This window comes from Haemaphysalis longicornis, unplaced genomic scaffold (assembly GCF_048455015.1).
Source record: "Haemaphysalis longicornis isolate Haplotype H1 unplaced genomic scaffold, Haemaphysalis longicornis Haplotype H1 scaffold_4, whole genome shotgun sequence".
Lineage (NCBI taxonomy): Eukaryota > Metazoa > Arthropoda > Arachnida > Ixodida > Ixodidae > Haemaphysalis > Haemaphysalis longicornis.
In genome coordinates, this window is record NW_027526361.1 from 5,208,551 (window position 1) to 5,323,193 (window position 114,643).

Consider the following 114,643-nt stretch of genomic DNA (forward strand, 5'->3'; position numbering starts at 1 on the left):
CCTTCTGAATCCCAAAGCCGGAACCGGAGCTGGCCAGAGCTGCCTCCCATAGCGCGACCGTGTTTGTGGTGGTGTTTCCTGAAGGCCAGATGATAGGTTAGGCCCATGTTGAATACTTTTCGTTTGACTTATTTTGACCGCCATTGATTTTTTTCCTACCTTACACTTGTTAAATGAACAAAATAATTCTACCAGAAACGTTAAACAGCAAATTTCTAAAATTTGGTGGGAAAAAGAGAACGATGAATGCACAACACAAATAGTCAGTCTGTAAAGAAGCTGATAAGGAAAAACAGAATGTTCACAGATTTTCTGTGGATGAAAACCCAAACAATTACCCAAATACCCAAACAATTTTGTAAAAAAACAGAAAACTAAAAACCGAAAACAGGGAATTGGCATACATTTTCTGTAGTCGAAAACAGAAAATGCTTGTACAATAACAGAAACATGAAAAACAGAAAACGTAACTTTACTGAAAATTTCTGGCAACGCAGCTGCCAGAAAAAAAAATTTTCCGAGGAAAAGTTTTTTTCTGTAGTCGACTGCATTCGACGATGTCCGTTGATGTCATCCTGCTCTGAAGAAATAGGGAGAAAACGCGCAGAAAGAAAAGGAGAAAAATTAAGTTGTCCGTACTACCATGGCTCTTAAAGACAGTCACACAGGCCAGTTTACTGTAATTGAAAGTTACGTCGCAGTAATGCACAAATGCACTTCGGGATGACAACGGGCATGACCGGTGTCAGCATTTTCACCTCATCTAACGGACGATATTCCGGTGATATCGAATAGACGCTGCTGTTGGCCGGTGTTCCGGAAACACACTACATGCCCAATGGTCGGTTCAACAATACAGGCTTCATGCAAAGCGCTGTCTACGCCACATGAAAAATGACTGTAAAGAGGTGTTTGTTAAAAGCGCTGATTAATTTGGCATGGTAAACAAGTTATTCACGCCTCTAAAAATACTAGTATAACAAAGAAAGGGAGTGATACCCGCTGGTTTCCGAAAATCTAATCTTAAGCCGAGTAGAATAGCCGTTGCTTATTATTCCTTAACATTAAAAAAAACAGCAAAACAATTACCAAGACTGCTGTCTGTCTTAAAACCTGTGGTTTTAAATGACTAAAAAAGCCGTTTGTTGGGTGAGCTTAGATATTGGTATTTCCTGATGAATAAAAAATAATATCTCGCCAGCCTGTTTTCCGGGGAATTCTCTTCCTTATCGAGAGCCCGGTACACAACGGTCAAAATCCGGAAATCACCTCGATAACGCGAACATTTTGCACGTATACCTTCAGGCCATGGAATATACAAGAACGGCAACGTCACGGTCACCGCAGAACTGCATTCGTGAATAAAGAGTTTCAGCACTCACTCACTCAGTCACTCACTCACTCACTCACACTCGCTCTCTTTCCTCATCGGGTAGGTTACGCATGGCATCGTGGGAGCGCGCTCCGCTCTGTTGCCGGGAGCACCGAGGACGACCCCTTCGTCTTTGTTTTCCCTCCGTCGCTTGGAACGCGTCCCACATTTGTGGCGTCTCCCGCTGCGATGCGGAGAGGGGGGGGGGGCGCGCTTGTTTTGACTCGGCAGCTAAACAGGACGTGTTGCGTGACACGCTTGACCGTATTACGGGCCGCTTGTGCCCAACGCATTATAGCTGTTCTATTCATCTGCTTTGCCCGCCCCGGTGCCCCGCGGCTTTCGCGAAAGCGGCCTGAGCCACGAACAATGTTTGCGCAACGTCTCCTCAGCCGCCTGTGATCGCACGCAAAATAAGATGTGGCCGAACAAAAGACAAGCAGTTTAGGCTCGGGCCTATGTTTCCTTTCCTCCCCTGCACCAAGACAAGGAGGCAAACACCTAGTGATATTTTTTCTGGTGGAGGCAAAAAGCGAAAACGCCAATGTGTCCGAGATTTTGGCGCACGTTGGCGACTGTCTTGTATATTTTTTTAAAGACGATAGCCTTTCTTGGGCTACCTAAACCCAGAAATTTTGGTCTGTCTGTCTGTCCGTCTGTCTGTCTGTGACTCTTTTTTTTCTTTATTACCAGTCTTCAACACACACTTACAACACAAAAATAACCACACCGACCGTTCCACGCTAATGGGGGCCCCCAGCGTCCTGTTTACAATTAATCTCGTGGTGCACTTCCGGTACGCCAGAGCCACCCCCTCCTTGATGACTGTTCCAACGTTCACATGATCTAAAATCAGCAACAATAATTCATGGGACACACAACCAAACGCTTTCTCAAAATCAAGCTGGAGAACAGCCACGCGAGCTCGGGCAGCGTCGCAGCATTCCAGCACACATCTCGCCTTGTGTGTGTTTGAAAAAATAGTGCGTCCTTTTATGCCACACGTCTGGTGTGGCCAAGTCTGTCTGTGACTCGATTCAGCCACCCGGCCAAAGTAAAATTGATATTGCGCAATAGTCTTATATACTCACAGCCACATGTAAACGTCTCAGCCCGGTTTATATGTTCATACTTGTCAACTTTGTTGAACAAGAACAAGACATTACGCACATACCCAGCTTTCTCGCTCAAAATTACAACCTCTCGGGAACCTAGCAAAACCACTTTAGGAAAATGCTATTTGGCATAAAGCTAGAAGCCAACGTGAAGATTGAAACGCAAAAAGAAGATTTCAGGTTTCTGACCATTTTTTGTGTAATTCGCTGTCAAATCTAACTCCCCATGCATTTCTATGGGATAGTTCCCATGGCTCAGGAACCCAGTCACGCAACGTGCGCGACTTGAAACTGTGCACAAAGCAAGTATTCACCCCAAATATTAGCTGTGCAAAAGAACTTTTCATTTCGCTAAAAATTGCAGAGTAATCACTGTTGAAAGGACTGCCATGAGCGGGAAAGCTGCACATGCAAATATAAGACAGGAAATTAGTACACAAGACATATTTACAGTGTTCCTTTATTAAAAAATTCACGGATGCTTGGTTTTTCGATAGCAAATTATATTCTACATCTACTGCAGAAAACCGCCGCCTCCTGGCGGCATATGAAAAATCACGCGGCAACAGCAACGAAAGGTTCCGCTTAGTGACACTAGTTCCGCTAGCTAGTTTTCCGCGTGGAACGCACGTAAAGCATCATAGGAACGTTGCGTGGAGCACGGCCACGCGGCTCTACAAACCTTGTAGTCGGCCGCCTCCATTCACGCGCGTCTCCGCCGTACTGCAACGCTGGCATCGAGGAACCCGGCCTGTAGCAGTGGAGCGCGGTAAATTCAAATCGCCTTGCGCAAACCTTTAGTGTGTTTACCTTGGGATGAGCGCGACGGTACAGGAACAGCATGAGAGGTGAGCGGGAAAGCAAAGGGGGGCATTTCCTTGGCAAATGTCTACAAAGACTATCGTCTTTTGACGACATTTGCAACGAAAGGAGCAGATACGCGGCCAATTTTTTTCCTTTCAACCTAATATTGTAGCGGTTTTTTTATTGTTTCGTTTATGCGATTTACCCCACCCAATACCCGTCTACCTGCAATTTCTGTCCAACTCCCGATACACTGTACCACCAGATTTGAGAGTGCCAGAAGACCCCAGGCCTTGCCCCAATAACCTCCCCCTCCTACAAGCAGTGGGTGAACCGCCTGACGAGCCCGGACCTTGGGATCCAGCGTGAACTGGTGAAGAGGGCCTGGACCGCCAGCCGAGCTCAGGGTATCCCGGAATAGGGAAGCCCCCCACCGGGCGGGTGCCCTAATATCTGCACCAGCTTGACAAATAAAGATTTCATCATCATCATCATCATCATTATAATTATCATTATCATTATCATCATCATCATTCTATATATTTATGCCTGGACCGTACTGTGTGTACTATTTGAGGGTATTCTTCGTACCACTGTTGCCTAGACCCCCAAGGTCTGCAGTATATTCAAATAAATAAATAAATAAATAAATAAATAGTCCCCAAATGGTCACAATTAATCCGGAGCTCTCCATTACGGCTCGCCTCATCGCCTGTGTAGCGTCGGTGCGTTAAACCCCACAATAAAAAAAAGATGAAAAAATCACCTCTCGATATAGATCTGTAACTGTGGGCTTCGGCAAGAGCCAAACTCAAGGATTCTGTCAGCCTTTTTGATGATGATATGACGGCTGATGTGCGCTGCGTGAAACGAACTTGCGCCCAATACTTGCGGACGGGCTCGCATTCAAAGGAGTCAGATCAGGTTAATTTTAACCTCGTAAGTTCTTCAGGAACGTCCAGCGGAATGAGCAAGAGAAAGATGCAACAACAATGGAGACAAGACGTTTTTATAAAGTGGAGGGCCCGCGTTGCTTGCAGCGGAGACGAGTTGCCTCCAATCAGAGAGCACCTCCGGGGTAACAAATCAAAACACAAATAGGGGTGTCATGCGGTGGAATTCTTTCGAAGCGCTAGTAAACCCTAAGTTGTAGACAAACGTGCACATCAGACAAGCACTAACATGTACAACGCTTAGTAACGTGTGCACTACACTAGCATGTAAGCATTTGGGAAGTACTAACATGTACACGGGACACAGACAAAGCTGTTAAAGTACGTTCCTCCGCGACGCCGGCGTCCTGTAGCCGCTGAGCATGGTCTTCCCGCTCTGCAATGATGATCCCCGCCTTCAAGTTCTGCAGAACACTGCGTTGTCGACGAGGAATCAACTTCAACTGGTACCCTTGCAGTCCGCGAACGTTTTGCACGCATCTGAGAACAAAACACGGTCCCACATAACATCAGAACCAACGTTTCCGAACTAGCCGATAATCATCCTATGTTCTGTTTACATCCGAAAAAAAAAAAAAAAAAAGATGAGAACGTATACAGGCGGTAACAGTAGAAATTCACCCCCGAGGTCGGGCGGTAAAAGTCGCAGGTTATCAAAATAGGCGGGTCAAGAAGAGGGTGAGGCACGGCCTCCCCTGAGCCTCCCCAGAAAGTAGAACAGGCAAATGCATGCCACTGGTCTCCAGGGCAGAAATCGCCAACTCGTCCCTTGGGCTCCTGGAGTGAGAGAACGACGCCTTTTCACTGCGAGATAGTGTTCTCTACTATAGTATTGCCCGGGCCCCTCTTCGTGACCAACTAAGTGACCACTCTTGACCGACAATTAACGTGCAAGATTTTGCTGTTTGGTGAGCAAACACAGGCTTTGCGCGAAAAAGACAACGCCAACAGGAAGGACGTAGAGGAAGGTCCTTCCTTCATGTGTTGTCTTTTTTCGCGGAAAGCCCGTGTTTGCTCACCAAAGATGCACCAACTCGCCCAACAAGTTCTGCTAAGAGGTATGTTGCATGGTCATCATTACCGGAGGGAAGGCGGGGAGGACAGCCCGGCGGAGGAAAGGGACACCGGTGCGGCGCCCCCGGGTTTCCCCGGATGGAGGAGGACGAAGCGCACATTCCGGGACTGGGCAGTGAGGGGTTCCCTCAGCCTACGTGCACCGCACGCGCCAGCACGTCGACGGTGCAGCGGCCGCCGAGGTAGAAGGCCAGCAGCGAAGCCAAGGAGCGAGGCAGATTCCTTCGCTGTACCTTTTCCCGTGCTTGTGTTTTAGTTTGTATTTCGTGCTGTGAACCTGACAATCAGACGTTGCCTTTGGTGGTGATTACACTTGCTAGCATTCTCAGCAAGTTTTTTTTTTTTATCTTGCCTGTCAGTCATGTTAACTGCGCAACGATCTTTATAATTTCTTATTTTGGTTATGCGCAGCTTACGCAAATTGGTTGTTTCGAAACGAGGTTTGGCATTCGTCAGGTATACCTGAACCCATTTTGCTTCTGTTTTTTTTTTAGATTTTTTAAAACAACCTGAAACTGTAAATATTGTGAGGTGCTTAGCTTCTTTCATTGATATTTAGCTAGGAATTCTACTGGCGAAGAGTATTACGTTATGGCAATGGAATTGCCGAGGATACTCTAAAAAAAAGCAGAACCTACAGTTACTCATCCAAGCTCAGCAATGCCCTCCCGAAATTATAACGCTACAGGAAACAGGCAAAACGGTCTCGCTCCCTGGGTACAGAGCATTTTAAAACAGGAACAGTCCACTCACAGCAATACTGGTACACCGCAAAATCCCAGCAGTAAGGGAACAGTTTGAAAACACCGACGTCAAACACGACTTTGTTACAATTCATCCCACCCAAAAACAAGAAGGCACGCTCCACATACTCAACGTATACAGCCCCCCAAAAGCGCACCACCAAAATTTTAAGAACCTCTTCACACTAGCTAAAAATACAGCGGGGTCACAACCTCTAATTATAACAGGCGACTACAACGCACCACATCGAGCCTGGGGTTACCCTACAGACACAGCAAAAGGAAGAAACCTATGGGAACAGGTACAACAACAACATCTCACACTTGAAAATGACCCCCAGACGCCCACCAGAATAGGAAACAGCGTACAGCGAGGCACTACACCCGATCTCACTTTCACCCATCGCATAAAACAAGCAACGTGGCAAGTTACAGAACACACACTAAATAGTGACCACTACATAATACAAATAACAATACCCATAGGTAATAAGCTAAGACAACTACGCAAATCACCAAACATAACAGACTGGCCAAAATTCAGACTTCATAGACAAAACCAACAGGAATCACAAGAAACGACATCTCTAGAGAAATGGACACAGCAATTACTAGAGGATGTCAAGCTACATACGAAAACGCCAGATGAAACCCTCCCGGATGAAGTAATGGACCCCCATCTCCTACACCTTAGAGAAGCATACCACAGCATCCAAAAAAATAAACTCAACCATCGCCTACGCAGGAAACTAGCAAAGCTGGGCGAAACAATGCAAAAGTACACAGCTCAACTAGCACAAACCCAATGGGATGACTTATGCAACCAAATGCAAGGAAACTTGGGCATGAAAAGAACATGGCATTTATTAAAACACCTCATTGACCCCAACAGCACTAAATCAGAAGCAACAAACCGAATAAAACACCTAGTACAAAGCCATAAAAGAGGACAGAAAGATCTCATCAGCCAAATTAAAGATACATACTTCCCAGAAGCATCACCGGACCCAATCCACCATTACAGAGGAGGAGTGAACCACAAACTAGACAAAGAAATAACTGAATCGGAACTAAGAGGAGCCTTGCACAAACTACGCACACAGTCCGCACCAGGACCAGACAAAATCACTAATAAAATCCTCAGAAACCTAGACGACACTTCAATAACAACCCTCACAGCCCTTTTTAACGCATATTGGACCACAGAAACACTACCCCAAGAATGGAAACACGCAAAGGTCACGTTTATACCGAAACCAGAAAAATCCCTGGAAATCGAGAATTTCAGACCAATATCTCTAACGTCATGCCTGGGCAAGCTATTAGAGCACATGCGAATACATGCGAGATTGACACAGCACTTAAGCAGAATCCAAATCATACCACCGACCATGATAGGTTCTCAAGCGGGATTCTCCACACAAGATATACTACTGCAACTTAAACAAGAAATAATCACCCCGGCAAATCACCTTGACACATCAGCAGTCCTAGCCCTAGACCTCCACAAAGCGTTCGACAACGTTAAACACTCAGCTATTCTAAACAACTTACAAGCAACCAACCCCGGACAAAGAACTTACAGATACATTCAAAATTTCCTCTCACATAGAACAGCAACAATATCAGTACAGTGTGCAGTCAGACACCATAACACTACCAGCTAAGGGTACCCACAAGGGGCTGGGCTGTCACCACTCCTCTTTAACTTAGCAATACTAAACATCCCAAAAGAATTAAACAAAATACCCACATTGAAATACACTTTATACGCGGATGATATTACATTGTGGATACATGGAGGCAGCGACGCTCACATAGAACCATAGGTCGGCAAACTCACTCATGAGTGCGCTCACACACCCTCCACTCACCACTCACGAGTGAGTGGTGAGTGAACCTCACCGTCGTTTTGGCCTGGTGAGTGCGAGTGCGAATGAGTGCGAGCACCGCTCACGGTGAGCCCCGTTCACCACTTGCGAGTGCGAGTTCCACTCGCGGCGAGCCACGCTCAGAACTCGCGAGTGCGAGCTCCACTCGCGGCGAGTGGAACTCGCCACTTGTGAGTGTGAGTTCCACCCGCGGCGAGCCCCGCTCAGCACTCGCGAGTGCGAGTTGCACTCGAGGTGAACCCCATTCACCACTCGCGAGTGCGAGTTGCACTCGCGGTGAGCCCCACTCACCACTCGCGGTGAGTCCCACTCATCACTCGCGAGTGCGAGTTCCACTCGCGGCGAGCTCCGCTCACCACTCACGAGTGGCGTGTGAACGCGCGCTTCTTGCGCGATGTGTGGGGCTTACCGCGGTGAGCATCACTCGCTGTTGGCATCCGTTGCAGGAGCCGCTTGCTGTGGTAATGGGTGCTGGCGATATCCAGTCGTATACGCACCGCCACTAGTTAATGGAACGACTGTCTGTAGCTTCGGAAATATGTGGCTACTCCCCTTTATAATTAAGGCACCGTGGAACCAACTGTTTAGTGACCTGTTGATTAAGGACTACGATTTAGATTGACGTCTGACGCCATAATTCGCTGATACTCTCACTGTCAGGGCTCATTGGGGGGCTGTTGCGCGCACTCTCGCCGAATGGTGTTTCTGGCTCGCAGCGTTTTGTGTTTAAATTAGTGTCGGTAACGTCGTCGCATTAAAGCGATTGCACTTCCCAACCGCTTAGCGCTGCGATGGAGGCAATAGGAAGCATCGTGGTCTAGTGCCGTAGTACTTGGTGTACAAATTGGCCGGCTTGCTGCTGCTGTCAAATGGCCGGCGGTTCTGAAGCGCAAATTGTGAGTGCCCGTAATCGTTTGAAAGGGTATCGCAGATTTTCACATATTCGCGTATCAGGATGGCGAAACGATTCGGATGGGCGAGTTGCGTTTTGTGGACGCAGCAGCTCATTTTCGATGCCTTGGCATATTAAACGTATCATTATTTGTCATTAATTGTTACGGCGGCGCACTGTTATGATACTCGCTTCACGCGGACTTCGTCGTCGTCCGCACGCCGATAGCGTAGGGTACTGTGACCCCTGAGTTGTGTGAGGAATAGTAGGCGTTCTCGGAAGTCGGATAGCGTAATTTGTGAGTGGGTGAGTGATTGAATGAGTACGTGCGTGCGTGCGTGCGTGCGTTTCGTGTTCACGTGAGTGCGTCTGCATGCCTGTGCGCGTGCGTGCGAGTTCGTATGTGTGTGCGTGCGCGCGCATGTTCAAGTGCGTTGGTGTGTGCGTGCGTGCATGTGCGTTTGTGTGCGTGTGCGCGTGTATGTGTTCGTGTTAGTTGCGTGCGTGTTCGTGCTTGTGTGCGTGCGAGCGTGCGTGCGTGTGCGTACGTGTGCGTGTGTGTGTCCGATGGCTTATTCTCCCTGTTATTTTGTATAAACTTTCGACTTGAAGTTGTCTCAGTGCCCGGTGCGGGCGCATGACGGTGTAGTTTAGGATCAAGCTGCGGTTTTGCTCTGCGGCAGGCTGGTGCCGTTTAGGGACGGGGACGGAGGGAGGCGGGCGCCAGGCAACTTGTCTCCATGAGGACGCCCGCGCTAAAGTCAGGCGGCGCCGATTTGGCGCGACCACGCGGCGCCGCCTCTGTCCCTCGCCTTGCCTCTGCCAAGCGCTCAAGGCCAAGCTTCCCCCACCTTGCTTGCAGTTCTCAATCTTTTCGTGGCGGTGTTTTGCTGGACACTCTCGCTGTGTGCCCTTTTCACCTGGAATTACGCTTGAAATAAACCGTTTGGAGGGTTGTCCAAAGCGAATTGACTCCGCAATTTTAATGGCGCGGATAGCGCGCTTCGAGATAGGAATATTTGCGCGCGCTAGCCAGTATTTTGACAGGTGGCAACAGCTTTTTTAAGCCTTTCTTCCGAACTGGACTATTTTTTCTTTATGTTTGCCACCGCTGTGAAAATTTTCAGTGTTTTTTCTTTTGTATAACCTGAGCGAAATAGCATAGACAATTATAAAAAGTTATGATGAATGGCTTCAGGCAAATTTGCGAGAATTTGTTCATTTCGTAAAAGAATCCAGCCACGATTATCACTTTGAAAGTGAAATATCAAGACATGTGATTATAATAACCGAATACATACTTAGGAAAAAGGAAGGCCCCATTCCTGAGAAAGGTAAATTGTAGCTCAAATCAGTAAGCACTTCATGACCGAAAATATTTGTGCGTCCGTGTGAGTGGAGGAAGCGAGTGGTGATTGCGAGTGAGTGTGAGTGGCCATTGGAAGTGGTGACTGCGAGTCCGAGGGAGTGTAAGCGGCGAATGCGAGTGGGCAGCGTGAGCGCGGATGAGTGCGAGGGGTGAGCGTGAGCGCGAGCGAGTGTGAGTGGTGGGGATGAGTAGTGAGCGTGAGCATGAGTGAGTGCGAGTTGTAACGGCGAGTGGTGAGCGTGAGCGGGAGTGAGTGCGAGTGGTAAGGACGAGTGGCGAGTGTGAGCGGGAGTTAGTTCGAGTGGTGAGTGTGGAGTGGCGAGCGTGAGTGCGAGTGAGTGCGAATGGTGACGACGAGTGGTTGGCGTGAACGGGAGTGAGTGCGAGTAGTGCGGACGAATGGAGAGCGTGAGCGGGAGTGAGTGCGAGTGGTGAGTATGAACGTGAGTGAGTGCGAGTGGTGGCGGCAAGTGGCCAGCATGAGCGCGAGTGAGTGTGAGTAATAAAGGTGGAGGGGCGAGCGTGAGTGCGAGTGAGTGCGTGTGGTGAGGGCGGAGTGGCTAGTGCGAGTGCGAGTGAGTGCTGTAGGATAAATACATTTTTCTGAGTGATTTTGAGTGAGTGGCATTAAGTTTTGCCGAGCTATGCATAGAACACACCCTTCAAAAAGGAGTAGAGGCAGTCTCAAAAGCTGCAAACGAAGCAGGATTAACCTGCTCACCTTACAAGAGAGAGATGAATTTTATTGAAATGAAAAAACACAGAAAGGTCGGCCTGATGGTAGTATATCTGGCCAGCTATTCTGTGTGGGGGAAGGGAAAGGAGAGGAAAGAGTGTGGATAGAGGACGAGAGAGATGAAGACGGCGGAGAAATAAATAAATGGCTATGTATAGAAGATGCCTATACCGATAAAGTGCATGTGTTAAAGTTAAAGTGAAAGTTAAAGTTAAGCCGGGCGGGCCTCAACTACAATATCTCTAAGAGGCTGCTTCTGCGCAGAAATGTCAGCACAGCTTTAAATGCCTTGTGGGAACGCTTCGCGTCTGGCCAATGTCCCAGCAGCACTTCCTCCGACACCACACGACAGTCCAAACGGGCCAATGTTCTCGCTAATTGTTCTCGAGGATGCGCATAGCGTGGACAGTGGCAGAGAACATGCGAAATAATCTCTGGCATGTCTCACAGTCGGGGTCACTCGTAAAGCCAATGAGGTGTTTGAAGCGACGGGTAAAGGCTACGCCAAGCCGTAGTCGGTGAAACAGCGTGGCGTAGTTTCACTGAATACCAGGAGGTAGCCGAAACTTGCAGTCGGGGTCCAGGCGGTGTAGTCTTCTATGACGATTGTCAGGGTGGGACCAGTGGCTCACCGAGGCGTGGCGGAGAATGGTAGACAGAAGGGCGGTCGTGTCCGTCCTTGTGAAGGGCAGACGTACATCTGCATTTGCAGAAACCTTCTTTGCCTCCTGGTCAGCCCAGTCGTTACCAGCTAGCCCGCAATGGCCTGGTACCCACTGAATGGTGAAGACATGTCCTTGTTGCAGCGCCAATGAGCATAATTCGAGTACTTCCTCAGCAAGGGCATAATAAGGTCCTTGCCACATAACTCCGTTGAGGACCTGGAGTGCTGGCTTGGAATCACAAAACAGGGTCCAAGCTTGAGGTGATTCACGGGAGACTAAACGAATCGCCTACCGTATGGCAACCAACTCAGTGGCAGTAGAAGTTGTCTTGTGGTCTAGTGTGAATCCTCGGGTAACGCATAGGCTTAGAATTACCACAGCCGCGGTAGACCGGGATGCAGTCACAGAGCCATCAGTATATACAGGTACAGTTCCGGCGTACTTGTCTGTCAAGAACGCTAGAGTCAAGTGTTTCAGGGCTATTGATGGCAAAGAGGACTTCTTCCCAATTCCCGGGATGGAAAAGTGGATTGATGGTTTTCATAGTACCCACAGGGGATTCTGGGAAACCACCATTGGGGCGAAACCTGATGGGATCCTATGTTGGTGTTGCAAAATGGCTGCCGCAAAACTACTTCTCGAACACGTAGTAGGAAAGTCAGAATTACTCCTGCTCCCACCCAAAAGAAAGAAAGAGAAAGCACCTCCACAGATTTCACTCCACATTCAACACATTCAACATCAGATACCCATAGTTAAAACAATCAGAATACTAGGATTGCACATACAAGCGAATCACTCAAATACAATACACATTAATAATCTCGCAACACAGGTAAACCAAACTATATGCCTCATGAAAAGAATCACCAATCGAAGAGCAGGACTTAAGGAGCGAGGCCGAATTCGCCTGATTCAAGCATTTGTAATCAGCCGAATTACCTACTCCATCCCCTACCTCCATCTAAGCGCCCAAAAAATGAAAACAATAAATACACTAATTAGAAAAGCGTATAAAGTCGCATTACGAATACCTTTAAGTACATCTAACGCTAGACTCGATGAGCTAGGCATAGAAGCCTATTTAACTAATCAATCAGTCCGTCTGACCAAAACTCCCACAGGTCGACATATACTAAAGCAGCTCAGAATAACAGCTGAATAATAATAGCTGAACAAAATAATAGCTGAGAAAGAGCCCATTCCATTAGAAATAAGAGACAACCTAATCATAAAACCACTACCGAAGCATATGCGCCCAACACATCACCAATACAGACGAGAACTTAGGGCACAATACCTACAAAAAAGATACCCTCCAGGTCAAAACACCATCTTCGTGGATGCCGCCGAATACCGACATAAAACAGCATTCGCCATTGTCGTAACGAATTGGCACAGACGAACCACCAGTGCATGCAATAACCATCCGCGCGAAAAACCCAGCAGAGGCGGAAGAGGTAGCAATAGCCGTAGCATTGACGCAACTCCCCACGCCCCCCCCCCCTCCCCCCCCCCCCCCCCCCCCAATTATCTCAGATTCCAAAACCACTATTCAAAATCTCGCCCAGGGCAACATTTCATTCCTGGCACTCAAAATTCTTCAGAAGAATACCCCCCTCACCCCAGTAGACATACTCTGGATACCGGCCCACGCGGGACAGGAAGGGAACGAAACCGCACACCTCAGGCTCGAGATCTTACCCTCCGAGCTGGAGTGGCGCCCGACCCATCCCACGGGGCAAGGTCATCCAGAGACAGTCTCCTTAACTATACCGATATTACGGAACATTACCGCCTCTGCCGCCGAAAGCTAGCACCCCCGCACCCGGGACTCACAACAGCCCAAGAGCAAGACTGGAGGCTCATACAAACAAACACATACCCACGCCCAACCCGCCTGCACCTAATCCACCCAACACAAGTCCCATCCCCGAACTGCACCCTCTGCACAGCCCCAGCCACCCTACCCCACATTCTGTGGACCTGCCCCCAGAACCCTTATCCCCGAATAACCACTGCTGAGCAGTGGAGAGAAGCACTGGCATCCCACGACAGGGAGGTACAGACCTCCCTGATCGCAAGGGCCGCCTCGGTCGTCGTTGGGCTGATAACAACGACCACCAACTTCTCACGCTAAAGACAAGCGCAGTGTAATAAAGTTTAGTCTCTCTCTCTCTCTCTCTCTCTCTCTCTCTCTCTCTCTCTCTCTCTCTCTCTCTCTCTCTCTCTCTCTCTCTCTCTCTCTCTCTCTCTCTCGTTATTTGTTTCTTGTATTTTGTTTTTATGTAACTCCGTGCACCAGCACTCAGGCCTTTGGCTGTTCCTGGGCACGTAAATAAACATGATTGATTGAGTGATTGATTAGTCCTTTGTTATTTTTGTTGCCCAGAGGAGAAAAGGGGTCAATTCTCAGATGCGTACCCCTGGAGTAGCCACGACGACGGGCTATAATCGGATGCACTCACGACTAGCCGAGTGTTTTGCTTACACACTGCTTGAAGGACGCGTGCGTTCTGCGAATGATTCGCGTACGCGCTATCTTACGCCAGCGCAGCTCCTTGAAGGTCGGCAGAAGAGCAAAGGGCGACCTCCGTTAGAAAGTTGCATGCAGCGCACACAACACGTGAAGATGCCCAAAAGTTCGAAGTGGAACGCCAGGGAACAGTGATACCGTGAACATTTCTAGAAATCATGGGATAAATTCTTCGTATTCTGGGACAACTCCGATCGATCATTCTCGCCAGGCCACGCCACGTTTTTCTCTGTTACTCGGCTGTAATTGAAGCACCGGGGGAAAAGGTCGGTACAAAGATAGTTCCACGCAGCTGCTGCAACAGCCTTTCGGGGTGGAGTCTACGCTCTGCATGCGTGGCGTCATTGCCGCGCACTATGCTCGCAGGAATATTCTCATGCGCAAACTATACATGAGGATGTGTGCGCGCCACCAACTACTTTTTTTTTAGACGGCTTGCTAGACCTATTCCGGTCAGAGTTCTCTCTCTCTCTCTCTCTCTCTCTCTCTCTCTCTCTACCTTGCGTTGCATTAAGCTGCTTTGGTGTTGTTTAATTGGACTCCCTAATTTACTCATCTAAATTCTACTTTCTTACTCTTCCTGAGTTAGTGTTTGAAATTTTTGTGGGCCATCCTCATAATCATCATCACCACCATTATCATCACCACCATCTCCGCCGTAGAATAGAGTGATTGCTGGGCCGGTGGATCACCCGTCTGGAAGTTCGTGGACCAAACTCCAGCATCGCAGGTGTCAAATATTGCAGTTTAACCTACGACAATGACTTCCGTGGTACAAATAGCTCTTTTCTTCTGCTTTTTTTTCTACACGGACCACTTATACGTCACAATAACCTCTCACATTGATGGCTGTGTATGTGCCGTCCTTTGTCATGCAGTTTACGCTTTGATTATACAGAAAAAAAGATGCGTCATATTCACATATGTGTGCAACAGTGGCGTCCGCAGGGTTCAACATCCGTAAGGGGGGGGGGGGGGGGCTGACACCTAAAAAAGAAGGCACAGGCAGAACATGAAAAGAAGAAAAACTGGCACAAAGCAACAAAAATAGGAAACAAGAAATTAGTCAAAATAAAACAATTAAAGAACTTCGAAATGCCGTTGGCACACTTTACGAGACCTCCTGATTGTTTTGTTGTTTGTTGCTTTTCTTAAAAAGACATTGCAAAATGGCTGATCGTTGTGGTGAAAACAGACATCTAGGTCGCGTAAATTCGGTGCGCAGCTTGTGGCAGAAAAAGCATTATCAGCAGTCGCTGTTAGGCATAACTGGTTGCCTTTCCAACTCCCCCAGATATTGTCCCTCCCCTGCGATGCTTCCAACTCTACGCACACAAGTATCCAGGCCGTTCGCGGTGTCAGGTATGCGGGCGGCTATCCGCGTAATGACCACACAGATTGGCGATGTGTACGGGCCACCTCGTCTCCCACGTTTCTTTTTCCCAACCCTTTGCCCCTTGATTTTCCGTGTTAGTGGTGGTCCAGCTGCGCCGTTACCCCTCCTCAGCCGGAAATCTACGGGCCGCCCTGCAATCCCGGTTGGCTGCCCACGCAGACGCCCTGTGTGCATCCCCGCTAAGCCCGCCACCATCGGAGGACCGTGGAACAGCCCCTTCTTCCGAGGCCCCGACTTTAGTCGCTAAAGAAAGTTCATTCTCCCGCTGCAGAGTAGGGCAGAAGCCCGAGTCGACGCTTGGCCAACGTCACGACGCTTTAAACCGTCGGTTGCCGGAATTTAATAAAGTTGCTCCTACCCTATCCTATCCCTTTTCCCACTGCCACCTTCTGCGTGCACACGCCAGTGATGGACGACACCGTGTACTCCTCGTGGAGCTGCCGGGATGATGAAAAACTTTTATTTAGTATCGTTCAATGGGAAAGCATAGGATTAAGGATAAAGGGAGAATACTTAAGCCATTTGAGGTTTTCAGACGACATAGTCTTGCTGAGTGAGACTCCAGAGAACATGCAAATAATGCTTGAGGAACTACAATAAGAAAGCACGGCCGCGGGGCTCAAAATAAATATGAATAAATCTAAAGTATTGAGGAATAAGCATGCCAAGAACGTCTTTTTTTAGCTTAGGAAACGACACGCTATAGAGGAAGTGACAGAATGTAACTACCTCGGGCAGATGGTAAGTGGACCCCAAAGATGAGAGAGAAATCCAGCGCAGAGTAGGTATGGGCTGGGGAGCACTCGGCAAGCACTCCCAAATAATGAAAGGTAAGCTACCTCTGTCACTGAAAAGAAATACCAGTGCATACTGCCGGTAATGACGCACGGAGCTGAAACTTGGCGCCTTATTAAACAACTAGAGTGGACAATTAAGGTGACAGAGTGGATACCAAGAGGGAAAGGGGAAGGCCGATAACACGATCCGGGAGGGATGAAAGGCGGAACTTCGGGGGTAAACAGTGCACTCGATTAGTGCTAGACAGGTGCGGTTGGAGGTCAATGGGAGAGGCCTGAGCAGGCTGATCGTGATGATGATGATGATGAATGTTTTTTTTAACCCTAGCTAAGAGTCGGCCAGTATCCCTTGGGACCTGAGCTTCAACTCAGACCTAGAAGCCCAACGGAAGATCATCAATCGTGGAAGTGCCAAAACAGGACCACAAAGAGAAATATTGACTCGGAGCAGGACCGTTCCCACGAAGTTTGGATTACGACGTGACAGAGACGACAACTGATTTTTAGCACTGGACGAAGAATTTCCCGGAAACGCGTGCCTGCTTCCCGCTCTCAATTTTTCGTTTGCGCCACACAAGTAAGGGCTTCTCCGACTTATACGAAAGCGCGCGGCCAAGGATGAAAGCAAGGTCAAAGAAAGAGAGCGATAGAAAATACAAGCCTGGCGCCGTGGGCGAGTGCGTGGCGACTGGCGGTTTGGTTTGGAAAGGCTTCCCCGCAGCAAGCGCTTTCCTTTGAACTGGGCCAACGTCTTCCCGTACACCTGTAGACGGCCGAAAAGATACGTAATCTGTTATCGCAATGTCCTATAGCCACTCGCGCATTTCGAGAAGCCCTGCGAAAGCACGTCCATCAGTGACTCCGATGACATGCAGACTTTGCTATCGATACGTTGCAGATAAGCTGCAGTGCATAAAACAATTGGCCGCGAATCAGACTTTGTTCGATAATAAGCTTACGTGGTGGACTGGAGAATATGTTTGCCGGCTAGCTTCCTCAACATCGTGCGTGTGCAGGCCATACGGTCACTAAGCGACCGTGCGGTGCGCGGAGGTTTTCTGTACAGCAAGCGCTTTCCTTTGAACTGGGCCGACGTCTTCCCGTACACCTGTAGACGGCCGAAAAGATACGTAATCTGTTATCGCAATGTCCTATAGCCACTCGCGCATTTCGAGAAGCCCTGCGAAAGCACGTCCATCAGTGACTCCGATGACATGCAGACTTTGCTATCGATACGTTGCAGATAAGCTGCAGTGCATAAAACAATTGGCCGCGAATTTGCTCGCTTTGCTGCAAATGGTGCCGATCTTGTGTCACCGCTGCGACACCTCCTCCCATGACGAATGCAGTCTTCGCTCCTTGGCACTGCCCGCGCGCCATCAGTCGGGAGCTGGAAGTTTGAACCGCTCTGGCCGACAGCCTTCGTTTTGGTGCGTGCTTTTGCCTCGTCTCTCCTTCGTTTTTTTGCCTTTTGCTATCGCAAAAACCAATTTATCCTGTATTTATAATTAAAAGAATGCTGGCATTATATTTTGCCATGAACACACCTTAAGTTTCCTTTGCGCTGAACAATAATATGTGGACATGTACGGGCTGTGGCTGGAAGTTTAGCAGTTTATATACGTCCTGCGTATATATACATCGTGTCCAAGCATTTTTCATCTGTTCTTTGGCTGGGTGGTTGAATCGGGTGGCAGGCAGGCAGACATACCAAAATGTTCTCTTTTAGGTTGGGGGCCCCGTGTGTGTGATATAGCGAAGGCTGCCCATGTGTCCACCATGGTTTCGAGCGGGCCAAGCCGTACACGGCAGCGACGGCCCTCGCCACGCGTGTGCAGTCACTCCGAGAAGACCAAGTAGCTCCTCAGAACTGGATTTATCCGGGTTGTCCACGGCACAACATTCAGCGCTCGTATCACACACCTAGCCCTGGGACAGAGAGGGGGGCACCTGCCGACCGTACCCATCAAGCCACAAAGCCCGCAGCGCAGGGCAGGTAATCAGCAGCTGCTGGTCTGGTCCAGTGGCGTGGGCCACCGAACCCCCGCGGGATAGGACCGGAACCGACCACCAGACTGACCGAGCAACCAATAACAACTCAAATCACCCGCCCAGGCAGAGAGCGCGAAGCCAGCGGGTTCATGCAAATCTGACTCCTGGTGCGCAGGCGACTTCACGCTGGTGAGAAAACGGCGGCCGCTCAAGCCGAAGCGAGCGAGCTGCGTGCACAGTACCTGGACGCGGAGTCGCGACTCGGCCGTCACTCACGGGTCAGATCCGCGCGTGCGCCCGCCGCGAGCGAGCCCTCGGGCGGGGCCACCACGTCACGCCCCACGTGGCCCACGGACCGGTGCGCATTGGTCATCATCATCATCATCATCATCACCAGCCTATCTACGCCCACTGCAGGGCAAAGGCCTCTCCCATTATTCTCCAATTGCCTCGGTCCTGTGCCAACTGTGACCAATTTATCCCCGCAAACTTCTTTATCTCATCTGCCCATCTAACTTTCTGCCGCCCCCTGCAACGCTTGCCTTCTCTAGGGATCCACTCTGTTACCCTTAATGACCAGCGGTTATCTTGCCTTCGCATTACATGTCCTGCCCACGTCCATTTCTTCTTCTTAATTTCTACTAATATGTCTTTAACACCAGTTTGCTCCCTGACCCACTCCGCTCTCTTCCTGTCCCTTAATGTTACACCTATCATTTTCCGCTCCATTGCCCGCTGAGTCGTTCTCAATTTAAGTTGAACCCTCTTAGTGAGCCTCCAAGTTTCTGCCCCGTAGGTGAGTACCGGTAAGATGCAGCTGTCATACACTTTCTTCTTCAGCGACAATGGTAGGCTGCTATTCATTATCTGAAAATGTCTGCCATATGCACCCCACCCCATTCTGATCCTTCTAATTATCTCTGTCTCATGGTTTGGATCTGGGGTCACAGCTTGGCCTAAGTAGATATATTCACTTACCACTTCCACTGCCTCGCCACCTATGTCAAACCGCTGTGCTGTCCCGAGGTTATTGATCATTACTTTAGTTTTCTGCATATTAATTTTCAGTCCCACGGTTCTACTCTGTTCGCCCAGTGCGGAAAGCATGCTTTGCATTTCGTCCCCCGAGTTACTTAGCAAGGCAACGTCATCAGCAAATCTGAGGTTACTGAGGTATTCTCCATTAACCCTTACTCCCACCTGTTCCCAATCCAACGTTCTGAATACTTCTTGTAAACATGCTCTGAATAGCATTGGAGAGATTGTGTCTCCTTGTCTGACACCCTTTCTTATAGGTATTTTACTGCTCTCCCTATGGAGGATGATCGTAGCTGTAGACCCATTGTAGATATCCTCTAGTATTCTTACATAATGCTCATCTACACCCTGGTTCCGTAATGCCTGAATGACTGCTAGGGTTTCGACCGAGTCAAATGCTTTCTCATAATCTATGAAGGCTATATATAGGGGTTCAGTATACTCAGCGCACTTCTCTATCACCTGATTGATCGTGTGAATATGATCCATTGTTGAATAACCTTTACGGAACCCTGCTTGTTCTTTAGGTTGACTGAAAGCTAAGGTTGCAGAAATTCGGTTAGCGATTACCTTGGTAAATACCTTGTAGACGACTGACAGTAAGCTGATCGGCCGGTAATTTTTCAAGTCCTTCATGTCGCCTTTCTTATGAATTAGGATGATGTTCGCGTTCTTCCAAGATTCCGGTACCATTGCGGTCATTAGGCATTGCGTATACAGGTTTGCCAGTTTTTCAAGGGCAATTTCTCCGCCATCCTTCAAGAGGTCTGCTGTTATCTGATCCTCACCAGGTGCTTTGCCCCCTTTCATTTCTTTCAAAGCCTTACTTACTTCTTCGGTCGTTATTGGTGGGATGTCTATCTCCTGTGAACTACTGTCTCGTTCGGCATTATCCTGTATGTCCTGGCTACTGTACAGATCCCTATAGAACTCCTCGGCCACTGTGACTATTTTATCCCTATTTGTGATGACATTGCCTTGCTTATCCTTAAGTGCATACATCTGATTTTTCCCCACGCCAAGACGTCTCCTCACTGCTTTCAGGCTACCTCCGTTCTTTACAGCGTATTCGATCCTCTCCATATTATACTTCCGTATGTCAGCTGTCTTACTCTTATTGATTAGCTTGGAGAGCTCCGCTAGTTCTATTCTGTCAGCTGCGGTGGAGATTCTCATGGTTTGCCGTTTCCTGATTAGATCTTTCGTCTCCTGTGAAAGTTTACCAGTATCCTGTCTAGCCATAGTGCCCCCGACTTCTACTGCACACTCCGTAATAATGCGTGTGAGGTTGTCGCTGGCTTCCTGCGTCGTAAACTCGGCTTCATCGTTAAGAGCGGAATATCGGTTCTGCAGCGCGATCCTGAATTCTTCTACTTTACGTCTTACTGTTAGCTCATTTATCGGCTTCTTTCGTACTAGCTTGTTGCGGTCCCTCCTCAAATCTAGCCTAATTCGGGATCTTACCATACGGTGGTCACTACACCTTACCCTTCCGAGCACTTCCACATCCTGCACGACGCCAGGGTTATCGCATAATATGAAGTCTACTTCATTTTTGTGCTCCCCATTCGGGCTTCTCCAGGTCCACTTCCGACTCTCCCGTTTACAGAAGAAGGTATTCATTATGCGTAGGTCATTCCGTTCTGCAAACTCAACTAGTAGGTCCCCCCTGCTATTTCTACAGCCCAGACCATAGTTCCCAACTGCCTTGTCTCCAGCCTGATTCTTGCCTACTTTAGCATTGAAGTCCCCCATAACTACGGTATACTGTGTTTTTACTTTAGCCATTGCCGATTCCACATCTTCATAGAAGCGTTCCACTACTTGGTCGTCGTGGCTGGATGTGGGCGCGTAGCCCTGCACCATCTTGAGCTTGTACCTCTTATTTAGCCTAATTACAAGATCTGCTGCCCTTTCGTTAATGCTATAGTATTCGTCTATGTTGCCAGCTATGCTTTTATTGACTAGAAATCCCACTCCCAGTTCTCTTCTGTCCTCTAGACCACGGTAACATAGGACGTGTCCATTTTTCAGCACCGTAAAGGCTTCGCCTGCCCTCCTAACCTCGCTAAGCCCTATTACATCCCATTTAATGCCCTCTAATTCCTCGAACAACACCTCGAGACTTGCTTCGCTAGATAAGGTTCGCGCGTTAAACGTTGCCAGGGTCAGATTCCATTGGCGGCCTGTCCGGATCCAGGGATTCTTAGCACCCTCTGCTGCGTCACAGGTCTGACCGCCGCCGTGGTCAGTTGCTTCGCAGCCGCTGGGGACTGAGGGCAGTCCCCAGCGCATTGGTCAAGACCCAAGAAAATACTATCGTATTTAAGAGAAGTATATGCGCCGAAGCTACTCTTGGTTAATGAGCAACGCCGTAGTTCGGGGGTGGCACGGATTGTTTCGGACCGGCCGAAGATGGAAGGTGTCTTACCACTTCGTCAGATAATCTAGCCTCCCCAGAGGGAAGTCGAACCCACAACATTGTGGTGTACCGCAGCTCATCTCGTAGCCACTGCGACACGAGCGGAGCAAACAAATGAAAAGAAAGCAGACAGACTAACCAATTCAATTAAGTGAGTACCTCCGCGTGTGAACGACCAGTAAATCAACGCGAAATTCAAGTGCATGGACGAAACCCCGCTATCTACACAGCCCGGCGCCACGCGCACAGTACCACGCTCTTCCATCGAACGCTTTATTTTTGGAATTAAACCTAATTGGGGTTTTTGCGTGCTGAAGCTATATACACCCGAGATATGAGGAACGCCTTCATGAAGATCTACTGATTAATTTAGACCACCTGGTGATTTTTAAAGGGACACTGTAATGACATGCAGTTAAGCCTAAATGGTATTCGTGGCTACATCGCGCAATTTAACTCATGTAATCTATGAATCTATTTCCTCGGGAACTGCTTAAGTATGCTACGTGCTTTGAGGGTGAAAGCCTAGCCATTATCAGCATTGAGACGCTCAAAAACTTCTTTACTGCTACATCGCGATTGCGTCTCTTTCTTTGCCTTGTGTGTGTGTGTGTGTGTGTGTAGTGTGTGTGTGTGTGTGTGTGTGTGTGTGTGTGTGTGTGTGTGTGCGTGCGTGCGTGCGTGCGTGTGTGCGTGCGTGCGTGCGTGCGTGTGTGTGTGTGTGTGTGTGTGTGTGTGCGTGTGTGTGTGTGTGTGTGTGTGTGTGTGTGTGTGTGTGTGTGTGTGTGTGTGTGTGTGTGTGTGTGTGTGTGTGTGTGTGTGTGTGTGTGTTGTTTTTGTTTTTTGTGGCGAGAGTTCTCACTCCGACACGCATGCAGAGTGGCCGCAACGTGCACGCGCCAGCTTCTCCACAGCCAGAGCTCTCCTCCGCCTGCACCTGCTCTCACGTGCTGCCACATTCATCCGTCAAGCGAACCCTTGTTCCCACTCCGGCAGGGTGCGCGAGTTAGCGCAGGCAGTAAAGGGGAAAAAAGTCGAGTTAGCGCAGTGGTGACGTACTCAGATCTTGCTCTGGAGACCCGGGTTCAAATCCCACATGAACCCAAGTGAGCGTTGGCCATCTTGGTACCGTTCGCGTTGACGATGACGGCGACAACAGAGACGATCACTTTTCGCGTTTAATGATAGCCCTTCGCCTTAAAAAATCAATACCAATTCCTGGTTTCACCATACCGGTTTGTGAAGCCACAGAAACAAACAAAAAAATGACATTCTTCAAGGCGCCCACTTCAAGTTGCTAATAGTAAAATAAACCTGTGCGTCACTCTTTTTCTTACGTCAATGAACGCAATGTGCGTTCCAGGGGAAAAAGGAGGGTGAGAGAGGGGACGCGGTTGCTATTGTGGACTCCTATTCATGATAATTAAGGGAGCCTCTGGGCGACTATAGCGTTCCTGCAGGGTCCGAAATTTATCCTCGACTGTTTAAGCCTTGTTGCGTATGCGTCTTGTTCAGTGTATAACTATTACCATTTTTGATGACGGCTGCAGCAGTAAACCAAACTAAAAGAGATCGGCGCAGCTTTCTACTTGAGGTGCAAGGCTGGAGAAACAGCAGTGTTGGGGATCGACAGCGGATCCCAGGAGAGAGGGAGCAGAAAGAGCAAGTCTTTGCACGTTCATCGTACGGCGAACGGCAACCCAAGGTTAGAAAGTTTTGGCATAGCGGCTAGCGTACGATAGCGCTAAGGCGGCGGATTACCGGACTCGCGAGGAGGCCGCCCCTCAGCGGAACAAACACGCGGGCTCGGCGAGGCATATGCGACCGTCCCCGTTGAACGAATGCGCACCTGCCCAGTCGGATCCCGGAACCCGCCGCCGTATAGCGTTAGCGTGCGTTAGCTGCTATGTTAAAACTATCTATTAAAGGCCGGCAGGAGATCATCGCGTCCGATCGAGTCAAGCCCGCTTACGTCGCCTCCTTCCGACCCACCCATGGGTTTCCCCGCCTGAACGACCCCGCCCCGGAATTCCCAAGCTCAACCGACCAAAAACGTCACGTAGGCAACACAACGGCCTCCGGTTCTACGGGGTGAGCCCTGTAGCGACCGGCGCGCCACGGGTCTGCTGCGCCGAGTATGAAGACGACAAATCTGTCAAGCCATCCTTTCACAATCTACACGTGGAGACGGCCACCGGACCAGCTGACGAAAAAGTAGAGGTCTACCGAGACGGGGACGCGCTACAAGAGGATTCGCCCTACGCGGCTGTGCCATCTGAAGACAACGACCGAAGGGATGACGACGATTGCTACTGAACAAAACACTGTACAGACTTTAATGGCCGTTGCATTACAGTCCATCCAAAGCGGCTTTGCAATGCTGGGACCCAGCTGCTCCCTCTCTCCTGCGATCCGATTTCAGAGTGGGGAGAAGCTAGGTCGACCTCCAGCTTTGCTGTTCCTCCAGCCTTGCACCACTAGTGCAACCTACGTCATTTTTTTTCTTTGTATTTTTTTCGCTAATGCCAGCAGACCAAGCTCAACTTAAGCTTAAACAGCTCTGCTGTTCATAAGAGGCCTCCCTGCGAGAGAAGGTAATAATAAAAATTACGGGGGAAGCTTAGAACTTTTAAAGAATGTGAGGGCGAAAGTCCAGTTGAACCTTCCGTTGATCTGCTCTTGGGCTTTCTGTTGAACTTATGAAAGGCCGCAACCGTCACCGCTTGACTAGCCCACTCCGGAGCTCGTTCCACGCGCATGTCATTACCAGTCGTCTCCCGTCCGTCTCCGCCGGTGCCTTCACCCCCTAATCGACCGATCCATTACGCACCAGGAATCAGTCTCATCGCCTCGCAGCGTCTAAACAAGGTCGCGCCCTGCTGGGGAGCTTTAAGGTCACGACTCGCAACACTGTCCCCCTCATACCACCCGACGCACCACCATGGGACGACGTTCCGTACATCGAGGTAAACCCCATACCCAAGCATATGCACCGTGAAGAAGACGCCGCGCGACGAGAGGCACGCAGCCGCATACAGCAGCACACCGATCCGCTTTCTTACCATGCTGGCGCCAGCTTTAACGCTGGCAAAGTACTAAGTGCAAGCATAGATTTTCAGACAACGCAGTCGTTAGCCATCGCCACGACGCCCCCTCTGTGGCGACTGCAGAAAGACTAGCTGGCCATAACGCAAGCCACCACTGAACATAAGCACCCGTCAGACAGCAATCACAACTTAAGCCGCCCTGCGGGTTTTCCCCCACAACGAACTTCCACCCAATATACGAGCTGTGGACAACGCCATCCGGTGATCTAATTCACCTTAGAATGGACCCCAAGACAGACTTAATCCTTAGGCAAAGCTAGCGTCCGCGCTAAAGCCTCAACAGCCTGGTGTCCAAGCACTCCCCAGGCCTGGCCCAAGAAATGCTTTCCGGCAGAGGACAGGAAAGAGCGCCACCGGGAACGAAGAGCCTACATGAAGACACTCCGAGCATTGCCCGTAGAGAACTGCTCGATTGTCTTGCGAGGAAATACGCGAGACTACTAAGACGAGCACAAACACACTCCCTACCAAACGACTACGTCCAAATACAGAACGACTACACCGAATACAGAACACCCCAAACAGACCGCGTTGCCAAGTGTGCGGCTCCATACCCCACTCACACACACTTACTGGGCCTGCCCCATAGCCCACACACCTCCCCACTTCATCTCCTAGTAGTAGTAGTAGTAGTGGTTTGATGGAAAAGGAAAAGAAATTGGACTGGGGATATAGTTGCGAAATAAATGCTCTCTCTCTCTCTCTCTCTCTCTCTCTCTCTCTCTCTCTCTCTCTCTCTCTCTCTCTCTCTCTCTCTCTCTCTCTCTCTCTCTCTCTCTCTCTCTCTCTCTCTCTCTCTCTCTCTCACTTGAGGCTGCGGCCTACCTCTTCCGGCGCTGCTGTTTCCCTTTCCGGGCGCGCGCTCCAATTCTCTGTGCAATCATATGTACCTCACAACGACTTTCGGCACATCACGTGTTCTGTACCTCACGGGTGCCCTGAACAACGACGTCGAGCTAAACAGGAGCTGCTTGGAACCCGTTTCGATTTGGCCGGAAGTGCACAGGAAGTGCTCCCCGAGCTTCGTTTCCTCGGTCGATAACGAGGGCACCACTGTTTGCTCCGCTGAACGAAAGCTATTGTTTCTCTGATAAAGCGTCGTGTTACTGTTAAATGTGGGTCGACCCCTATTACACGGCTGGCTGCTATATGGGAGATGTCAACTACTCGATCGTGTTGTCCGCGCCACTGTCTACAACCTTGCCTTTCAAGGGTGTTCCAAAGAAAACACGCTTGTGTGGCGGTGAAATAGCAATGTGTGCTATACCTGCCAACCGAGGAAAGCATTACCAGAGTCCTTCAATGCTTTGAATTGGAAAGCACTGAATGACATTGGAATTACGGTGCAGGGTGATGAGAAATTTTTCGTTCTAATTGAAATCATAATAAGGGGAATTTATACAGGATGTGGAAAACCACCACTGAGCCATCGCATTGAGCTCATTTATTTATACTCGCGAGTTTTTGCGGAGGAATGGGTGTAGTTAGGAGTTGATCAAGCGTCTCTTCCGAAATAAAACCCTGGTTTTATTTTTATATTTTCGAAATAAAACCCTGCTGCATTGCACCAAGGGACTATTAAATGAGCTGAGTGCTCTATGTGTTCCCCTACACAATTCTTAGCGTCTGAGCGGATTTCGGTTCCACAATTCGCCCATTAAACCGGTGATTGTAAAAAACAGGAGCGGATAGTTCCCCACAAAATAAAATAAACACATTTATCGTGACGAATCCCATAGCGTTTTAATAAATTAACCAACACCACTACAATAAAAAATTATTATTCTATTGATGTTGTATTTATCCTCGGTCCGAAATAGAACCTCGGTTGCCGAAACCGCCATAAAAGGCAATTTCTCCATAAACTGGGGCATATCTAAGCGAGTCACATTCTCACAAGATATAGGTCTTATGCATGGAGATAAGCAGCAACACTGATGGGAAGTACCGTGTGTCCCCGGCTGAAGGTCTTGCTGGTGTCCAAGGTCCAGATCGGCCAGGGGGGCCACCCGCTGCTCATACGAGGTGGATGGGGCGTTTGCTGGAGATAGCCTTTCTCGGAGAGCGTTAAGCTTCCAAGAGACCTGGAGAAGCGGACGCTAAGGATGAGCAACCAAGCCGGCGTCAGCGGAAGCTGCAGTGGGTCCGGAGGACGAATGCTTTGCCCGGTGCATCCCGTGCTCAATTTGACCCATTGTGCTGGCCACGCGTCAGAGCTCTCCAGTAGCTTGGGTGGGGTGGGTGAATTTTGAGTTACCGAGTTTTAGGTACAGCTGTACTAAACATAAATGCCAATGAACGTGGCGGAGAACACAGACAACCAGATAGCCGAATTATGTAACCAGAATTGTTTCCTGACGTAAAAATAAAAAAGCATAACTTCACTAATCGTCATATAAATATAAAAAAAACGCACGTGCGCACTGGGCGTGGGCTACGCTGATTTATTTTTTTATTGAAAAGACGTGTCCAAATATTTGAAAATTTATATGAGCGTTTCGTTTTCGTTACCGCCGCACTCGGTCGTGGAGGTGGCGATGCCAGATAATCAAGTTAAAACTAGAGTGAACTAGTTAAAACACTCCTCTGCGCCTTTCCGTTACTTTCAGTACGGTGGCGGCGCCATCTGCTGCACGAAGGACAAGCCACTTGGAGCGCGCTCAGCGAAGTCGGCGCATGGTTGCGCTATGGGCGCTGTGGTTCACACTTCCACTCTTCCACGGCTGATCCTTTGACACCTCGGGCGCAGTAAAGCTCTTAGCCGGCTTGCTCTAGCTCAAGTCTGCTTGCTAGAACGGGCGAACGCTCGCAATGAAACGGACCAACACGCATTCACATAAAAATAAGTGAACGTGTTGGCGAATTTAGACCGGTTCCTACCACCGGTAGTGGAAGCTTATGCAGCCTCCCTGGAAAAGGACCCAGAGCCAGAGGCATTCAACCTCTACCCACCCACTCATCCCGCTCTGTGAATTTCCAATGAAAGAACAGCATTGGCCCAATAAAGCGCACTGGACGCAAACGCAAAAAAGGAACGCCACTCAGCTACTCTATTCATTTTTTCATCAAGATTCGTACCTAGAAATAGGTGCTTGTAATCAAGGTGTACATGCTTGCAATGTGTATTTTGTCTATTGATTTACGAAGTGCGGGAGAATTGGAGCGAAATTTGTGCTAATACAGTGTATAGTTGCATATAATTCTGTAATATACACACGTGGGCTAAGTTTAAAAAGCCCGTTTAACAAAACAAAAAAATGGCAGGTTCGTGTTTTAAGCGAAGCCTATGTGGTTAGAGTTTCGTGTATTTTTCGTGCCCCAGAACAAAAGCTCTCTAGTGCTCTACCTTTAAATCGCGAGGCATCGCAAAACGAACGTGCCGGTATGCGTGCGCATGCGTCCGCCTGTCTACCAAGAAGTCACCAAACACTACCGAACCACGAGACAGACCTTCCCCAGTCCTCACACATCTCTGATCAAAAGCCAAGAAATCACACTCGGACAAATTCAAGGAGGTACTTTCCCCCACACCATTCGTATGCTTTTACTCTTTCCTACGCAGTACTATGATAAGCGTAAATTCTGCCAGGAACCAGGAACTCTGACACATATTATTCGACTGCACAAAACACTCGGACCTTCCGCCCCTGAACCCGGCCCCTTCCCTTGAGCAGTGGGAGATACTGCTGTCCAGCTGTCGACCTGAGGACCTGCTTTGGAGAGGTCACCACGGCCGCCAGTTTCTCTAAAGCCATTAGGGATAATTGCAGACATGGCTACGAGTGTGCCAATCCTTCAGTGCTCCGTGTCGATGCAGTGCAGTAATCTTGGGGCCCGGCTGTCCGTACACAGTCGCATCCAGGGAAGGTCAAAGTCGATGTTTTGTATCTCCTGCAGACTGCCCTCTCGCTCAGCCTCGCACTTTGCTCGCATTACCAGCACTAGCGTACCTTTGCAACATTGGTGCGCCTGCCTTTCCTCGTGCACGAAGAGAGCGTTGATAGTGTTGTGACTTATCTGAAGGGGAAAGTGCGTGAGAGAGGGAGGGAAACAACTTTATTTGTTTCCAAGGAAGCCATGAAGGGAAGGGGCGGGAACGACCTGCAGTCCTCCTTGTAGGTGCGTGAGAAGCGACGAGTTTGGTGGTGCGCGATAGCGGAAAGCCCCGAATGGCTCTGACCATGCATCATCAACAGCGGATGGCCGAACCGTTTCGTCGTGAATCGGTAACCGCTATTCCTTTTTTCTATTCCGTTCCGGTTGGGGTTCAGCATGCTAAAAAAATACAGTTCTGGTTCGACACACTGATATATATATAAATATATATATATATATATATATATATATATATATATATATATATATATATATATATATATATATATATATATATATATATATATATATATATATATATATATATATATGTGTGTGTGTGTGTGTGTGTGTATATATATATATATATATATATATATATATATATATATATATATATATATATATATATATTCGCTTCAGCTGATCCACGGAGCCAGACAACCCAGGACTCCCCCCCGACAAAATGGGACGCCATCGGTTCCACAGAGACACCCACGCCATCGGCTCCAGCCATGGGCCCTCTACCCCAGCCATCGGCTCCGCACAGGCCCCAGCCAAGCCCCCGCCGCTACAACCTTCGGAGCAGCGGGGCTGAGCCCACAACAAGCAACCGCCAAAATTGACTTCCCATCTTAGACACTGGTAAATCTGCTCCTTTAATCGTGTCTAGAAACTTCCAAAATGCTAGAAAATTGGCAGAAAAACGCATTTGCTTTGAATTGCACGTCACCTCACTCACCCACTATTTAAATGAAGCTGCTGTTCCGAAAGGCCTCATGTTAAAATTAGAACCCGCTACGTCTGAATTGTCCCCTCATAACCAAGCCAGATGGAAAAATGTCCTAACTTCTGCATCCCTAGAATTAACCAGTATTGTTTTAGATCACTACAAATCGGAAGTTAAGTCTCCGCATGAGCAAGAATCGAATTTGGTGCCTCTTCTCACCAAACATAAATCTGATTTCCTAGCAGTCTTTGACCTAAAGAAAAAGTCTTCAACAGCCACGATGAAGTCTAGAAAAATGTGTCGCGACATGGTCCCTCCTCCGAAGCAATTTGAATTGCCGCCTCCTATGCCGTCATCCTCCAAAATGACCGAGAAGAGTGACTTCCCCACTAGTAACTTAGTGAACTTGTCAAGTGTTGAGCTGACAGAGATTGAAGTTCGCACACTATCCAAAGGCCTAAGTTTTTGTCCAGCAACGGGAGGTTTCAGCGAATTCCAGCTTCTTTAAGATTTAGATAATTTCGCTCGCAACATGAGATTGCGCGAATTCTTTCATGGGCGCCCTAACACGGACAATGCCGGCTCTTTACCCAGCTCGAAGCACTGAACGCCACCGCCTCAACGCGATAAATGTCTAGATCTATATATTAAAGCAGTACAACATGACGTGCTTGAAGCCTATAAAAAGCAGACGCCTTTTCGACCCAACTTTTCAATTAAAGACAAATAATCACTTGATAAGTTGGCATGTCGCCACGAAATTGTAATCAAGCTCGCTGATAAAGGTGGAGCAATAGTGATAATGAATCGAGATGATTACATCAAAGAAGCATACCGACAATTATCCGACACATCCTTTTACAAAATTCTTCAATCTGATCCAACTTTTGAATATAAACAAATTGTCAAGGAAAACCTCGAAGCACTACTGGAAGCCAAAGAAATAGACAAAACGACGGTGCGTTCTCTAATACCACTCAGCCCAATAGCAGGCAGGTTCTACCTTTTGCCCAAAATTCACAAGGCACATGTCCCTGGTCGCTCAATCGTATCTGGCATAGGCACGGTTACCGAAAATATTTCCCTCTATGTCGACAACTTAATCAACAAAATTCCCCCTAACTTTCCTTCATACATACGAGATACCAACCACTTCCTCTCTGAAATATTAGACATTGAGATTCCCAGTGGCTGTCTGCTTGTTACCATGGACGTCACGTCACTTTATACCAATATTCCCCACTCTGATGGAATACAAGCGGTGATCCACGCTTACAGTAAATCGCGGGAGCCTAAGCCAGTTGAGAATTCCACATTGGCCTTATTACTGAGATTAATTCTTGAGCTAAATAATTTCGAGTTCAATGGCAAATACTATGTTCAAGTCAGTGGTACATCCATGGGCACAAGGATAGGGCCAAATTATGCAAACATTTTCACGGCAGTTCTCGAGGAGGAGTTTCTTGCAAGCGCCGAATTGAAGCCAATTTTTTACAAGCACTTCATCGACGATGTCTTTTTGATTTGGCCACACGGAGAATCCAGCCTCCTAAGATTTATAGCCGAGTTTAACGCGGTCCACCCTAACATTTCTTTCTCACACCAATTTTCCACTACCAGCATCAAATTCCTCGACGTGACGGTTTCTGTCTCGCAGAATCGCAAATTTTACCGAAAACCGACAGACTCCCATCAATATTTGCATTTTCAAAGTAGTCACATTAAGCACTGGAAGACGGGCATTCCCTATAGTCAAGCGCATCGCTTCCGCCGGATATGCTCCAAGGAAACAGATTTTCTTTCCAACTGTGAGGAACTGAAAAACGATCTGCTTAAACAAAAGTACCCGCTCCAATTGGTTCCCAGACAGTTTATCGAACGCCGTTTTATCGAATGCCGTTTTATCGAAAAAATGCCCGTTTTATTGAACGCCGTTTTATCGAATGCCGTTTTATCGAACCACCTGCGTCCGTTTTATCGAAGTGTGGTTTTGGGGCTTTGATTGTAATTTTCGGGGTTTATTTTGTTTAACTGGCCATCGCGTTAACCTAACCTGCAGTTAGCTTCATTCTACATTGTCTCTGCGGTGCATTGCATACAAAAACATGCCTATATATGTTGACGTGTCTTTCCCGTGTTTTTGGTCACCTTTATTTGATTCGAATTTTCTTTTAAAAAATTTGTCTTCCTTGATTGCACTCAAGCATGTATGCCTCCTTGTTTATATTACAGAATTCGCAACTATAATAGTAACTATTATAGCAACCCCGTGAGCAATATTCCTTACATGTACAGTATCAGTGTATTTAGGTTGGTGTTGCCAAATGCCCTGCGCCATGGTTCATCATTACGTGATCCAGTATTGTCCTTACCCAATTTTTCACGTGGTTTGCACACGACTCCTACTCGGCCCATGTGGTCACATTGTTTGTATCTGGAGAAATATCGTGCCAAGAACTTCGGAAAGATTACTGCTATAGAAATGGAACAGCGGGAGAAGAGGGGGTTCCGACAGTGAAATTAAGTGAGGCACCAACAGAGGTGAGAGTCTAAGAGAACTCGTCACTAGTGAACACCTCACTGCCAACTCGTCATAGGCGAACTCGTCAAGTAGGACAGGTCGTCATACCCTCTGTTGATCATGCTCAAACGAAAAAAAAATACAGGGTTTAGTATAATTTTCTACTTATGCGTCGGCACTCTTACGTCCCTCCTTCGAACCAACCTTATGTTTCCTTGGTGGCCTTGGAGGAACATACCGGACCAAACAGGGCATTTTGTTGGTTTTTGTGTGCTTCGTTCAGCTAATCGCACGGGCCATATTAGATTTTGTTTGCTCGTTGTGAATTTCTTTCTATTTTACTTTTTTATTTCCGGGTAATCGGGTGACGGTGCTCTGTTGAGTAGACCTTCACGAATTCTCTCTTTTTGGTGTTTACTATTTTGATCTTAATGTTTTTTATGCCTTATGATAAAAAGGTAAAAGAAAATGGGCTAAAAACCCCAGACATGCTGGGGTGCAACGAGGCGGGGAGAGGTGAAAACAACCCACCTGTAGTACGGTGACTAATTTTGTAACTAACTTTTTCCTCGTTAGTTCTAAGCAAGGCACCGAGAACAGTAGGACAAGGCTTGGTAACCACTTAGCAACTGAACTCAGGGCCCATTAAGAATTAGGAAGGCAGAAATCGAGAAAGACTTTTGCTGGCGTTCCAGTTCGGTTTTTGACATTGAGCTCACAAGCACCAAGAAGTGCCTTACTGACGTAGAACATACGCGGAAAGTGAAGGAGAACACAGTCGCCCAGATAGCCGAATTGGTAAGGCATTCGAGATCTAATCGAAAGGCGTGGGTTCGGTCCCCACTCTGGGAACGTGTTTTTCTTTCTTTCTTTCTCGCGTAATTAATAAAAAATAATAATGTAACGTCACTAACGGTAAAAAATTGTCTAACCATTTTTCTCCGCTTTCTTTGTTTCTTTACCAATTCTTTATCTGTTTCAATGACCTACCACAACCTCCCCTTTGCTTTCCGAGGTTTTCTTGGCTACCCTTATTTCTGTGTTATATATATATATATATATATATATATATATATATATATATATATATATATATATATATATATATATATATATATATATATATATATATATATATATATATATATAAATATATATATATATATATATATATATATATATATATATATATATATATATATATATATATATAGAGAGAGAGAGAGAGAGAGAGAGAGAGAGAGAGGGAAAGAGAAAGCTTCTCGGAGCACGTGAACAAGAAAAACGCCCTTTTTCGCGTGCGTCGACAAGCGTTTCTGTCTTGTCTTCGAAAAAAACGGGTGCTACAGTGAATCCCTTTTTTTCGAAGCGTGTAAAATGGGTCGGGAATATCGAGGAAGTATATGTACACACCTATAGAATTTTTATAATTCTATTCGTAAATTATATCTACACGATTTTTCTCTATTCAGGCCCCTCCCGCGCGGTGCAGTCAATTTTCAACTGGAACATTTTTTTGCGGAAACTTGCAGCCAAACTTGGAGCACTCATGAGAAAGCCCCGTTTTCCAACTGTGGGCGGCCAACCAACAGCGCGTTTCGGGTCCGCGGCCGCTGCTCGCACGCTCGCGCCGGCGATGCGTGACCGGCTGATGGGTGCGCAGGTGCCGAGTCCCTTCGCAGCCTTCCTCGCAATGTCACTTCCCCGCAGCGTGCTCCCTTCTACAGGAAAACACACCGAGCAGGGGGCGAACGCTGTCTGCCACCTGCCAACGGTGCCGGCCGCCTGATGCACAAAGCTATCGGCCGTAATTTCTTTATTCTTCTTAATTAATAGCGGTTGCAGGTGGTTTCGGATGAGCTGGTTTAAAACAGCATTATACGAAAACAACATCAATCGTCACTTACGAAGACAGTTTGAGATGCCCTTCAAATTAAATTGTTAGAAATGATGGCGGAAACAGTGTTTGGCGATACCGGTTCTATCGCGCTATTTCATCTGTGCAGTTGCCGAATAGTGATGCACATGCACTATTTAGTAATAATTCATGACTTCGCTTGTCCGCGTAAACCCGCAATGTTGACCCCAGTGCAGCTTGACTAGAAATTTCTAGGCCGAGTTAAGTCGGATGCGTACTCCACCCGGCATACCAGTAAGACTCGCCCTAAAATAAGCTGCTAATAGGAAATACGAACTTCTATTAACAGTTAAAACTTGTATTCCTGATTCCGCTTTGGTCGTCTTGAAAGCTTCCGCGATCGCCGTGGCCGCTTTTTTGTGGGCACTTGTGCATGCCGAAACGCCGTATTCAAAGTACAGCAAGTTCGTTCAGCGAGGCACCAGCAAGCACACTGCAGCACCCTTTAGGTTGTCATTTATTAAATCGAATAGCTCGCGTACATATTTGCGAACGACGCAACGACGCGTCATCAGAGCGGTCGCCATTGTTGTCAAGAGCCAGAGAACAAAAAAAAAACGAAAAAAACGTGGTGCGGCCGCTGTGCAACCAACAAATTCCATACATAAACTCAAATAAATAAGACTGTTAAGCTAAAATAATGCCTTATTATTACCATAAATAATGTTAGTAATTGCTTATTTTTAAATTATTGGAAGTAAGATTTCTCAGCAAGGCTTGGCCAAAACGTGCCGTGCAGTGGCGCTATCGTTCTAAAGTTAACTTTTGTTGTTTGCTTTTTTATTTGTTGTGTCATTACTCTGCTAGGACTCGAATATAGGGTAAGTTTGGACGTTAATGTTTCCGCGGTTGCAGATTTTCAACCCAATTCCTTGAAAGATTGTTAGACGTGGCCGTTGTAACCCCGCTATCCGCTGGCTTTCGTTAGGCTTGACGTTTCCCGGTTCGTAAGCGCTGGGCCAGGTCACCGGGCGCATTGTCCGTTGTCTTCGAAGCTTCCCAGGAAGCACGGTTAGTCGGGCGGGAGGGTGATATATTAATTTTGCGCTGTCTGGTGTCGACGAAAGCCGTGCTTTGCCGCCGTGACGCTTTATTCTTTCTTGAGTCGTGTCGGCGAACACCGTAGTGGACTTCGCCCCGGCGTCAGGGGAACCCCGTTACGCCGACTAGTAAACATCGCAGCTTCTCCCTACGGCTTTGGTGATATGGTGGAATGCCTATCCCTGCTGTACCCACCATCGATGATGGCGGCGGGCACGGTTTGCTTCTTGATTTGATTGTTGACTTGCTCGCTTTGTAGCGCGAATCAAATTTAGCGAAAACGAGAAAAAAAATTATTTTGCATAACACAGCATTAGTTTGGCGGACTTCAGGAGCAAGTTATGGCATTTAGCGCTAGAAGAGCCGGTTTCGTACACGCGTTTTTCCTATTCCCAATGCTTTGCGCGGTGTTCAGTTGCATGCGCTTCCGTCGCGAAATTGACAAGCTTGCGCGAACGTATTCATTTTCGTTCCGAACCACTTTGCCATTGTTGCCATGTGAATACGTTTGATTGATGCTTCGTTCTGGCCTCTGAAGGTGGTTATTTTGCTTTTGGCAGAAGCGACTTCAGTAGTGCAGCTACTGTGCCATTCATAGTACCTTTGCTAATCATAGTATTGCTTCTTTGATTTCCGTCGTGTTCTTGTTTTGGTAATGTCTTGCGGTTTGTTTCTTGTGAATCTTGAGTTATCGTGTAATTTTTTGTTTTCTTTTTGCTTCCTTTGTAGAACCGAGGCAGTTTGTTTTACCATGGATAAAAAGGTAATGCAGTGATTTTTGTTTTAAGCTTTGTAAATATCTTTTGTGTAGACTTTGTGTTCAATTTTGCGTTACACACACACGCACAAAAAAGAAGGTCGGCCATGTTCAAACAAATTTATAAGTCGACAAAACGTGACCATGATAAATTGACACCTTGTTTCAGATATGCGTTAGCTGTTTTGGTTTTGCACGAACATGCTGTGTCTTCTTCCTTTTATGTTACTGGCACTAGCGTGTCATAGTCTCATAATGCCAATTTTGCGTGCTGGCGGGTGCTTCCATGAATCACGGCCAAGCAACTGTAGGATATTGGTGTTCTTAAAATGTTCGCCAAGGTTTGGAACAGGTTACACTGGCGCAGACATTCCATTTTGAATTTCAGCATTAATACGTGGGCCCGTGGCAAAAATTTATGGCTGGGCAGGGCAGAACGTTTCTGCCTTGATGCCAGGCTTCTGTGCTCATGCTCTTGATGGAAGCTGAAATTTCACAATAATTTGCATTGCAGTACGGCTGGTCTGAATGTCGAGGGTCATTGCAATGGCTACTTTTAGCACCACAGAGGAGAGCTTTGTTGTGCTGTTTCAATGGCAGGGATTTAAACAGTGTTGTCGGAGCAAAAGTGTGGGCAGTTAAAGTGCACTGGTTACCAGTATTAGCTAGCGGTGGTTTTGTTTAATCAATTGACACAGGCTTTCGCGGGTGCTTCCAGGAGCAGTGTGCTTCCTTAGCATTAGAATGTAAGGCCACGGTGTGTACACGGCATAAACTTGCGATGGTGGGCAAATATTGGGTCACCTATGGTTGGAGCACATTAAAAGTGCCGAGAAGCTGCATTGCTGTATCATTTGTGCTGGAAGCATGCAATGCATTAGTGAAACCTCGGTGTCCAGCGGAGGAGCCGACAGCCCAAGAGCGCCCCCGGGAAGGCCACCCCTGTGAAGGGCCGGGCCGCCAGCAGCACCCCCAGCAAGACAGCTTCCCCCGCCGTCAAACGTGGCCGGGGAAGGCCGCCGGGATCGGGCAAGAAGAAGGTGGTGGCCGAAGATGGCGTCAAGGCTTCGTCACCGGCTCCCAAGGTGGACGAGACTCCGCAGAAGAATGGCACCAGTGGCCCGGAGTGCGACCGGTGTGCCCGCACGTTTGCCACAGACCGAGGCCTCAAGCTGCATCAGCGCCGGTCCTGCAGGGCGGAGGAGAACAGCGTGAGTGGGAACGCAACGGCATAGCAGCCGCTAACTGCCCCCTCTTCACAGTCTAAGCTAGCATTCTTCGTGCTGCTATTTAAGGTTTCTCGTGGTAGGCCTCAGTGGGCGCAAAAACTCCCCGCTCCTATTTCAGGGCTACAGAGCGTAATTGAAAGCATAAGTCTAGGAGATGAACTTAAAGGGCATTCATGGCGACCATTACCAGCCTATTTTTGAGTCTGAATGATTGACCGCAAATTTTTTGTATTATGTAAATGATCCTACAGTAGGATGGCAACTGCGCGAACTTGAATACATTCATCTTTATCGTCGTGCAAAATGTCGGGGCAAGGTTTTGAAGTGGCAAGCCAAGCTCCATGCTGGACCACCTTTTTTGTATTATTGAAGTTATCGCTCACTCTCTCACAGGTCACTATTCTGTGTGCTACAGGAATAAATTATTAATTCCCCTTTGGGCTATTCAGTAAAAACATCAACAACAGTTCAGGGGTAAACGTATGGGGAGTAAATTGAACCATGTAAGCTGCTTCTGAAACCATCAACAGTGCATGCTTGGTAATTTTATCTTTCATATTCCTGGAGAATGTTCTTAAAATTTTGCTGCTACTGTTAAGCTTATGTTGCCAAGAGATATTGTGTGGCGTGCCTTCGTTAGGTATCTTAAAAAAATTAAAGCCGTCCAAACCAATGTGAAAGCTGTCGGAAGTGCAGAGCAGTGATTCGCCATAATGGGCTGTACTGCCATTATCCGCTCAATGCAACCATCCCATGCAATTCGAATTTCCCGCCTTCGCAGTGATCCCGCACCCCCTGCCTGAAACTGCGCCAGCGGGAGTTCTATTCTTTTTGTGCTTGCTTTAATTTCGTATGCTAGAGCTGTTTTGTGTCATTTTGAATGCGTTATTTTTTCCTTGCGCGGCTGGAGCCTTTCTGCGCCATTTCGAACGTGCCATTTCTTCTTCGCGCGGCCGCTTTTTGCGCATACTGTAGTAAAAACCAACCCAACGAGCGTTCCTAACTAAATGAACGCGGGGGCTGCCGGTTACCTATATACACAGATTTTGCCTGAAATGTACCTGCAGTTTTCTTTGCGCTATACAATGGGGAGATGCATGACAAGCGCCAGCGGTTCACGAGTTTCGGACGCTTATGACTACATAAACCACTTGGCTTTTGAAGCCTCCGGGGTACGCTGCAGCGACAGCGCTGCAACCGAATACCCTGTTGCTCTGCTTGGGTCCAGCGAGTGAGCTACAACGACAAGAGGAGCGCCTGAAGTGCTCTGCACTTAAAATGTTATCTCTGGGCCAGCCAGTCTTAAGAAAAGCTGAGGAGTAGGCACTATTTTTTAGGCTACAAGCCCTGAAAGCAGGAGTTCAGTCTTAGAGGAGAATGAACATTGGCTGCTCTCATGCAACTGAAATGTGTAGTAAAGTTATTTAGGTCATCTCGAGAAACCATTTTCCCAGACCCATGCCTATTACTACACAAGGGTCATTAGATAAGTTTACTATATTTTAATAAGATGAGGCTGCAGTCTTCACGGTGATGCCATGGATGCCAAATATCCCGGGTAGATTTCGGCGCACATTAAAGATCCCCAGGTGGCTAAAATTAATCTGGAGCCCTCCACTACGGCGCGCCTTATCGCCTGTGTAGCGTCGGCGTGTTAAACCTCGTAATCAACCAGTCAGTCTAACCCAGGTGAGACATTGTTGACAAGCAGGGCGTTGATTTCACCTGGCATATGTTTGAGCAAGAATCTCAGCCCTTGTCACAAAGGTGGAGAGAGGCAAGTTTCAGGCAAAGGTACAGCATTTCTTTTTGGTGCAGTGGACGAACTGTGCAGATGAAAGGCAAGTTAGATGAAGTTCAAGAGGCCATGCTGAAGGCTTTTATTTTTGGATGAATGGATTAAGTGGTGGCCGAGCATCAGTTCCAGGGGAAGCATGGGCTGGATGCCCGATTGGGGTCACCACTGTGGACATAATCAAAAACATTCTTTGAATTATTACACAGGACCACCAAATAACAACAGTGCGCGAGATTTCCTATAGCGCAGGCGTAACCCCTTTCAGGCGTTATGTACACAACTGCGTACATTTCAGTCCTGCGTTTTTTTACAAAAAGAAATACGAAAACTGAAAGTTTTTGCTAGTTTAGCATAATTTTGTATCTTTCGTCTAACAATGAAGATTTTAGGGCCATCTGCTGTCTAGTAAGATTACCATGACCGTAAACAAACAAAATGGCGATGCCCGCGACGGCTTCAGTGGCTGAGCTTTTTCAACTTTCTCCCCGTTTTCTCAAAAGACTTGCGGCCCTAAAAAATATAGAAACAATGCAGATCACACAAATATATGCATATGTGGAAATATTTGGCGCTACTTGATGCTCCGGACCTCTGTGACGCTATGTACACAATTCTGTACATGACTGTAAAAAAAAAAAAAACACTAAGGTTGTGCTGGCGTCAGTAACCTGCCGATTCATCTTATTTGGTCAAATACACAGCATAGAAACAACAACAAAAATTTTGTAGCGTGAACTAGCGAGCGGCGTCTGAAAGGGTTGAAGACAACAAGGTCGTACGCATGATAGGTGTCGCAATTGTTGACTGCAGACCGAGTGCCGGCAAAAGGCCTTTACTGCTATGCATAAAGGTCAAGAAAAAGACAACTGCTACAGCTATAGAGGACCAAGTTGCTGGTGTCGATTTTAGCACCTTTGAAATCTTGGAAGGAGTTTTGAAACCTTCAAGTTTTCATCCAGCCATGTCACTGACATGCTCGAGCATTGTCTTTTGATTTTAAAAAGGAATGTTCAACTGAAGGGGAAAATACTGTGCCTGGGATGATTGAAACCTGGAAAACCTGGCATGGAGGGGATTAGTCTCCTTATCAACTCTAGCAATTTTACTCTAGGGGAACTCTGTTGAGGAATCCATGTAAAACCATGTAAGAAATGAAATTCTTATTCAGTAAAGCTTTGCCTTGAATACGGGCATTGTAAAAATACCTGAGAATTTTTTGTGTGTGTGTGTAACTCATCCGCCACGTTTCCCCCGATGCCTGCCTTAACTCTACAGTACAGTGGGCATGTCGGTGTGATACTGCACACAAAGCAAGCTCTCGCCCTGAGTAAGAACTTTGAAAATGCTTTGCACAGTATTTGGGAGCCTGGCCCCTATTCTCGACTGCACAAATTCCTGGGAAATTCGCCATGTTTTTTGCGTAAGCACGACGTAAGCAATCAGTGACGTGATGCATGTATAGCTCTGACAACACGCAGTGTAATTTGACACTTCACTCATAAAGATCACACCCAAGGTATCAAATATTGTGCATAAATGATATAAAAACACTTGACATGTACTATAAAAATTAAGACGGAAGCTGAGGCTGGAAAGAGAAACACATTGCTGCAGGTCAAAATTGGCATCAACACCACAAGGCGATCGAGTAACGTTGATCCAAAAGCGAGCGAAAGGCAGATGTCGAGCTAAAGAACACCACACAATGTTTTTACCGTATCTATTTATTTCTTTCAATCGCTTTTAGTAACATAGCTGTGCTCTCTGCTTCAATGCAAGCTTTGTTGCATTATCACCTTCCCGGCCGCCACCGCTGCCATGCCATCGTCTGCTGCTGTTACAAGTTTATGGCGTGATCACAGAAAAAGACGGCCGCGACCATTGCTTGTATGACACATAAGAGCAGCGAAGCGCTACACCTGATAACCGCGGAGCGTACTGATGTCACCGATTCACTCATTCGTCAAGCTCGACTTCAATCAGTGCTGTAATGAACAAAAGAGTCACTTTTCTTTGTTACCTATTTTTTTCTTGAGTTCGATCATGTGACCCAGCAGCTTACTAGGACGAGTGTGGACAAATGCCATGCATTGGGTTCTCTTTGTCATGGAGAGGCTTGTACTGCCCTCTTATGTTGCAGTTATGCTAAACAATTTTTATTTTATTGGCAGACATAAAAGCAAAATACTGCACATTATTTGTATGGTCCATGATCGCTGACTTGGAAACAGTTTAAACTATAATTTGTTTCGGTAGAAAACATCCTTTAAACCGCGTGCATGCGAAACTGCGCATGCTGCAAATTCGCGGACATTTTGCGGGGCCGAAGGTCTGGGAAATTTTTTGCCCTATTTTTCGGCAAAGGCAGCTGCCATTTTCAAGCTGTTACGTAACATTACGTCACTTTTACGCAGGTGTGACATGTCAGTCCTGCCAACTGTTTAAATTACGTCACACCTTCTCAGCCAATCACAGAGAGAACGTGTATTACAAGCAATATTGTTGTTGAATAGCAAAGGTAGACTTGCGTTGTCATGTCCAGTGTAGTTAGTCTAGTTTTTCATTGCAGGCCAACAATTGTGCTCTTCACGTAGGGAGAAATAAGGCAAACTGTAGAACTGTTGACAGTAAACGTCATGAAATGTCAAAATGACGACAGCTCTGTCAACCGGAAGCACGTGACCAAAATTGAAGAAAGCCAATCAGAAAAGACTTTCGGCGAATTCCCGGGAATTTGTGCAGTCGACCCCCTGTAAGTGTGGCGAGTGGAAAAGCTGCGGTTGCTGAAGGCTGTTCCCGTGTGTTGTCCCAGAAGGCCGGCCTCCCGATGGATGCCCTGGAGTCGTCTTCCGACTCGGACTCCGACGTGGGGCCCCTGGGCAGAGCGGCGGTGGCTCCGGCGGGCCCCAAGCGGCGCTCGGCCCGGGTGGACCAAAAGGGGGCCTCCGCGTCGGACGGCCTGGGGGCCCAGATGAAGGGCCGGCTGCAGAGCAGGCTGGGCGCTGGGGGCGGCAAACCCCTGCTGAGCTGCCAGCGGTGCGGCCTCGGCTACGACCCCAAGCGGGACGGACCCCGCTGCAAGCACTGCACGCGCGACAATGAGGAGGACGGCGACAGCGAGGAGGACAAGGCAAGTGACTCCCCCTCCCCCTCCACGCCACGCAGCTGGCAGGAGCAGCTGTATGGCTGGAACTGGCACGAGGAGGCCTTTGCGGGCCTCTTCGCCTTCACGGCAGGCAAGCCGCAGCCCGCACCACCACTCAACGTCTCCTTCACCAGCTAGAAGAGGGGCAGCAGCTATTCTCCTCCTCACGGCCTTCGGTCTCGCGTCGTTTTTTGCCATTGCCACTTCCGAGGCACAACACATTTGGGGGAAAGGGCTGGCTTCAGAATGGTGCTTGTGTGGGGTTCTGATTCTTTAGCTGCCGTCCTTGCTGCCATGCATTCTCTCATAGTTCAGCTTAAAATCCATACTAGTGCTGACGCTCACGTCTCTCTCAATTGATGGCATTGTTTGCTGTTTCTTTCACTTTGAGGCTGTGGAGAGGAGCCTTGAAGGAGGGAGATCTGGAGCGTTCAGTGTTGCAGTATGTGTTGACTTTGTTGGGAGGATATTCCAGTTTTAAAATGTGTTACTTCGCGGGCAAATGTTTGACTTCACTCAGTGCTTTGTTTTTATGTACATTTTGGTACTTGCTGAATCTGCTCTCTGCTTTACGGTTTGCCAGCAGTCATGAAAATAGCTGTCGGTACAGCTTGCATATCGCACTCTTCTTGAGGGACCAAGTTATTGCGGGAAGCTTTTATTTTCTTACATTTTTTAACAACTGGTTTCATTTACAGGGGCTTCGAGTATTTGTAGTGCACAGCTACAAATTTGGCTTAATTTTGTCTGCAGGGATTACCACTCGTAGCACAGGCACCATTCTGAGGGTCATCTTTTTTCCCAATATCATTCCCTTGTTCATTTGTGTTCTTTTTAACACATTTTTTTTTCGTTACACCTCAGCATCAAAGTGTTTTTGTCAACATCTTGTTGTCAACTATCCCAAGTTTTGTTTGAAGAACACCACTTATTTTGGTTCATGCTTTCATTTCAGATCTCCTGTTTTTGATAGCTAGTGAACATGTCATCTGTTTGGTTGTTTGTGAGTGTGAAAGGGTTTGGAGGGAGGCTGCGCCAAATATTGAGCTATTTATGGGGTGGCCTCAGTGGCAAGTGCAATTACTCCTTATACCGCAGAGTACAATGGCCGCACTGGGCAAACATAAGCTTATCATTCTTGGGCACAGTGCTCAGATGTCTTTATACAGCTGTACTCTAATTTTTGAGTCTACCAAGATGTTGCCATGATAATTCTTGGCCCACAAGGTGTAGTGTTTTGGTAATTTTGCACAGACAAAAAAATGTTCCTTTCTTGGTCGCTCTGTCAATTGTTACAGATAGCCAGTCAGTTGCCAGTGGATAGGAACTACAGAATGCCATCGTGACACTACTCCCAGATTTCTTTTCCTCGCTTATCATTAAATTGTAGTGTCATAAACACGTGCAGTTTATCACTGCAGTAAAAAGTTACTTATCGGCACATTTTGCATTAGTTGAAAAGCAGGCAGTGTGTGTCAATGTCCTTAAGGACGTCATTGTCCTTCTCAGCAACCGTGTCCTTGTCTGCCATAGCTCACAGGGTGGAGTTGTTGAGACTTGTTAATGACTGCAAAATGTGCTGATTTGCAGTAAAGAATATTTATAACAGCTAGTCCTAACGTTAGAGATGTGACATTTTTGGTTGCTGTGCTTTCAATAAAATTCTGTGATATTGCCTTACGCAGCCTTGGAAACAGTACGTAAGATGGCACGGTTAATGTCAGTCATGCATAGATATAGTGAAAAGATTGATGTATGGCCGAATGCTTTCACTTTATGGAAACGACTGTTTATATTTTTGAATGATTGTGGATGTTGTCACTTCATCTCTTTTTACTTCTTTGTGTTTGTGTTAGGCTATGAAGCGAGTGTAAATGCATAAGAATGTTTGTTTGTTGCTCCACGATTTGTAATATCAAAGCATTGTTTCAGATTTAAAGTGCAATACGGGAACAAATTACCTTACAACATGTGTCTGCTTTTGGCTGGCTACCAGTCCAACATGTTTGTAAGGCAAAGTTGAGGCTTTGTACCTGAAATAGACAGCTATCCTAGCTAAGAAAACTTCAGTGCCATTCCTGTTCAGACCTGTTCGTGTTGCACCAGAAAAAAGAATGAACTAGTCATTCAACCTTATCTGTTATGTCAAATTAACCTTCAGATTATTAAGAAAGTACTACTACTACTAGTCATGCAGGTTGCTTTATGGGGTAATAACAAATGCTGGCTTGCATTTACTGCGAACAAGCTTTCAGGTAAAGTCTTTGCAAAAGAAATCAAGCAGAGAAGCAATCTTTCTGCGCAGGCATTTCAATCAGAAACAGTGCTAGAGTAAATTTTATGTAATTTTCAAACTGCAAATAATTGTTCCTAACAGACTACAGTATTCAGAAACTAGTTCATACCATGGTCCTGGGGAATAAGGTTTTTGAGCCCAATGGGAAGGTTAAGCAGCAAACTGAACCTGATGGCTAAGAGAAGTGGGTGCAAAGTGCTAGCTACTTTTGATCTTGTGAGCCGTAAAGCACTAGAGTGTGTGGAAACAGAAGCAGGCTCAAGAGGGCTGAGTTAAATGCTAGTGACAAAGAAAAGGAAGGCAGACAAGCTAGACAGGACATCTGGTTTTATAAGCTTGTGCAAGAACATGAAGCTGAGACTTGAGAGGTGGGGGGGGGGGCATGCAACTTAAAAATCAGTCAGTTCCATATGTTCAACCTGAGGGCATTATGAAAGTGGAAGGCTTCTTAGTGAATAGCTAGTTAGTGTAATGATGCAGCAAGTTGATTGTTAGCAGTTGTGTGGCATTGGCAAGTGGCCATGATGTGTATCAAGCCTGCAATCGAACACTGCCTTGCTAGACCATACCAAATTTGTTTATAATGTCCGATAGCCACTCTTTAATTTGTTAAGTGAGCGGAGCAGAAGTGCATTGATAATGTTGCCTTAATTATTAACGTTTGCTCATTGCTAGTATCGTTTGTGTGTTGTGGTACTGCTGTCCTGAAGTGCAGCCCTCATTCACAGTGGTATTTATGTAATTAGTAGTGCACATTGGTGAGTGCTAATGTGTAAAGGCAACCTTGTGACCCGGCCTTGTTGACTGTGCAAATTAGGTATGCCATTTGCATGTAGTCAGAACTGGCAGCCCCATTTTGCAAACGCTGACTGCTTCTCTTTCTTACCGAACAATAGTTTGTTAGTGTTATGCCGGATGAAAGCACAATTCCTAAGCAGAAATAAAGGGTCTTGTGAGTGACGAAACTTCCACTGCCTCCTCAGCATCACAGTGGCCCATCAACCAGACACTGGGACGTTTTGTTTATTCATCCTGTTGCGACTGTGTATTTGCCAACCTCTTGGTATTCCTAGTGCATCCAAGTGGTGTTCATTTGGAGGGCCTCATTGCATGCACATGTGTTCAGATTTGTTTGTTCTACATCTGCGAGCATGATAGTTTGTATGCAGCCTGTTCTCCTGGCTCTCTGCCATGTGGACTGTGCATGAGGATACGTATGATTGCTCCGTAACCCATCTGGAAAACTTCTGAAACTGAAATCATTCACTTACATCAAAGCATGTGCTTGCATAACGAGTACTGTTCGATTCACGAATCGAAATGCATCACTCAGCTGCACACGAGTCGAATTTCACTGCACAGTTTTGTGCAGCATGCTCCTGTCGCTTGACTCTTGCTTCTTGGCGGGCAAAGAATGGGGGTGTGCAAAATTCACCAGGCTTTCTGTTGGCACAGAGGCAGTGTAAGGGACCAGCAGTTCGATTCGAGAACCGAACGCTCACTGACGCTGAATTTGGCCCTCGAGGACCACCGCCCGCCGGCTCAGACATGTGATTGCAAAGTAAAGCTAGTTGCTGTGCATCGTAACTGCCGGTCAAACATTGCAGGGCGTAAGCCCCGTGCTCTCCTAGTGCCGGGCATAAGTCTCTGTGCAGCCTTGAGGCAGGGAGGGCAGCTGCTTCTCTAGTGGCAACGCAATTCCCCATGCCAGACGTCAGCTCAAATTGTGGGAGAACATTGTTGCGGCGCTGGGAATGGGCCACGGCATGGCATCCGCGCACAGTCAGTGCTGGTGAACTACTCTGTGCCAGGAACCAGGAAGCCAAGTGGAAATCTCTCGAGAAATGGGGTATGTCCTGCTCTAAATGCATCTTTCATCTTGTTGCTCTTGCGCGAGCGAGTGGTGCATGCGTTACTGGGGTTAACCGCACACGTTGCTTTGGTGCGAGAAGCGTTGGTTTGCACACCCCCCATTCTTTTGCCTTCCCTGGGCATGTCCCTTAGGAAAGGGTTGACATGCTTTTTGCACCGCTCGCAACCCTTGCACGGTGCAGTCGCTTTCCCAGTTGCTTCTCTGCCTGTGGAAGCAGTGTTGTGCTCCTGTGACCACTGGGGCACTGTTGATAAGTTTACCAGCTGAACACATAAAGCCCGTGTCCAAGCGGGTAGCACCTGCACTGGTGAACATATCGGTCATTTCCTTCTACTACGTAATGTAACGGGTGTACTTTTTCAATCTGTGTCATTCATGTCTTACCGTATTTGCACGTAAATAACGCGACCTCGAATATAACGTGAGGGGGGCACTTTTGGCTCTTCCGAAAATGAAAAAAATATATATACCTTATGATTACAACGCAAAGTAATGCGAAGCTGTCATGAGGCCCACCGGCCTCGCGTGCAAGCTCTCTCGTTTTGAGTTGCACAATCTCGGCGTTTACAGGCAAAAACTGGCCGCGACATTCGCGGATGAATTGTGCCAGGTCATTGTAGAGTTTACGGTAGCGGCCATTCGTGGGTTTACGGAACGCCTTATGAGTCGGTGCGGCTTGAAAGGTGTGATCACGACACTTCCTCCCACCTCGAATGCTTGCCTCGCTTAGTCCGAGGTGCCGTGCCGCACTTGAATTTCCCTGCTCTTGGGACAGCAGGATCATCCATTTGTTAAATGCGGTGGTGTACTGATTTCGCTCGTTCACTGCAGAGACTCGGAAGGCAGAAGCAAATACAAACAAAACAATGCACAATGAGGAGTCAACGCTGCGCTGCGTGCGCTTTAGCTCTCGTCTCCGGACCAGACTGCCTGGTCATGTTATCACTACCAATGTAGCCAATGGCGTTCCCGGGAGAAGCCGGCGCCGAAGTTGACACCCGGCAACAAAAATCCAAGGGCAGAGCAGAGGGTTTGCGGCTCATGTTCCAGGTATGATAGTACGAGGTGTATGCCAGGGATGAAGGTATTTGAGGAAGGGAAGGCGAGAAAAAAAAGCTTGCACTATATTCGAGCAGAAATAGAACACTAGGGGCGTTTTGGAAGCACGAATAGCTGGAGAAAAATTCGCGTTATATTTGTGCAAATACGGTACTTTTTCTGTCAGCTGTGCTACGTGGCATCATTGTTCTATCTACTCGGTCATGTATGTTGCAGGATAAATTTTGTAGCAGCCGTTATGCTTCCTCAAAGGTGCTGGAGAGGCAAAATCTTTGCCAATGATTGTAAGGTCAAACATCAATTCCATTGGCTTGCCTTAATAACTTCCGCCAGGCTTTACTGAAAGTGCTGCGTACCCAGTGGCATACAGGGGAATGGGTGAAGGGACTGAATTTCTGATGAAGGTTATTTGATTTTGCCCAGACAGAACAGTTGTAGCTTTCTGCATTTCTGGGGCCCTGTTAGTAAGCTCTTAATAGGGCTGTACAGTATCTCTTCAGCAAAGCGGTACTTGAGGCTGTAGCATAATTAATTTCGCACCATGAGGCCCTGCAGGCACCTGCTCACCCGGAGCACCATGCCGCATTAGTCTGCAGCTTCAGCATAACAGCCCCCATTGTGGAGACTCGGCGTATAGCCAGATTTGGGTCCACTGTTAGCTTGTGGAATCGTGCACTTCCCGCCGCACCTGCTGCCCAGTTCTCGCTCACGGTTGTGCCCCGAGCTGGTGTGTTCCCCGTGCCGGTGCCCTCCTCCACCCCAGCCGGCCTCACTTTTCCTGCTGAGAAACGCTGCGTTCTTGCCTCGTCCTGCGTCTGCCTCTGTGTGTGCGTCACATTTCACTGTCAGGAGAACGCCTGCGAACACTGGTTGCATAGGAAGTGTGCTCTGCGTCCTTTGCTACTCTCGTTTGTTCTCGAGCTTGTTTCTTTTCTCTCTGTCTTGTTTCCACCTTGGTTTGGAATTGGTGAAGGGCTATTGTTCGATGAGCCAATGCTTTTACAAAAACTGTCTGGAAGAAAAGCTTAATTTTGCCAAGTAGCCTTCTGCCGTTTACATAACTGTGATGTTCAGCCTGATCAGTGTACTTCCAGATTCCATTTGCAACTGTGTTCTTTATAGGCTGGATTCTGTGCACTGTAAAATCAGCAGAATGCGTAAGATAACATCTTAGAAAGCTGCTTCTAATTCCTGATTTTTATAGTGCAAACAACAAAAGAATGAGAACGCTGTTGTTTTCTTCGCTGTTAGGCTTATGAGGTTGTTCAGTATTTTAAGTGGTCGGGTTTCTTGTGTGAAGTCTTGCAAGGCAAATGTTACTTTTTCTTTTACTTGCCTTTTTTCTTCAGAAATTGCACATTAACAATGAGCTGAATCAGGTGTGCAATACATTTCTAATTCTGAAAAAAATGTGTAAGAAAGGAAAAGCGCACAACAGCAGCAGTTAAGTGTCTTTGTCTGAAAGTATTTGTGTTTTTGTCTTGCTCTTGCCTAAGCTAAGCTCATAAACTTGGTTCCAAAATTTGAGCTTCCTTATATCAGCCTCAAAAAAACACAAATTTTGGTACAAAGCTCAGCTTAGCTTAGGCAAGGGCAAGACAAAAACGCACTTTCAAAGACTGACTGACTGACTGATTGATTGATTGATTGATTGATTGTAGGGTTTAACGGGCCAGTGCAACGCATGCAATGAGGCGCGCTGTAGTGGAGGGCTCCGGATTAATTTTGACCACCTGGGGATCTTAAACGTGCGCCAAAATTTCGTACACACGGGCGTTTTTGCTTTTCGCCTCCATCAGAAAAGCGGCCGCCGCAGCCGGGAATCGAACCCGCGACGCCTTAGCCACTGAGCCACCGCGGTGGGTACTTTCAGACAAAGACGCTTGACTGCTTCTGTTATGCACTTTTCCTTCTGAGGTGATGAGGAAGATGTGCAAATATTTTCTCACTATTGTCAGCTTTATTTGCTTCTTTGCGACTGTGGGCTCCTTGCTTATGCCCCTGCTTGAAGGGACAGACAGCCGATTTTTGTCGAATAAGTTTTCTTTATCCCAAACGAAAGGGCATCACTTAAAACACCTTACCCCGAAAAGGTTTTGCTGATAGCACCGTAGGACGTTTCAAATGGAATTTTCAGATTTACCAGCCATACGTGTCCCGCCTAAAGAAACGCTGGCAACCATCACAGTGAGCCGTGCGGAAACGCACTTTTAACTGCACGCGAGGTAAAAGGAGGTACTTGAAAACTTGCCCCTGGTTAAAATAACAATAATGTGCAGCCTTTCCTATTCGTTCATACTGTTTCTGAATCATGCGTTGAAATCAGCGAAGTTGCATGGGCACAACATTGTGTCACGTTAAGACACTACTTGTCACCAGCTTTCAGACTTGAGAAATTTTTGTGCAAAATTAAAATTATTTCTGCCTGCTTATTTAAAATTTTCTTGCGGTTACCCCGGTATATAAAAGGGTGACTTTCATATAAGCTAGACGACATGCAGTCCACAAAAATCGGTTGTCTGTCCCTTTAACTAGGGAAACAATGTGCGGAAATAGCTGCCAAGTGCACCGTTTTGTGTTGATAGTGGGCAAGCGTAGTCCACACATGTGGGCGTTCATTTTTCACAGGCTACAGCAGATGTAGAAACATATATATGCTGAACAAAACTGAAAATTAAGGGTTTCTGCAGAAGCTGAACTGCTACCCAGAAGGCTGAAAAGTTTGATGGTAGTTTACAACGATCCCGACGTCGTCACGCGTTCTGAGAGTAGAGGTTTTGACTTTCCGTTACCCTGGGAGGAGTGCTTATTTAATTTGAGAGGCAGCGTGCAGTGTGAAGAGAAAGCCCTCTCCCCAGTCTCTCCTTTCAATCTGGCCAACACTTCCAGGGTGGTGAAAACGAAGAGGAATGTGTGCGCACAGCCAACGGGGACTGCAACGAGCAGCCGGCCAGTGAAGAAGCGACAGTGGTTGTGGGGGTGGAAGAGGGCCCAGTGAAGAACCTGGACGCCGTGAGCGAGCTGATCAAGGCGGCCCAGGTGGAGCAGGAGCTGAAGGCGGCTGAGGCCGTGGAGCTGATGAAGGCCGCGGAGGCCGAGCAGCAGGTCAAGGCGGTCCAGGCCGAGCAGCAGCTGCAGGCGACCAAGGCCGATCCGCAACAGAGGCGCCGCAAGCGGCTGATGGGCGCATCGGCGGTCGGAGCTGAGGCCGGCGAGCTGGACTGCCAGGTGTGCGGCAAGCAGTTCACCAAGAAGTACTACCTGCAGCGCCACCTGCAGATGACTCCCTGCTCGGGCCTGCCCCCGCCCGCACACCCGTGCGAGGTCTGCGGGAAGGTCTACTCCCGCAAGGTGAGTCGGCGAGCATGGCCGCTCTATTTTGTTCTTTAGTGCTTGTGGGGTCCCATCTGTAAAGAAACGCCCTCTCTGTAATTGTATGGAAAGAGATGGAGACAGGGGAGGAGCTTTCCTCCCTGTTTCTTCAATGCAGAATACTTTTCCAATGTGCACTTTGTCACCTGAATTTTAACGATTATTTCTTGCATGCCTGACATTTGACAGCACTTGTTCACACACACATGCAAAGCGGCAAAAGGAAGTCACGCGCCTGCTGCTTTGTAATGACGAAAAGGGGAAGTGAAGCTGGAGAAAACAATATGGGAATGTGTGCATTCACAGAGTCCCCCGGTGTTTAGTGGAACTCTGTGAGCGTGGTGCTTTAAAAACAAAGGTGGAATTCAGTTTCTCGTTGTTGCCTGCAAAGTTAATTGTGGATGTCCACACATAAATACCCATTGTATGTGCAGCAAGTAACGGGCATACTACTGCCGTGGCTATGTTTGTTAATTGGGATGTTGATACATGGCTGTGCTACTCCGAGCAAGGGTTCATTGCCGATACCTTGAGAAGCCTTTGTAACGGGGGTGTGCAAGTGCATGTGGCTCTGCAGAGACGCTGTATTGGTGCTACTGTACTGAAAGATACTTGCCGAAGAAGGGTAGCGTACTGCTCCAATCATCTGATATTGCAAAAGAATGGCGAGTGGACGTTCCAGTACAATTTGAAACGGGACACGTGGGCATGAACCGCAGCAGCCGTTGCTCACGCATATGCCTCCTTTTTTGTTCAACAAGGACAACCTGCGGGAGCACCTGCGGGCGCACGCGGGCGAGGTGACCCGGCGGAAGAAGTACAAGTGCGAGCACTGCGGCAAGACGTTCCACGGCCTCTCGCTGCTCGAGATCCACATCCGGGTGCACACGGGCGAGCGGCCGTTTGCGTGCGAGTTCTGCGCCAAGGGCTTCCCCTCGGTGACCGCCATGAACAAGCACCGGCGCATCCACACGGGCGAGAAGCCCTACTCGTGCGCCGAGTGCGGCAAGCGCTTCTCCCTCAAGGGCACCCTGAACCGGCACATGCGCATCCACACGGGCATCCGGCCGCACAAGTGCCCCTACTGCGGCAAGGAGTTCATCCAGGGGGGCGGCCTCAAGGCCCACCTCTTCCACCACACGGGCATGAACGGCTTCAAGTGCTCCGAGTGCGACAAGGTGCGTCCCTTCGGGGGGTGTGGTGAACTCTCGGTCCCCAGCAGCAGCTGCAGGGTGGACAGATCGTCGCTGGAACTCGGTCGAATGAGGGCAGCATAGCTGCGCGATTGGAGGAGGGCTCTAGAGCGAGCAGCCCCTGTGGGTGGCATAACATTTGCGCGATGGCTTTTCCCTCTAGTGTATGCAGTCTACGCCCGTTACAACAGACCCTCTTGATCCGGAAAAAAGGTGTCTGCTGTGTCCGAAGTATGCAGTAACTGGAAAGGGGGGGTATATGAGCGTAAAGTCGGAACTTTGACCAGTATTGCAAGTAAATGCTACAGCCAATTTGTTCCTTCTGCATGTCATCAGCACCTCTGCACAGCGTTCGCACGGGAAAATAATTGCCTAACACTGTTTTCGAAGCTTAGCACTGGCACTTCGAAAAGGCCGAGCACATGTGGTCGACTGCATAGAGTCGCAAACTAAGCTGAGCACACTAAGCCGAGCGTTTCTATTAACGATTTTCTTTTCAATTGTATTTTTATGTCTGGACTCTGCTGGCAGCGTTCTCTTCTTTTTTTTCTTCGTTCTTTGTCCTTTTTTTTTACATTTTATGTTTGCCTTCTTCCTCCCGTACACTAATGTCTAATATTCACCACTCATCAACGTAGTCACCCCTCATCTGGTGTAGCAAGCCTTGTCCCAGCAGGGCTGACCTCACCAGTTCACATTAAAGAGCATTCTCTCTCTCTCTCTCTCTCTCTGAGCAAATAAAGCAAGAATATAACTAGTAGCAATTACTAACCAGCTATAATAATCGGTCAAGGCCAGCAGAATTAGCCAGGCTCTCTTCAAGCCCTTTGTGGCGAGGCAGGTTTACGCAAAACTGCTTGTCAAACAATTCTGATTTCTGCGTGACGTTCCCCGTAAGCAGCTTCTGCATTTGTAATCATCCTAGTCTGATCAGTAAAACAGCTGATACGAAATAGTCTGATGAAGGGCAGCTGTGAAATCCAAAGTCGGACCAGTTAGACTGCGTGTGGCCAGAGGCAGTTTGCACGCAATGGATGGGAACCATAGCCCCTGCTTGAGGCGTTTCTTACCTTTTCATTGAATGGAACTGGAATGGTGCATGTGGGGGAGTCATAGTGTTGAAGGAGGGGAGCATTGCAAAATTGGGCACACTGAGAAGAAGGAAATGATAACACGGCATTTCCTTCTTTTCGTGTGTGTCCAATTTTGCGTTGTTCCCCTCTTTCAAAACTATGTACCAACTTGCCCAAGCCTCAATCCTGGGAATCATAAATGCCGAACATCACTGAACCCAGGTTTTTTATTACATAAAAACTGACGATGGCAGACTCTACCTCTGGGTACGCCACTCGCCGGGTACGCGAATTTGAAAATGGTGTTCTTCAATCTCACTGGAGTCTCATTTTTCGGCAGCGGCCTTGTTCTTGTCGGTCGAGCAGACCGTCCGCTTGGACAGGCCCATACTTCTGGCAATGACATTGTGTTTTTCACCATGTTCAACAGTGTTAATTATGCTTAGCTTATCCGACAGTGGAATCAGCTGCCCTGCTGACCATGCGACTGGCCGCACAAAAAATGACCACCAACACTGGCTTCGCTTGGCTGCGCCAATGACCCGTTCTATGCCAACAATGTTGCCAGACAGTTTCCTCAACAAATAAACGAATGAAATGCATGTCGGATTTTGGCACTGCGGAATTCCGCTATTAACATTCAGTGAAAACAATTTCCACTTAAAACTTGGTCTGCTGTAGCTGATAGTCTGCTATAGCCGGGTTTGTTATGAACGGAGTGGACTCCACTTAAGGTATAAGGCCAAGTGCTGGGGAAATTTAAAAAAAAAACAATAAACAATGCAGATTTTTGGTCTACATCATAAAGCACACTTTTTAGCCCCATGGGAGCCTTATAAAGGATGTCCTGTTTTTGTTTATATATTTTTTATTCAGAAATTGTATTAAATGTGGGTCTCACGCCAACACTCATAACTCTTATTAAACTCCATGAAAACACACAATATTTGGTGGGGGTATAGGGAAGGCTTTGGCCTGTGCAATGAACCAAAATTAATGATAGGATGAATCCTTGAAGCTTAGTGAGGAAGTAACCAAAAAACTGAACGTTTCAATTGTGTGTGCCTTGGTGTAAAAGGTGGCCATATAAAAACTTGTGGCTTGATTTTAATTCTTGTGGTTCATTGCACACCCAAATGTGAGGAAGAATTGTGCAAAGATTCGCTAAAAAAATCTTAATTCGGAAAAAAGTTATGAATGTTCGCGTGTGGAGAGAGAGAGAGAAGAAATCGCCAAAAAATTGGTTCTGAAAAAATCAACAAAAAAGATTTCCAGCAAGAGCAGCGCTTACATAAGATGATCACGAGAGCTGAAATTCCCCACATTTGTCGCTACTTCCTTCTTGGGTCTTGCTCGTGTGGCACCTCGCCTTTTTTTTTTTTTTTTTTCTAGCTTGCTTTGCAGTATCAGTGCTCTGGCAGGATGCCTTTGCGATGCAGGGCTGATCATTTGTTTTTTGGTATTTGGTTTTTCGTTTTGCGAGTCTTTGCACTCTAAACTTCCCCATACTTCGGCTGCCTGCGAGAAAAACTAAGCAACAGAGAGTAAGGGTGCGAGAGAGTAAGCGCATTCACCAAACAATCCAAAGCTCCTTTGACGCACACACGAAGGCTCCAGAACGTAAACAGCACGTGCGCAACATTGTGCATCTGCCTGGTGCGAAGTTTGATTTTAATTGATAAATAAAGCGTTGAAAACACTATTAGCGCATCATTACATTTTTGTATGTGGTACAGTTGTTAAATAACAAGCCAAGAACTCCAAACCAGGGCATTTTTGTGTTGCACACAAAACTGGCAGTTTTGGTTTCGGTTTCGTAGATGCCGAGTGGGTTTACATTTTTTATGTATCCTTTGAAAGAAACTGTGCAGGAAGAAACTTTTTTCAGCAAAATGATGCTACTAAGTTCCACATTTAACGAAGGGGAAAACTAAATATTGACATTTAAAAAAAAAATTGCGATTTTGGCTTGGCCTCACACTTCAAAATGCGTGGGGACTGAAGAAACCAACAGAAAGGGCCTGTTGTAACGGGAAGTGTGTTGCTGCCGGATGCGCTGTAACGAGCATACGCTGTACTAGCATGGAGCTCACAATATGGTGAGGGGCACCTGCTTATGATGCCCCCCCTTGTGCGTGCCTGTGCAGGTGTTCAACCGCAAGGCTCGCCTGGACCTGCACATGCGCTACCTGCACCTGAAGGAGAAGCCGCACGTGTGCGAGGAGTGCGGAAAGGGCTTCACGCGGCGCGAGGACCTGACGCGCCACTCGGTGCTGCACACAGGCGAGAAGCCGTTCCAGTGCCCGACGTGCCACAAGCGCTTCGCCATCAAGCCCTCGCTGAAGATCCACATGGTGACGCACACCAAGGAGGAGCCCCGGTCGTGCCACGAGTGCGGCCGGGCCTTCATCCGCAAGGACTGCCTCATGCGGCACATGCGCAAGCGCCACCGGGACCTGCTCGACCGCATCCTGCTGGACGAGGAGGACGACCGCTTCGCCCCCACCCCCGTCCTCACCCTGGCGGGGGCCGCCACAGGGCTCGCGGGGCCCGCAGGGGGCGTGGCTGGCATGGAGAAGATGGCCGGCGCGCCGCCGGGCACTGTGGCACGCGTCCTCTCCGAGCAGGTGGGTGCACCCCTCTCACTGAAACCTCTTTGGTTCCGGAATAAGGTCAGGCGGGAAGGCGGCGATAACTAGATGGCGACAAAGAAAACTATTTACATTAATTCTACAAAACGTTATTTACAAAATGAAAGCATTTGCCTGCCAAGGGTGATCTACCCTTGTGCAGGTATGCCCTAGGCCGTAAAAACCCTTTACGTGCACTGAGCACAGAGGCTCGCTGCTCTTGCATTAGCTTCTCAAAGCTACAACCAAGTCATCCCCCAAATTTGTGACTTCGCGTGCTGTGTGCTTCGCGCAGGAGATCCAAATCCGATTGGTCGGCCACCCCTTCTAATGAACCAGCTGTGAAGCCATACGCTCGATTGTCGAATTCCCAAATTCCACTCCTCTCCTACAGTGGTGGTCGCTGGAGAGAGGAAAGATGCTGGCAGGGAATGTTTTCCCGCCCGCGCAGGGCTTTGCTGCTCCAAGTGCATCGCACCCTGCGAACGTAATGTAGAGCAACGATGAGTCGCGTGATGGCATCACAGGTGTGCGGCCAGCAAACCTGTGACTAAGGGTTCATCATCCTCTTGAGAATGTGTCATCCAGAGGCGCTGTGGACGCCACTAAGGGCGGCTTGTGCAACGAGCGGGCAATGACCCTCGAGCGCGCGCCTTCAGCTCGCATCTCCATGGCCCTATAAGTCAGCAGCCCTGCACTCTCCTTTTTCCTTAGTGAGTGCGGGACGTGTGCATACGCTTCTGGGCTAGCTTTGTGCCTTCGGTCCACACTTAGAGCAAGGTATTGGAACAAGGAGTGGGGTCGTGCTTTGTAACGGACAGTCACAGGTGCTCCCTACGTTGGTGCACAGCAGGGCGAGCATTGCAGTCCTGCCCTACCACTACTCACAAGGGACAATGGTGGGTGCAGAATTATGTGATCTCCTCAAAAGAGAAAGTAACTTATTCTCTGAAGGTTTCATAGATTTTCCTCCTGGGGGTGCTGTTGGTGACTCCCGCATTGTTAGATTTGTGATTTGAGCAAAGGACAACACAAGACGTGTCCTGCACTGCATTCCACCTTTTAGGGGTGCAATCTTTTTTTTTTTCAAATTTACAAGTCTCACCAGCTGGCACTAGTGGACTCTGTTACACCCAATCTTGAGAAACCAGGAAAATATTTTCAGCTTACCAGGAGTGCAAATTGACAAAATGCAAAACTTGCTGAAAATTCTGAGTGGGTATCAGACTGTGAAAAGTGACGAAAAAAATCGTTCAGATTTTTCAGATTGCACGTGTTATATTGTATATTATGTGCTTCCAAAGTTTCCCTGCCGAAAATGATCGCGATGTGCCAACGAAAAATAGTTATGTCAACCGCGATAAATATATCCTCAAGATGATGAAAACACGGCAATTTTTGCAGCGCTGTATCTCTGGAACGATGCCACCAGGCGCCACCATCTTCGTCTGGTCAGATCGGCCGAACTTCCGTTTTCCGGTCGCTCCTTTTGTCATCGCTCAGTCACAAACGCACAAACAGCAGAAAAAGGAAGACAGTGAAACGAAGCAACCGAGAGATTCTAACACGCGTTTGGCTGTCCGGCCGTGTTCGCTGAAACTGCTCTCCTGATTGGGCGTACAACAGAAACATGGCTGCCGGACTGCCGTGCATTTCATGCGCACTGCACACCGCCGATGTTTTCAAGGTTTCCCTGGTAGGCTCGGCTCCAGTTTACTAATTTCATCTGTTGCGGTACTGAAGAGGGACGTTATTGTTACCGCGGTGGTAATGCTGAGTATCATGCGCCAGACAGGGAAGTGCGCGGCTCGAAAGATGCATCGAAAACGTGCCTGCGACATTGCCGTTGTCCGTTCTTGAGTGGGAAACGCGGTGCGTGCATGTACAATCGGGGTTTGTAAAGTGAACTTTTGGACGCATTGCGATGTTATGAAACACCGAGTTACTGCTGTGTTTCACACTGGGCTCGCGAGCTTTCGGAATGGAGTGAGAGACTTGCCAGAAGTCGTGGCACACACTGCATTGCTGCAGCATGTTCAGGCCATGGCCGATAGCAGGATCGGTTGCTATTGCACGCGAGTAATAATGACTGATGTATGCAAAGTGAATTTTAATTGGAAAAGCAAAGTGGCTAAACGTAGCAGGGTTACTTGTATTACGGTTGTGGTGAACGTTTGCATAGGGGATTGGAAGCCGGGGGGAGGGGGGGGGCTGCTGAGATGATAGCACTGGTGATGTCATTATGTTAGAGGGTGCACTAATGTGCGTCTATCTTTAGATCAGCAGCAAATAGGAAGAAAAGAAGCTGGGGGAGGATACCGCAAGGGAAGTGCATTCATGCTGTCAACGATGCCGCGGTGGGTCGGCCCGCATTGCAGCGCATGCTTCCTCGTCGGCAGGTCTCCATATGGACGGGCGATTTGAGAATTATAAGTGTTCGCACTATGCACGATGTGCGGTGGTGACGTACGATATGAGTAGATTAGATCGAAAACGTGCTTATCCCACTTAGCCAGGCACATGCACGTCACAGGACGGTGTGGTGCATTTCTTTACCAGCTCCTTCATTGTAACTCATTTCACGCTATGCAAATCGCCCTGCAGCCGATTTGATTACAGCAATGAAGCAGTGACATAACAAAATACAGTAAACGTTTACAAGTGTGGTGCGCGATTGGCATTTCAGCCCTTGTTGCCAAAAAGTGACGGTGCGTTGCCAACAGCATAAAAATTAAAGCAACGTTCTGGCTTTGCTTTTGTTCAGTTTTTCTGCCCAGTGCCGTCTGTATCCAGAGGATTTCGTAATTTTCCCATCACTTGATTTCAGCAAACTTGCGATGCTCGTGTTAAGCGACAAGTGAACTACATTTTAAAGGGTCCCTTTTTTTTTCACATGCTCAATCGATAAAACTGTTGCCTGTAGTAAAACTTCACCTGCGATTTTCTCAGCTTCCCTTTTTCTGCATGTGTGCCTAGCCTTACAGAGGTTTTCAGTTGTTTTTTTTTTTTCCAAAAGGATTTCTACAAATGTTATGCCGTTGAATTCAGGATGAAATGCATGCTGATGCTATTTTAATTTCAAACTGCATGCTGATGCTATTTTAATTGGCTCAGTGTGCCACAAATAAATGTTGTGAGTAGTAATGAGCTCATTAGGTTTCCTGAAAACTGTACGTGGCGTAATTAAGACTAATTTTATCCAGGAAGCTACCTTTACATGAATATAAATAGCATCAGCATGCATGGCAGGTGTTAACTCTTTCGCTACCTCAGAAAATTGACCAATTTTGGGGGGTCCAAGAAAACATTTTTTTTCTGCTAAAAAATTATTTAGGCACTAATTGCAGGAGCACAAAATGCAGATTATTTAACGGCCTTTCCAATAACGCCAGTTTTTTAAAGGTTTTCATATATCATAGTTGTGAAAAAAAATATCAAAATCAAAAGTTTTGTCAAGTTGTAGAAAAAAATGATAAAAAAGGAGTTGTGTATATCAAACCACCGGTAGTAGAAAAAAAATAGAATATACATTTTGCAGGGAAACATTTCAAAAACACACCCTAAAAAAATGTCGACTTGCGCGGAACAGTTTTTCAGATATAAAAAAAAAATGTTAGCACGCACGGTGCTCGTGTCATGCGGTGAAGCCCAACCTCTAATTCAAACTGTGCAATTTTGGGTGGTTCCTTGGAATAAATCTGGCGGTTTGACGTTATCAGAGGCACCAATTTGCCCCACATAACGTAAAAACATCTTGTCAATGGCTGACTTTGCATTTACAGCGAGCACAATATTTGGGACAAGCACGCGATGCAGAAAAAAACATGCATGAAGTTGAAAACGGAACGCCGTGGCTGATGTTTGTTGTCGTTCACGGTCAGTTATCTCTCAAAACATAAAGCTGAGCTTTATTATCATCTTCTTACTCGCAATTGTAGCCTTGCTCGCAAAAATGAGGTGCGATGAGCTAGAATCGTCCCCTGCGATCTTTGGCCGAGTAGCAGTCGCGCGCTAAAAAAGATCAGCACAACGAGCCTCCTCTATTGCAGCGCCACCTAACATTTTTCAAATGAAACAGTACAAAAACTTATCAGAGACTCCGTCCGAATAGACAGTTCAACTAAGCAGCAACATTAGACACCCGGATATACCCTCGCATGAAAACGAAACTGGAAGGCGAACAGCTGGCAGTGTAAGGCCGGTTTGAAGCGCTGTCCTCGGCGGAACAGATATCTGACGACTGGGTGTGACCTTTTCACTTGCATCTGAAGTTCTTATCGCAGAAATCGGGTTAGGGTGGGGGGAAATGAGGAGCGGCGTGCTTTGTTCGAGGATCAGTCGCGGACGCTTCAGGCGCCATGGCAGTTAGCCTTGAAGTTGGGTAACTGCGTAGTTGCGCTAAATATGAATTTCGGGATGCAGAAACGAAACCGAAACTGTTGTAAACTGTTTGGGAATGGTCCTGGGGTAAGTAGAACTACCAGAGTACTTAGGACAACTTGCGCAAAGGCAATAAAACTGCCTAAAATCATAAAGTAGCTTTGCAACCAGGCACTGCTTGACATTTTCAGCCGATTTCTGGGATTATTACTGTCAGAGCGTGAACCTGACGATTGAAAATCGTTTGCTAGTTCCCCATTCACGCCCTGATAGCAAAAAACAAGCGCTGGTGCAGAGTAATTACGAGTTGCACGCATTCTTCGTTGGTAGCCTTGAGGCGCGATGACCACGCCCCTTTTCCACAACCAGGTGATTCAAAAGCGTGTCAAAAATCACGTTTCCGTTGCAAAAATGAAAACAAAACTGATTTTGAAAGGCCATTTTCTGATCTAACTCCGAACAGCTTTACTTGTTCGAGAAACGCCTGGAACGCTATGAAAAGGCGCTCCCAAAAGTATCGATCAAATTGATCGATTTTGATAGGCGCGGTAGCGAAAGAGTTAAGCTACACATCTATACAATTTTTTTTTTAATTTGAATAAAAAGCCTCTAACGGCCCGGCCCGTAAAAAACTAATTAGGGTCCAGGATTTTCTTCATAGCTCAAAAAATAGTTATACCATTTGAAAACAAATTAGTAATTTGAAATGAGGAAGACAAAACACATATGCACAGTGATTCTCATTATCACAGACCACTTAATAAAAAAGTTCATTTTAAGACCAGCATCTCCCCTTAAAAGCCAAAAGTTCTGTTTACGTGTTGATTCCCTGCTGGAAAAAAACTATCCAACAAAGTTTCACTACAATTCCATTTAAGCGATGCAGAGTTAATGTGCTTTCATGGCTTTTAAGGTGAGTGCAGGCAGTGTTTGAGAATGAACACTAAAGTACGATTGGCAAAAGTACCTCATCTGGATCAAAAACCAATATATTTGCGAAAAATTTGGTGACAGAGGTTTCCAAGCCTACGTTGTCGAGGGTCATTCAATAGAAGCATCTTTAGTGTACATGACAGCTTTTGCGTGGCTCGGGAATCGTCTAGCTGCCTCGATGACGCTCTCAGTGGCAGCCTTTCCCTGTCCTTGTACCACCGGGAACGCTTGCTGGCCTCCGCCGCTAATCGCTTCTCCTCTTGCACCTCGAGCCATTTCTTTCCTGTGCCACACTCGAAGCATTCTGTCACTAGTGGGAAGCGCATTTGAGCGCGCTGTGTCATGCTTAGTGGAAAGCGCAGGGCAGCTGTCCTAGTTGTAATCCAAATAGATTACATATAAATGCTGCCTAATTGGGGCGCAGGGCTGCAGACAAATGCATTTTCTGATAATGTTCTCAGTTACCTGCTGCCCCTTTGTTGTATGCAATTGGATCTTGTTAAGTGAAGCCAGGAGGAACCAGCGTAAGTGCGCACGTGTAGAATGGTCCGGTTTGTTGAAAGGGACGGCATTATTTGCTGTGGAGTTATTTTTGCAATGCCAGAGAACTGTTGACGATGTAGTTTGATTTCAGCGATGTCTGTTCGGTGCGAGTCAAATGTGTCCTTGAGGCAACTGGCACGAGGGCTTTGTAATTGAGCTCGGTTCCATGATGCTGTGCCCTTCCTGTGCTCCCCCGCCCAGGCACTTTGCGAGAGCATTCGCGAGCTGCTGGGCCTCCTGGTGGATGAGCCGACACTCAAGGGCTTTGGCTACCCAGACAAGCCTGTCGATGAGCTGCTGGAAGCAGTGATCCGGCGCTGTGGCCACAGCCCCGCCAGCCCCGACGACTACAGCTACATGGACCGGCTGCGTGAAAACTCCAAGCTGCTCTTCACGGTGGTCATTGATGACAACGCCGTCAAGACGCTGCTCAACAACCAGACAGTCGACGAGGTCATCCTGCACGTGCTGCGCCTCGCAAAGTCCTAGTTCCCGCCCCCCCCCCCGTGCCTGCCGGACGAGCTCTGCCCGAGGGTGCACAGTGGCGAGGATAAAAGGAGGGAGAATTTTGCAAGCGTTGACACTTCACCTTGAACCAGGGCGTTTCAACCTTCATCCCAAGATGTTCAAGCCGTTGACGTGGTTGGGGGAAACCTTGGTTTTGTGCAGGTATTTTCGGCAACAAGATGGCAGGCAGTCGTGGTGCTGGAGCCGGCTAATTTCGGTTTGGCTGCTGTCATTGTGGATCCACCTTTTGTTCATTGTGTCAGTTTGAGTGGAGATTTCCAAGAGCAATGAACCTTCACATTTGCGGTATGCAGCTAGAGGTTTGTGGACCACCAGTTAGACGTTACTCAAGCCAGGGATGGCGCCTCTGTTTGTGTGGGCTGCACAGTGTATTTGCTTTTGTGCACCCTTGTTAAGACTCGTCCGAAACTTCCTCCGCCGTTACCTTCTCTTTTGGCCTTCCTCTCCTAAGTCATGCTTTTCCCCCTCGCTGTGTGAAGGCCCTGCTCAACCTGGATTGGGCAAGGTGAACAGCCAGGAATGTTGAGGCGCTGTGTCTTGCTCCATGGCATCCCAAGTGCAGTGTGCTGCGGTGCCGTGGTGCACACTTGGATTCCTTCGTTCAGTCGTGTGGCTCACTCGGCAAGGTTCAAATTTTTTGCATGCAGATTGCATTTTACTTAGGGCTGCCGCTCATTTCGGTATTCAACAAGAGAGACCACAAGATTTGATCTTCATGCGAAATTTGAGTGTGGGAGGCAGTTGTTCAGACTGAAAAGAATAGAGTGAGTGCATTGCAGCACCCTGTGTACCATTGCGTCCTCTTGAGAACATGCCGGAGGACAAGAGACGTAGAGGCACGGAAGATAGCCCAAATCACTGAGGAGTGCTGCACCTTTTTTCAGTTTCATGCCGTTACTGGAATTAGTGGCGTCGTGTCAAGTGAGGAGTGAAAGAGCGGTGACAAATGGAGTCAAGGTGGTGAGAAAACTGTGCCCCATATCCACAGTGCCTGTGCATCGTGCGAGAGGTGTTTATTTTTCGTGCATTTCAAATGCTATACTTGCGTGTAACCAGATGCATGAGAGAGTAACCGATGCTATAGAGGTCATTAACAAGCTGAGGTAGCCTCGCAATTTAACACAGTGTGGTGGCATTTGAGGCCAGATTGTGCTGCCCCAGAGAATGAGTCCCGAGTCCTGGCTTCACACGTGTGGGAGCTTGACAATGGCTGCAGATGGTGCCTTTTCGAGTGTTTAGGGCTCACTTTTCAATCGCAGAAGTAGGAAGGCAGTAGTGTACATAGCTGAGTCAAGTGCCTATTTTTGGTGTAATAAGGATCTCTTCTTTGTGAAGTCCTATTGTGGCCCACTCCTGTGCAGAGCCAGTTGCAGGTGTCATGAGGCAGAAGGTGGAGAATTGCTGGAGGAATACCTGACATTGTTCTGCTGTATGAGCGAAAAAGTTGTTGCGTTTTCCTTGAGCATTTTCTAAAAACGTAGCTTTCGGTACTGCTTTTTCTGGGATCCAAAGAAGGCATGTTCCATTGCTGCTTTCTTTGCATTGAAATTTGGTAGCACACAAGTTGTGAGCCCTGTAAATGCCGAGTTAAGGTTATTGTTATATGTTAGGGTTAAAGCCTGTTCAAAGGCTCCAAAGTTGTTAGTGAATGGGATTTCTCAGAAATGGATGAATGCTGTGGACGCCATCACTAACCTATGCTCACACGGCCCACTTCCCAGAATTCAAGTGCCTGTAATATTTTAGATACATCGGTTTAGCCCGCACTTGAACCTGAGTGCTAAAGGGCAAACGCTTTTTTATGCCAACTGTAACAGTAACTGAGAATAAAGCCTGAAAGCCACAATGTTGGGTCAGGCAGTTATCTGTGTGCATAATATGGTTGTTACTCATCCCTAGTTTCCCATGGCTGCTTTTGAGGTACCTGCTAATACATTCAAGTAAATAAAGTGCCTTTCACCCTAGTTCTCACCAGGAGACCAGCAACAAGATAAAGAAATGAAATGCAATTATTTGTGTAAATTATTTGATCATGTTGACCACTGTCTCCAGTGGCACTTTGGTAATTCTGATACAGTTTGTGCAGTTTCTCTTTTACTTTTTTAGTGTCAACGTAGCAAAAAAAAAAGGATGCTGGGTGATGTGCTGATAAATCAGATTGCCCAAGCTGCAGGTTTCGTTCGATTTGTCTGGTGCTCCCTGAACCACTTGAGGGTCACCAGTATGCACCGCAATTCTGCAGTTGGTCTCTGGCACATTCCCATGCCTGATCCGCATTCTTGAAATGAGTAGCGGACTGAAGCGATGAGTGAACTAGGCCAGCACAGGCAAATTAAATTAATTGGACCGATTGAGCGCAGTTGGGGTTTTTTTCTTCCTTCAAGGTAGTGTTTACATCTGCTGTTGCATGCAGGTAAGGCGCCACATTAGCCTTCGTTTTTGCTGCCTGCCTTCGGTCTCTCTGTTGGGAGCAGTGATAAGCCAAGCAGTGCCTTCTCCCATTTGTGCCCAAGTGCTCTCACGGGACAGCGGGGGGCCAGCTAACCCTTGCACCAGCTGCTCTACATTTAGCCAGTGCCAGGAAATGTTTACATTCCGCCGTCATTCTGCAGTGTCCTTTCCACGTCCTGGCTGCAGCTCTGCTTTGAAGCGCTGATAGTTGCCTTCACATTGCTGTCCTCGAGTCTATGGCTGAAACAGGGGTCCTGCAAATTGTGCTTTGTACCACCATCCCTGTGGCAAGTGCGCATAGCTGAGATTGAAAGCTAGGAGCAAGGTTCTGCGGATGATTCTTTAGGTAGAAACATCTCGGCTTTAGAGAGCATTACAAACAGAATGCAGGAGCATTTGCAGAGCCTCGCCCAAGAACTCTGAACGAAATGGAGCAGTAGCTTTCCAGTCAGCGCTTTGATTTCTTCCGCTTGCTTTTTCCCCCCATGTGCAGCCACCCCATTGTTCATCATTAGCAATACAGATATCTTAGCATTGTGTAGTAACTCCTGTCATGATGTAAATACATTTAGTTTATTGGACGTGGTATTGTCCATTGAGAAGCCTGTACGTGCCTTATTAACCAGTGTCTGTTTTAAAATGTACAACTTGAGCAATAAGACGTGGATGGGCTCTGTTGATCGTTCTCATTGATATAGTGTCATTTCATGTGCCACTTGGATTTCTTTCTTTTCCTTGAGTCAAGAGTTTTGGCATGCGTACAAATGTTGATTTTTCGCATGTACCATCATTCATACTTTGATGTGTGGAAAATATATATACCCAAAGGGTGCACTCTTCGCTTCTGGTGTATGCGTTTTTTTCGGCAGTAAGAACCAGCTCAACCAAATGACTCGCTAAAACGCGATGCATCCATTTTCAGCTAACACAGGGTTCATGCGGGTGCTTGAAAAACCTTTCAACTTGAAAAGCTTGTTTTGAAGGCCTTGAACATCCTGAAATATTTAGACCCTTGCAAATCCTTGAATCTCTTAAACTTTTGTCTAATCATAAATTCAACATGATGCTACATAAGGCTTGAGTGAATGTTTCTTGTTTGGTTGGTCTTAGCAAATAAAAGTTCGCATTTTGTAACACTGAAAATTCTTATCCTAGTAACTACAAACAATGATGAGGAATTGTCGAAAACTGAAATGTTGCTGGGCTTTCTTTTCACAAGGAGAGCTGTCATCAGACAAGTCCCCTGGCTTTAGCCGTGTTCCCAATCTTAGATTTTTCACGATTTCTAGCCTCTTTATCCTAGTAACTACAAACGATGAGAAATTGTCAAAAGCTGAAATGTTGCTGGGCATTGTTTTAACAGGGGACCTGTCATCAGACAAGTCCCCTGGCTTTCCTCCATCTTCCTTTGAACGTCAATCTTTTTTAGATTTTTAACAGTGTCGTCCTTGAAAATCCACACAGTGTGTCTTGGAAAAACTTGAAAAGCCCTTGAATTTTTGTTCTAAATGAGCGCAAACCTTGCTAACATGTTAGATTTCACGAAAAAAGGGACGGACGTGCCAATGTTGCATTAGTTCCTCGCATCAGGTGGAGCAGCGGTTTTGGTGTCGTGAAACAACCATGTGCACTTAATGAACTGGTTCAGCCGCACAGTGCGGTGAAGGATCCCAGGTACTGCCCCCCTCACCAAGTGCCTGTGCAGCTAGCACTGCCAAGGCCGCAGTGCATTCTACTCCCCAAAGGTCAGTCTACATCCGCTGCATTGGGCTACAGCTACCACGAAACATCCATGTTAAGAGCTGGTTTGAACATATTGCAATTCTTTGCACGAGCCGCTAACTTTAGGTAGTATGTTTCTTGCAGTGATACTCAGGGGTGGGGGTGCAAGCAATTCCAAGAATACAGTGTGTAAAGGCTACATCTCATGTTCCCACAAAAGAATGGTGATATGGCTGCTGCTAGGGTTACTTGCACAAAAAACGTCATGAGCACTACAATGTGCCCACGCCATCTTGTGGCGCCGTAAAAATTCTGTGTGTGGCATAGAGTTTCTTGGTAAGTAAGTGTGTGGGGCTCTGTGATGATGATGTCTGAAGCAAAAGATGTGACATGCTTGCATTCATGGAGGAAAAAAAAGCTTAGGAGAGGCCCCCAGCTATCCCCGCGCATTGGCAAAAGTGTGGAGGAAGTCACGTGTTTTCGGCGGCCATTGGAAGTCGCGTTAGCAACGGCGTCCTAGCAACAGCCCGCCCGCCGTTCGCCAGTCGCCAGTCATGGAGGAAAGGCAGCGCCTGCCTTGTCGTCCGATTGCGAAGATTGCTGCTTCGCTTTGCTGCGCTGTGGTCTTGCGGAACTCGAAAAGGATGCTGCGAGTGGCGACAGCTGCGCCGATGTGAATAAATATGTCATTTAATTTCTACTTGCAAGTGCACCTTGTACAGCGTCAAGCTATTGCTCCGGTCGCGATCACGACGCGCCTATTGAAGTGCAGATATCAGGGGCGGTATTCTCGTAACTGTCCCTTTTGAAAACGTCCCTTTTGCGTCCCTTTCGTCGTGACGTACTTCCGGTTAAGCAGTGGACCTTTGATTCAAATACCGTAACTGTTCTTGCAAACACATTTTAAAGAACTGAAACCGTATCAGAGTATCTTTTATGTGTTTATTGTTCCGCGAGCGAACCAACAATAAGGCGACGAAAAATCGTCTGCTCCAAATCGTCTGCTCCGAGTAGCCACGGCTCATAGCTCCGCCGTGCTTGCATAGCGTCACATCCGGGTGTTCGCTGTTAGCCTATCAGGACTCGCTCAAAAGGGATACTTTTGAAAGGGACACAAAAGGGACAAAACACGGGAATACCGCCCCAGGTCTCTTCGATTTGGCTGCACTAGTTGCACCAGTTCAAGGGGTGCAGCACCGTCGTCCTCGTTTTGCCGGTGCCGCGCGCGCCCTCTGCGCTTCCTTCCTCGTTTTGCCAAGGTGCAGGTACAGTGCAGGCCCACCTCGGCACTAGTTCTCGGTCGCCGTGCACTCGCCGAAAAGGAGGTGCCGGAATAGTGCAGCATGGCGTACGGGCCGCCCAACGCGTAGCAGACGACGCTGCGCGTCGTTTGACGGCGTGGAGAAGGACGTGTACCTCCTTCACAGCCCGGACGGGTCACCCATGCAGGGCGACAGCGGCTGCTACCTGTACGAGGCGTCCGGTAAGCGTTGTTGCATGCCGGCGATAAACGCGTGTAGCGTTCAAGAGCGGTTTTATTTTTGGTCGTAGCCATGTCGGCCTCGTCGCGTTGCTTTGGGTCGCAGTTCGGGATTTCTCAAAGGCTGTGCCGACTTTATACATGCTGGTGTGTACTTTTGCAGACGGGCAGCACGTAACGTTGCGGTTCACGGCAGCCGGCGATGAGAATTTGCCCCCTCCGGCGCTACCGCCGACGTCTGCCTGCAGTGACGGCGATGATTGTGCAGCCGCACTGGCTGAAAATGAGGGGGAACTGTGGAGCGCCCGGAAAACGAAGTTCTACATCGCCCAGTACACCGCGCTCAAGGACTTGGTGGGAAAGACCAGAACACTCTGGTATGTTATCCTTTGTGTGCAGAATTACATTCAGGATGCCATAATTTCTCCCCGCGCTAGATCTCTGAACGCAGTAGCTGCTAATGAACTGTACAGGGGCGCTGGCATTGTCGCTCGAATTTCTAGTTCCAAGCAATTTAAAATTATTCACAGAATGCTAGCGTTCACACATCTTTTCCTCCTGCTTCGAGTGCTTCAAATATGTGACAGCTGAAATACTAATATCCTGATAGAACGGCACTTTATAGCAGCGCATGTTTACTAAGTTATAAATAAAACGTTGTGCACCCCTAGCATGCGACTCGTGTAAGTCAAGTGTTACTTTACTTTACCCATACATTACTTCAGCTGTGCTTTTCTTTTGTGTTTAGGACAAAAAACAGCTCTGGATTAAAATAACAGAGCTCATCAACAAAGAGTTCCTATGCAATATGGCGGCAACCCAAGTGGAAAATAAATGGAAGAGTTTGTACCGATCATATAATGCAAAAAAAAAAAAAATAACACTTCAATACTTCCACTGGCCGTGCCCCCACAAGTTGCGCACACGAGGAGTAAGTTGGAATTATTTATTGAACTATTCAACAGTTCTGGCATCCCTCATACCCTGAGTCACCTCGAGACACCATGAACCTGTTTAACCATTGAAATGTTCTTACAGGGAGCTTGCCGCAGTTCTAGAGAAGGAACATAGCATAAACCCAAGGATCCTTTTGGAGCCTGGGAAGGCAATCCTACCAGGAGGGAACCCACCCAGGGTAATTGAAAATTGCATTGTGTAAGCAAAGTGCTGTCTGTTGGCGTTACGTTTATCCACAACTTCACCAGGGCCAGCACTGCAGCCGAAGGACCTTGAGGGTGGAGGAGATGGACCTCCTGAGGACTTGTCGGTGCACAACAAGGGGGGCCCTGTACCGAAGAGAGTGCAGCATAGCAGGTCGCAGCTTGGTCCACTCTTGGAGACGCTCCAAAAGATGGGGGAGGCCAAAGGGAAGCAAGAGGAGGCCAGGGAAAAGGCCATAAAGCCGGCCAGCAGTGGCAAGAGGCGAAGGCAAAGCGCCACGAAGAGCGAATGCAAAAATTCGACCGCCTCATAGATCTGCTTGCGACAAAGGACAAGTGAAACAAACAATAAAGACGGCGTGTCAGGACTGCACACTTTTTAATTTCATGCAAATGTTTCTTCTAGCAGTGCCAACTCTGTTTTCATGCAAATGTTCTCTATGCACATGGTTTGCACATGATGTGAACACCACCCTTTTTCAGATAGTTCCCAGCCTTTCACAGTGGATGCAGTTCAACAACATAGCAGTTTCCGTGATGTCGGATATGTGCTAACACAAGGCACTTTCATGTCGACTTTGCGTTGGCAGGGCAAGGGTGTCCACAATTAGCACTGCTCTTTAGCAATGCAATCTCTCAAAGCCTGAGCGTAGCCTCGTTGGTTGCAGTCGAAGTCCCCTTCGGAGGCGTCGTTGCCCACATCATCATCACAGCGCAATGACGTCAGCTCCTGCAGGAAGTCTGTCGTCGTTGCAGAAGTTGTGCAGAACGCACGCAGCCATTACAATGTAGCAGGACTGCTCAACAGTTCTGGCGTCTACAAAGTACAGCCTCCTAAAACGCTGTTTCAGGAGGCTGAAGGCGTTCTTAATGGCCACTCTGCTGGCTATGTCGCCTATTAAAGTTACTTTTCCACGTGGGAAATGTGCACCCGTTGTCCCTGAATGGGGTCATGAGCCACAGCATCAAGGGGTACGCGCTGTCCCCAAGAATGTAGCTTTCCCCGCACTCGACGGCTGCGCGCTCGAAGAAGGGACTCTCTCTCAGGACGCGGGCGTCGTGCGCCGAGCCCGGGAACCCGATGAAAACGTTTCGGAACTTGTTTCTATCGTCGCAGATGCCTTGCAAGATGATAGAAGGCCACTTCTTGCGGTTGAAATACGACTTGGCCGATTCACTTGGCGTCAGTATTTCGATATGCGACCCGTCGATGCAGCCAATGACATTTCGAAGGCCCTTTCCACCGCTCTTGGCTAGAAACCTGGCCTTGATGCGCGTCACTTCCTCCACGCTACTTGGCCAGCCGATGACTTCAGCGCTAATTGAGTGGAGGAAGTGAATGACCCCTGTGACACAGGCATGCAACGACGACTCCGTCACGTTGAACTTGTCTCCGATCGCGTACATCGACACTTGCGAGCCTATGTATGTACACAAGCGCAATGAGGCACGTACTCTGAGCTGATATTTGTTGCCGGCCTTGCACTGCGCTCGGATAGTAGGCCGAAGCGCTGAACCTTGAGCTCAGACAATCAAACGTCTCCCTCGACAGCCTGAACAGCCTCTTGAATTCTTGTTCGTTGTATCTGCTGACAACACGCTCGTAGCCAGACGCACGATTGGCGTCTTCGCGTACCAACGCGCACGCCACGGAAATGCACACGGTGGCGAACTCGTCGTCAGAGTCACTGCACGGATCACTATACTCCCTGCCGTCGCTGGCGGAGTCGCGTAGCTGCGCGGCAGCTTCGAAAAGTGCCATGTCTGACAGCCGATCCATGCTCGCGATGCACAAAGCTCACGTTCGCGTCTCCCGGCTGCTGCTGCAGGCCTACACTTGTGTCCTCGTTTTGGTTGTATCCGGTGCGCGCTAGTGTCGTGGCTGCACCAGCACTTCCTGAACCGGCGCTGCACGCGCGCGACACCGGCCGGCACCGCTGCGGCACTTTTCGGAACTAGTGCAGCCAGTGCAAGCCAAATCGAAGAGACCTATCGTGAACGCGCCGTCCCGTCGTACGCGCGGACACCCGTCTGGTAGATTTTCGGGAAGTGATACACGGTGTGCAGTACGTAGGCGACTTGCAACCGAACGATTCGCAACTCAATTTTTTGGTTATCGCCGCTGCAATATATAGTTTGCTAGGCCGGCAATGCGCGGCAGTGCTTTTGCAACTGTTACAAGGTAGATTCCCAGTTGACATAATTCCATCGTCCTATTACCTTAGTAGGTGTCCGTCTGTTGACTGGAAGAGTGCTGGATCTGGAATCTGGATCTTTTTGTGGTCTCGCTCTGGATTTCGCTTTTCAACGCTTCATACTGCGAGGTTAGTGTATGAACGTTTTCAACTGATATCACCTTGAATTTATTGACACTGAGACAAGTTGAAACTTGGCGAAAAAAAGTTTATTGACGCCACCCACCCTCTTATTTTTTTTTTTTTACTCAATAAAACGTTTTGCCTCCTCCTCCTCCTCCTTCGCAAAAAATTATATCGAAGGCACGCGAACAACGGTAAAAACATTCCACAATTTTTTAGCGTGAAATCTGCATGAAGTACTGCTTACCTATATATATAGAACGGCCGTTTAATTGACTAGTCATCTTTGGGATTGCCAGTGAAACTGCAACGCAAACTTGGGCACTTTCCAGTCCGGTAGCCGCACGGCGTTCGCCCACTGTTTGCGGCGTTCTCCATCGCTTGGGAACCTATAAACGGCGGCGATTGCAAACAAAGGATGAATGCACACCAATGTACAGCAATACTTGTCAGCGGAATGATGCACTAACCGGTGGAAAGTGACGCCCAATTCCTTGGGTACCGATCGCGACTTGCAGCCTGGCACCGAGCATTGCGGCATTGTTAGAGCGAGCCGCTTCGCAAATCTGCTGCGGCCACACTGAAGACGTGTAACAGTGTAACCGCGCGTTTAGGTTCACGGTCACGCGCTGCAAAACGGCCTACCTGCCTATCAGCTGATTTCCGCCGGCTCGGCGCTGGCAGATGCAGACGACAAGAGAGGCGATACAGGACGGAGGAGGCGGAGAAGGTGCACCAAGAGAGAGAGAAAAAGAGTCCGCCATTCGACCATTCGACTTACAAAAATGGCGTTTCCGGCTGCGCTGGGTGTGACGTCAGGGCCTCTCCTAAGCTTTTTTTTTCCTCCATGCACTGTTGGCATTGTTATCATGCAATGGACCTTTTTTCAGCAGCGTAGCCTTCTTGCGGCGGCCGCCAAAACCACACTTGGGGGATTATGAACACGCCCCCTTCGTTTTCCCTTGCCCTGCGCATAGAGTTTCTTAGTAAGTATACTGTAAGAAACTCTATGGCCCTGCGCAGTTGAGGAAGCCGTACTAGGCTGACTAGGCGCCACGCGCGGTTTTTGTGGCAGAAATGTTTCGATGGCAGCCTTAGCGCCTACCTGTCGGCCGGTTTCAGGGCTCAGAAAACGGAGCAGCACTTAGCTGGCTCGGCGCTCGCAAACGACTAATCCAATATGGCGTCGTTCTGTTTACATTTTGCAGTCAGTATATTATCTCTTTGCATTTTGCCCTTTGCAGAATGGCCAAATCGTTGGCGGAAAAGCAGCAAGCCACTCTGGCAACACTGTGCACCCGCTGCGCCGCCATTAGAAGGGAAGCGAAAAGGCTGCGAGCAGTGCACAGAGTTTCTATGGAGTAGCTACCGTCCACCGTCCCCGTAATTGTGTACGCGTTCCGCGAAGTGGTGTTTCCCACTGCAGGATGGGAAAATAACTTTGCCGCCCTTCCTTCGAAAGAAGAGCGGCATATTCAGGATTTTTATTCTTCGAGGTCGACCACTGAAAGGTCCTACGAGTACGAGCGATCATACGTCAGCGTGGAGTCCTGCGTTACGCCATCGTCAGTGTTGACAAACAGCAGCAAGCAAAATTAGGATTTGTTGCTAATAAAGAATAGCCCCAGCGCTGCCTCCTTGTTTGGTTGTCGAGTTTTAATTGTGTTTAATCGATGCGCCCTTGCCCCGTGGGAGCGGCGGCTGGCCGCTATGAACAGGCTATGAAGGGTCCGTCTCTGCTGAGCGCTCACTTTGCGTATGTTCAAACTTTCAAAACTATTCGCGAAAATGACCAAAGCATGCATAATGAAACTGATTTTGATGTGTCTGCTAGAGGTCATGTTTGTGATTCACCGCCTCTGTACTTGCGGCGCTTAATTTTTCCGTCGGTGAATGCGGTGCTAATGCGGGAGCGATAGGTCGCACGCGTGCGTCAGCAGCGAGCAGAGGCAGTCGACCTTGAGAGGAACTCAGAGGAAGGAAGGAACACAGAAGAAATGGGAGAAAAGAAGGGCATGTCTCCACTCCCCTCCGACGAGCCGTTGTGCAGCGGGGTAAATAAGCGTAAGCGATTTGACCAGCGTTAATCTTCGAAAGGTAGCGCAAAACACCACTTTAGGAGAGAAATATGACTACGGCGATGGGGCAACAGACTCGTGGGGCAACATACTCGTGAAGCCGTGGGCGAAAACGTGCAACCGCAACGGCGTTGCTACGACCTGCTTCCTTTCTAATGGCGTCGTCGCGTTCACCACCAGAGTTACCACCGCTGAATTCTCAGCGTTGTCCGCCTTTTTGCAAAGGGTCTATAATGGCGGATCGGTCGCTGGGAGCGAGAGGAGCGCATGCGCAGAGCGCTGCTGGAAAAAGGTCCATTTGAAAATTTTTCGATATTTTGCATCTTTAGGGGCCAGAATGTAGTTATTGAGTCAGTCCAAAGGCTAGTTCTATAAAAAAACATCCAGGGAAGCTCGCACTCATGCGCAAGACTTGAATCGCGAAACCGTTTTACGGGAGCACTGACGGACGCGTAGTTAGTTTCAGCACACCCACGGCCGCTGGATGAAAGGCGCTCTCATCCAGCGGCCGTGCCCTGCTGCGTGCGAGGTCTTGTGTACGACGCTGCGTGCGAGGTCTCTTGTACGACACTGAGCTCATGCGCACGCGCTCCCCTCGAGTGGTGCGGCGGCCGCACGTGTCCGTTGTCGAGTGGGCATTCAATTGCGACATCTGCACGACGCCTGTGCATTAGCGTTCCTCGCGGGGGTGTTTTCGGTTTTCGGCGCGCACGAGCCCCCAACTCACGGCCGGTAACAACAGCTTCGCTGTTAATAAAACAGGGTTGTATGTCGTCGGCGATGATTATGCAGATACCTGTCACGTACCTTTTCGCTGAAGTCGCCCCGACGGAGCCAAACTTGATAGCATGAGAGTGGTTTGGTGTCTTTTAGGTCGGTTTAGGGGCGGGGCGCGGCATATCAACACGCTGAATTCATGTTCTGCATCGCACCAAAACTGCCTGGCTTGTGCCTATTTCGGAACGGAATATCGCGCATATCGCCACCACGGTGGAGGGATGAGATCATAAATTCGGAGTCCAAGGAAGGACTACTAGGGCATCGCAAGGTGGGGAAACATTTATGGCGCTTATTGAGTGCTCGAAGTGCAGCCACATTGGTGAGCTCACTCCAGGACGCCACCGGCGAGCCCGCTGCATCAGCCGTTCGCTGGCGCAAGACAGGAACGGCCGACCTTCGTCCCGCAGTCAGTGCAGCGTGGAGGAGAATGCGGTGAACAGACTGGTACCGGTGGTAAGAATACCGCATCGCGTGACATGCCGGCAAGACAGTCGACTGATCGACTGTGCTGCCCTGGGAAGGAAAATTAGTTGGTCGGTTGGTTGGTACCAATAAATCAATGGCGCGTGCCCACCTGGGGTATTGGCCAAGTGAGATTTGGTAAAAAGCTTAAAGGGGTACTGACACAAAATTTTGAAGGCGAGATAACTTCGGAGATAGATTAGTGTGAACACACATACATCATCTGCAAAATATCAGCGGTAAATACAGCCTAGACTATATATTTAAACTAAGTTTAAAAGTCTGCGAAACGCAACCGAGCAGCAAGCGGAGGACCTGGCGCAATCGACATTCCCTGGATGTTTCGTAAATAAACAACATCCAAACACGTCACGAGTTTGTGTCGGCCACTTCCGCACTGCCGACGTTTCTCGGCGGCTCGCCGCTCCGATTGGAGGTAACGATCCGATCGTTGGCGGCGGAGGCGCCGGAATTCCGTTGGCTCATCGGGCAGCTGGCCGCGACCCAAGTTCCACAGCAATTGCAGGCACTCTATTTTTATTATGTTTTATTACACTGGACGCGAAAACACGCGGGGGCACGAAAAGCGCACTGAGAGCCGAACGGCCGCTGTCCAGGCGGCGGCCACGGCCGCGAAGTGGCACAGGCCGGTGCAGGTAGCTCGACCGATAGCTTGTTACCGCTGTACGAAATGGGACTGAAGACCCAAACCAGGCAGCACATTAGAGAAAGGAGTTAATGATGCGATGGCGAATTGCATTAAAAATCGTCATCTGCACCGCTTACGAGAGCGGCAATCGAATATCCGCCGCAGTGTACCTCTAACATCTGTAGACGGACCTGTAGGCAGACCGGCCGGCTGCTCTCTTCGCGCGTCTCCCCACCCACTGTCTCGAGCGTCGCGCGTTGTTCTCTAGCCGCGGCAGCAATTTGCACTCGCAGCGCCGGAGTCGCGTCTACGGTCGCTTTTTCGATTAAGCGGCTAACGAGATCAGTACGTAGGGGCATTCGCAGAAACTGCCGGCGACGTGGAATTAAGAGTGCTATGGCAGCTGCTCGGTGATATCCACGCGACAATCAGGTGGACAGCTTTGTTTATACAAAATCCCACGTTTCGCGGCACCCGCTGAAACCGAAACTGCGACTGGGCGCATTAAAAACGCCTCTAATTAAACAACTGTCGCACGCTGAAAGGGGCACTGACACAAAATTTTGAAGGCGAGATAACTTCGGAGATAGATTGGTGGGAACACATATACATCATCTGCAAAATATCAGCGGCGAATACAGCCTAGAAAATATTTAAAATCAATTTTAAAGTGTGCGAAACGCAACCGAGCAGCCAGCAGAGGACCACGTGCAATCGACATCCCGAGGATATTGTGTAAATAAACAACATCAAAACACGTCACGAGTTTGTGTTTGCCGCTTCCGCACTGCCGGCGTTTTTCGCCGGCTCGCCCGGCTCGCCGCTCCAATCGGAGGGCCGGAGGGCGGAGCTTCTGCTCTCGAGAACGAACGACCCGATCGTTGGTGGCGGAGGCGCCGTGATTTCGTCAGCTCATCGGGCAGCTGGCCGCGACCAAAGTTCTACAGCGATTCCAGGCTTTCTGTTTCTATTACTGTTTATTACCATTGGATGCGAAATAGCGCCGGAGGCACGAAAAGCCCACTGAGCTAGCCGCACGGTCGCTGTGCAGGCGGCGGCCACGGCCGCGAAGTGGCCCAGGCCGGCGCAGCTAGCTCGAGTGATAGCTTGTTACCGCTGCACGAAATTGTCCCCAAGTCCCGACCATGGTGGCTTTCATGAGAAAGGAGTTAATGATGCGATGGCGGGTTGCATTAAAAATTGGCATCTGCACCGCTTACGAGAGCGGCACTCGAATATCCGCCGCAGTGCTAAGCCGAACACATCTGTAGGCGGACCTGTAGGCAGACCGGCCGGCTGCTCCCAGCGCGCGTCGTTCTTTAGCCGCGGTAGCATTTGCACTCGCAGCGCCTGCGTCACATCCACGGTCGCTTTTTAATTAAGCGCCTCACGAGATCAGTACGTGGGGGCATTCGCAGAAACTGCCGTCGATGCGGATTCGACAGTGCTACGGCGGCTCTGCTCTGTGATATCCCTCCGACGGTCACGTGGTCAGCTTCGTTCACACAAAATCCACAAAATCCATCGTTTCGCGGCACTCGCTGAAACCGAAACTGCGACTGGCCGCATTTAAAATGCCTCTAACCGTCGCACGCTGAAGCAAATGAGCTTCCTACAGGTTATAAGTAGGTCACACCCGACGCGGTGGCTCAGTGGCTAAGGCGTTGCGCTGCTGAGCACGAGGTCGCGGGTTCGATTCCCGGCCGCGGCGGCCGCTTTTCTGATGGAGGCGAAAAGCAAAAACGCCCGTGTGTACGAGAATTCGGCGCACGATAAAGATCCCCAGGTGGTCAAAATTAATCCGGAGCCCTCCACTACGGCGCGCCTCATCGCCTGCGTTGCGTCGGCGCGTTAAACCCCACAATCAATAAGTAGGTCACTAGCTACTTATCGCAACAAAAAAAACAAGATGCAAAATTTTTGTGTCAATGCCCCTTTGAGAATTAAAACTAAGGATAAAATAGAACTGAGCAGAATGTGAGGGACGTGATATTGCCGCGGATCATGCATTTGGTTTGTTTATTTGTGTTTTGCTTTTGCCGCCCGGCTGCGCCGGTCTGTGTTATCTGTGTGCCAAGGGAAGCGCGTATTCCATTCTTTCTTTCTGTGCCGCACGTGTTCTCTTCTGATAGGGAGAGCGTTCCGAACTATCGTGAACAGCCTAGAATAATCTTCTTTTTTCTGGATGTAAATCGACGGTTCGAGAACCAGTCGCGCCGAAAGATAAAAGCCCCCAGAGCAGACGCCGAAGCTTTAATTATAATCGTTGCGCCCGCCTTCGCACGACACTTAGTTGACTGCTGCTTCGCCGCCTGTATTCTTTGAGTTGTTAGGGGAGCACAAGTTCGCTCCAATAAACTTGTTTTCCTTGAAGACAATTGCGTCGTCTTTGGCTTCGGGACAATATTAACAATTTTGAGAACCCAAGAAAATCGAAATACCTATAACATACTGAAGTAAAAACATACCACACGTACCAAAAAAAAAGTACGAGATGTGTTTCATTAACAGGGTAAACGACTTGATTCTGAAATAAAAGGGTGAAGGGCGCGACAAACATCCCCGTGGAAGAAACCTAAACCCGATGCCCCAAATGACAGTAAATTCGAGACACAGGCGCCGGAGGGGAACCTCGATTTTAGAGAGAGGAGAACCGCCGGCAATACAGCAGGAAATGTTCAGTTGTCTCCTCCCCTTGACAAAAATCACATATGGCCGAAGGCACTATGCGTGCGCGGTGACGGTAGAAATTCCAATTGGGCACTCGGCAGCGAAAGCTGGTCAGTGTGACCTCGCACAATCGAGACTGCGCAACGTCACACTTCCACGAGTACCGGACGGAGGTGCTCAATTTTGGGGCAGCCAGAGATAGTCTGGTGGAAAGCTGTCGAGCGAGCTATACCTTCGAATCTAGGATGCAACAACTTGGGCTATGGGGGGCACAGCATCAACCAGCGGTCAATTAAATGCCACACCTGCCAGATAATCAGCAATTTCATTAAGGTAGATGCGTACCCCTGTGCCCTGGAACCCAGAACAGGCGGATTTTTTGTACATTAGACTTGGCGGACTGGCCATGGAGTACGATTGTGATGATGATGCCCTCGATGTTTTTGTATTTTACCCACAAGGGGAGATTGGGCGGGGCTAAATCGTTGATTTAGCTAAATCATTGATTGATTTAGCTAAATCATTGATTGATTTAGCCCCGGCCCGATTGGACCTTAAAAAAGTAATTTGTTTTCAAAGAAAGGGAATATCGTGGAACTTGCTATATATCGGTACGCTATGTACCGGACTAGGGTGCACGTGCCCACGAAAGACGAAGACGAAGACCCGGCGGCGCCAGAGCGTGCAGAGGACTGACGCCATGTTTTAGCCACAGCCAGCGGCTGGATTCTTTTCTGGTTCCTGTAATAAACGGCCTCGAGACTTCCCTCAATCATGGCAGAACTTCTGGCCATCCGGGATGGGTTATCCTCATTAGAGCCTCGATTACGCATAAACCCGCCGTCGTGCCTTCACCTGTACACAGACTCCACACAGGCAGTCCGGGAACTCCGACGCGTCGCCAAGTCGCTCGACTTGACCTGCGATGTGCATCGCATTGTGAACTCTTTTCCGTGTCCCGTGCGAGTTCTGTGGAATAGACGTTCAACACCTGCCCACACTGACGCTGACACGGCCTGCCATCCCCAGAGGGTAACTGGGCCGCTACCCCTGCTCCAGTTGTCGCAGAGTGACACCCTCATCATTCACAAGGAGTCTCTCCGGCGCTCCACGCGTGCCCTTCTTCCCCCGCGTGGGTCGGACCTTCCTGGCGGTTTAACCCGCCGCGAGGAGGTGGCGCTTCGGAGAATCCGCGTGGGCGCAGCTTTGACCCCGGCGATAAAGGCCTCATGGAGGACGCAAGTTCCCCCAGAAACATGCCCCTTCTGTAAAACCCCTGCCACTGAAGCGACCCTGGACCACCTCCTTGGTTCATGCTCGGGCCTCCAGGCAGCACGAGTTCGTCACATGAGGGCCCTTGGGTACCACCCAGGACGACCACCTGACCTTCGCCGCTGGACGCACGGTCCCCAATACCGGCCCCTCCTCGACTTCATTGTGGAGACGGGACTGCTGGACTACATCTAGTTTATGCCAAAGGGCGTACTTGCGTAAATAAAAAAAAAAAAAAAGACTCGACACTGACGATGAGGATGACCACTTTTTAGAACTGACGCATCGTACTACAGCGACATGGCTACGCACGGCTCCATTACGCACGGCTCCATTTTACTTCGAAGCCAACGGCATCTCGGAGGACGCTCGGAAACGTGCCGTTTTGCTGACGCTTTGCGGACCGTCTACGTACGAGACGGTAAAAGCACTGGTGGCGCCTCAGAGACCGAGTGAAGTTCCTTTCGAGGAGATCTCCCGCCTGCGAGACCACTTCGACCCCAGGCCTTCTGAACTCTACAGTCGCTGCCGTTTCCAACAACGCGACCAGCACCAGGCGAGTCGATCACGGCTTACGTCGCCGCCCTAAAGACTTTAGCGGCGCAGTGCAATTTTGGCACACCGGTGTTGGCGGACGCAGCGCAAGGAGACGGATCGGGGCTGCAGGCAACAATGCTCCCCCTCGATGTCATGTTACGCGACATATTCGTTTGCGGTTTGCAAGATGCCTATCTGCAACAACGTCTCTTCGCCGAGAGAGATTGGACGTTCCAAAAGGCGCTGGACATATCGCTACGCGCGGAAAGTGCGAAGTTGCAACAGCATAGCATCAAAGGCAGCGTCTCAGAGGTGAACATAACCGGCGCTAAGGTGCCTGGGAGGAATTCAGCGGCGCACCAGACATCGGACAAACGCTGCTACCGCTGCGACGAGCAGCACAGCCCAGATTCCTGCACTCATCGATCATCACGTTGTCGTTTTTGCAGGAAGGTTGGTCACATTGAGAAGGCGTGCATAAAGAAAAAGGCAAGAGACCACAAGGCTAGACCTCACAGTGGTAAGCTACACGCCGTCCTTCCACCTTGTACTTGCGATACCGAGCCATGTCATCAAGCCCAATGCTACGTCCTCAACCATGTCTTCGCTGCGTCTGTGCCTCAAAAGCACCTGGTCGAACTTCAAGTTCACGGTGTGAACCTGGTTTTCGAAGTGGATTCGGGAGCATCGCACTCCATCATCAGCAAAGACACATTCCGCCGTGCTTGGCCGAACAAGCCACCCCTTCTTCTGGACACGCCTGTGGCTCTGCGCACGTGGTCGGGGGAAGGCCTCCAAGCACTGGGAACGGCTGTTGTCGAGGTGCAGTACAAGAATACGACCCAAAGCTTACCTTTGGTGATTATGAAGACACCTAGATGGAACCTTTTAGGCCGCAACTGGTTCGATCCGCTAGGCATCAGCATCCGTGGCATTAACCTCCTAGCCTGTGACAGCAGCATCAAGGCTATTCTGGAGCGGTTTGGTTCGGTTTTCGACGACAACCTGAATGAGTACAAGGGGCCATTGGTTAAGCTGGAGCTCAAGGACTCTATCACCGAAGTTCCTCCTTGCTCGTCCTGTGCCATTTGATCTTAAAGAGCGTGTCGAGGAAGAAATCGATCGGCTAACCAGGCAAGACATCATCGAACCGATACAACACTCCGAAGTGGCCTGCTACAGACCGAGAAATCGAGCGATCGGCGGCTGAATGTATTCAGTGCCAACAGTCCCGGAGAGACGACGCTGGAACTCCTTTGCCTACTTGGGAATACCGATCGCGCCCTTGGCAGACGCTACATTTGGACTTTGCTGGACCGCTCGAAGGTCGAATGTTCTTGGTCATCGTAGACGCGTACACCAAATGGTTAGAAGTGCGGTGCGTCCCAAACGCTACTTCGGCAACGGTCATTCTGGAGCTTCGTCGACTGTTTGCTACTTTCGGAATTCCGGAGAAGATCGTTACTGACAACGGCACTGCGTTCGTTTCAGCCGAGATGACCACCTTTTGTCAGAGGAACGGAATTAGGAAAATCACAAGGGCTCCCTACCATCCGGCAAGTAACGGCCAAGCGGAACGCATGGTGTACGAACTAAAACTGGCGCTGGCATGAGAGAAGAGTACGGACATCAACCTTCGCTTGGCCAGGTTTCTTTTTGAACAACACTCCACTGTCAGTTCGGCAACAGGGAAAAGCCCAGCACAACTGATGCTTGGTCGGGAGTTTCGGACAAATCTACAGCTGCTAGTGCCTACCAGGCCCAACGTCCATCCAGAACACTCCGAAACTTTGAAAAAGGATTGGCAGCCACAGCAGCAAGTTTTCACAAGGAACTTCGGCAATGGGCCTCGGTGGATTCCTGGCGTGCTCCTCGAGAGGAAAGGCCTTCGCTCGTGGTTAGTCCAGACGTCTACTGGACCGGTTCGCAGACACCTGAACCATTTTCGCGTAAGGCGAATGGAGTACCCAGGTCAGCCGTCTTCTTTACCGATGCCGTTAGCCCTGGACACATCGAATCCCGAGCTAACCCGGAACGAGAGGCTTGATGCTGAAGATAGCATAACCGCTGGGAGCACTTCTGGAGAACAGCTATCGCCCGGCAAAGCAGCATGTCCTCAGCCAGCATTTCAACGGCGCACAAATCCACCGAGGAATAGACGTCCTCCTGCAAGATACAGAGACTCCAACTAGCAGGGGGGAGGAGTGCTATCCGCTCTTTCCAGCCCCTACAGGTGGCGCTGCGGAAAACGGCAATGGCGGACGAGACGGTGATCGGGCCTTCGTAGCAGCATGTGCGCCAGCATCAATAGCGGCCTAAAACCCCGTAGTTTCGCTTGAAATTACTACTTTCTTGAAAAACAAACACATGCATACATTACTGATTGCGAGACAACATTCGATTCTTTTCAGCGTGTCTGCTGCGGTGTAAAAAGCGCTGCGTGCATGGCAATCCGCTGTGCATGGCTCAGGCCGCACTGAAGTGGTTTGAGAAAAATCCCGCCTCATTGGGCAAACAACCTGCTACAGGATGTGCAACGCTAAGTTTTGGGACATTATTACAGTGCACGTCATCGCAGTGCACGTTTTTTAGGCGTGTTCATTTCCCTGTTTAGATACTAAAAATCCCATGCGCGGGCGATGTGTGCGTATTGCGGTGTTTTACTTGGGTGTCGTAAAACCTAGTTGTGACTTTCGCCAGTAAAACCGCGAAGACGAGGCTCCTATTACGTCGTATCAAGTGGTACACAAACGAACGTATTAGCATTATATATGAAAAAAATAAAAAATAAATAAAAGCCTACGTGTGATATTTAAGCGTACATGAAAATACAGGCAGTACTTTACAGGTGCGCTTTTGGCTTGTGATAATTAATTTAAGAGAAATCTCCTGGCTGAAATTCCGTTATGTTGATTTGACTGCCGGTAGATGTTTAAGCGTGTCAATGCTTATTGCCTAAACGAAAACGGGGGCTACTAAATGCATTCGAGAGCTCGCATTTGAACTACCAAACTCAGTTACTATATTGTCGTTGCTAAAACATCTTGCTTCGACATAATTATTTATATATTCAGTCATCTATCAATAAACGCATCCCCACATTTTCTTCTCGCCTTCGCGTGCAAAAACTTTTCATTTAAAAGCAAGGGGATTTGACAGCCTCTGCTGCTTATATGTTTGAAAGCAGTGGAATTGAGCCATTTTCATCACACAAGCGAAGATAGGTTGGCCCATTATGCGGCAGTGAATGCAAATAGTACCCGAAAAGACTATCACAAGGTTATACAAAGAGCCTACAAAATCGGTGCCCTCACAGCAAAGAACTATTAAATGAAGCAGCCGTAATTCATTAAAGAATAATTTAGGCACCACGTACGCACGGGTGGGTCCGAATGACTTCCGTTTTTCTCCGTAGCAGACACCGATGAGGCCCAAAACTCTTTCATTCACCTGCAGGTTTTATAGCTTCAAGAAAGTTGAGAGAATATGAACGCTTGTTCAGCCTGTATTTCCCGATTATTTTCACGGCATTGTCGATTGCTATACTTGCGATTACTGTTTTCCTTTCGCTTCTGCGAGGTCGCACGGATGGCGTCGGCCGTCTCCGCCGGAGCGACCGGTCCGCCGATCACCGTCTCCCGGCTTCGGACTAATTCCGCGCGGCGTCACTAGCGTCGCTGGAAAGAGCGAATATATCGGTACGCTATGTACCGGGCTAGGGTGCACGTGCCCACGAAAGACGAAGACGAAGTCCCGGCGATCCAGAGCGTGCAGCGGACTGACGCCATGTCTTAGCCACAGCCAGCGGCTGGATTCTTTTCTGGTACCTGTAATAAACGGCCTCGAGACTTGACAGAACTACAATCCACTGTTATTAAAACCCGTGAATTACTCAATAATTATGAATTTTTCAGCAATCCAAGCGACCTGTAGCAGGAAGATAAGCTTGGATACAATACTCCTAAAAGAAGAGCTTTTCTTCCCGTCATGGGGCTGGCGAACGCCGCATTGATGATGATGATGATATGATCCATGGCAAATGGCGCATAACCAATTGGGGAATATAAGTTCCTAGTGGCAAGTTGTAGAGCTTAATGAGAATTTAGATGACATAGGGACATTGAGAATAAACCTTTATTGAGAGAGAGAGAGAGAGAGAGAGAGAGAGAGAGAGAGAGAGAGAGAGAGAGAGATGAAACGTTTATTAGGAAAAAAGGAGGTGGCGCGATTGTCTTAGGGGTGGTGCCCTCCTTCCAGGGCCCCAGACTCTTCTGCTCCTCTCCGTGCTCGAAGAATTAAGTCCTTCTGAATCCCGAAGTCGGAGCTGGCCAGAGCTGCCTCCCATAGCGCGACCGTATTTGTGGGGTTGTTTCCTGAAGGCCAGATGATAGGGCGGGACCATGTTGCGTGAAATAAGTTGGAAGGGTTTCCGCATTTATTGCATGCGTCTGTGTGTGTTAGAGGGAACATTTTGGATGTTAGGATAAGTGTTCGTCTGGATTTGCCTCAGCGTTTGAGCTTCTCTTGTCCGGGTTGGGGAAAAGGGCTCGTTCCTCTCTTTGGACAGTGAGGCGTTCGCCAAAGCCACTCCCAAGTGGCTTTGGCGAACTTTTGTTGAATGAACAAGAAAAGGGCTTGTTTTTGAAGCTTTAGGGAGGCGTCAGAAATTAGGAGCAAGAGGAAAGAAGGAAATCGAGGACAATAGCAAATAAAGAAATTCAAATTTTCGCGAAAATAACGAAAAATTATTGCGGAGATCGGGTAGGATTTCTAATGGAGCTCTCGAGCGACAGGGCATACATACCGTCCGCACGTCCCCTGTTTCTTGTTCCCCGATGAAAGAAGTGATGGCGATGCCCGGTAGAGGGTCATTTGTTATGTTTCGTACTTTCATTTTTTTTTTTCTAGGCTAGCACTGAGCGGTCGGGGCACGCGCATTGTGCACGCGCAGCTTACGGCAGCAACGCGCTGTTCGTTCCGACCAGGTCAAAGCCATTGCCCCCCACAAACAGTGCTATGAAAAAATCGAACAGGAGCATTTTAACGGCGTCTGCAGCGCCCAAAGAGCAGCGCCGACAGCCCATCACGACCCCGCAGCCACGGCTAGCAGGAACGGTGAGGCGAGGCCAGTCTCCGGAACTGAAGTTCGGGGACAAACTCAAGAGCGCTTCGAAGAACCTTCGCGGAGCATCCGGACGATGCGACAAAAAGATACCCGGGTCGACTGAGAAGGCCCGTTCTGTCAACGAACCCGCCAAGGTGAAGCTTCCCGCAACTGGTCCACGCAAGGGCGAGACCGCACACCGCGAGGTTAGCCCTGCCTGCGCAGAAAGGTGCACCAGGACCGTACCTTCGAAAGCGACCGAGAGGAAACCTTCACAGAACGAACCGACTGAGCTCTCGAAAAAGCAAGCGCGCCAAGTCATGCTTGTGAAGCCTGAACCTTCTGAAGACAGACATTGCGAGGCTACAGTGGACGATTTTGGTAAACTAGAGCCACTGCTTCGAGCTGATAAACACGACGCACCGCCTTTGTCCAAAAACGCGAACAAATACCATCAAGCGCCTTGGAAATCGTCGTGTGCAAGTCCCATGTCCGAGAGCAATCGCATCGAGTCGTCAGATCCTGAGCTCTCTGAGAACGAGTCCTCTCACGACAGCAGGCATCCGGGCTCTGAAAATAAGCGCCCAGAGCGAGAGCTGGTGAACAAGGTTACGTGCAACGTCCCCCAGGCGACTGCTCCAAATGCATCGACAATGAAAGCTGTCAAGAACCACGACGCGCCCTTACACCAGGATTCACACAGCGCCAACTCTGAGCGCCGACCTGGCTATGGTCGGTGCACTTCCGCCATGCCAGAAGCTGCATCACGCGTCACATCGCGATTTCCTGTGGTGTCAAGGCCGAAACAACTAGGCAGTAACGATATATCTCTTAGGATGCATCAAACGCATTCTGCCAAGATGCCAGATGTAGGCGAAGGCTCCGAGTTTCGTGGTGCTAGCCCAAGTTACGTTCGCAACTGCGTAGAGGCCGCTAACAGACGGGTGGAGCACGACATCACGCCAATAACCAGTGATGCAGCACTTGCAAAACATGACTCAGGTTTTTCGAGGCGGCCCATACGGTCTTCGAATTGGCTGCCTTGCATTGCTTCTCGCACTATGCAATCTCATGTGTACTGCACTCGACCGGGCACCGCCGGCATTGTTGCTGGACGCTTTGACGTGCCAGAAACGCTAATACGAGACGTCGAAACATGTACACGCTCCACCAGCAAGCTAGCGTCGACGAATTTTCATGTAAGCCGAGATCCGGCCGAGCGAGAGAACGGGCAAAATTTTCTCTCGGAAGACAATTCGCTTTGCGAAAGTGTGGGGGACTGGAACGACCAGGCGCTCCGCTGTGCTCAAGTAACCTCCACACTAAGTGCGGCAAGCCTCACGCATCAAGTGGGCTCGGCTCGCGTGCGTCAGTCTGGCGACGAACCTCTGTTGATTCAAAAAGAGTTCTGCCTTTATCCCCTTTCGCTGATTCTTGTCATCGCAGCTGGCGTGACGGCGCTTGTGTTTTTCACTCCTAGAAGCAAGTCGCCTGATATGGCAGAAAAGCCGCATACGACGTGCAGTTCGCTCAGCTGCCGGCGCGATGCAGCCTATCTTAGTGACCTGCTCAACTGGAAGCTCGACCCGTGCGACAATTTCTACATGTTCGTCTGCAGCCGGTGGAGAAACCAGTTTCCTGTCGCAGAAGGGCACCTCCCCGTTTCCTCGGACGACGACTATGTGGGCTGCTTGGAAGGCCACGTTCGCATGATCCTTGAGGGCCGGTCTCTCCGTTTTCCCGCCGTGACCGAATCGCTGCACGGCGTTTACAACGCCTGCGTCAACGCAAGGCTGATTGAGGATTCTGGATGGGACGGCCTGCTCGAATTCATGTCCGAAGTATCCCTCGACGGATTTCCCCTGACGCCGCCCGTACGGAGAAGCGTTTCCGTTTGGAAAACAGCCGCCAAGCTTCTGAGAAGGACTGGCGCTGCAGCGCTGGCGAGCGTCAGTGTCGTTTCTCACCCCACTTCGCCGGAGAACGACATCGTTTCCATCGGGCCTCCAGAGACGCTGATGGCGGTCAGCGGCATGGACATCAACGAGGTCATTCGCCTGTACACGTCCGCTGTATTCGCGAGCTTCAAAGCGCTGCGTAAAATGTTCATCCCGCCAGTGTATACGCTTAACGTTGTAAAGTTCGCGAGCGACGTTGAAAACCTTTCCTCGCAGTTCAACGACGAGGATGCCAGGGTCGGAACGCTCGACCCAGCGTCCGCGCTACAGGTATTCCTGGCCGAATTGTTTGATGGTGTTTCAGTAGCCGCATACAGTAGACCCGGGGTCGAGGTTTCGATTCAGTCCCCCGACTTCATCGCCAGGCTTGTTGCTCTTGTGGAGGAAACCGATCTCCACACTGTGATGAACTTCTTGGGTGTCCGGTTAATGGTTCAGGTGGCTGCATTTATCCCGGAATCTGGCTTAGCCGAGGCTTACACCACGCTGTTGTACGGCAAGCGGTTGCAAGGCGATCTGCGCTGGAAGGTCTGCATTCGCGTGGCTGAGAAAGCACTATCTCCGCTTTTCCAACGGGTTGCCCTGGAGAACTTCACTGTGCACGTCCCAGTGACGCAGCTTACGGACCTAGTGAACGAGATAGTTCAACAGTTCCTCAGTGGCGTCAGCACCATGCCGTACCTCGATGAGGAGGCGAGGGCCGGCATTCGCAACGTCGTTTCCAAGACGCGCTTCGAGACACTGGCTCCCACCTGGATCTTCAACCAGACGCTTGTGGACGAGTACGCGCGGAACGCGCCGTCCGTCGACGGCGGGAAGCCTTTGCAATCGTACGCCGCCATGCACGAGTACAGCTTCATGTCGTCGTTATCCCGCGGCTACGGCGCACGGTGGGCCCGTTCTATATTTAGCGCCAACTGCTGGTACGAACGCAAGCCAAGGACCATGTATATCCCCGCGCTTCTTTTTAACGCTACTTTACTGTTTGATCGCGTTTACAACTTTGAACTTGCCCGCGCTGGCGTTCGCATTAGCCAGTGCCTTCTAGACATGCTTTTCGCAGAGGGCAATTCGACAGACCCTGCCGAGCGGTGGCTTAACAATGCCACCGCGGCGAGGATCGCTGAGGCGCATCAGTGCTTCGGCAAGGACAACGCTTCGGGAAATGGTCTGCGAGATGCCACGGCGTTGCGCATCACGTACAGCCATTTCCTCAGAACCCTCGACCCTCGCCACAAGGAAATGCGCTTCCACCTAGGACAGCATCGAAATGCCAGTGCCACCCAACTGTTCTTCGTCTACCTCCTGTTGCAGTCGTGCGAGAGGAAGACATCTACAGATGAAGCACCGGAGGAGTCCATGCACCGGTGGAATGCAGCGCTGCGTAATCGGGAGGAATTTCTAACGGCCTTCGGTTGTCCGTCCGGCAGTCCAATGGTTCTACCAGAGCACTGCAACGTCTGAGCGCACGAGCGCCTACGGTGCTGCAACATTTAAGATGTTACGTTTGATCAAACCGCATAGTTTCCAAGAGCTCTTTTGATGTATTAAAGATGGTTGACTCCGACGCAGGAAGTTAATGGTGCGATATTTTATGCCGAGCAGGACTTCTTGCATGTCTCACGTTCGCAAGAGAATATACTTGGCAATCTGCAGCACGCCTTCATTTCCGAAAGGGGCCGACAATCAATTCGATAACTACCGGGCATGCATGGTCTCAGTCGTTATCGGCGAAATGGGCTCTGGCAGCCTCGGAGGCCATGTAACGGCGCCCCTAATGAGTACCCGGTGCGTCACGCCTAATTGAGCCCGGCAGTGCCCAAAATGAACAAAGCCTAAGCGACCTCTATATCTTTCAGTAACGACTCTGTGGCAACCACAAACTGCAGACGTTACATGCCCCTTCTGTCGCCAAGAAAAAGGCACCTTGCGACACGTCATTGCAGAGTGTACGTCACTCAAAGCCCCCATCCCACAAATCCCATCCCCAACCAACACCCCCCTACCTCCTTCCCCCAAAGAGCGATGGGAGATCCTACTGTCCAGCCCCGCCGCAACGACCCACGCTAGTGGCCGCCCGGGGCCTGGAGGTGCTGGCCGTTTATGGGCCCTGTGAATAAGGGACCACCCCGTCGGAGGCCGCCTCAACGGCGACCTCAATCAATGGCTCAAATGAAGTTCCATCCATCCATCCGTCCGTCCGTCCGTTTGTCCGTCCGTCCGTCTTTCTTTCTTGAGCGATTGCTTGCTGAGGCCTAAGCTATTGTGCACACAGTTTTTGCTGTCATTCTAGCTAAGTGATACATGCCCGGAAGTACACACACCCGCAGTGGGTCATTGGCGAGCACTTTGTTAAACAGGGGTGTATGCTACTTTAGCAGGCGTTGTTACAGCTAGGTGGTATTCGTTGAAAAGTTTAGCGGTCAATTTCTTCGCTTGGCAACACTAGAAACGGCCACAGACATGGCCCATGCGCCACGGACACGGCGCGGCTTGGGCCACTGCGTCCGCACGCCGAAAAAAAAAATAAAGCCGGCGTGCGTCATCTGCTCCGTTCCAATCCAATTCTAAACGGTGGTGTAAACAGAGATGTTATTAATCACACTCACATTGAACTCGAGGCAATACTTTGTGTTCGGCGAAGAGTTCGTAACGTGAAACACAGCCATGTGTTTCACAGTCGTGCTTAGCACGGACAAGTACCGCCATCCCGCGGAGCCCGACGTAACGAACGAGTGACGGCGCACTCCCGCGGTTGCATGGAGGAGATGAGGGGTGCCTGATCTGCGGGCCGTACGCACAACGTCGCCTAGCAACAGACGCTTGGCCACAGATATGGCGGCGCACACTTGGTTGCCTGCATGGAGGAAAGAAAAGGTTAGGAGAGGCCCTGACGTCACATTTGCGAAGCCGAGTCCCGCCATGACTTGAGCCCATGGAGCCCAGCACTCTATCCCATCATCCTTTGCTATTTCCGGTTTGATTTGACTAACATGGCGCCGCCCTGCCCTCCCGCTTCGAAGCGAAAACAGCTTCGTCGCTAGATCCTCGGTGCGATGTCATGTTCTAAGCTGTTGATTTCGCCTTCAATTTGCCCATTCTAACCCTCACCCAAAGTTTCAATCGAAGAACGGCCTTCGTTTTTGAGATAGAAGGACGATTTTTCAGTTCTTAGAGGAGTACTGACACCAAATTTTGACGCCCAAAAAATGATATCATTGGCTTCAGTAGTTTGTACAGATGCCTCACAGAAATTTTTGCAGCGATCCGAGGCCGGAATCACATCTAAAATCGATTTTGATTGCCCAGACCGCGAGCTTTCACAAATCGGCAGCACTAGCGAAATCGCTTTCGGCGTGACGAAACATCGGCCTGCGTGTCTGGCCGGTTCAGGGTGACGTCATATAGTCGTTTTCGGAACCGGAAACGATATCCTGCGCTGCTGTTGTCGGTGGTATTCGTTTGGGCAGGAGACGTGGGCGTAGCTGTGTGAGCAATGCTTGTAAACGTTGCGTGTTCGACGTCTTTGCTCTTCAGTTCGTGGCCGGCGCATGGTATTCCCTTGCACTGGTGCCGAAAACTGCGCGGTGCCGGCACCGCGGGGTGCGCGATGTCGACGGGCACCGCGGCGACGCGGCGGTGCGCGTCGCCCAGCTCGCCCAAGTTGTGCTATGGCAAGCTCGCGGTATGCGAAGCCTGTCCGAGCAAATCGACGACGACGCCAAGATGCATTAGTTTCCACGCGACGACATGCAGCGCTAAGACTGAGTTCGTGCACGGCGGCGGCCGCTAGAACTGTCGCCCAAGCCAGCGGGCTCGGGGTTGCACGGGTCACCTTGGGTGTTGGGAACTTTAGGCTTACTATCGTTGGTATCGTGGCGACTATTTGATCGCTGAGATCTGTACAACTGCGAATGACCATCCCTTACACAACTTTTCACCACACTATCATCCCCTTTTTCGCATATGGAGCTTTATTTTGGCAATAATCTCCGTTTCAGCGATCGGCGACCAGGACATCTGCCGCGGCCTGTTTTGATTCTAGCGCGCAGGTGGCGCCATCTATCGGCCGCTCGCCGCACCGCTGTGCCGGCAGTGCTGGGTCGGAGCGCCGAACCTCCGCTGCCGGTCAGCGTAGGCTTACCATCGCGGCAAATATCTGAACGCCACTTTTAAATTCAGCGCTGATAACAACCCCTAGCACAATATTTCAACACACTAACATCTACTTTCTCGCATGTGGAACTTCTTTTTCGCGATCAGATTGATCAGAAGAGTGGCGACAAGCTGCTGCTATCACGGTCTGCGCCGGTTCGAGCCGCAGTGATATTAAAAAACGGACGACGGCGAAGACATCGCCGGCCTAATCGCCTGGCCAAATAAAGTTGTTCTGTCTGTCGGGTGGCAGCGACTCATCCGAGTCTGACGATTCAGACGACATGTCGACTGCGCGGGCGAGGGCGGACCATGTGCAATCGTAGCAGACGATGCGGCGAACGCATGGAGAAACAAAAACGTCCCTGACGTCACGGGTGAGACCGTGACGTAAGGCTGGCCCGCTTGCAGGCTGGCTTTCGAACGGCCATTTTCCCGCGCGGCGACCAAATTTGAAATTGGTTGCAATAAACGTGCTATAATTAATTCTGTGTTGGCGGCTGACGGCTTTCGGATCGATTTTCGTAATTACTGGGCCAATAGGTATTCTTTACAGCATAAAAACTGAAAGCGAGAAATTTCGTGTCAGTACTCCTTTAAGTCTGGCAAAGTAGCGTTTGTCGTCGTCATAGCAACGGGCTCGCGGGATGGCGAACGCAGACAACGGGAGCATTTTTTGGGGTGGTACAGCACTGCGGTCTTTGCGCGCTACGTCTCAGCAGCGATAAATTTCACTTCACCTCACAACGAAGAAACACAAAGTTTACAGAAAACGAACTGTGGCTCTCGCCAACGCTGAGCGAAGGGGATTTTCCCGGCAGGTCGCCGGCGGCGGCAGCGGCTCGCTCCGCCGATCTCGACGCGACGTAAGCGCCGCTGCGGCCGGGGTATGAGTTAAGCCGCCTCCGACGGCGGAGTTTTCAAACTGGCCTAAACTAAAAACGTTTGTCGTAGCGACTGCGCTGGTTTGCAAGCGTAGCGAGGCAGCCACATACCAAGCGCCTTAAAAATTTGTCCGTTTCATTTGCCCAAATTTGGCCGCCGCAGTTGTAAACAAGTAAGCAACATTGTCCAAGGGCTCAAAAAAAATGACGTCACTTCCTCCACACTTTTTGCAATGCATTGGGATGCTAGGGGCCTCTCCTGAGTATTCTTTCCTCCATGGTTGCTGCATGCATTCCACGCCATTGAATACCGAGGATAGAGGAACTCTAGGTGAGATGCTTGAGTGGCGCCCCCTGGCTCTGACGTCGGCTTAGGGACTCTCGCCACTGTCGTCTGCTACACTCCGCTTGTGAGGGGCGGCAGTGTCTGGGCTAGAAATCGCCCGCTTTGTTGCTGTAGTACATTAAAGAGTATTTATAGTGATTAAGTTACTTTACCAGCTTCTGACGCATCTGAATAATTTGAAGCTGTATCCCCCACAAGTTTGCAACCCACGAGGAGATAGAGAACACTTTCTTCAGAGCATCGGTCAGAAGAGCGTGTGTAACTCGTCCTTTCTAGCTTATTCGCGAGGATCAGCACGCAGGGCTCCTCGATAAGTATTCAAAATGCGTAGGCTTTCCTGCAATATTTTTGAGATGCTTTTATGAAGAATCAAGTCTAATGCTACGTACCAATTGCAGCGGGGCCCTACACGCGCGCATCGCACAACAGGAAATAAAACGACTGTCTTCTATTTCTTTCGTTGCTGTTGTCTTGTATCAGATTAATGTTTCTTGCTTTTTTTTTGTACCCGACGTTTTAATTTTTCGGCACCGTCACAAACGTCTTATTAGGAGGTTTAGGAATGTTTAGAGGCCGCTCACAAAGATACTGTGGATATTTTCTTCAGGTTGTATGGCATACATTCCTACCTTCACAAATTGGCTTTCATTCCGGCTGCGTGCAAGAAAGTGCATATCCGCAGCGTGCTTTGTTTATTCACATGCAAATACAATGAGAAGGTTTGTGCTACGCCACCGCGATCGCGCCCCAAACAACGTTGTCCACAGTACACGAAGGCGGCTTGCGTACTCCGAATTTCTATCGTAACCATCGTTATCATAACGAACTGACTCTCAACCCGAACAATGATGGCATGACTAATGGTATTAAAGGCATGACATACTCGCTAAATAACGGAATAAATAGTATACCTGCAGATATTACAAGAATCGCAACCGATTAATATTTCCAAGCAACTCTTTACTCATTCACAACTGTTCCAGGCGCGAAGAACAAATCCTACTCTACACGAGATGGCGTTCTATGAATCGATGAAAATTACTTTTACTATCTTGTCCTGGACTGAGGACCCGGCTCACTAACCAGCTCGATTTCATTGTTAAATAAAGTTTTCTCCTCCTCCCCCTCCTCTTGAGTGCAGTTTTCCTATAACGCATATCCGAATATCGGGAAGATATGGCTGTGGAAGTACTGTATAATGTACAAGCGAGTACTAAAAACAGTTGTGTTAGCATTCAATTGATACTGTTAAATGGAACTAAAGGCCCCACCAAATTTATTTTTAATGTGTAGTAAATACCACCAAATCAGCTGGGACACGAGTGGTAGCCCCGTGAAACGCCTCATTAATCAGTCAGAAGCGTTAAAAAAAAGCTCCGCCGCAGACCACGCTGCACCTGCCAGCGGATCACGTAAACAGCCATGACGCGCCTGTGACGCTCCGGCCGACGGGGCCTTCTTCCCCTGGCCAGCCACGCAGCTGCTGGGGAACTGGTCGAGCTCTGCTGCGAACGCTTCACCCATTTGCTGCCCCGTGGGCGCGTGGAGATTGCGCGCAGGCTTGCTCCCGAGCTGCTGACCGTCCGGCCGCTCGCTTGCCGCCTGCAACCATAGAGCTTCATACTAATATATTTGTATGAAACTCTATGCCTGCAACGTCATTTTAATGGCCGCGCTCTCCTCGATTTCAAAATCGCCGATTTTTGCTGACCGCTCGCGGGGTCCACGCGTGTATTTCAGCTGTTGTATTTTGCATCTTGCTTTCTTTTTCTGAGTTACGGAAAGAGTGTTTTCAAGAGGTCGAAATTTTGAGGCTTTGGTTGGAGGCTGCCAATTGCACAATTAAATCTTTGCCACGCCGGAAGCACCGGCGAGTGCATGGCTTGTGGGGTACCACTGCTTTGTTTGATTTCCTTATTATCTAGCTTAGCTATTGGAAGTTTGCATCATTATTGGCATCATTTTTGGGGGGTCAATGCAGTCTTTAGAATGAACCAAACTTGTACCATGTCTCTACTTCTTTAAATGCATTACAGCCGTCTGACATCTGATTGGTTGGCATGTGCCTGTTATCCAAAACGTAGTACTAAAACAATTATTCTCGAACAAGACAAGAGAAACAAAACCAACATATTTTTCGTTTAGCTTTTGTATTGACATGAATTAGCAGTTCCGTATAGGGACACTGATAGCAACGAGCAAGTTTGTTTCAAACGAAAGTCTAACCTTACCGTAGCAATTTTAGCATTGGTGCCGAAAGATGCCTTAATGGCAGAGAATTCGCTAATCAAACGTGATGAAAACTGCGACTGCAGCCGCTATTTGCATCACGATAAACCAGAAGAAAGCGAGGCAGCAGTGATGTATAGCGGTATAGAAGCAACAGAATACAACGCTACCATGCACCGATTGGTTTGATCAGTTTCGGTCAAATCAGTTGTGCTTTCCTAAACTTCCACATTTTTTGCAGCTTCAGACCACTCGGCAAAATGTTCCTTCATGGGACCGGTGATCAGTGTTGACGCTTTGTAGAGGAAAAACACTTTGTCCTTTTTAAGCACTTGTGCGTAGCTCGCACGCATCCTCGAAAAGCGGTACTGCCAACCCAAGCATGGACGAGTAGCGCTATCCAGCAGCAGCCAGGAAAGACGTGCACGTCAGTGTTTTAACCACTTCCAGTGCAAGTTTCGCGGTATAGCCAGTGGCGGCGGTACCTGTCTTCACCTTTTCACTTCTACCTTATTTAGAAAAAAAAAAAGCTACGCGTAAGGTGGTACATTTGTGTTCTTGGTGAGCTGATCTATTCATCTTGAGCAACTTGTACTGTGACTTTGGTGTCCCTTTAAAAGAATTTAAGCAGAATGCTATAGTCTCAAGTGAAGAAGGCATTTCAGGGAAAAAAATTTATTTCCCAAAGCACAATTTGATCATTTCATATCACAGAAACTCTTGCAAAATTTTCAATCTGCTTACAGCACTAGGCATGCTTAGCTACGAGTGCGCAACCAGCTTATACCCCTGCTACACTAGCATCCGAATGTCATTTGAACCAAATGCCAAGTTGTGCTGCTACACTTGGTTTTGATATCCATTCGGCTCAAATGACATTCGAGCCAAATGAGCTCCGAGAGAGACATTTGGGATTTCAAATGCCATTTCTAGCACTCTTGCACGCAGCGTCTTCAATCTTCAATCGGCAATAAAAAATATAATACTTCCGTACATAAAACAAACAAAATATTTTTGTTTGTGGAACTTTGTTTACTGTTCATCTACTTAAAATATGAAATCAACATATTTTTCATACACTCTGAAAAAAAAAACTATGCAAACAGCCACCACATTAGAGTCAAAACTGCTGTCTTTTCTAATTTGATATCATTTTACTGCCTTCCACTGCTCCTAAATTTGATTGTTCTATTATAGTACAAAACCGGAAGGTGGGACAACAGCGCCACTACAGCACAGTGAGCAATTGTGAAAGCTTTCAAATGCCATCAAAATTGTAGTGTAGCACGGCGGATTCTGAATGGCATTCGAAGCACCCCATTTGAGTCAAATGACATTTGGATCCTGGTGTAGCCGGGGTATTACTCAGATGTAAACCCACTGTAAACTCACATGTAAACCCACTAACTGATACAGTGTTCGATGTTGGTGGCTTTCTTCAGAGTGATGAAATTTGATACGCTACGTAACAATTTAAGGGCACAAAACAAACAAAAAAGAGCATGATACGGTGAATACATCCTTCTCAACTGCTTCTTTTGAGTTTTTTTTTCTTCCCCATCATGTCTCCACTTGCTTGAGAGCACATTTTATCGGACACAGCACACAAGGTGACAAAGCAGTTTAGGACATCAGCTTAATTGAGCACAAATACAAAAGTTACTATACTCAAGTGACACTAAACAACTCAAACAAGCAATACGTAGTGCTCACTTGGGCTCCTGTAAAGTACTCCCTGTTCCTTTCAAAAGAAAGTAAGTACGGAATGCTTGCATGACTAAAGTTACCCGAAAATTTTTAAGTTCAGTATGTAGTATCTAGTGAGGCAGCATGATATGTAACAGTGATTCGCATGCCTGCAAAAAGTTACCTTACAATAAGGAGTGAATGCAGGAATGAGCAAAACACAGCCTTGTAAACAGCCTGTGTAAACGGTGAAGGGTGAAGGGCACATGTTACAGTGTATAACGGCCGAGTCACATTTGGAATGGATATGTGGCAACATGGCAAGCACATACAGCCTTTTATAGGCGAGAATGCAAAAAGCAGAGATCCCAATGAAATTTTTGAACCACTTTCCCGCTTAGTCTACATGTCGATATCAGTTGCAAAGTCCACAGCTGAATGCGCTAGCATGGAAATAAGCATTCTCTTTGCACTGCAACAACAAAATTCTATGAATATCTACGCTAAAAAGTTTGATGAGGTATCTACATCATATTAATTTATGTTTTAAAATGGAAGTTCACTGCACATCAATCTTAAATGCACAATTGACATAAAGGGAATGTTGGAGGAATGTCATTAATGCCAAACTTCAAATTACAACTTCTAAACACAATGCAGACCTCCACAAAATTAGTTTACTACTACAGTCGAACATGGGTATATCGAATTATTGTCTATATCGAACTGATAAATTATCCCCTTCAAAATTCTGTGTAAAAGTATAGGAATTCGTACGTTTATATCAAACCGTATTTTTCCCGACATTGGGTATATCGAACGCCGCGCGAGCTGGAAGGTGCTCTTCGACGGTCGCTGCACCCCCGATTGAGGTTGAGGAGGATGTGGAGGAATGCGCGGGCATGGCGAAGACTGGCTTGCGGAACTAATCCCGCCTACGGAACGAATTTGCGCTTGCCCAGTCGGGCCCCGCTACCGGCCACCATAGCGTTAGCGGATGGAGCCCGGTATGCTAAATCTCTCTAGGCACACAAGCCCGAACACTCGGAAAATGTAACAGTGCGAGGCTAGGGATGCCCCGACTGCGCACGTCCTTTTTTTTTTTTTTTTTTTTTTTTCCAGCTGCGTACGTCTTCCGGCTTGCCGAAAAGAGTTTTTTTTCTCTCTCTCTGGGCATGTCTTCCCACGATGTCGTCTCGGGAAAGGGAACAGGGAACAAAGGCGCTGGTGGCTTCCTCCTTTTGCATTTTGCTGCTGTTGCTGCTGTTTGGCGAGCTGTCCCGCACCTTTCGTAGATCACTGTTTCTCTCGGAGGTGACCATCGCGAGCAGTTTGTTGGAGTCCGTTCAGAGAGCCTTGGAATTGTTACCTTCAAACTTCTTGTGGTACGTGCGCGCTGTTCTTCTTTTGCGTGCGTGTTGTGCATGGTGTGCGAAGGCGCAGCGTACTGCTGGAATTTTCTAGTTGTGCAGGCGTCGTGTGCACGTCTCGTGACACGGGTGACTGGGTGGTTGTGAACCGACGCGGCAGCAATGGCCGCTGCAACCCCAGCCAACGTCAAGAAGCGCAAGAACCTGGACTTTGCGACAAAGCTCAAAGCCATTCAGCGGGTCGAGGCGGGAAGGAAAAAGTCGACGGTGGCAGACGACTTCGGGATTCCGCGGAGCACTTTGAGTACCCTGTTAAAAAACAAGGCCAGCATAAAGGCAAAAGCGGCGGAGCAACGAACGTCCGGAGTTTGTCGTGTGCGCGCTCCTGCCCACGAGAAAGTTGAAAAGGCTCTCTATGTGTGGTTTTTAGAGATCCGGGGCGGCAGGAACATTCCAGTGGATAGCTCCATGCTAATGGCTAAGGCCAGATGGTTTGCCGCCGAACTCGGAGAAGAAAACTTCGACGACAACACTGGGTGACTACAAAGGTTCAAAAACCGCCATAACATTGCTGGCAAAAACATTTTCTGGCGAAAGCGACGCTGTCAGCAGCCAAGATATCCAACAGTGGATTTCGAAGGAATGGCCAGAAATCTACGCGAAGTTTGGTCCTGCGGAAATTTTCAACGCCGACGAGACGGGGCTGTTTGGCAAATACTGCCTAGACACTCGACGTTCGAGGCACCACATGTCATGGAGGCAAGATGAGCAAAGTGCGCGCGAGCGTTCTGCTCGCCACTAACATGGATGGCTCTCAAAAGCTCCAGCCCTTCGTGATCAGCAAAGCAAGGTCACCCCACTGCTTCAAAAACTGTAAGCAGCTCCCCATCCGCTACGCCTCCAATAAAGCGGCGTGGATGACGCGCCAGTTGTTCACGGAATGGCTGCAAGCGTGGGACGCTGAACTGGGCAAGTCGGGGCGTCATGCTTGTCTTCTCGTGGATAACTGCTCGGCTCACCACACCACCTGCGAGCTCGAAAACATCGCGCTCAAGTTCCTGCCCCCGAACACAACAGCCAGGCTGCAGCTGCTCGACCAGGGCATTATTAAGTTGTTTAAGGTCGGGTACAGGAGGCGACTCCTCGATAGGCTTTTGAGGAACCTCCGCGTGGGCACCGAGCTGAAGGTTGACCTGCTGGGGTCCATACATATGATGACAAGCGCTTGGAACGGCATGAAGAAGGAGACCGTGGCCAACTGCTTCCGGAAGGCAGGCTTTGTGACGGCCGAACTTTCCGAAGCTTGCGAAGACGGCGACGACGACGACGAGTGCATGGGCGACACGATTCGCGAGTTTTCGTCCCTTTTCCCGGCTGCTGTTCCAGCCGGAGTGTCTGCCGACGACTTCGCGAACGCTGACACCAATTCTCAGGCTGTTGCGAGCCTCGGTGACAAGGATATCGTAGCTGCGGTTGCAGGAGCCCAGGCCGATAGCTCGAGTGGCGAAGATCGTCCGGACAAGGAGGCGGCTACACGATCGTACTCCACGGGTGAAGTGGCCGCTGCGTTCAGCTTGATTCGCCGTTGTTGCGGTGACATGGATGGAAGTGATGATGATGATTGGATGTTAATGGCGCAAGGCCAACTGGGGATGGAAGGAACTGGGCTGTCGCACCTGGACAGCCTCGAGAAGATTGAGACCAGCGTCTTTAATTTCATTTCCAGGACGAAGAAGCAGGCCAAGATCAGCGTTTTTTTTTCACGGAAATAAAGTGTCCTGTTGCGTCGTGAGTGCAGAATTAGTTGTTATTTTTGAATGCGCCGATCGGTAAGTGATCGTCCGCCATAGGTGAGGTCTCAGAGCCCATATTTTTTATATCGAATTTTTCATATATCGAGCTATTTCGCGATCCCTTTGGAGTTCGATATATCCGTGTTCGACTGTATGTCTAGTTTGACAACTATTGCCTCAGGACCCGCCGGGAAAAACACAGAACACTCCCAACTCTACCCCTAAGGACGTTTTCCACATTTTAGTACTATGCGGCATGGATGAGGAAAAACAATGGTTATTAGCTACAGCGAGATTATTTCCAGAAAAGAAATAACGCACTGCATTACGCAGCTTAATGTAAAACCCACTGTGATCCTTTTTTCAGCTTTCTTTTTCATTACGAACCTTCTTAGCAACAATTTCATTAGTCTCAATTCAAAATATTATATACACAGTACAGATTAAACACATTGCAATGCCTTTTCTTTTTCATCATGCACCCTCTCGGCAACTATTTCACTGGTCTACCTCGAAAATAGTTCAGACAGAGTACAGAAAGGGTAAGTAAAATCACATGGCTATGTAGTTACACTAACTTTGTCCTCAAACAACGCCCGTATTCATCAATATTCAGCTACATAACTACATAACCATGGAACAAGCCAACTTAAAACACGTACAATTTCATAGAAATTGCACAATTCAAGCGCTGCAAGGCTTAGGATGTTTCAAACCTGGCCAGCTCCAGAACCTTGTCAAGTACTACATCGACAGTCTCCTCGTTATCAAGGAGCTTTCCAGCGACATCGTCTTCAAGGACCTTAGTAAAAAGTACTTTGCAGTTGTCCCTGAGTTTATCTTCGGGTGTGTCACAATGAAACTGTGATGGGCTGCAGCCACAGTGGCGAATCACTGCTTCCAGAAGGTCACTGAGAGGAGAATTCGGCCAACCAAGCTTTTCCAGTACTGGTTTTTCGATGAGAATGCACAGAAACTCTTCAATGCGTTTTGGGAGATCACTGGAACTTTTCTGTCCTACTGGAGGTGTATTGTTAGTGCACCTGGTATCAAACTGTTTTGACGCCTCATCAGCTTTGCAAAAAATGCCGCTTCCATACAACGAATGCAACGAAACATCAGCTTTCAGTTGTTTCGGAATGTTGCTACCATTTTCTACCATGCAAAAGTTTGTGCTTAAGTTGTCCGTGCAAAGCTTCTGAGGAAGCTGGAATTGGGTTTTAGCTGAAAGAGCTGCAGAAGAGCCATTATCATGATTGCTCATCATGCTTGATTGCTTGGTACATGACTTCTGCACATTAGAAAGGTCCTTGCATTTTTGAGTATGCCGGAATGTACTGAGCGGCAGATGTGTGCCGTTACCGACTTGTGCGAGTTCAGATTTCACATTTGTGGTGACAGTTCCACTGGCTGGCTCCTGTAGCATGATTGGTGCGGTTTGGCGAGTTATCACAGTGTCTCCTAAACGAATTTCTTGAGCAAAAGCTTGTGAAGGAGGCAGCAAACTCCCTGAACTTGCTTTCAAGAGCGTGAAACGGCCCTTGCTTGTGTTGAGGCCACCTAGCGGCTTCCTCGCTAAGCCATGTGCATGATCTTGATGTGTAAAGAGATCATCCTTGCGGGAGAATTTCTTGCTGCACGTGTCGCACGCAAATTGCCTGAGGCCTTCGTGTACACTGAGCACGTGCTCCTTAAGGCGAGACTTGCGCGAGAACACGTGGCCACAGATGTGGCATGGAAAGCCGTTGAGACCCGTATGACTGAAGAGGTGAGCTCGCAACGCGACTGCCTGGATGAAGTCCTTGGGGCAGTGGGGGCACTTGTGGGTGCGTATCCCCGTGTGGGTGGGGATGTGCCTGTTCAGTGTTCCCTTCAGCGAAAACTTGGCCGAGCAGTAGGGGCAGCTGAACGGCTTCTCTTCCTGGTGCGAGAGTTTGTGCTTGTTCAGGGCACCCAGGGAGACAAAGCCTCGGGAACATTCGCCACACGTGAAGGGTCGCTCCCCCGAATGTGTTCGCTTGTGGATTTCCAGTTGAGACCGCGACCAAAAGAGACGCTTGCATTCTGTGCACTCAAAGCGCTTAAGTGGAGAAGATTTTTGGTCACTGTCAGACGTGCTGTGAGTCCTGGTGTGGAGGTCCAGCTTTGCCTGAAACGATTCGACAGTGCAAGCAGCTTTTCGAGGATCTGGAGTGGCCTAAAACTTGGCCACATACACACTGCGTTCCAGCTACTGCAGGATATAAAGCAATTAACTCTTTCGTTACCACGCCTATTCAAATCGATCCCCGGTGATCGATGATTTATAATGCCTATTTCGACATGTTGTAGTTGTTTCTCGTACATCTAATGCAGCCAGTGGTTAGTCTAGCCACTGCACTTTTAGAATCAGTTTAAATTTTCCCGTTCCGGCGACATTGATATTTTTGACGGCGTTTTTTGCAAGCTGAGGTGTGTGTGTTTTTGAGGAAGGGGGCGTGGCTGCTGCACTTCACAAAAAAGGATGCAGATTGTGGTTTGGCTGCATTACCATAATATTTTTTAGATGCGAAGCATCTCATGCCAGGGGCTGTGTCCCTTCCTCCCTCGTTGTCGTTGTGCGCCGTCCGCTCTCTACTGCGCATGCGCGTCTCTTCAGCCCCGTCAGCGCTTGGGCTGACGTCAGTGCAGTCCAGTATAAAAAGAAATAGTTAGGTGGCGCCCGGTTACGATCCCACGACTCTCTGGCTGCAACGGGAGCATGTGCTACGAATGCGCCTTATTTCCTTCACTCATTCAAACTACGTCAAGAAGCTACTGACACAACGAAGGCACGCGAAGCTGAACGTCAACGGAAACGACGAACTGAAAACTAATGGGAACTTCAGTCGACCCCATGGCTGCTTTGCATACTATTCAGGGTTCCCCTACGGGAAGATGGTGTAATTTTTTTGTCTAAAGGCTCCCGGCAAGTCAAGTACCAAATAATGCTATCAACTTTGTAATCCGACAGCATTGAGAGGTGATAGTTACTTGAAAATGACACCAGCTATTCACTAGTGATCTTCGGTTCGGAGAAAGGGCAGCTTTATTCTGCCAAAGCTTATTTCTGATGGTCCCCCGCATGTTTAGCAAGTGTGCCTGACATTTTCAGCCAGTTTCCAGCAGTTTCGGTTTTGTTTTTGCGTTGCGAAAATCATATTTAGCGCTACTACGCAGTTACCCAACTACAAGCTATTGCCATGACGCCTCCGTTGCCCGCTACTGTTCCTCGAAACAAGCATGCCGCTCGTGCTTCCACTTTATCTATGCCTTAGTTCTGCGATAACAGCTTCCGCTGAAAGTCAAAAGATAACACCAAGTCGTCTGGTATCAGTTCGGACAAGGAGAATACTTCCAATTGGCCTTGAACACCGCCAGCTGTTCACCGGCCAGTTTCGGCTTCATACGAGGGTATTTCCGGAGGTCTAGTATCGCTGCTTAGTAGAACTGTCTATTCTGACAGGCTCCAATAGCCTTGAATTTGTTTATTTTCGAAATTGTTAGGTGGCGCTGCAATGTAGTAAGCCCGGAGTGCTGAACTCGCTTCATAGCACGACGGCGGCTTGGTGAAAGCTTGCTGTGCACGATTCTAGCGTATCTTACCCGACTCCTGCAAGTAGTGCTACCATAGCGAATCAGAGCATGATAATAAACCACAAATGAAAGTTCTGGCTGATAAGTGATCATCAGAACGTCAACAAGCATTCACCAGAGTTTGGTTTTCAACTTTAAGCGGATTTTTTCGCATCGCTTGATTACCTTCAATATTGTGCTGGTCATAATCATTGACAAAGTGTTGTTACATCATGCGGAGGCTAACTGGGGCCTTTAATAATGTCAAACTACCAGATTTCTTCTAGAGAACCATCCAAAATAGCAAAATTTGAAGTAGTGGTTGGGCTTCACCACACAGCACGGGAACCATGCAGGCTAACATTTTCTTTTATAACTGACAAATTAAACCACGCAACTCAATTTTTTTTCTAGGATGGGTTTTTGAAATGTTTGCCCACAAAATGTATATTCTAAATTTTTTGTACTACTGGTGGTTTATTATACACAACTTACTTTTTTTCATTTTCTTTGATGCCTGGACAAAAATTTTGAATTCTATAATTCTTTTCACAATTATTTTTTATGAAAACATTATTAAAACTGGTGTCATTGGAAAGCCTGTAGAATCATCTGCATTTTATGTCACTGCAATGTGTGCCTAACCAATATGTATAGCACAGAAAAAATGTTTTGTTAGACCCCTCAAAATTGGTCAATTTCCTGCGGTAACGAAAGAGTTAAATGTTGTTATAAATATTCACGGCACAATTCGTGGCAGCTTGCAGCAGTATTCAATCCAGACACACGTTCCGCAATGCCTCACTTCGTAAAAATTAATGGTTTACACTGAATAATGTGAAATCTCATGTACAAGCAACAGAACTAATGCCCTGTGATTAGAAAAACTATTCTTGTACAGTCTAATTGATTTGTCAAACTTTTCTAACCAATGGGTTGAAATTTGGCTATTTGGAATTATTTACCCATATCAAACAGTCTGAACACCCGCTTAAAGATTGTTTCTATCATTTGGGACCTTCTATGTTGAGTTTTCAACCAATATAAATTATTTTACAGGGCCCTTCGAACTCGTCTGATCTGGGTGTGACCATACCTGTCAGATGCATAATGCAAAAGGATGTGCAGAAAGTGTACGTACCTTTGAGGAAAACACTTTGCCGCAGGAAGGACATGGTAAAGAAAAAGATTGTTCCCCAGAACAGGCTGTGTTTCTCAAGTGCCGCACCAGGTGGTATTTGCGACCAAAAGCCTTTTGGCAGACAGGGCATAAAAGTTTCTTTGGTACTTCGTCGCTGTTTTCGAAGGTTGAGTCACTGAGATCTTGCCCAAGGTTGGAAACGTCCCTTTCATGCCCTGCTTGCTGTGCAGTAGGGGGATGAGCACCCTGTGTGGAACAAACGTCGTGCACAAATCAGAAAGACACGCAGGACAGCTAACAAACAACTGCAACCGTTTTTATCAAGAATTTATACATTTTCCCATACGAAGTTGCAAATCGGGGAAACGACACGATTACGCTTCGAATATTTGAACAACACAACCTGATTACTTGACAAAAGACATGAGGTTGGAGTGATCGATACATGGCACTATCACCTTCGCGCACCACATGCCGTGAACTATTTCTTTAGGGAAATAATAATGTTTTCCACCTTGACCTCACTCTAGCCACATGCAATAAAAAAAAAGTAACCAACCACCGGCAGTAATTTCGAGAACAATTTAATTTGCTGCATGAGACGTATAATATTTGTTAACTTGTTTATTTATTTATTGTACTCGCAGGGTAAAAATACATTGTATAAGGGAAGGGCAATAAAAATCAAGAAAGAAACTATACAAGCACGAAAAGTTCAAATAGAACATTAGTGAAGGACGTCAAGTTCACACGGGCTAACTTGACTAAGTTAGAATTCAGTGCACAGTTAACATGTAAACAAAAGATAGCATTGGCACACAAATAGAATCCTCTATGCTTCACATACCAACGCAAAAACTTTCCAAGTAACGAGAAAACAAACCAGTGGCTAGCCTTTCCACTAAAAGCTGATAAAAAGTAAACAAGAAAAAGGAACAGGGACGGAAAAGAGGCCCTCATTCTGACAGCACACGTACACAAGAACAAGAAGCGGTACATTGAACAATCTATTGCGTCATCGTGTATTCTAGGGACAAAATAATCATTTTGGCTATTCCAATTGACAGATAATTTTGAACAGAGGCCATGCATGCTCATACAAAACAAACAAAACAGCAGCGCAGAAGGTCACATAAACCCCATTTTACCACACTGCATTTCCGCACGCCCTACAAGGAACTGGAGGGGAAAAAATGAAACGAAAGTATGACACTACGACATGATTAAATTATTCAACGCATTTTGCAAGAAAGTCTGATTGACTACACTAGTTACTGAATGGGGGATTGATTGATTGATTGTAGGATTTAACGCGCCGACGCAATGCAAGCGATGGGGCACGTCATAGTGGAGGAATTTTGAACACCTGGGGATCTTTATAAAGAACGTGCGCCGAAATCTCGCACACACGGGTGTTTTTGCTTTTCGCCTCCATCAGAAATGCGGCTGTCACAGCCGGGAATTGAACCCGCATCCTTGTGCTCAGCAGTGCAACGCCTTAGCCACTGAGCCACTGCAGCAGGTTATTGAATGGGGGATGCGATTCAAATCATTGCAAGTTTTGGGCAACAATGAGGCTGAATGCATAATGGTGTTTGAATGGGGAACATAAACTTTCTGGAGATGGTTCTGGAGAGACGAGATGTAAGATAAAGGCCTTATCCAGATGGCGTGCTAAGCGGGATTACAATATTAGATTCTGTGAAAGAGGTAGAGACATGTGTTTTTCCTTCGAGTGGGTAGTGCGGTAAGGCCTATACTTCATCTGCGTTACACTGGATGTGCGGTGATAGTTACCAAGAATGAAGTGGGATGCACAATTTTGAATTCGCCAAAGCATGGTATTAACATGGAGTGACCAGGGTTCCACACTGAAGACGCATATTCAAGTTGAGGGTGAATGCATGTCGTGTACAAGAGCAGTTGTAGAGCTGCAGGAGCAAGAGAAAAACTTCTGCGGAGGTACAAAGTGAACTGCTCGGGTTGTTTGGTCCAGAGTCGTTTGGGTGAACTAACGATCAAGTTCACAAACTGCTTGAACTTTGCAGACACAGCGTGCATTTGCAGTGTATTTATGCGAATGCGCGTAAAGTCTACACGCTGCCTTTTAGAAAACGTGAGGACATAGCCAACTCGGCCATTTCAGCACCCACCTTGGTCGGCATGAGGTCTGTCCGCTGCAAGCGCGCTGGTGTCCAGGGTACCCTTGCGCTTTTTCGTTCGCCAGTTGCGAGCTTGTTTGAGCACGCCTACGGCTGAAACAAAGATGCACAAGACGGTAGTGACGCTGGTGCCGCACAATAGCGGCCAGAATAAACAATGAAGGAACCTGTGCGACGACGACGGCGACACTTACAGTGATAAGATTAAATGCGACACCCTGAATAACAACACTAGAACTACAACTTACCGTCGAGGATACCCACGCTTTGACAGAGTCGTGCTGCATGCCGTTTAAACACATTTGAGCTCGCGCGTCTGAACGGCACTGATGGCATAACCATCTCAGCCGGTCTCCCGCGACACAAGCACAGCTTTGTTATGCACTCTGTGATATCATTTTTCTAGTCGTAAGCGACCAACCCAAACGATCACTGCTCGGTGCTTGCTCACACTCACTTCCATCGTATCTGCGTGTATGCAGCGGCCGCTGACAGCACTCAGCTGCTTTTCAGCGGGAGTATCGCTCACGCGGAACCCAGACACACACACGAACCACTCACAATGTCAAAGACACGGTCGGCGAGGGATGGCATATCAATACTTCTCGCGTCACATGCGGCTGGGGCGGTGATCGACACAAAGCAAGGCGAGGTGAGGCCGCCGCATTGTTTCCCATTTATTTTGTTCTCCTTGCTTACATTGCAGTCAGCCACCACTTGTTGGCGCGGCGGTTGACGAGCTCGACGCGGCGCTAAACGGCTGTTCAGGGCATTAGTCAAAGGCGGCAAATACAAAATAGCAGCTGTTCCAACCAACTGGTAGCATTCGCAACGTGCTACAGGGGATGCGTTTTACGTGACTCGGTAGTTCTTTACGAGCAGCAAGCCGATGAGCATACTCCGTGCTACTAAAGCAGCACCGATATAGTGCATTAATTGGACCCTGCCATTATCAAAATTCCTGGGGTCACTAATTATAGTAGAGACCGGAACTTTAGGCAAAGTGCCTACTTTTTCCTTGAGTCCGTATCAAGCATGAACTAAGGGAAGGGGCCATTATAAGCAATAGTTTATTGTGCCTATAATTAATGCCTATTTTGACTATATGGGCTTTTTAGTGCCTATATTGACAATTGTGGCCTCTACCTCACAATATGCATAACCCATGCATTAGAAAGCATAGCAGGCACACACACTGCGGCAAACCACCGTAGGTTCGAGCTAGTTGAGCACGCTTACGAGCCTGAAACGCCGTCGCGCTGACTCAACACCGCCTACGTTGGGTAGATGGAGTAGGTGGCGACAAAGGATTATGCCCAGGGTACGAAAGAATACGTTTAATCTGGCCAACCTCCCAGCTACATTGGTTACAGGTACGTAGTTTTCTTTAGGTGAAAGGGACGGTAAGGCGCACCGCGCAAGTGTGCGCGTCGTCGCCGCGCAGAACCAGTGGGCTCTTCGCTCGGCAAAATCCAAGGCGCGGATACAGTGTACTAGAAGGGGCAGTGCAGCGGCCGCCGCTCCCCGCGTGACTCCTGCAACGTCGCCAGTAGCGGCGGCGCTGCGGTCAACCAATCTTCCAAGCGGGCGGGCGAAGCGTTCGCGTTTCACGGTGGAGCGCGCCTGTGTAATGATTTCGCGCGCTCCAAAATTACCGTTTGTAACAGTTTAATTTATTTACGCTGGTTACAACGAAAAGAAAAATATATACCACTACCTTAGAGCCACAGCGTCCGTTGAAACATGCACGGTGCCATGCGCGCGCTCAACTGCATCCGCCGTAATAAACGCAGTAAAATTGGCAGCAAATAATGGCTCTGCAGTTATAATTCTTTCATCAAATGGAACACTTAGAACGCCACCTTCCCCCAGTTCCATCTTATTAAGACCAGTCTGGAGAATCCAAACATTGCGAAATAGCTTGACAGAACAAAGTAACTAACAGAAACAATTAAACAAATTGCAAAGTGACTACTCCATTCAAAAAGCATATTTTAGACAGGCTGTTCACAATTTTACACCCCCCCCCCCCCAGAAAAAAAATACGAAAACACAGCTTGTGCATAGTACTGATATGTTAACAACAATGCATCGTAAAAAATTTCCACATATATATTACATATCACAGAAAAAAAGATCCGAAACAAGTTTACTGCCATTACACAAGGGGTGCTCATGTGGAGTGGAATTAAAACATAATTGCAGCGACGGGACAGCACTGTAGCGCGGAGACCCGTTGTGCGCGCGCATCGCCGCGGTGGCCAGATCGGCTCGCAGCAGCGAGAGAGACGCGGTCCAAAGGTTAAAGGGCCCCTGAGATGGGGGTTTTTGGGGCGTCGATGGTATCGGAGCACAACGGCTATTTCTTGAACTAATCGTGACGTAATAGTGCGCTCTTGATTTAACCAATTTTTTACGAGCGTAAAAACATCAGAAAGGTACAAAAAACATCTTTTGCGTGTGTGTGCGTTTATACAGTCGCACATTTTTGTTTTATACCGGAGTGTAAAGCAAAGGTCAAACCTAGGGTTGCCAAACCTAGGGTTTTGGACCGGCCCGACCTGTTTTTTAGACTGCAGGCCGGTTGCTGGTCTGTACCTAAAACCGGCCGACATTGGTCGGTTTTTTAGGCCATAGTGCCGTGGGTATTCCTTTTTTGGCCTTTTTTTAGCGTCAATACAGCAACTACGACGATAAATATATGTCGACAAACTGTGCAAAGGGACGGGAGCCAAGAAAATACGTGGCCCAGCGCAATTCCTGAGATGGAATGGGACCAAAGGGAAGAATAACACAACGAAATGCCGCCGGCGCGGTCAGCAAATGCGCTTACTTTTCACGGCAGCACATTCAGAGCAATAACCAAAATCTCAATCACTTTCAGTACAAACTTTATGTGAATTTCTCTGGGAAAACGCTACAATAAATGGCATTGCATGCAAAAAAAAAACCCGTGTCGTTCGTTTTTTAACACAAATTCAACCTCTGGTGAGAGCCAGTCAGCCAGGATACGCCACACATCGACTGCCAGGAGTACGTCGAACAACGGGAACGCCCAAGCTCAAGATTCGACAAGCCGACGAGCATCACCCAACTCCTTGCCTACCAGTGTCCGCGGATCCAGCAGCTCAAACGAACGGCTATCAACCAGTGTGGCACTGCGGTTCGACCACGAAGAGCTCACAGGAGGCTGAAGGACTTCGTCGTCGGATAAATCTGACAGCTCTTTCAAAGAAGGAAAGATGTCACACGAACAGGTGGCTCACGCAGTCAAGCCCATTACCGAGACGGCAGGCCCCAACCCACGGTGTAAGAGACCCAATTCCACCGGTGGGAACAGCACCCAACGCGCGGCCCCTCGCTATATTAAGTGCGAATGCACTTTATAAGCGACCCTGAATTCCGTTGACCGCCGTCCGTCCACATTGCAACAGCTGCGGGTGCGCGCGCTCCTCGTCTTCCTTGGCAACGGGGGGAGATGGCACATACCCACGTGGGGGATTGGCCAGGAATCTCCTCGTCTTCCTTGGCAACGGGGGGAGATGGGCGCGCGCTGCCTGGCCGCTGACATGGCACATACCCACGTGGGGGATTGGCCAGGAATCGGGCGTGAGAAGGGCTAATGCACCCGCTTAAAGGAGTACTGACACGAAATTTCAAAGCTGAGATCCGCTCTAGCAATCAAGTACAACGACAACACAAATAGGTGTCTGTGCATGGCACATACCCACGTGGGGGATTGGCCAGGAATCGGGCGTGAGAAGGGCTAATGCACCCGCTTAAAGGAGTACTGACACGAAATTTCAAAGCTGAGATCCGCTCTAGCAATCAAGTACAACGACAACACAAATAGGTGTCTGTGAATAAATGCATCTTTCTTTCTTTGTAGTTGTGTGTGTGTGCGTGTGATCTCTCTTTCGCGAACCTTACCGAACCGCGCAAATTCAGCTTCTGCATTCGCACTTTCACATTCTTCCCCTCGGGGAAATGCGGGGAAATTTTTCGAACCCACAGCGAAACAACATATTATTGGCAGCGCTCAACGACAGGTAGACTGTCGGCTTCTGTGACGCGCTTGGACCCATCAGTCCCGCGTACTGGTGGCGTGGACAACCAAGCCTCATGGGGAAGACAAGAATCAAATGGTTTCCGGCACATGCAGGGACGGTGTCGGAACGGGCTGAGAACCACAACGAAACCGTACACGCTCGTGCGTGTGAACTCACTAACCGCGCCGAGCAAAGTGTCGGAGAGCATTTGTGGCACAGAAGGGCCGTACCCAGAAATTTTTTTAGGGGGGGGGGGGGGGTTATGAATTTTGGGAAGGGGGTAGTTTTGCTGAAAGCAACAGTAAGTATTGTTTACGTGCTGCCTGGAAAAGATTTCGGGAGGGGTTCGAACCCCCAAACCCCCCCTCTGGGTACGGCCCTGTGGCACAGTACACGAGACCGGATGACTACTGTTGCGAACCAGGGTAGCGTGGTCGAAGTGGACTCTGGTTGGTGTAGTGCCGGTGCAAGAATGATGGCGAAGTTGCCGGAGAAGAAAACTTTATATACAAGTGCATATTTACATCTCAGTATCAGAGAACGGCAGTGCGCTCCTGCGCGTGAGAGATTAAATAGGCGCGTTGGGTCCGTTCTCCTTCACCCTTTTTCTCGGCTGACGTCAGGACGCACCAATCACAGAATTCATGGCACTGATAGTAGCTCCCCCCCCACACACACACACGCACACGCGCACGCGCACGCACGCACGCACGCACGCGCACACGCACGCACACACACACACAAGCATACGCACGCACGCACGCACACACGCACACACACGAGAGAGACCCGCTCCTCTCCTGCGCAGGTGAGCGTTAGGTTGCTCCCGCCGAGGCAATCCGCCATGGGTCGGAGCCCCCCCTTTGTCTAGGTGACGTTGCACTACCATGAAGACGTCTTGCATCCCTCTGTGGTAATAGGCCTCCTGCGCTGCCAAGGGGGTGCTGCGCAAGCGGCTTCCGGTAGAATTCCTGTATATAGCTCCCTGCGGGAGCTATATACAGGAACTCTAGGCTTCCGGGCAGTACTTCCGGGTAGTACAAAGCTGCGCGGGTCCCATAGGATCCCGTGTTGACAGAAGCAAAATGAGCTCGACTAGAGTGTACTTTTCACTCTAGCTCGACGCTCCCGATTATTTCGCGACGTCGTCACCAGCTCATCCCCGACGCGTCCGATCTATTTCAGCGATCAACTTGGCATTAGGGGAAAAAGCTTTGCAGCGCTAAACACGTTTACAGCGCCGACGAAAGTGTCGGTACCGTGACGGCGTCTGCTACGCGCAGGTTCACCGATCGATGGTCGTACGAAGTGAAATTTTAAGTAAAATTTCTAGTTTAAACTAATACTCTAGGTGACAAAGACTTCTCAAAAACAACCGATCAAAAAAGAAGAGTGACGCAATCGGCGATGATCGCGCTTTAAAAAGCCAGCGAGTCCGGCGGACCGCAGGCTCTCCTGCTGCGGTGCGCCGCTCTTTTGCGTACCTGCACACTATGCGTGAACTTTCATTAAACAGTGCTCTTTTGCGTCGCCGTTACGAATACATGGTGCAGCGATAGCTTGCCGTTTTGTTGCGTGTCTCAGTGACAAAATGCCGCGACTGTCAGAAGCGTGAAATCTATTTTGCGATTCCGAAATTAGTGGCCGTAGAACAAAGTGGTCGGGCGAACTAAGAGACCGCTCGCTTTCCTTGTTTGCTCTCACTTTACTTAATTACGCTCTTGCAGAATACATTCCCAGTTCGCACTTAATAGCGTAGAATGAGGGTCAGCAACGGCCGAGTTCCATGCAGCCGACACGGCGGAGGGCTGGACGGCAAATCGGGGGAGGGTGGCTTTGAATGCAAAGAGAAAAAATTCAGCGAATTTCTCATACTATTTGACAATAATCTGGCGAAGTGTGAAGATGGGTGGGGGGGGGGGGGGGGGGGGGGGGGGGGGAGGGGGGGGGGCAATTCAACTGGAGGACGCCAATTCTCTGTTCTTTTCTCGCTGTCTAACTCCATTTGAAGTCGAAACTGGCGTGTCGGCGTTCAGATTCGACGACCCCTGCACTAGAAAACCAACACAGTAAGTGATGATCGTATATAAATATTCGGGGCCCCGCGCCGTGTATGCGGCTGTGTTATGTTATGCTGTGTTATGTGATGTTATAGAAGTACACATCTCTGTAGGCAGCGGGCGTGTGATTTGGTGCGTGTTTTAATTTAATTGGCTCTATTGCCCCACCTACTCGCTAGTATACATGTACCCTGCCGTTCGTAAATCGTGCGGCGTAAAACGTTACGCAAGAATCATTTAGTTTGCGAAAATACGAAACAAAATTTCCACTCGTTTCAAAGACGGTGCCAGGCCAGCAGTGTCAGCTGAGTCGGCTGCGCAATTCTTGCGTTGGCTTGCATGCTCCCGATGAAGCAACCTTTTGCAGTTACCTCAGGATGTAAGATGAGCAGCTTTCCGTGTTTATGCTACTCGTGAACTTTCCTTGGTCGACCGCACGCTAGGAGAAAAAACTGCAACTTTCGTCAAACAGTTAAACCACCCGATCTGGCGATACTGTTCCACGCCGCGATTACCACGACACCTCGCTCAAAAGGCAGCCGACAAATCGGCTTCTTTTAGCAGATATTATTTTGTTTAGCCTCTGCAGCTACTTTAAGGGCTATTTCATACAGTATTCAGTCATTTAAACACGCCACAAAGCGCCACAACCAACTTTCACTCTGGCTTGTAATTGAAAACACATGGAGGGCGGCGAGGGTCGTCTGCTTTTGTACAATATATTCTAGGCACTATACAGTCGAACACGGATATATCGAACACGGGTATATCGAATTATTGCCTATATCGAACTCATAAATTATCCCCTTGAAAATTCTGTGTAAAAGTATTGGAATTCGTACGTTTATATCGAACCGTATTTTTCCCAACATTGGGTATATCGAACGCCGCGCGAGCTGGAAGGTGCTCTTCGGCGGTCGCTGCACCCTCGATTGAGGTTGAGGAGGATGTGGAGGAACGCGCGGGCATGGCGAAGACTGGCTCGCGTAACTAATCCCCCCTACCGGAACGAATTTGCGCTTGCCCAGTCGGGCCCCGCTACCGGCCGCCGTAGCGTTAGCGGACGGAGCCCGGTATGCTAAATCTCTCTAGGCACACAAGCCCGAACGCTCGGAAAATGTTACAGTGTGAGGCAGGGATGCCCCGACTGCGCACGTCTTTTTTTTTTTTTTGCGGCTGCGTACGTTCTTCGGTTTGCCGAAAAAGAGTTTTTTTTTTCTCTCTCTCTGGGTCTGTCTTCCCCCGATGTCGTCTCGGGAAAGGGAAGAGGGAACGAAGGCGCTGGCGGAATCCTCCTTCTTTTGCATTTTGCTGCTGTTGCTGCTTTTTGGCGAGTTGTCCCGCACCTTTCGGAGATCACTGTTTCTCTCGGAGATGACCATCGCGAGCGCTTTGTTGGAGTCCGTTCAGAGAGCCTTGGAATTGTTACCTTCAAAGTTATTGTGGTACGTGCGCGTTGTTCTTGTTTTGCGTGCGTGTTGTGCATGGTGTGCGAAGGCGCAGCGTACTGCTGGAATTTTCTAGTTGTGCAGCCTCGAGAAGATCGAGACCAGCGTCTTTAATTTCATGTCCTGGGCGAAGGAGCAGGCCAAGATCAGTGATTTTCTTTTTCACGGAAATAAAGCGTCCTGTTGCGTCGTTAGTGCGGAATTAGTTGTCATTCTTGAATGCGACGATCGGTAAATGCTCGTCCGCCATAGGTGAGGTCTCAGAGCCCATATTTTTTATATCGAATTTTTCATATATCGAACTAATTCGCGATCCCCTTGGAGTTCGATATATCCGTGTTCGACTGTAGTACCAATAGTACTACAGAGGCGTCGGCCGCTAGGGGCGCTGCATGTCGCCAAAACTCCAGCGCAGGAGGCCTATATTCGTCGAGTGGCTTGTTGAAGGCGTCTCCAGCGTCGTCAAACACGCCACAAAAAGGGCATGGCAATGAGGCGTGGGCACGCCGCCGAAGCTTGCAGTGCGGGACGCCAAGCAATGCACCGCCGCTGGCCGGTTGGCGCTTGAGGGGCCACGAAGTCGCTGAAAGGCTATTATTGTCAAGTGCCCGCATAGTTCGCCACTGTGAACACGCCGGGTCATGGAAAGTCGATGAGGGAGGGTCGACGGCAGGTTTTTGGTGTTTCGCCCGAGTGCAGTCAACGGGTTGCGTAACAGCATCGCAACACTACCTACAAATAAATTACTCAGGCCTATCGACTTGCCAGACGCACGCTCCCGCCGCCCTTCAAATGATTGAGCAGGGAGCAGGCGGTAATCTATAGGCAACTCCAAACAATGCCGTATACCATAAAGCACAAGATGTACCCTGAGACCGGTGTAGGCCCGTTCGTCACATGGCGTTTCGTCATAGGCCGGTTCGTAATAGGCCGTTTGGTCACATAGGATCATTCTTCATAGGCGAGTTTGTCACTGAGGAAAGTTCGTCACAGAAGTTCGTCACACTTTTTGTAAATTGTATAAACGGTGATAACCCTTGTATATGCTATAGTGTAATGGTTTCTGCT

At 48.6% G+C, this 114,643-nt stretch overlaps 4 protein-coding genes and 1 long non-coding RNA gene across 10 annotated transcripts; 3 read left to right on the top strand and 2 right to left on the bottom strand.

Moving 5' to 3' along the window:
- Positions 1-453: 453 nt before the first annotated feature.
- On the bottom strand, positions 454-27,293 carry LOC144178153 (uncharacterized). The gene is made up of 3 exons (XR_013323958.1): positions 26,852-27,293; positions 4,535-4,724; positions 454-580 (listed from the first exon to the last, which is right to left on the bottom strand). It is a non-coding gene; the product is annotated as an uncharacterized LOC144178153 (long non-coding RNA).
- Positions 27,294-34,869: 7,576 nt separating this feature from the next.
- On the top strand, positions 34,870-65,308 carry LOC144178154 (uncharacterized). Of its 4 annotated transcripts, none has more exons than XM_077705729.1 (8): positions 34,870-34,988; positions 35,938-35,971; positions 36,865-37,176; positions 41,805-42,122; positions 50,255-50,716; positions 51,499-51,915; positions 55,151-55,630; positions 61,691-65,308. In XM_077705729.1, exons 2-8 carry the CDS (start codon positions 35,960-35,962, stop codon positions 61,976-61,978), a joined length of 2,289 nt encoding a protein of 762 aa, XP_077561855.1. In that variant the 5' UTR covers positions 34,870-34,988; positions 35,938-35,959; the 3' UTR covers positions 61,979-65,308. The 4 variants fall into 4 exon arrangements, with proteins under 4 accessions (XP_077561855.1, XP_077561858.1, XP_077561856.1 ...); XM_077705732.1 differs by having other exon boundaries at positions 41,808-42,122; XM_077705730.1 differs by lacking the exon at positions 34,870-34,988 and adding an exon at positions 34,998-35,178.
- A 2,132-nt stretch (positions 65,309-67,440) lies between these two features.
- LOC144178156 (uncharacterized) lies at positions 67,441-69,346 on the top strand. Its single transcript, XM_077705733.1, has 4 exons — positions 67,441-67,673; positions 67,834-68,047; positions 68,709-68,805; positions 68,876-69,346. The coding sequence occupies exons 1-4, from the start codon at positions 67,634-67,636 to the stop codon at positions 69,068-69,070; spliced, it is 546 nt and encodes a 181-aa protein (XP_077561859.1). The 5' UTR covers positions 67,441-67,633; the 3' UTR covers positions 69,071-69,346.
- Positions 69,347-85,188: 15,842 nt separating this feature from the next.
- Positions 85,189-88,122, top strand: LOC144179203 (neprilysin-1-like). The gene is made up of 3 exons (XM_077707465.1): positions 85,189-85,432; positions 86,147-87,548; positions 87,693-88,122. Exons 1-3 carry the CDS (start codon positions 85,189-85,191, stop codon positions 88,120-88,122), a joined length of 2,076 nt encoding a protein of 691 aa, XP_077563591.1.
- A 6,809-nt stretch (positions 88,123-94,931) lies between these two features.
- Positions 94,932-106,750, bottom strand: LOC144178157 (uncharacterized). 3 transcript variants are annotated; one of them, XM_077705735.1, is made up of 4 exons: positions 106,580-106,750; positions 106,010-106,111; positions 103,857-104,102; positions 94,932-101,270 (listed from the first exon to the last, which is right to left on the bottom strand). In XM_077705735.1, the coding sequence occupies exons 2-4, from the start codon at positions 106,019-106,021 to the stop codon at positions 99,822-99,824; spliced, it is 1,707 nt and encodes a 568-aa protein (XP_077561861.1). In that variant the 5' UTR covers positions 106,022-106,111; positions 106,580-106,750; the 3' UTR covers positions 94,932-99,821. The 3 variants fall into 3 exon arrangements, with proteins under 3 accessions (XP_077561861.1, XP_077561863.1, XP_077561862.1); XM_077705737.1 differs by having other exon boundaries at positions 106,476-106,750; XM_077705736.1 differs by lacking the exon at positions 106,580-106,750 and adding an exon at positions 106,267-106,468.
- Between the last annotated feature and the right edge of the window lie 7,893 nt (positions 106,751-114,643).

Coding starts and splice junctions, on each gene's coding strand:
- LOC144178157 (XM_077705735.1), bottom strand. Junction 101,271..103,856: donor GCAAAGTGTTTTCCTCAAAG/GTACGTACACTT, acceptor GAATCGTTTCAG/GCAAAGCTGGACCTCCACAC.
- LOC144178154 (XM_077705729.1), top strand. Junction 42,123..50,254: donor GCGACAGCGAGGAGGACAAG/GCAAGTGACTCC, acceptor CAACACTTCCAG/GGTGGTGAAAACGAAGAGGA. Junction 51,916..55,150: donor AGTGCTCCGAGTGCGACAAG/GTGCGTCCCTTC, acceptor GTGCCTGTGCAG/GTGTTCAACCGCAAGGCTCG.
- LOC144178156 (XM_077705733.1), top strand. CDS start 67,634: ATGCAGGGCGACAGCGGCTGCTACCTGTACGAGGCGTCCG. Junction 68,048..68,708: donor GGAAAGACCAGAACACTCTG/GTATGTTATCCT, acceptor ATGTTCTTACAG/GGAGCTTGCCGCAGTTCTAG. Junction 68,806..68,875: donor CAGGAGGGAACCCACCCAGG/GTAATTGAAAAT, acceptor CAACTTCACCAG/GGCCAGCACTGCAGCCGAAG.
- LOC144179203 (XM_077707465.1), top strand. CDS start 85,189: ATGTCCGAGAGCAATCGCATCGAGTCGTCAGATCCTGAGCTCTCTGAG. Junction 85,433..86,146: donor TGAGCGCCGACCTGGCTATG/GTCGGTGCACTT, acceptor TTGTCATCGCAG/CTGGCGTGACGGCGCTTGTG. Junction 87,549..87,692: donor TCCCGCGGCTACGGCGCACG/GTGGGCCCGTTC, acceptor CGTTCGCATTAG/CCAGTGCCTTCTAGACATGC.